A 144,179-nucleotide genomic window follows, 5' to 3' on the forward strand; every position below is an offset into this window, starting at 1 on the left:
TTTGGCTAAAAATAAACCTCAGTTTTGGACCCAGGTGGTAATGCGGGTCGCCCCAGACCATCAAGAAAATTGCAGGTTTTTGGTGTTACATAATCTGCATGATACTATTGTTCTGGGGTTTCCCTGGTTACAAATTCATAATCCAGTTTTGGATTGGAAATCTGTGTCTGTGGTGAGTTGGGTTTGTCGGTGTGCCTTTAGTGAGGCTCCGGTGTTTTCCACCTCTCCTCAGTCACATGATGTTCCTGATTATTTGGCGGACTTTTATGATGTATTTAGTGAGAATGAGTCTGCGTCTCTGCCTCCTCATAGGAGTTATGACTGTGCTATTGAACTGAGCCCGGGGTGTAAATTTCCCAAGGGTCGGCTCTTCAATTTATCTGTACCCGAGCACGAGGCTATGCGATCCTATATTAAGGAGGCGTTGAAGAAGGGTCATATTAGACCATCCTCGTCACCCTTAGGTGCCGGGTTTTTTTTTGTAGCCAAAAAGGATGGATCATTAAGACCTTGTATTGATTATCGTGCTCTCAACAAAATTACTGTTAAATATCAGTATCCATTACCCCTGATTTCTGATCTATTCTCCAGAGTTAAAGGTGCTTGCTGGTTTACCAAGCTTGACCTCAGGGGGGCGTATAATCTTATTCGCATTAAGCATGGGGATAAATGGAAGACGGCGTTTAATACTCCGGAGGGACATTTTGAGTACCTGGTGATGCCTTTTGTGCTCACTAATGCCCCTTCTGTCTTCCAGTGCTTCATGAACCATATTTTCCGAGATTTTGTCGATAAAGTTTTGATTATCTGTCTGGATGATATTTTGATCTTCTCCAAGGATTGGGATTCTCATGTGGAACATATTCGGACTGTGTTCCGGATCTTGAGGGAGAATTCCCTGTATGTCAAAGGATCTAAATGCCTTTTTGGAGTACAGAGGGTTTCTTTTTTGGGATTTATTTTGTCCCCGTCAACTATTGAAATGGACCCGGCCAAGGTACAGGCCATTTACGATTGGGTTCAGCCCACTTCTTTGATGGCCCTCCAGAAGTTTTTGGGTTTTGCTAATTTTTATCGGAAATTTATAGCAAAATTTTCTAGTATTGCCAAGCCATTGACTGATTTGACTAAGAAGGGTGCTGATGTGTTAAATTGGTCTCCGGAGGCTGTTTCTTCCTTTCAGGAGCTGAAGCGAAGATTCACCTCCGCCCCGGTTTTGCGGCAACCTGATGTCTCACTTCCGTTCCAGGTAGAGGTGGATGCTTCTGAGATTGGTGCAGGAGCTGTTTTGTCCCAAAAGGATCCTGTAACATCTAAGATGAATCCCTGTGCTTTCTTTTCCCGAAAGTTCTCTCCATCTGAACGTAACTATGATGTGGGGAATCGGGAACTGTTAGCCATGAAATGGGCATTTGAGGAGTGGAGACATTGGTTGGAGGGAGCTAAGCATCAAGTCGTGGTCCTCACTGACCACAAGAATTTGATTTACCTAGAGTCGGCTAAGCGCTTAAACCCTAGACAGGCTAGGTGGGCCTTGTTTTTTACACGTTTTGATTTTGTGGTTTCTTTTCTTCCTGGAACTAAGAATGTCAAGGCTGACGCCCTCTCTAGGAGCTTCTTTGCTGATTCTCCTGTGGTGACCAAGCCTGCTACCATCTTAGGCGAAGGGGTAGTTCTTTCTGCCATCTCGCCCGATTTGAGACGTGCTCTGGAAGAGTTCCAGGAGGACAAACCTGAGCGTTGTCCCAGTGGAAAGTTGTATGTTCCTGACCAGTGGAAGAAGAGAGTGATGTCTGAAGTTCATTGCTCTGCTTTGGCTGGTCATCCAGGTATTTATGGTACTAGAGATCTGGTGAGTTGGTCTTTTTGGTGGCCCTCCTTGTCTCGTGATGTCAGGAATTTTGTGCAGTCCTGTGGGACGTGCTCCCGGTCTAAATCGTGTTCTCGCTCTAGTGGGCTGTTGATGCCTTTGCCTGTCCCCAAGAGGCCATGGACCCATATTTCAATGGATTTCATCTCTGATATGCCTGTCTCTCAAAGGATGACTGTTATTTGGGTGATTTGTGATAGGTTCTCTAAGATGGTTCATCTTGTACCACTCCCTAAGTTGCTGTCTTCCTCTGAGTTGGTGCCCCTGTTTTTACAACAGGTGGTTCGCTTGCACGGGATTCCTGAGAACATTGTATCTGACAGAGGAGTCCAGTTTGTGTCTAGATTTTGGAGAACTTTCTGTTCCAAGCTGGGAATTCAGTTGTCCTTCTCCTCTGCTTTTCACCCTCAGACCAATGGGCAGACAGAGAGAACAAACCAGACCTTGGAGTCATATTTGAGATGTTTTATTTCTGCTGATCAGGATGATTGGGTTTCATTTTTGCCCTTGGCCGAATTTGCTTTAAATAATAGAGCTAGTTCTGCCACTTTGATGTCTCCTTTTTTTTGTAACTTTGGGTTTCATCCTCGATTTTCTTCAGGGCAGGTGGAGCCCTCCGCCTGCCCAGGGGTTGACACTGTGGTGGAGAGAATGCACCAGATCTGGGACCAAGTGGTGGATAAGTTATCTCTCTCCCAGGAAATGGCCCAGCGGTTTTCCAACCGACATAGGACCATTGGTCCCCAATTTAAGGTTGGTGATATGGTGTGTTTATCATCAAAAAATATTGCTATGAAGGTGGCTTCTCCTAAGTTTAAGCCTAGATTTATTGGACCTTACAAGATTTTGGAGATTATTAATCCGGTCTCTTTTTGTTTGGCTCTTCCTGTCACATTTAAAATCCATAATGTGTTCCATAAATCTTTGTTGAAGAGGTTTGTTGAACCTGTTGTTCCGGGGGTTGCACCTCCAGACCCTGTATTGGTTGAAGGTAACATGGAATATGAGGTAGAGAAAGTACTGGATTCCCGTCTGGCTAGACGGAGACTCCAGTATTTGGTTAAGTGGAAGGGTTATGGTCAGGAGGATAATTCCTGGGTCTCTGCCTCTGATATTCATGCCAAAAGATTGGTGCATGCCTTTCATCGGGCTCACCCTGATCACCCTGGTGGCGTGGTTGAGGGTTCGGTGACCCCTCCTCATGGGGGAGGTACTGTTGTGAGTTCATTTTCCCCTTCACTACTGAGGCCCGAGGAACTCCCTCTTCTGGTGAAGAAAGGTAGTGAGACTGATTGTCAAACACCTGGGGCTGATGATGATGACTGGCTGAGTGGAGTTAATGACTGGATATAAGGCTGCCGACGCCCTTCTGGCCTGCGGGTGATTTCTCTGTGGACTTCTAGGAAACCAGTCTGATTCCTGCTCATCTAAAGCTAAGATTTCTGCTTTGCCTTTTTAAATTAGTGTTTTGTTTTCCTTGCTTTTCTGGATTCTGCCATTCCCTGCTGGGGTGAGCTGAATCTCCTTTTGCCTGTTGCTCTGTCTTCAGAATATTCCTGAGTACTGACATAGCTTTTTTGAAGCCTAGCGTCTTCAGGGCCTTTTTTACTGTCAGTTTGTTGGCTCTTATTTTCATAGGGTTTTTCACGGATTGCAGACAGCAGCCTTCCTGTCCTGTCCTATCTAAGCTAGCGTGGGCCCCATCTTTGCTCAGTCTATCTTTCTGTCTGTGTTTTGTTCTTTCTTCTTGCTTCACCGTCATTATATGTGGGGGGCTGCCTTTTACTTTGGGGTCTGCTCTGGGGCAGTTTAGATTTCCCTTTCTGTCTTTAGGCTATGTAGTCCTCCGGCTGTGATCGAGGGGCCTAGGGCATCGTAGGAGCCCCCCACGGCTACTGCTAGTTGTGTTGATAGGTTCAGGGGTCTGCAATCCGATAGCTGCCAACTTCTCTGGTTTTCTGGACTTAGCTAGCATTTCTATTTTTGCCTCCTACGGTGACTCAATCATAACACACACCGCTCTCCTCTCCTCACGATCTCTCCTTCTACACTGCCCTGAGACTACAGCCCTGCCTGTGGAGGGCCACACCATCACTGCTTCACCACACCATCTGTCTCAGAGGATCTGTCTGCAGCGTTGGCTTAACATCTTCATTGCCGAACACCACGGGTGGCGTCACGAATCATTCACTCATAAACTTTAATCAGCATTCGCACAATCAACATTTCCCCCCTTTTCCAATGGACGCCCAGGGCCATGGACCAGGTCACAGCTACCGTGACAACTCCCATTGAAATCCGAGTACCCCGCTGACCTGGCGAGACCCTGGGGGCGGCCCACTCCCTTTCAGATTGTGTTTGCACTCCAACCCGGGATCCCTCTTCACATCTCTGGACCTTCAGGCATCCCTGCAGCTGATACCTTTACTGAGGAATTCTCAAAAGTGTGGAGCGACACCAAGGTCATTTTGGAGAAAGCCTCACAACATATGAAGAGGCATGCAGACAAAAGGCGCCTGGATGCTCCAATCTTTCGGCCCGGGGATAAGGCTTGGCTCTCCTCCAGGTACATCCATCTGAAGATGCCCTCCTACAAACTGGGTCCTCGCTTCATTGGTCCTTTTGAAGTCCTGAAACAAATCAACGCGGTCTCGTACAAATTGAAATTGCCTGCTTTTTTATGTGTGCCTAACTCTTTCCATGTTTCCCTCCTCAAGCCAGTAGTTTTGAGCCCCTTCTTTAAGGACCCGGGTACTACTCCTGATCCCATCAGTGAGGAGGATGTCTTTGAGGTAGAAAATATCTTGGCCACTAAGTAAGGGGTAAGACCTAATATTTGGTGGATTGGAGGGGCTTTTGTCCTGAGGAGAGGTCATGGGAGCCTAAAGAGAACATCCAGGCCCCTCTCCTACTGAAAAGATTCTACACAGGCTTGAAAAAGAGGAGGCGTAAAGAAGGGAATACTGTTACACCCGGTCCCGTACATCCGCGGGGTCCTCGTCGGGACTCCTACTCTGTGCCGGCCCCATGCCTTCCTGCTGCAGTCTCTGCTTCCTCACTTCCGCCTACTTCCTGGCGCGTGGCCAGCAGCTCCCGGGTAGAGTGCTTAGGTCACGCGCGTGCTACCGATCTCTTAAAGAGACAGCACGCATTTTTCAAAAATACTTCTGACCAATGGCGTGCTAGTAATTACTATTTCTAGCCCCTCCACCATAGGGAGGGTGCCAGAGAAACAAGTATCTTCTGTTGCTGGCTTCCAGTTCCGCTGCCTGTTGTACCGTCCAGGACGACGTCTGCACCGTCTACACCAGCTCCGACCTGCTCCACCATTCAGCCTTCCGAACCATTGGAGAACGCCTGTGCCAGCTGATACCAGTATACACGGAACCCGTCGGTCAACTCAACCATTTCTGTTAACCCTGTTTATCCATCTGTCCCGTTGGGGCAGCTGCCACGTGTCCGGGGTCTAACTGGAGGTAGCACCGGTGTGCTCCAGACATTCCATTCTGATACTGTTCGAGGGGATTTAGCACAGATGTCTGGGGCTCACTTAGTCACGCCCCCTTCGGAGCCCCCCGGACCGCGGTCCCGAGGTTCCACAAATATTGCAATAAACAACGAATGTGAGCTTCACCACCTGTGCCTCCGCTTCTATTTGTTACAACCAGAGACATCAGTATTCTTACTCTTTTCGACCCTCATATGTACATTGACGCTACTAGAATCCCAAGAGAAGTACCAGGCGAGTTCCAAGCCAGAGATCAAGTAGCAGCGGGATTAGAATCGCTATTCCCCATCGTTACAGTGAATAAAAATGTAGACTAGATAAATTATATCTACTATGACCAACTGTAGGATGCCAACTCAGACAAGCACATGAAAGTGGCATTCATATAGTTTCCTTGCTTGTTGTGGCTTGTGTGTGTGTGTGTCCATCCGATGGTGTGACAGGCAGGCCAATCCGGAGAAACCAGTGAAGCAGTGAAGGAAGAACGGCTTCTTCTATTAGGGGAGGAAAACATATTTGGGGGAGTCTGCAGATGGGCACTTCAGCTGGAACAGCCACCCACTGCCACAAGAGAAGGGAATTGTGAGAGCAGAAGCTATTTATCTATCCTGACTCTATTGTGGATATTCTGCATATATTCTTTCCTGCTTTCCAAGATGGAATTTGAGCCAGAATGTTTGTATGAGATAACAGAGGTCCCTCAAGAATATCTTTGTCTAACAGACTTAGAGAAAAGGAAATACACCTAACTTTCCAGTTGGGTGTAGACAGAATCACCTTTAGCCATTGAGATGTATGTATGCTAATGCCAGCACTTATTTAGAGATAAACTGAGCCAATTCTATTGTTACAATGCCTGAATACTAATAACCTATATAAGATGATGTTATGAGGTAATAAAGAGAGATCTGCTTTGATACTCAAGGAACGTCCCACATTATGTGGTGATGACAATGAGCGGTGGAATCATAACAAACATATATATCAGGATGGGCCAGATTGAGGAACATATATACCAGGCTGGGACACATATACCAGGATGGGGGACACATGAACTAGGAAGGGGCCCAAGATGGTGAACATTACTACATAATGAGGTGGTCGGGGAACACGTATGTCCTTATAGGATTTAAAATGCTACAAGGGCCCATACTTCTGACCAACATGCCATGAGTGAGGTCAGGTCCAAATTCTATGCTGGGTCCATCAGACTCTATTTACACCAGTGTCTGTAGCCATGGCGGTACATACATCTGCATATGAACTGAATACATTAAAAAAAAACAGAGAAATCTTGTCAATAAAGATTATTTGCAAAGATTATAAACTTTTTTTCAGTACATTGCCTAATAAGCAACACACAAATAGGGTGGTTTCACATTAGCATTTCAGGCCGCAACATCGGCCTGCGCACAGCCACCGCTAAGCCCTGCCCCCTGCCGCGCCTCCACCGCTGCATGCGTCCTGCGTCCCCTATCTTTAGCACTGGGGACGCAGGCCGTGCGTAGGTGCACCGAGGGCACCAAATTGCAACAGGTTGCGTTTGGCGCTGGTCGGCGCACCTGCGCACGGCCTGCGTCCCCAGTGCTAAAGATAGGGGACGCAGGACGAATGCAGCGTCATGCGCCCGTAGGTGGAGCTACCGGCGGAGGTGCGGCAGGGGGCGGGGCTTAGCGGTGGCCGTGCGCAGGCCGACGCTGCGGCCTGAAACGCTAATGTGAAACCACCCTTAAACATTGAATATGGAACAAACAAAGCTGAATACACTAAACACATGTAAAACGTGGACCGAAAATGTGGCATTGGTACTATTAGTGGTGCATACCCTGTTTACCAGTGGGTCAGCTCTAATAGACATTATTTGGTATTTTCTGGTGGGCAAACTATAAGTACACTTCAGGCCAGATTTGACCCACAGGTCTGCATTTGACATCTAAGCTCTATTTCCCCATCATTCCCATTGGAACCACCACTGTAGTTTCAGTGCTCCTGGTTGATCAAGCATAGTGCAGTATGTCAGTGGGCTTCCTGCCTGCATTCTGCTCTGCTCTGGTTTATATCTACAACAGAGCTGCTCCTGTGAAGGATGATGTCATGGGAAAGGATAAAGCCTCCTGTTTTACAAGACAGGAGTCTAATGCCAGGAAACAGAAGTGCAATATACTGTAGGGGGCTGAGATGAGTGATATACTTCAGCATGGGGATGTAGATAGAGGTCTGAGAGAAGTTGAGAAGTATTTGTTGCCTTCTGCTAAGAAATCAGTGATGTGAACTTTCAAATGCTGGTCTGTTGATCCATATGACTGAAGATAATCCTTTGCTATATGCATCAACAGAGCATCATTTGCTGTTTCACATCACTGATTTGTCAGCAGTAGGCATCAAACACAGCTCAGCTCTGCAATGTCCAGAATTACAAACTCTGTTGTGGAAGAGTGCAGGAGATTTAAGCTCTGAGAGAAACTAGCTGATAATGATGTAAAACCACACACTACATGCACTTATAAAAAAAAGGCCAGTCAGAGAGGGTACTCTACAGGGGCAGAGAGCAGACATAAGGTGAATTTCATGCTTGATGATAACTTGATGATAGGGAAGAGAGGTGTGCAGCACTGAGGAGAAGTAAGGTGCTGCTGAGAAATTTAGTTTTAGCAGTGTAAAAATAGGACCACCCATTCAGTTATGTGAAGCTTGATTCACAAAGATAAGGATGAAAAAAGGCAGATAGATACAAGAAACAAATGTTATGTTGGGTTTAGCCTGTATATCAACAATAAGTATGCATTTTATGTTCTTTGTGAAAAATAATGCGATTGTGGGAAAAATTATTTAAGGCAATTGTTATTACTATACTGTTTGTTATTATAGTTATTTGTGTGGTAGCAGTATTTTTAGTATTAAGTGCTGTGATGTCGATTTTGACTTTTGGTAGACATGTAGAGGTTTGTTCCAATAGGGTTTGTCAAAGCATTGAGCTACAAATATATTCTTGAACTGTGGATCCCCAGTGAATTGACTAGTGGCATTTGCCATGTGATGTCATGTTGCATCATATTGTGCTATACAGGTGCACAAATAAGTGTATTTATATGTTTACTACAAAATGTTGTACTGGCATTTTAAGAAATCAGAGGTCACATGTGCAAAGGCTAATCTGCACTGCACAGGCGATTTTCATGGTTAGGATAGAAATTGCGGAGGCAGCTTAAAGCACCTTGTGGTCAGACCATGAGATGACTAGACAGCAATACAGTAGTTAATGAATGTACATAGTGGACAGTCACACGCAGCAAAGGTGCATCTATTCTGAGTTAGAGAAGTGGATCAATATTTGAAGTTGGCCCTGTTAAGAAAGGTAGAAATCCCTGAGATCTGAAAGGGTGGTTATGAATTAGCACCTACTCATTAGAACTGCTCTTAACTGCATTATATTTGAGCTTGCTCAGTGCTCAGTGGGTAGACGTGGCCCCAGATGTTGAATGTGGTTATTTGTGTGGATTATATATTAAGGTATTCTGTGTACTACAACATGAATTGTGCTTCATGATGGTTCCTGTTATTCAAATGTACCCACAAACCTCTGCGTCTCAACATTGATGTATAGCTGTAAAGCTCTGTAACTATATACTATGATGTGTACCTAGCTGCCAAGCTGTGTGCCTCAACTTTGATGTGTAACTGCCAAGCTGTATGCCTCAACATTGATGTGTAACTGCCAAGCTGTGTGCCTCAACATTGATGTGTAACAGCCAAGCTTTGTGACTCAACTTTGATGTGTAAATGTTTTGTGTGCCTCAACTTTGATGTGTAACAGCCAAGCTTTGTGTCTCAACTTTGATGTGTAACAGCCAAGCTGTGTGCCTCAACTTTGATGTGTAACAGCCAAGCTTTGTGCCTCAACTTTGATGTGTAAGGTGGTGTGCACACGCTGCAGATTTGGCTGCTGCGGACCCGCAGCAGTTTCTGCTGCGGTGTACAGTACCATGATTCCCTATGGGAATCAAAAACCGCAGTGCAGACGGTGCAGAATTTTCCGTGCAGATTATCTGCAGTTTTCAATCCGCAGAAAGAATTGACATGTCAATTCTTTCTGCGGATTCTGCTGCGGTTTGCCATCTCCTCCATTGAGGAGATGAAAAATCGCAGAGCAATCCGCAGGTAAAACCGCAGGTCTTCTGACCTGCGGTTTCACCTGCAGATTTTACAAAATCCGCGCGGATGAATCCACACCCCAATCCGCAGCGTGTGCACACACCCTTAATGTTTTGTGTGCCTCAACTCTGATGTGTAACTGCCAAGCTCTGTGCCTAAATATACTGTTTAACCATCAAAGTTGAGCTCATTTTGAAAGACTATCAGATCGCAAATTACTTTACAGAATAAACGCTTGTTCCAGTTAAGACCTGATGTGTCTCTTTAAGTTACTGCACCATTCTTTAATGGGATACATAATAAAGGGTCCTGGGCTAATAACACTGACTTCATCTTCTTATAAGCCTGTGTAGATTGCTTCTCAGGGGTCTATTTTTTTCCTTCAGGTTTATCTATGGTGTGTTTACATTTCTATTACATTGTCTCCCATTTTGCTGCTACTTTACTTCCCTCCAACTTATTTTTTTTTTTTGCAAAAAGGTAGTTTTTTTCAGATACAAAATAAGTGGTTTAGTCTGGTCATTTATGTTTTAAGCAATAAGGCTATGTGCACACGTTGCAGATTCACCTGCGGGTTATTCTGCGCGGATCCGCAGGTAAAACTGCAGGTAAAGTGACCTGCGGTTTTCCAGCGGATTAGGCTAGTTTCACACTTGCTTTTTTTTGCAGCGCGTTTTTCCCGCAAAAAAACGCATTGAAAAAACGCATACATAAGCATACAACTGCTGCGTTTTTTTCAAGCATTTTTATGAGCATGCATGAAAAAAACGCAGCGTTTTTATGCGTTTGTATGCGTTTTTAGCGCGTTTTTACCGCGTTTGCGTTTTTTTCCAACATTTTTAGGTGGCCCCTCACACTACCCAAACCATGACTTTACTAACCCTAACCCTGACCCTAACCCTAACCCTAACCCTGACCCTAACCCTTAACCAAATCATACTTAACCCTAACCCAAACCCTAAACCCTAACTAACCCTAACCCTAACCCTAACCCTGACCCTAACCCTAACCCTAACCCTGACCCTAACCCTAACCCTAACCCTGACCCTAACCCTTAACAAAACCATACTTAACCCTAACCCTGACCCTAACCCTAACCCTAACCCTAACCCTGACCCTAACCCTAACCCTAACCCTGACCCTAACCCTTAACCAAATCATACTTAACCCTAACCCAAACCCTAAACCCTAACTAACCCTAACCCTAACCCTAACCCTGACCCTAACCCTAACCCTAACCCTAACCCTGACCCTAACCCTGACCCTAACCCTTAACAAAACCATACTTAACCCTAACCCTGACCCTAACCCTAACCCTAACCCTGACCCTGACCCTAACCCTTAACCAAACCATACTTAACCCTAATCCTGACCCTAACCCTGACCCTAACCCTAACCCTAACCCTGACCCTAACCCTTAACAAAACCATACTAACCCTAATCCTGACCCTAACCCTGACCCTAATCCTTAACAAAACCATACTTAACCCTAATCCTGACCCTAACCCTGACCCTAACCCTAACCCTAACCCTGACCCTAACCCTAACCCTAACCCTGACCCTAACCCTTAACAAAACCATACTTAACCCTAATCCTGACCCTAACCATGACCCTAATCCTTAACAAAACCATACTTAACCCTAATCCTGACCCTAACCCTGACCCTAACCCTAACCCTAACCCTAACCCTGACCCTAACCCTAACCCTAACCCTGACCCTAACCCTTAACAAAACCATACTTAACCCTAATCCTGACCCTAACCATGACCCTAATCCTTAACAAAACCATACTTAACCCTAACCCTGACCCAAACCCCAACCCTAACCCTGACCCTGACCATAACCCTAACCCTAAACCCCCTTAACTAACCCTAACTCTAACCCAAACCCCTAAATTCCATGGTTTAAAAAAAAAAACGCATATGCAAAAAAACGCATACATGAGCATGCCAGTGCGCACATATGCGCATCCATAGGCTATAATGGCCATTTTTAGCGCAAAACGTGCGCATATGTGCGCATGCGCTTTTTTGCAGGGCCAAAAAATGCAACATGCTGCGTCTGAAAAATCCCAACGCACACCCCAAAAAAACGCAGCGCATGAAAATCGCATACATGCGCTTACCAGCGCGCAGGTATGCGCACCCATGTTAAATATAGGGGAAAAAACGCATGCGTAGGTGTGCGTTTTTTTCCAGCGCTAAAAAACGCAAATGTGAAACCAGCCTTAGCCTGCGGTTTTGCCCTGCGGTTTCACACCTCTACTTTGATAAAGGTGTGAAACCGCTGCGGAAACCACCCAAACAATTGACATGCTGCGGTTTGTAAACCGCAGCAAAACCACACGGAAAAAACCGCAGCGTGAGCTCAGCGGTTTTGAAAAGCCATAGGGTTACATGGTACTGTACCATGTCAGCGGAACTGCTGTGTTTCCGCAGGGCCAAAACTGCTGCGGAAACGCAGCAGAATCCGCATCGTGTGCACACAGCCTAAAGAGCCCTTATTTTTTTTCAAGGATTCACTAGTTTATTTCCCCGCAGTTAATGCATATATCCAAGGACCTAGAAGGCATCAATACTTCCATCCCACTTGATTGTGCAGCTTTCACATTTCTATAGCCATCCTTACATCTGGAGATGTTTTCTACGTCTTTTATACTTGCCCTGCTCTTTGCCGGTCTGTAATGCATTCACTGACTGCAGGATCCTTTGTTGTTTAATCACTATATAGTTCTTTGTTTTCTCCAACAATGCAATGGTTGTCGCTCTTTCTGCTTGTCATAATAACCTTTGCTTTATTCAAATTATATGAAACCCAATCTTTTCATTGTGTTCTATAACTTTCTTTTCTATGGTGTCAAAGGGGTTTAGAAAGGACCTGTCAGCTCTTCTGACATGTCTATTTAGTGAATGCTCGATTTCTTTATGACAATTCCGCGACAAATCTAGAGCATCATTTCTTATAATTCTATCCTGTTATTCCTCCTAGAAATGTATAATAAATAAATTGACAACTGGGTGTTACCAGCTGGTGGTGAGTCCCTTCACAGTATGACACTGTCCAATCAGTGTATGATTTTTGGCCTGAAGAAAGAGTAGGTTACCTCGAAAGTCGTCAAAATTAAAAAAAAACACATACCCTTCTTGTGTGTACCTTCAAATGTCCCTCCTTTTACCAGCAGCACAGAATATCTACACATTATTTCTTCTTCACTGTCCAATCTGACCCTGTCAGACTCTTTCAGAACGCAAAATGGTAACACACATTTATTAATTTCCAGGAGGAATAATGGAGAAACAGGATAGGTCACGGTTGTAAGAATAGATGCTTCAGAGTTAACACTTCACGGGAACATGTCACGAAGGTGCCAAACTCTGCTGGGACCTGTTGTAGCAGAGCACATGTACTCTTTTTGAAGTCTACAGGGCCATTCATGAGTTAAACAGGTTTATGGTTTCTTGTGGTGTAGAAGGGGTTAAGAGTTCCTTTTAGCAACTGCTGAGTTTTTCTATTGGCTCTTGTGTCAGCTGCTCTGCTCCTTGTTTTCTCCCATGCCAGCTATAGAGTTTCTATCCTGCTCCTGACTACTCTGGAGAAGGTATTGGAGAAACTGTTGTGCTTCTTTGAAGCTTGTGGATTTCCATTTGTTTGTGTGTTTTCCCCTATCTGTCTCATTTACTGTGCTGTCTTTACAGTAGTAAAACTACTATCTTGCTGTCCTGCACACTAGCCAGGTCATGGTGCAGGGGCAGTCAGGGTTTAGGCACATGATGGCGCATAGGGAAAGGACCCATCTAGGGTGATAGGAAGCGCAGGTTTCATCATAAGGTGAGTTTTGAGGGGGTCACTATCTTCCCCCTCTCCCTATCGTCAGGGCCTTCCTCTCTATCCCCTTCCTTTGCGTCGCACACCTGGCATCTCCCTGCCCTGGCGTGACAGAACACAAGTATTTACTTAAACAGATATGTCTGGATTGGTGATAGGTCCACTTTAAGATGGTTTATAATTGTCTCAAACATGTTTTTACTGGGTCCCACCATGAACAGACAAATAAGTGTGGCTTTCAAGTGGTTGGATTTTAGGACAGGCAAAATGAGTGATTGTTTAGGGACCTCTATAACTTCGGTGCCCCCTTTTCAAACATTTCTATCAAGAAGAAATCTAACAGATATCACTGGAGTACATTGTGGAGTTCATTGTGGCTGCCCTGATAGATTGCTGTCAGATCCTGCTCATTTCAGCGCAATCATAAGTTTTCATCTATTATGTGACATGGATAATATGAAGGGCATCGCTTATCTAAATCCAGTCCTTAGTATGAATAAAGTGCTTCTAAAGACTGTTTAAATGGAACTTGTCATCAGATCCATGCTGCCTTCACTACAGGCAGCATGAATCAGAATATTTCAGACCAAAGATACCGTACTTAAAAGCTGGCCAGGGACTATGTGTCTTAGCTCACTAATCCTAGCTGGGTCCCTGGCAACTTTTCCCCATCCAACTCCAGTTGACTGACAGGTCTCTCCTTATATTTGTAAAAAAAAAAAAAAAAAAAAGAAGAGACCTGTCAGTCAAAGAAATCGAGGACTGGAGAGACTGGCTGGGGATGGCATCAAACTAGTCAGCCACATAGTCCTGAGTTGGCTTTTCAAATCATGTTAAAAAGCTTCAGCGTTTAAAGTAAACATGCTTGGCTGCAATTACAACCATGGTGCTAGCCACCAAGCATCCACAGAACCCCCAATCAGTACAAACCCTTCCTTTGCAAAGTACCTTCTGCCACAAAGGTTTCTCCTTATCTGCAAGGGACAATTAATTTCCAGATAAAAAAATTTTGCATTACATTTATGCACATCAGGTAAGTGTGCCGACTGGGGGGTGGTCCCTTTCGGCTGAGAGACAGACTGACGACAGACGCAGAAACACATTCAATCAGGTCCAACTTTATTGGGTGTCCTCTTGACATCCACAGCAAACATGACAGCTTCTGCACATTGGCCCGGGTACCTGTCACCTTCTCCAGCTCCTGTTGGTGATGACCCTACGGGTTCTTTCACCGTGCCGTTAGGCCCATGGCCACAGCGCTTCCCCCTGGCCGAGTCCACCCGCTGTGACACTTACCGCCCCTTCAGTGTCCAGCCATCCGGTACCCCAGGCGTCCTTTAGTCAGCAACTGTCCTGTCAGGGCCACCCCCCTCTCCAAGTATCCGTCTCTCTCCTCTGTCTTTCCTGAGCTCTTCCTCCCTCCATCTTTTCCTGAGCTCTTCTCTCTTCTGTCTCTCCCTGGGTGCCTGCCCTGTCCCTGGCTTTTCTTTTATCTCCTTACTCTGGAAATCCCCTTCCCAGTCCCGTAACTCCGCCCACCATGACTCTGTGGTTTCCTAGCATTAACAGCTGTTAAGCCCTTTTCTCACTACCCTATGTCTCCATCTAGTGGCCAAAAACCGTCTTTTACTAATTCTAGCTGTTTCCTTAGACATGTATGCGAATTCTTATAAAACAGTGTACACAACATATTTTACATTTTCCTTCTTCATCAGACAGGTCCACATGTCAGTCCACCCTCCTACACACAACCAGAAGCTTGACTGGATGCAACGCTTTGTCAAGAATTACTGGACATGTGCTTTAGATCTGGGATGTGTAGCCTGCAACCCGGGGTCCACACGGAATAGCATCACGAATGACCATCTCTAGCATCCCAATACCAGACTCCTCTTTGTTCAGTACTCTAGAGAGGAAAAGATGGTTGTGCATAAATGTAAATCTCTCCATCATAGTATATGAAGAATGTGAAATGTTTGGACATTTCGGTAACTCTCAATATAATATGTTGGTAACCTCCTTTATGCCTGGTCACCTCAACTTGACAGGCTCAGAGCAAACAGTTACAAGGGAGCGCTAAGGTTGCGGCCATGGGAACTGAATGCGGGGAGAGTCCACTGCAGCTCCAGCCGGGTGCCTCCAATGGAGGAAAAGATGCTGTAATATGTCAAACCATGGTCACAACAGAGACCACAGGACACAGATTAAAGGTGGTAAATTCAATCCAGGTTTATTTCTTGATCCACCGTGTTTCGACGGTAAAACACCGTCTTCATCAGGTGGCAGTGCTTAAGTTGTTCTTTAGGCTCTTGGGAGTAATATAATTTAACAATGTGGTCTTCCAAACAAAAAAAGATGCATTCTACTTTGGATAGTTCCTTTGTCACATCTTAACCAGAACCTGCTCCTGCGATGTCCACTTCTGTCACCAGGTGACACTGTATTCAATCTGTGGGTGGAGCGGGTGTTAGAAAAGACATCAGAAGCAAAAGTTCTGGACATCGCAGGCCCTGCCCAGCCATTTAGATTTGGGTGGCTGGGACCTGCACTTCTGTCTGACAGTATGGGTGTGTGTACTGTCCAGCTTCAGTTATCAGATCTCTGCTTCAGCAAACTGGTGAGCAACACACTCTACTTAAACTTCCAGCTTACTGCTGGAAGCTTGTGCTCCTCTGGTTTAGGCCCACGGTCACACTTTCAGTATTTGATCAGTATTCCATATCAGTATTTGGAAGGCAAAACCAGGAGTGGGTGAAAAATGCAGAAGTGGTGAAGTGTTTCTATAATACTTTTCCTCTGATTGTTTTTTTTCTTAAAAATACTGATGCAAAATACTGACTAAATACTGAACATGTGAACCATTGTTCCTTGTTTTGATCTCAGCTTGCATTTCTTACAATTCTTACGGATTCTGATTTTGTACTTTTCCTGCCCTCTTGGCTCTGATCTGACTACTTGACCACTTCTGCCACCCTACACCGCCAAACAGTTTATTCCGTGGCCCCAGCTCTGATGACCGTTTACGGCCAGATCCCCGTATAGGGGATAAAGGGTGAAGGCCAGGGCAACATCTGGGACCTGGTAAGCAGAGTAGCTGGCGCCAAGTATGTCAGTGGTAATCATTTTAGAGCGCACAGACAGCTACTAACAGAATGTCCCTACACCCTTATTTTAAGCCCCATGGCCAATTTGAAATCACTTTAGCAGGAGACTGAGGCAATGAAAACATCTCTTTATCAAGACTGACCAGTCTTGGTTTCTCAAAGAGGACCTATCACTTGCTTGCTATAAATATGTATTTTTTCCCTGTTGAGAAAGCTGCTATTCTCCTGAATTTTACTTTTGTTTGTCTTTTTTCTCTGCACCTCTCCATTCATGACATATGACATCCTCTATTCTGTATATAAATCAGTCTTTTTTATCGAAGTGGACATGGTCCACAACTCTTCCTTGTGGAAATCTTCTTGAGGACCATGCTCGGTTTGCTTAACCCCTTTACCCCCAAGGGTGGTTTGCACGCTAATGACCGGGCCAATTTTTACAATTCTGACCACTGTCCCTTTATGAGGTAATAACTCTGAAAGGCTTCCATGGATCCCGGTGATTCTGACACTGTTTTCTCATGACATATTGTACTTCATGTTAGTGGTAAAATTTCATTCAAATAACTTGCGTTTATTTGTGAAAAAAGCGGCAATTTGGCGAAAATTGTGAAAATTTTGCAATTTTCCAACTTTGAATTTTTATGCCCTTAAATCACAGAGATATGGCACACAAAAAACTTAATAATAATAATTAATAATAATTTTTATTTATATAGCGCCAACATATTCCGCAGCACTTTACAATTAAGCGGGGACATGTACAGACAATAAATTCAATACAAGTTAAGACAATTCAAACAATGACATTAGGAGTGAGGTCCCTGCTCGCAAGCTTACAATCTACAAGGAAATGGGGGGACACAGTAGGTGAGAAATGCTTGTTAATTCAGGTCTGGCAATTATAATAGGGATTTTCATATAAAGCTGCATGATCCGGTCATCAGCCCGTGTGTTTAAGCGCAATAGACAAGTATCAAGTGCAGTTATCATGTGCATGAAGGGTGTGGAGACAGATGAATAGTAGGGTGCAGATTCAGAATAATATTTGGAAGGAGGGAACAGGGCAAAGTTAGCTTGCTGAGTAGTTGATGTGATAGGCTTCTTTGAAGAGATGGGTTTTCAAAGCGCGCTTGAATAGGTCAGGGCTAGGTATCAGTCTGATCGTCTGGGGAAGTGCATTCCAGAGAGCTGGAGCAGCACGAGAGAAGTCTTGGAGACGGAGGTGCGAGGTTCGGATTACGGGGGATGTTAGTCTTAGGTCATTTGTAGAACGGAGGGCACGTGTAGGGCGATAGACAGAGATGAGAGAGGAGATATAAGGCGGTGCAGAACAGTGGAGAGCTTTGTGGGTGAGAGAGATGAGTTTATACTGGACCCTGTAGCGAATAGGTAGCCAGTGTAATGACTGGCACAAGATGGAGGCATCGGTGAAGCGGCTGGACAGAAATATGACCCTGGCTGCCGCATTCAAGATGGATTGGAGAGGAGAAAGTTTGGTAAGAGGGAGACCGATCAGAAGAGAGTTGCAGTAGTCCAGACGAGAATGAATAAGAGCGACAGTAAGAGTCTTAGCAGTTTCAAAGGTGAGAAAAGGTCGGATTCTGGAGATGTTTTTAAGATGCAGGTGACAAGAGCGACTGAGTGATCGGATGTACGGAGTAAAGGAAAGTTCAGTGTCGAATATGACCCCAAGACAGCGGGCATGCTGCTTGGGAGTTATGGTTGAACCCTCCAGGGTTATTTCGATGTTAGGTAGAGTGAGGTTAGTAGAGGGGAGAAACACAAGAAGTTCAGTTTTAGAGAGATTTAGTTTCAGATAGAGGGAGGACATGATGCTAGAGACAGCAGACAGACAATCCTTGGTATTTTGAATTAGGGTAGGGGTGATGTCAGGGGAAGAAGTGTATAATTGGGTGTCATCAGCATAGAGATGATACTGGAACCCAAATCTGCTGATTGTTTGTCCAATAGGGGCAGTGTATAAAGAGAAGAGGAGGGGGCCTAGGACTGAGCCCTGCGGGACCCCGATAGTAAGGGGACGAGAAGAGGAAGAGGAGCCGGAAAAAGATACAGTGAAGGAGCGGTCAGAGAGGTAGGAGGAGAACCAGGAGAGGGCTGTGTCCTTGAGGCCTATAGAGCGGAGCATAGTGAGGAGGAGCTGGTGATCCACAGTGTCAAATGCGGCAGAGAGATCCAGGAGAATCAGCAGGGAGCAATGACCTTTCGATTTAGCTGTTATTAAATCATTAGAGACTTTAGTGAGGGCAGTTTCAGTAGAGTGTAAAGAGCGGAAACCAGATTGTAAGGGGTCGAGAAGAGAGTTATCCGAGAGATAGCGGATTAGACGGGAGTGGACCAGGCGTTCCAGGAGTTTAGAGATGAAGGGAAGGTTAGAGACAGGTCTGTAGTTAGCAGTGCAGTTCTGGTCCAGGGATGGCTTTTTAAGTAAAGGGGTTATGATGGCATGTTTAAATGAGGAGGGAAATATACCTGAAGAAAGAGAGAGGTTAAATATTTTAGTCAGGTGAGTGGTGACCACTGGTGAGAGAGACTGCAGGAGCTGTGAAGGAATAGGGTCACTGTTGCAGGTTGTAGGCCGAGCAGAAGCGAGGAGCTTGGAAACTTCTTCTTCTGAAACAGGCTCAAAGATGTCTAGTGAGCTTGAGGTGCGGCAGGGAAGGGGATCCAGGCACTGAGGAGATAGGGCTGAGATATCCTGATGGATGTGGTTGATTTTTTCTAGGAAATAAGTGGCCAGATCCTCATAAGTAACATACTAATAAGTATAATAAGTAACATACTAATAAGTAACATTTCCCATATGTTTACTTTACATCAGCACAATTTTGGAACCAAAATTTTTTTTTTGTTAGGAAGTTATAAGGGTTAAAAGTTGACCAGCGATTTCTCATTTTTGCAACACCATTTTATTTTTACAGACCACATCACATTTGAAGTCACTTTGAGGGGTCTATATGATAGAAAATACCCAAAAGTGACACCATTCTAAAAACTGCACCCCTTAAGGTGCTCAAAACCATATTCAAAAAGTTTATTAACCTTTCAGGTGCGTCACAGGAGTTTTTTGAATGTTTAAAAAAAAAATTAATATTTAATTTTTTTTCACAAAAAAATTACTTCAGGTCCAATTTTTTTTATTTTACCAAGGGTAACAGGAGAAATTGGACTGCAAAAGTTATTGTGCAATTTGCCCTGAGTATGCTGATACCCGACATGTGGGGGGGAACCACTGTTTCGGCGCATAGCAGAGCTCAGAAGGGAAGGAGCACCGTTTGCCTTTTTCAATGCAAAATTGGCTGGAATTCAGATCGGACGCCATGTCACGTTTGGAGAGCCCCTGATGTACCTAAACAGTGAATACCCCCCACAAGTGACCCCATTTTGGAAACTAGACCCCCCCAAGGAACTTATCTAGATATGTGGTGAGAACTTTGAACCCACAAGAGCTTCACAGACGTTTATAACGTACAGCCGTACAATTAAAAAAATCATACTTTTTCCACAAAAATGATCTTTTCACCCCAATTCTTATTTTCCCAAGGGTAACAGGACCCTATAAGTTATTGTGCAATTAGTCCTGAGTACGCTGATACCCCATATGTGGGTGTAAACGACTATTTGGGCGCATGGCAGAGCTCGAAGGGAAGCAGCGCCATTTGACTTTTTTGGCTGGAATTAAGATCGGACACATGTCGCGTTTGGAAAGCCCCTGATGTGCCTAAACAGTGGAAACCCCCCACAAATGACACCATTTTGGAAACTAGACCCCCCAAGGAACTTATCTAGATGTGTGGTGAGAACTTTGAACCCCCAAGGGCTTCACAGAAGTTTATAACGTACAGTCGTAAAATTAAAAAAATCATATTTTTTCCACAAAAATGATCTTTTCACCCCCAATTTTTATTTTTCCAAGGGTAACAGGACACTAAAAGTTATTGTGCAATTTGTCCTAAGTATGCTGATACCCCAAATGTAGGGGTAAAACACTATTTGGGCGCATGGCAGAGCTCGGAAGGGAAGCAGCGCCATTTTACTTTTTTGGCTGGAATTGGGATTGGACGCCATGCCGCGTTTGGAAAGCCCCTTATGTGACTAAACAGTGGAAACCCCCCACAAATGACCCCATTTTGGAAACTAGACCAGTGACTAAACAGTGGAAACCCCCCACAAATGACCCCATTTTGGAAACTAGACCCCCTAAGGAACTTATCTAGATGTGTGGTGAGTACTTTGAACCCCCCAGTGCTTCACAGAAGTTTATAACGCCCGGGCGTGAAAATAAAAAAAATCATATTTTTTCCACAAACATGATCTTTTAGTCCCCAATTTTTTTTATTTTCCCAAAGGTAACAGGAGAAATTGGACCCCAAAAGTTGTTGTCCCATTTGTCCTGAGTACACTGATGCCCCATATGTGGAAGAAAACTACTGTATGGGCACACGTCGGGGCTCAGAAGGGAAGTAGTGACGTTTTGGAATGCAGACTTTGATGGAATGGTCTGCGGGTGTCATGTTGCCTTTGGAGAGTCCCAGATGTACCTAAACAGTGGAAACCCCCCACAGGTGACCCCATTTTGGAAACTAGACCCCCTAAGGAACTTATCTAGATGTGTGGTGAGCACTTTGAACCCCCCAGTGCTTCACAGAAGTTTATAACGCCCGAGCCTGAAAATAAAAAAATCATATTTTTTCCCACAAAAATGAACTTTTAGTCCCCAATTTTTTTATTTTCCTAAGGGTAACAGGAGAAATTGGACCCCAAAAGTTGTTGTCCAATTTGTCTTGAGTACGCTGATACCCCATATGTGGGGGTAAACCACTGTATGGAGACACGTCGGGGCTCGGAAGGGAAGTAGTGACATTTTAGAATGCAGACTTTGATGGAATGGTCTGCGGGTGTCATGTCGCGTTTGGAAAGCCTCTGATGTGCCTAAACTGTTGAAACTCCACACAAGTGGGCACATTTTGGAAACTAGACCCCCCACAGAAATTATCTAGATGCGTGGTGAGCACTTTGAATCCCCAAGTGCTTCACAGAAGTTTATTTCGCCCGGGCGTGAAAATGAAAAAATCATATTTTTTCCACAAACATGAGCTTTTTGCCCCCAATTTTTTATTTTCCCAAGGGTAACAGGAGAAATTGGACCCCAAAAGTTGTTGTCCCATTTGTCCTGAGTAGGCTGATACCCTATATGTGGGGGTAAAACACTGTTTGGGCGCATGGCAGAGCTTGGAAGGGAAGGAGCACCATTTGACTTTTTCAACGCAGAATTGGCTGGAATTGAGATCAGATGCCATGTTACGTTGGAGAGCCCCTGATGTGCCCAAACAGTGGAAACTCCCCAATTCTAACGCCAACCCTATCCCCAACACACCCCTAACCCTAATATCAGCCCTAACCCTAGCCCTAACCCTAACGTGAAAATGGAAATAAATACTTTTTTTAATTTTATTATTTTTCCCTAACTAAGGGGGTGATAAAGGGGGTTTAATTTACTATTTATGGCGGGTTTTTATGTTTGGCGGCTGTCATACGCTAAAATACTCTTTTTATTGTAAAAATAGTTTTTGCATCACCACATTTTGAGAGCTATAATTTTTCCGTATTTTGACCCACTGAGTCATGTGAGGTCTTATTTTTTGTGGGACGAGTTGACGTTTCTATTGGTACCATTTTCGGGCGCGTGACTTTTTTTGATCGCTTTTTATTTTGATTTTTGGGACGCAGAATGATCAAAAACCAGCGTTTCATGAATTTCTTTTGGGGGGATGCGTTTACACCGTTTCGCGTGCAGATAAATTGATAAGGTTGTTTAATTCTTCTGGTCAGTACAGTTACAGCGATAACTCATTTATGTAATTGTTTTATGTTTTGGCGATTTTATGCAATGAAAATAATTTTATATAAAAAATAATTATTTTTGCATCGCTTTATTCTGCGAGCTATAACTTTTTTATTTTTTCGCTGATGATGCTGTATGGCAGCTCGTTTTTTGCGGGACAAGATGACGTTTTCAGCGGTACCATGGATATTTATATACGTCTTTTTGATCGCGCATTATTGCACTTTTTGTTCGGCAGTATGATGATCAAGCATTGTTTTTTGCTTTGTTTTTTATTTTAATTTTTTAAGGGGTTTGCTAAATGGGTTAACTAATGGGACAGTTTTATAGGGCGGGTCGTTACTGACGCGGCGATACTAAATATGTGTACTTTTATTTTTTTTATATTTTCAAAAAATGAATTTGTTAGGTGATTTTTTTTTTAAATTTATTTAGCGATTTTTTTTAAAATTATTTTTACACTTTTTTTTTTACTTTATTATACTGTCCCAAGGGGGGACATAACTGTCATGTGACAGATCGCTGTGACAGACATTGAAGCAGACTTCCTCATGCCTGCGCTTTGCAGGCAGTGAGGAAGCCAGCTCCCTGCAGGCCCCCGAAGGTCCCCGTCGCCATATTGGATCCGGGGACATGCAGGGAAGATGCCCCCGCAGCAGCGCTGCACATCGCGCTGCTGTGGGGGTCGCAGGGAAGCACGGAGGGAGCCCCCTTCCTGACGATGCTTTCCTAAACCCCCGATACACTGAGATCGTGTTTGATCGCAGTGTGCCATGGGTTAACGTTCCGGGGGCGGTCCGTGACCACCCCTGACACATAGTGCCGGGTGTCAGCTGTGATAATCAGCTGACACCCGTGGCTCCTCTGACTGCTTAGACATACTATCCCATCCCCGGTCATAGGGGCCCGGGTACCATGGACGGGATAGTACGTCTAATGTCGGGAAGGGGTTAAAAGACCTTATGTCATGGGTTTACTGCAACAAAGAGGAGGCAGAAGACAGCAGCGTATGATTTCTCCTACTACTGCAATGATTAGAAGCACTTCACCTTCTTATTAAACGGTGTACATTTCTTTTTGTAAATGCAGGGGTGGTTAATCTACTCTATTGAGAGCTCCTGGAGAGTTTAGGCTCTCAGCTGTGCACTATTAGCCACTCCCATCTCTTATATAAAGTGGGACCAGGCTAGCACTCATTGTCAGAGTGCTAACTTATGCTCCATTATCCACTCCCTGCTGCATTTCCCTGGTACATTTGTGAGTATATATTTGTATGTCTGGTAATTTTCCTTTATCCCTGTTCACATTACCTTGTTAGTCTGGTTAGTATATTATGGTACACTAATACCTCCCTCTTCCCTAGGTGGGGGAAGGGTACAGGCTGAGGGCAGATTCAGGAGCTAAGGCAAGGAAGGTGGCCCCCAACGTCTTCACCATCAGAATTAATTGGGGGAGCAGAGTGAGCTAGGGCGCCCCTAGCATTAGGAACAAGGAAGGCGCCCCTGGCTCTGGGTCACCCGACATCAGAGCTGTGGCACTACTTTTATATGCAAGGAAGAGGAGAACATATCTCAGGAACTAAATGGCACAGCAACAAAAGAAAAACAATGCCAAATTCAGGAGAACACAGAGGCATTTACACCAGGGTAAAAAAAATGACATATTTAGTGACAGATTCTATTAGAACATTGCTAAAATGCATATTTCTAATTCAATGATCCAGAGCAGTTTATTACCCTATTTTATTTATCGCCTGTTGCGTCACGCACATTTCTTCCTGCCGTAATCTAATTTCCCTACACCTGACAATATCACACTGAGCCAATTAACCTATTGATATGTTCCCGATGTGTGGGACGAATTGTAGAACCCAGAGGAACAAATATCTACAGCAGGGATAACATACAGGACACTAGTGCTCTTCTGCATTTATCAGGGAGTATTCTAGGTTTATTTTAAATCTGATGTTCGCTTTAATTGCCATCCTTAATCTTTGCACCCGCTTCACGGTTCATACGATAGAGAGTCGGAGCTTTCAGATTTGACATCTATTATAAAGCATGAGTCAATCCTGGAAGCTCTTCTATTCCATCTTTCAATTTATTTCCTCCACACTGCGGGGTTGAAGCACTGGGATTTTACGCGGGTTCACTGATTACTAATAGGTCAGATTGTCATTCTCACAGTATTTTAGCGGGTGACATTCCTGCTGACATCTATATGAGGCAGCTTGTATGACTCAAGTCTACGTCTCCGAGCGCTCGTCTCCTCTCATTAGGTTTAACACCAGCACAACCATTGATTAAAAGTGGATCTAAAGCCTATTTCTGGCCTTCTGGTTTCCCGACATGGGCACCTTGGTCACCAATACCATGATAATTTTTTTTTTTTTTTGCTTTACTGATTGCTTGCCTATCTGCATAGCAGGATTACAATTAGCGAGGCCACACAGACGTCAATTCTCCATTAATCATTCTCCATTCATCCATGTATCCCATTCACTCTACCCTGCGCACTTTTTATTTATTGTGCTCTCTTATGGAAGCTGGCAGTGATCCCACTTAAAAAAAAAAAATGAAATGTGCCATTCACAATCTAATGTTCTCCAGATCTATCCATTTCACGGACTTAACTCTTACACGGGCTCTATTTGCAGCATGGGGGTAGAAGAATAAATTCAAAAAGCATTTTTGTAAAAAAAAATAATAGAAGAGTGCAACAAGAGAATAAATCTGCGCCGCATGAGAGAGATTTCTTGAGTGTTTTTTTTCCCCTTTACAATGACACCTTGAAATCTGAGATAATAATGAGGCAGGCAGAGATGGGATATTTAATAAAATGCTGCCCCCTAGTGAGGAAATTGAAAAATAGCACTCGATTTAGGCTCGGCTCCAAAACATAAGATTTCTCCGCATGCTTCATTTTTCTCTTCCCTTCGAGTGCAAGAAAATCAATACTACTATGCTTACAACAACTCGAATGTACGTGAGAAAGATTTATTTCAGATTAGGATTCAAGTAATAAATGATGCTTTGTTTTCTACATTTCATGGAGTCTGGAGTCTTAGCAAATAAAAAGTCCCTTTGGAAATAGCAAATCTACCACCGGTACACATTGCTCTTCTAGCTTGGAGGAAACATCTGACCATATTAGTAGGAGACTAAATTTCAGGCTCTTTGCATTGACCTTACAACGTTTTTACTGCAAAATTGCCCACTCGGGGTGTACGCCCGCGGATGGGAAATATTGTGGAGGTTTCTTATGGATTTTCGCATTGAAAATTTGCAGCAGATAACAGTGGGAGCCACACGGGTCAGATTTCTCCAAACCTCATCCATGTGTTGTGGGGATTTGTCCACGCAGAATATGAAATATATCAATTTCTTTTGCAGATTTTCAGAGTTTTAGAACAAATTATACAAAGAGACATTCTGGAAGCTGGGATACAGTGATACCCAAACACAGAGCGGCATATTATCCCCATCTTACAGAGTAACATATTTATTAAGGTTGAAGGGAGACTTTAAGTCCATCTAGTTCAACCCATATCGTGTCCTAACCTGCCCTAACATGTTGATCCAGAGGAAGGCAAAAAAAAACCCCATGTGGCAAACAGTAAGCTTCACATTGGGGAAAAAAATTCCTTCCCGACTCCACATACAGCAATCAGACTAGCTCCCTGGATCAACGCAATATTAAGGAAACTAGTGTATATACCCTGTAATATTATACTATTCAAGGAAGGCATCCAGTCCCTTCTTAAATTTTAGTAGGGAATCACTCATTACAACATCATATGGCAGAGAGTTCCATAGTCTCACTGCTCTTACAGTAAAGAATCCGCGTCTGTGAGTATGCTGAAACCTTCTTTCCTCCAGACGTAGAGGATGCCCCCTTGTCCCCGTCACAGGTCTAAGAGTAAAAAGATCATTAGAAAGGTCTTTGTACTGTCCCCGCATATATTTATACATTGTAATAAGATCACCCCTAGGCCTTCGATTCTCCAAACTAAATAACCCCAAATGTAATAACCTGTCTTGGTATTGCAGACCCCCAAGTTCCCTAATAACCTTGGTCGCTCTTCTCTGCACCCGCTCCAGTTCAGCTATGTCTTTCTTATACACCGGAGACCAGAACTGTACACAGTATTCTAAGTGTGGTCGCACTAGTGACTTATATAGAGGTAAAATTATGTTCTCCTCATGAGCATCTGTGCCTCTTTTAATGCATCCCATTATTTTATTTGCCGTTGGGTCGCCCTCCCAGGGCTGTGGGGTACTCGGTACCGAGCCGGTATCAGCTTTCTGAACGTCTCCTCTATAGCACCTTTAAATGTGAAGCACTCCTAGCACTGAGTTATACTGGAGTGCCTCCTGACAGATGTTCCCAAGAACTCTACTTGTACGGCAGACAGCTGTAGCCTGCTTCGGGGACTCTACTCCTGTGTCCCGGCTCATTATCCAAGTTACTGTTGTGCCCCCAAATCTTAGATGGGAGTAGTGCATTTAAAGCCCACTACTCCACCGGTGTCTGCTGCAGATCCAATAGTGTCCATACAACCTCGGGGACTGGGCCCCGGCCTTGCGCTTAGAACTTCTAGGCAGGGTTCTTCCTCTAACCCACGTCCTCTCTGTTCCCTTTTACTCCTTCGTTCCATTCTAATCTCTCTCTCTTATGGAAGATCAGGTTTCAGTTCAATGTCTTTCTCCTTCTTTCCTTTCCGTGCCAGCAGACCCAGGTCACTGAGATCTGCTGCAGCACCTCTTTCCTCCATCCCTCTTCCAGGGATCTTCTTTCCTCACTCCTCTCTGAGTGGCTTCCTCTCTCAGACTGACCTGTAATTCTAAACCTTCCCGCTCTTTTATGTATTCTAAACTCCACCCGCCTCCCAGCACGTTTCGTGTTCCAAGCAGGGAGCCACCAAAGGTGCTCTGCTACTCTCTAAGCAAGGAGCCGCAATGTGGCTTTGCTGAACTACCGTGTTGTGTGGGATGCAGGAGTTGGAGCGTGGTCAGTAACCTCCAACTCACCTGGATGGTGGGGCACCACACCACAGGAGGAGGTGCAGTACCTCTGTGGCGACTGAGTCTCAGGGGCGCCACACCTTTGCAGCAGCTGCCTGACACTGGCCACTAAATGTGAGTTTGTCGTCCACCCATACACCCAGGTCTTTTTCAATGACAGTTTTGCCAAATGTTTTACTATTAAGCACATAATTATACATCTTTTTTGCTCTACCCAATTGCATGACCTTACATTTATCCTCATTTGCCATTTATCAGCCCAAGCTTCTAGTTTACATAAATCCTCCTGTAATATAAAATTGTCCTCCTCTGTATTGATTACCCTGCAGAGTTTAGTGTCATCTGCAAATATTGAAATTCTGCTCTCTATGCCCCCTACAAGGTCATTAATAAATATGTTAAAAAGAAGCGGGCCCAAAACTGACTCCTGTGGTACCCAATACTGACGCCTATGGTACCCCACTGCTAACCATGACCCAGTCCGAGTGTGCTCCATTAATAACCACCCTTTGTTTCCTATCCCTGAGCCAGCTCTTAACCCACTAAAACATATTTCCCCTATCCCAATTTTTCTCATTTTATGAATCAACCTTTTGTGTGGCACCGTATCAAAAGCTTTTGAAAAGTCCATGTACACCACGTCCACTGCATTCCCTTGGTCCAGTCCTGAACTTACCTCTTCATAAAAGCTTATCAGGTTAGTCTGGCAGGAACGGTCCCTCATAAAGCCATGTTGATATTGGGTCATGAGGTTATTCTTCTTCAGATACCCCAGTATAGTATCTCTTAGAAAACCCTCCAGGATTTTACCCACAGTTGAGGTTAAACTTACTAGCCTATAATTTCCAAGTTCAGTTTTTGTTCCCTTTTTGAATATTGGCACCACATTTGCTATACGCCAGTCCTGTGGTACAGACCCAGTTATTATGGAATCTTTAAAGATTAAAAATAATGGCCTATCTATGACTGTACTTAATTCCTGCAGTACTCGGGGGTGTATCCCATCTGGGCCCAGGGATTTGTCAATTTTAGTGATTTCTAGACGCCGCCGTACTTCCTGCTGGGTTAAGCAGGTGACATTTAATGGAGAATTTTTAGCACTGATCATGTTATCCGTCATGGGATTTTCTTGTGTAAATACTGTTGAAAAAAAGTAATTTAGCATATTGGCTTTTTCCTCATCCACCATTTCACCCAAACTATTTTTAAAGGGGTCAACACTAGTGTTGAGCATTCCGATACCGCAAGTATCGGGTATCGGCCGATACTTGCTGTATCGGAATTCCGATACCGACTTCCGATATTTTTTCAATATCGGAATTCGGCATCGGAATCGGAAGTTCAGTTGATTGACGGCCTGACGTCATCATGATGCGCGGTGTGTGCGCATCATGATGCGCCGTCATTTCGGGCCTTCCGGGGGTCTCTGCCGGCCTGCCGGGGGGCTGTGCCGGCCTGCCGGGGGGCTGTGTGGACTGCCCGGGGTCTGTACCGGCCTGCCGGGGGGCTGTGCCGGCCTGCCGGTGGTCTGTGCACCCTGTGGGGGTCTGTACCGGCCTGCCGGGGGTCTGTACCGGCCTGCCGGGGGGCTGTGCCGGCCTGCCGGGGGGCTGTGCTGATGTCCGGGGGTCTGTGCAAGCATTGTCCGATGGGACTACAAGTCCCATCGGGCGATGCCTGCTACCATGACAGTGATTGACACATTAGCCAATGATGGGACAGTAGTAGTCCCATCATCCTGGCTAATGTGTTAAATGTTAAAAAAAAAAAAAAAAAAAAAAAAAAATACTACATACATACTACATGCATGCTACATACATACTACATGCTACATACATACTACATATATACTACATACATACTACATACATGCTACATACATACTACATGCATGCTACATACATACTACATGCTACATACATACTACATGCATGCTACATACATACTACATATATACTACATACATGCTACATACATACTGCATGCTACATACATACTACATACATACTACATGCATGCTACATACATACTACATATATACTACATGCATGCTACATACATACTACATGCTACATACATACTACATATATACTACATACATACTACATACATGCTACATACATACTGCATGTTACATACATACTACATACATACTACATACATACTACATGCATGCTACATACATACTACATGCATGCTACATACATGCTACATACATACTACATGCTACATACATACCACATACATACTACATACATACTACATACTACATATATACTACATGCATGCTACATACATACTACATGCTACATACATACCACATACATACTACATACATACTACATACATACTACATGCTACATACATACTACATATATACTACATGCATGCTACATACATACTACATGCTACATACATACCACATACATACTACATACATACTACATACATACTACATGCTACATACATACTACATATATACTACATACATGCTACATACATACTACATGCTACATACATACCACATACATACTACATACATGCTACATATATACTACATGCATGCTACATACATACTACATATATACTACATGCATGCTACATACATACTACATGCTACATGCATGCTACATACATACTACATACATACTACATGCTACATACATACCACATATATACTACATACATACAATACATTCATACAATACATACATAGACATACAGTACATATAACATAGAGTAACATACTTACCAATACTTGTCACATTGTTCCCCGAAGCCATTGTCTTTTCCGGAATAAATATTAACATAACAAACCACAAAAATACTCACCCACGATCCGAAGCAGTCCACGAGTGTGTCCCACGACGATCTTGGGTAGAGAACTGCAGCATCAGATGATGCTGCCGTTCTCTACGGGCTGCAGGAATCCAATGACGGAAGGTAGGTATCCTTCCGCACTGTATTCCTCCGCCACTTAAAAAAAAAAAAGTCCCTAGTCTCACTTTATGCCATTGCTGCGTGGGAATTTCCCACACAGCAATGGCATAAAGTGAGACTAGGGACTTTTTTTTTTTTTTAAGTGGCGGAGGAATACAGTGCGGAAGGATACCTACCTTCCGTCATTGGATTCCTGCAGCCCGTAGAGAACGGCAGCAACAGCTGATGCTGCAGTTCTCTACCCAAGATCGTCGTGGGACACACTCGTGGACTGCTTCGGATCGTGGGTGAGTATTTTTGTGGTTTGTTATGTTAATATTTATTCCGGAAAAGACAATGGCTTCGGGGAACAATGTGACAAGTATTGGTAAGTATGTTACTCTATGTTATATGTACTGTATGTCTATGTATGTATTGTATGAATGTATTGTATGTATGTAGTATATATGTGGTATGTATGTAGCATGTAGTATGTATGTAGTATGTATGTAGCATGCATGTAGCATGTAGTATGTATGTAGCATGCATGTAGTATATATGTAGTATGTATGTAGCATGCATGTAGTATATATGTAGCATGTATGTAGTATGTATGTGGTATGTATGTAGCATGTAGTATGTATGTAGCATGTATGTAGTATATATGTAGTATGTATGTAGCATGTAGTATGTATGTAGTATGTATGTAGTATGTATGTGGTATGTATGTAGCATGTAGTATGTATGTAGCATGTATGTAGTATATATTTAGTATGTATGTAGCATGTAGTATGTATGTAGTATGTATGTAGTATGTATGTGGTATGTATGTAGCATGTAGTATGTATGTAGCATGCATGTAGTGTATATGTAGCATGTAGTATGTATGTAGTATGTATGTGGTATGTATGTAGCATGTAGTATGTATGTAGCATGCATGTAGCATGCATGTAGTATGTATGTAGCATGCATGTAGTATGTATGTAGCATGCATGTAGTATGTATGTAGTATGTATGTAGTATGTATGTAGTATGTATGTAGCATGCAGTATGTATGTAGCATGTATGTAGTATGTATGTAGTATATATGTAGTATGTATGTAGCATGTAGTATGTATGTAGCATGCATGTAGTATATATGTAGTATGTATGTAGCATGCATGTAGTATGTATGTAGTATGTATGTAGTATGTATGTAGCATGCAGTATGTATGTAGCATGTATGTAGTATATATGTAGTATGTATGTAGCATGTAGTATGTATGTAGCATGCATGTAGTATGTATGTAGTATTTTTTTTTTTTTTTTTTTTTTAACATTTAACACATTAGCCGGATGATGGGACTACTACTGTCCCATCATTGGCTAATGTGTCAATCACTGTCATGGTAGCAGGCATCGCCCGATGGGACTTGTAGTCCCATCGGACGATGCCTGCACAGACCCCCGGAGCCTGCACAGCCCCCCGGCAGGCCGGCACAGCCCCCCGGCAGGCCGGCACAGCCCCCCGGAGCCTGCACAGCCCCCCGGCAGGCCGGCACAGCCCCCCGGAGCCTGCACAGACCACCGGCAGGCCGGCACAGACCACCGGAGCCTGCACAGACCCCCTGGCAGGCCGGCACAGCCCCCCGAAAGGCCCGTACAGACCCCAGAGAGGCTGTACAAGGGCAGGAAAGGGTTTTTCTTATTCCGATACCGGAAGTCCCATAGACTTGAATGGGACTTCCGGTATCGGAATCGGCGATACCGATACTTTTTTTAAAGATCGGCCGATACCATCCGATACGATACTTTGAAGTATCGGACGGTATCGCTCAACTCTAGTCAACACTATCATTTTTTAGTTTCTTACTATTTCTATATTTAAAGAATATTTTGGGATTTTTACTTTCTCTGGCAATGAGTCTCTCTGTCTCAGTCTTTGCTGTCTTGCACCCTGTTTCATTTAGGCTAGGGATACATCGAGACATTGGCCGCGACACTTGTTACACTAGGTGTTGCTGCCATGCCGCAACCCACATTGGTCACATTTGAACCTGGAGGGTTCTGTGAGTGCGAAACGCAAGTGAATTGAGTTGCGGAGGGGACTGCGAATTGCTTCTCGCATCACCATCTGGGTTACAACGGAACCCCATTCACATGTATTGCGCTGCGATGTAGAAGTGACACCTAGCGATCGTTGGCTACTTGACAGGTGTCGTGGCCAGAGTCACTGCATAGTCCCAACCTTAGTTGTGCCAAAGAGTTGTTGGCTGGTAACAACGCAATGAAATATGATGTTGTACCAATCACATTAGTAATAACGTGACTTAGGCTTTAGATCTACCATAGCCCTTTAGACTCATTTGAATATCAGTTCAAAGATTGATCTCTCAGTAACGGGGGAGCGGACTAGACATGTACAGGTATTGCCGGACTTGTCTTTGAAAGTGCCACATGCGCATATAAATAGTTTAAGGGAGGGGAAATCCTGCTGACAGATTCCCTAAAATATAAGGGTTGAAATTTTCAGCAAAATAGGTAACAAATATCCACGTTACCCTGCAGATTTGCAGTGAAAAAACCTCCCTTATTGTGCAGCGTATAACATTTGAGCATCACTTGGAGATGTGGAAGTGTTTGACACCTTATTTTTCAGAGTAGAAAACATCCTTATAGAAAGCAAACGCCTAGACATCATAGTTTTTGTAGGGAGCAAATTTCATAACAAATCTCTGCACAAATAATAATGGTGGCTCTAAGATCTATTCTCAGAATGGGCCTGTGTACTGAGCAGAACAGCAGCTATGCAAACGGTTACACCAACAGATCAAGCTCTTCATTTGGGTTGTTGACCGTTGTCTTGTGTGGTTTGTGCAGAATAAAGGCTCATTCACATGTCCAAATTTTCCATGTATGAATATGACAGATCATTATTCTGATCAGAGTGTGGGCTCAGGATCATCCTATTTCTTGTACGTGTAGAAATAATATAAAAAAAAACAACAAAACGTTTTTCCACCATCTCTATTCTGACAGTCCATGGTAATCGGACTGCACTTGGATGTCATCAGAGTGCGGTCTAATTGTTTCCTGCACCCTTAGACTTGCATTGCCGATTTTGATTAGACCCCCGGATCAAAGCCAGACATGTCTCTGATATTTTCCGCAAACCACTTGGGCCAAAGAAAAAAATCTGACATCTGCACGGCCTATAGAGTAATAATGGTCTGAGTGAAACTTGATGTTTTGTTGGAACGCACTTGTACTGAAAATATGGTCGTCTGCATGAGCCTAAGGCATGCTTACCAGCTTTATATGGATGTCAACTGGAGGATGCAGAGCCGAGTGATAAGAACATTGTAACACTGAAAATTTTTTAATGTAGCCACGCCAGTTTTCAAGATTGAGCCCCGGCACGCCCACTACCATCAAGCCCACTACCATCTTCCTCTTTGCCACTTCCACACCCTTTTTCTCGCCTTCCTCAAATGGCTGCATACAAAAAGACTTAGGGAACTGCTGCATTCTGGGGTGTTATGGAGGGACTTGAAAGATTTACCAACTTTGACGAGAGTACGGGAGGGTCTCCCCTTTTTCTGGGAGCCCCCAGATGCTCTGGTGGAGTTGACAAGTATGCTGTAAGATCAATTTCTTATGGACATGCTGTTTCACTAGCATTATGTCTTCAACTCAAATATCCGCAGTCCGAGTGGTCGTCAGTACCCGTCGACTGTGAATTTTAGGAATTTTACCGCTATTCACAGACAACGAACCAGGATTCGGGGAGCGATGGACTACAACGGAGCTGCGTGGAAACATTTTTGCTAATACAGGTGCCAGTAGGAGCAATCATTTTTCACAGTCTTTTTACTAGGCATTGCTCCTACCAGCCAGTTTCCTACTCCACACTGATGAGGGGCAATACCCCGAAACAGCTGTCTGTGGATGGATACCATGTTTTGGCATAGGTGGCTTCCTTCATTGGAGACTGCCCTTCCCGGGGAAAGACCTGGCTAGTCATTGCTTTGCGTTGAGAAACACGTGACGGTGTCACCGCGGCTTGTGTTTTGCATGTTTTTGCATTTCTACATAAACATTGCAATAAATACGTCCTATATTCCAGACAGCTCTTATCTGCCTAAAAACAGGTGTGAACACACGGTCGTGTTTCCACCATATTAAACAGAAATCAACTTGCACAAAATTCTTCATTAAACTGAAACATTTCAATATCAATTCATAAGCATAAAAAAGGAGCAATTTACAACAAAAAAACTTCAAAACGATTCTCTCCATCTGACTCATCGGTCTCAGGCCCTTAGCATTGCCAGGCTTAATGCCCTAGTGCTGGACTTTTTTTTTCCTTACATAAAGGTATGTATCGGGGGGATAAAAATCAATTTTTTGCTATAAGGTTTCACCAAAAAGTGCTTGCACCACTTTGCCATTACAGATTCTTTGCTTCTCTCCACTTTTAACTTCGATGTGGTCTCAAGTATAAGGCAGAAAAAGGTGTTACCATGATAGGGAGCTCACTGACTGAGCCTCGGTAAGCTCATTCTGCAGCCAGCAATAGACAGTGCAGCACAAAGGCTATAAAAGGCAAATGGTGCAAAATTTTTAACTAAACCCAATTGCAAATGTGATTTTTATCCCAAAACACATAAGATTAAAAGACAATGCAAGGACAGCATGTATCAGCCAGGTCTCACAGGCAGCACAGGTCACACTGGTGACAGGTTAGACAGAATCCAGTCCTCTACAACACAGCCCCGCCCACATCAGAGGCATGATCACATGGCCAATACGTCATCAAAGGTCCTTTACTCACCGTGTTGAAACCGGCTGACTCCTCCCTCACATGTGATCTATCACGTGCTCGTGACGTCACCGAAGGTCCTTAAACCTTTCTATTTGTTGCTATGGTAGCCGGAGCGTCTCTGGCAAAGATTAGAGCACCGGTTGCTGTGTGTGTACGGGACACGACCGGAACGCCTGGAAATACCGACGAGAGGCGGAGAGAGCGCAGGAAGCATGGTGAAGCTGGCAGCCAAGTGCATCGTAGCAGGTGAGTCCTGTCCGGCCCCCGTGCAGCCTGCGATCCCCCTGTGCAGGCGATAGTGTCCAGCGTCAGACATGGCCCGGTCATATACTGATGGTTAATCACCATGGGGGAGCCAGGAGGTAGCGACATGCGGTATTACTTCTACTAGAGCGTTTTTTGTGTGTGCGGATTGCAGTGCTTTACAGTAAAGCCGTGTTCACACGAGGCACCTATGGGTTGAAAACGCGCACTCCCCCCTAGATGAATTCCTTGAGGGTCTAGTTTCTCCAGCGCTGCTTTCACGCGTCAGGTGATCTTCAGATGCAGCGTTGCATTGGCAATCCCTCCTAGCCCTGCCAGGTGCCCAAGCAGAAGTTTTCGCCACATATTGGGTTCGGTCGCGTTCCAGATTAATTGCACAACAATGGTGCAGTCCGTTTTCTCCTATTTTCCATTGTGAAAAAAAAGTTAAAAAAATTGGAGCTAAAACATTTTCGTGAAAAAAAAAATGAAAATTTTCAATATGACGACCTAATGTTATCAAATTTTGTGTAGTACCTGTTGGTTCAAAATGTTCACTATACCCCTGAATAAATGAGGGGTGCAGTTCCTGAAATGGGGTCACTTCTGTGGGGGGCTCACTGTTTAGGCACATCAGGGGTTCTCCAAACGCTGTTAATAAACTTCTTGAATGTGATTTTGAGCACCTTGAGGGGTGCAGTTATTAGAATGGTGTCACTTTGGGGAATTTTCTGTAGGACCCTAAAAGTCACTTCAAATGTGATGTAGTCCCATAAAAAAAATATTTTAGTAAAAATTAGAAATTGCTGGTCAACGTTTAACCCTTGTAATTTCCTAACATAAAAAAAATTTAAAAAATGATATAAAGTAGACATGTGGGAAATGTTATTTATAAACTATTTAGATAAAATATTAGATAACTAATCTCTATATATAAAACTGAATGTGTGTGTATATATCACCAAACAATCACGAAGCATCTTTCATTTCACCAGAGCTGTTCAAAAGAAGCTGAGCTGTGATTGGTTGCTATGAGCAACATTTTTCCTTGCAACCAATCACTAAGCATCTCTCATTTCACCAGAGCTGGTTAAAAGAAGCTGAGCTGTGATTGGTTGCTATGAGCAAGTTTTCCCACTTGACAACACCTTAGCAGACACTGACATGGTGAGAGAAATGTAGCATCCCCAGGAGCATAAGCTCCCAGCCATTGTCTGCCCCCCAGAAAGGAGCAGAGAACACATGACAGAAACGAATCCCCCCTCCCGTGCCCATATCCCCATCACACATCCTCTATCCTATAGGCACATCTCTCTTAAAGGGATCATTGGTATAGAAGTCAGAGCAAATCCATCCAGCGCTTTGGTTTTGACCACAGGCCTCTCTTAAAGGGAATCTGTCACCTGAATTTGGCGGGCTATTTAAATGACTTCAGTTCGGTCTAATGGGCGGTGTTTCCTATCCATTCCTCCTCCCCATCCTTGGCCGCCGTCCACAATATTTTCTGGAATTGGAGTAGGTGTCCACCATAGTCAGCGCAATCTTGCCTCGCGCACGCACAGTATGCTTTGCCCATCTGCTGGCAAAGCCTAAAAGCATTACTGTGCATGCGCCAATTAACTATGTCCCAGAAGTATTTCGCTGTGTTTTGGGACATAGTTAACAGTTAGCAGTTGGGCAAAGCATACTGTGCATGCGCGAGGCAAGATTGCATTGCGCACGCGCGGACTATGGTGGACACCTACTTCAATTCCACAAAATATTGCGGACGGCGGCCAAGGATGGGGAAGAGAAATGGATAGGAAACACCGCCCATCGGACCGGACTGAAGTCATTTAAATAGCCTGCCAAATTCAGGTGACAAATTCCCTTTAAAGGGATCATCGGTATGGAAGTTAGGACAGTTACACTCAGCTCTGTGGTTCTGTCCCCAGGATCTCTTAAAGGGATCATTGGTATGGAAGTGAGGGCAAATCCACTCAGCGTTTTGGTACTGACCCCAGGCCTTTCTTAAAAGGATCTCCGGTATGGAAGTCAGGGCAAATCCATCCAGCGCTTTGGTTCTGATCCCAGGCCTCTCTTAAAGGGATCCCCGGTATGGAAGTCAGGGCAATTGCCTTCAAATGCTCTGATACTGACCCCAGGCTCTCTTAAAGGGATCTCCTGTATGGGAATTAGGGTAAATCCCTCAGCGCTCTGATTCTGACCCCAGGGTTCTGTTAAAGGGATCATTGGTATGCAAGTCAGGGCAAATCCACTCAGCGCTCTGGATCTGATCACAGGCTCTCTTAAAGGGATCTCCGGTATGGAAGTTAGGGCAAATCCACTCATCGCTCTGGTTCTGATCCCAGGCTCTCTTAAAGGGTTCCCGGTATGGAAGTGAGGGCAAATCCACTCTGCGCTTTGGTACTGACCACCAGGCCTCTCTTAAAGGGATCCCCGGTATGGAAGTTAGGGTAAATTCCTCAGCACTCTGATTCTCACCCCAGTCTTCTATTAAAAGGATCTTTGGTATGGAAGTCAGGGTAAATCCACTCAGCGCTCTGGTTCTGACGCCAGGCCTCTCTTAGGCCAGTTTCACACGTCCAGATAATATTAGAGGTATTAGTCTGGTGGCTCTGGCTGACGGGATGATGTGGGATATTAGGGGTAGTAGTCCAGCGGCTGTGACGGGATGATGTGGGATATTAGGGGTAGTTGTCCGGTGGCTGTGGCTGACCGGATGATGTGGGATATTATAGTGAATGGGGCTTTGCGGAGTGGGCAGGGCTATACACTCTGCTTTATATATATATATATATATATATAGATATAATCATTATAATTTGTTATAACTAACCGTAGTTAGTTGCTATGCCCGGACAGCGCCGGGGTCTTCAGCTAGTTAGATATAAATATGTGAGTGAGATACATAATCAGTGCTTTGTGTGTAGCTTACTGTACATGTATTTTATTACTAAATACCGTAAATTTCCGAAAAAATTGCGTGTGATCCCCCAAAATGTTATTAACCAGCAGAGGGAAAGCAGACAACTGGGGGGCTGATGTTTATAGCCAGGGAAGAGGGTAATACCCATGGAGTTTCCCAGGCTATTAATATCAGCTCACAGCTGTATACTTAATCTTTACTCATAGTAGTTTACTATGAGCGACACCCCCCCAAAAAAATGACGTATGGTCCCCTGTAATTAATAACCAGCAAAGGCTAGGCAGACAGCTGCAGGCTGATATTAATAGGCTAGGAAGGGGCCATGGCTATTGGCCACATCCCAGACTAAAAACATCAGCTCTCAGATGCCCCAGAAAAGGCTCATGCATAAAATATGCCAATTCTGGCACTTAGCTGTACTTTTCCCACTTGCCCTTGTGCGTTGGTAAGTGGGGTGATAGTTGGGGGGGATTGAGGTCTGCTTTGTTTTGGCAGTTGACATCAAGCCCAGGGGTTAGAGAGGTGTCTATAAGATGCTCCCATTACTAATCCCATAGTCAAATTGTGAAAAAAAAAAGTAACACCCAGAATAAAGTCCTTTATTTGAAATAATGGCACAGACTCCTTTATTGAATCTAAATTTACCAAAACACGTATACTCACGTCCAGATTTCAAGGACATGGGTGTGTTAAAATCGCAGGACAGTTGCATGGTCCGATTGCTGTGCAATTTTTTTTTTTGTCACACCCATTGACTTGCATTGGCGAGTCTCGTTTAAGATACAAGGACAATCGCAGCATGCTGCGATTTTCTTTTTTTTTTTTCAGCCCAATCTGAGCTGTGAAAAAATTCGCAGATGAGTAGGGACTCATAGATCAACATTGGTCAGAGTGCAACCCGATTTTTTTTTTTTTTTTTAATCGAATTGCATTTTTATCGCAGATGAGTATGAGCTCTTACAGTGGCCCTGACTGGTGTCACCGGTATTTCCCGCTAAGTCACAAGTCCTAGATATGTGAGTCACTTGGTACACTTGCCGTCTCCGTTCCCTGAAGCATGGCCCCAGATCACACACTGTACTGTGCATCTGCGCTGGAAATAACTGCCTGATTCACTCAGAAATTCTTTTAAGCACAACAGGCATTCCTCCTTATTCGAAGATCAGCATTTGGTCTTTGGTGCTTGTCCTGCGAAGTCAGCTCTTCGCTACTTGTCCTGCAAATTCGGCTGTTCCCTGCTTGTCCTGTGAATTCGGCTCTTTGCTACTTGACCTGCAACTCCTAGCCTGCTCCTGGATCAGGTCACTGTCAGGAAGTTCTGCTGCAGATGTCACCCAAGCTCCTTCTTTTGTCTTTCTTTCACATCTTGGCTCCAGCTGAACTCCGCTTCGCCATCCCGGCCTTTTAAATTAGCAACTGCGTCACAGGGGTCTCCTGACCCGGCATCCCCTTCAAATTCTTCCATTCAGAGAACACATTCTCCATCCTTCAGTTTCTGCCTATCCAGCCCCAATAGCAGATGGCAGCATTTACGTGCAGGTGCTGTGATTTGTTGACTGAATGCATCTTCTGTTCGCCCCCCCTTACACAACCCTATCTTAGATGATAAAATGGTCTGAATAAAACAATTGATTCAGTAATATCGGCACTGTTCTCCTGGTAGTCACTTGCTGTTCTTATTCTACGTGAGCGCTGCAGCTCAGAGGGGGGAAGTCTCGGTTTTTCTGCACCCGTGGCTAAAACTCAGTTTGGTACCTCCTCCTATACACGGCTTATGTGATTTGAGTAGCCGTCATGTGACTGCTTCTATATGATTTGCATAGTTAGTTGCTTGCCGATTCGCTATTCTTCCTAAATTTGTTTTAATCTTCAGTGAAAAATGATAGCCCCTGCTTAAGTATGTGACTATAAAGCCGGCGTCACACAAAACGTATAAAAATAAGGACCGTATGGAACGGCCGTAATACGCATAAATGGTCCCTAAATAGTTCTCCGTATGTCATCCGTTGTCAGGGTGTGGCCGCGTATCTTGCGCATGTAAGCATCCGTATGGCATCCGTATGCCGAGAATTTTTCGCAGGCTTTCAAAATGGACATATAATGGAGCCATATGACAGGTTTTCAAACACAATCGAAAGAATAGATATATACCCATAGAATGCATATATATACAGTGGGGCAAAAAAGTATTTAGTCAGTCAGCAATAGTGCAAGTTCCACCACTTAAAAAGATGAGAGGCGTCTGTAATTTACATCATAGGTAGACCTCAACTATGGGAGACAAACTGAGAAAAAAAAATCCAGAAAATCACATTGTCTGTTTTTTTTTCATTTTATTTGCATATTATGGTGGAAAATAAGTATTTGGTCAGAAACAAAATTTCATCTCAATACTTTGTGATATATCCTTTGTTGGCAATGACAGAGGTCAAACGTTTTCTGTAAGTCTTCACAAGGTTGCCACACACTGTTGTTGGTATGTTGGCCCATTCCTCCATGCAGATCTCCTCTAGAGCAGTGATGTTTTTGGCTTTTCGCTTGGCAACACGGACTTTCAACTCCCTCCAAAGGTTTTCTATAGGGTTGAGATATGGAGACTGGCTAGGCCACTCCAGGACCTTGAAATGCTTCTTACGAAGCCACTCCTTCGTTGCCCTGGCGGTGTGCTTTGGATCATTGTCATGTTGAAAGACCCAGCCACGTTTCATCTTCAATGCCCTTGCTGATGGAAGGAGGTTTGCACTCAAAATCTCACGATACATGGCCCCATTCATTCTTTCATGTACCCGGATCAGTCGTCCTGGCCCCTTTGCAGAGAAACAGCCCCAAAGCATGATGTTTCCACCACCATGCTTTATAGTAGGTATGGTGTTTGATGGATGCAGCTCAGTATTCTTTTTCCTCCAATCACGACAAGTTGTGTTTCTACTAAACAGTTCCAGTTTGGTTTCATCAGACCATAGGACATTCTCCCAAAACTCCTCTGGATCATCCAAATGCTCTCTAGCAAACTTCAGACGGGCCCGGACATGTACAGGCTTAAGCAGTGGGACACGTCTGGCACTGCAGGATCTGAGTCCATGGTGGCGTAGTGTGTTACTTATGGTAGGCCTTGTTACATTGGTCCCAGCTCTCTGCAGTTCATTCACTAGGTCCCCCCGCGTGGTTCTGGGATTTTTGCTCACCGTTCTTGTGATCATTCTGACCCCACGGGGTGGGATTTTGCGTGGAGCACCAGATCGAGGGAGATTATCAGTGGTCTTGTATGTCTTCCATTTTCTAATTATTGCTCCCACAGTTGATTTCTTCACTCCAAGCTGGTTGGCTATTGCAGATTCAGTCTTCCCAGCCTGGTGCAGGGCTACATTTTTGTTTCTGGTGTCCTTTGACAGCTCTTTGGTCTTCACCATGTGGAGTTTGGAGTCAGACTGTTTGAGGGTGTGCACAGGTGTCTTTTTATACTGATAACAAGTTTAAACAGGTGCCATTACTACAGGTAATGAGTGGAGGAAAGAGGAGACTCTTAAAGAAGAAGTTACAGGTCTGTGAGAGCCAGAAATCTTGATTGCTTGTTTCTGACCAAATACTTATTTTCCACCATAATATGCAAATAAAATGAAAAAAAAACAGACAATGTGATTTTCTGGATTTTTTTTTCTCAGTTTGTCTCCCATAGTTGAGGTCTACCTATGATGTAAATTACAGACGCCTCTCATCTTTTTAAGTGGTGGAACTTGCACTATTGCTGACTGACTAAATACTTTTTTGCCCCACTATATATATATATATATATATATATATATATATATACAGTGTGTATGTGTATTCTATATATCTATTCTTTCGTTTCTTTATTACACCTGTCAGTGTGATTTTACTGTATAGCGCACTGAATTGCCAGCTTTTCTTTAAGGACACCGGGTGCGTATTTGTTGCAAGTCACACATCTGGTCCGTGTGTAATGCGTTTTTTTTGCACACCCATAGACTTGCATTAAAAAAGAAAAAATGCCAGCTTACCCGGTTGGTTCAAAAGATAAGCTGCTATACTGTATAGGCTCTCAGCAACGGATAAATGACAGGAGCTCTTGCCAACAATAAATGCGAAAAGGAGATGAATCCAGCGAGCCAAGTTTGAAGTACATAAAAAATCTTTTTCTTTATTTCAAACGTAGATTAAAAATATTTATCCATAGCAGCATATTATAAATATAGGCAGAGATAGGAAAAATTACTGCTGTAAAGCGCACGGCAAGACGCGTTTCGGCTAAACCTTTATCATTGCCATAAATAGCTCGCTGGATTCATCTCCTTTTCGCATAAACTTGCATTGGCGTACTATGGTGACAATCGCAGCATGCTGAGATTGTCTCGGCCCGTAAAAGATACGCCAGAAATATACAGCTGATGGGAGCTGCCCCATAAAGAATCATTGGTCCGTGTGTAATGCGTGGTTTTTAACGCCTCTCACTCGTCCGTATTTCTCTCTAGTGTGACGCTGGCCTAAGTATGAAAATAGCATATAAATGGTCACATGATGACAGCTGGCATCGGCAAGTAGAGCTGAGTCCTGACAGTGGGTGTATTACATGCTGGCAGGATTTGACATGCTACAGTGTGGAATTTTATAATTCATTCTCCTAATATAAATACAGATGCAGTAACCATTAACTTATCATACAGCACAGTACTTTATTAACATAGTCATGCATCACTTTCTCTGACTAGTTTTGAACTGCTACAAGTGTACAGAATGAGAACCAATAACAGTACAGAAATACATCACCAGAACGAACAAAAGTACATAAATACATAACCAGAACCATGATCTGTATATGAATGCATCACCAGTACCACCATCAGTACATGAATACACACGTGGTCAAGATTGTTGGTACCTCCCGTTTAATGACAGAAAAACCCACAATGGTGACAGAAATAACTTGAATCTCACAAAAGTAATAATAAATAAAAAATATATGAAAAAGAACAAATGAAAGTCAGACATTGCTTTTCCACCATGCTTCCACAGAATTTAAAAAAAAAATAAAACTCATGAAATAGGCTGAACAGAAATGATGGTACCCCTGGAAATAATATGACAAAAGGGACATGTTAAATCAAGGTGTGTCCACTAACTAGCATCACAGGTGTCTACAATCTTGGAATCAGTGAGTGGGACTGTATAAAGGGCTACAGATACTCACTGTGCTGTTTGGCGACATGGTGTGTATCACACTCAACATGGACCAGAGGAAGCGAAGGAAAAAGTTGTCTCAGGAGATTAGAAAGAAAATTATAGACAAACATGTTAAAAAGTTATAAGACCATCTCCAAGCAGCTTGATGTTCCTGTGACTACAGTTGCACATATTATTCAGAAATTTAAGCTCCATGGGACTGTAGCCAACCTCCCTGGACGTGGCCGCAGGAGGAAAATTGATGACAAATCAAAGAGACAGGTAATATGAATGGTAACAAAAGAACCCAGAAAAACTTCTAAACAGATAAAAGTTGAACTTCAAGCTCAATGAACATCTGTGTCAGATCGCACCATCCGTCGTTGTATGGGCCAAAGTTGACTTCATGGGAGACGACAAAGGAGGACACCATTGTTGAAAAAAAATCATAAAGAAGCCAGACTGGAATTTGCCAAACTACATGTTGACAAGCCACAAAGCTTCTGGGAGAATGTCCTATGGATAGATAAGACAAAAATTGAACTTTTTGGCAAGATCCATCAGCTCTATGTTCGCAGATGGAAAAATGAAGCATATCAAGAAAAGAACACTGTCCCTACTGTGAAACATGGAGGAAGCTCTGTTATGTTCTGGGGCTGCGTTGCTGCATTTGGCACAGGGTGTCTAGAATCTGTGCAGGGTACAATGAAATCTCAAGACTATCAAGGGATTCTAGAGAGAAGTGTGCTGCCCAGTGTCAGAAAGCTTGGTCTCAGTCACAGGATAATGACCCAAAACACACAGCTAAAAACACCCAAGAATGGCTAAGAGGAAAACATTGGACTAGTCTGAAGTGGCCTTCTATGAGCCCTGACCCAAATCCTATTGAGCATATTTGGAAAGAGCTGAGACATGCCGCCTGGAAAAGGCAACCTTCAAACACGAGACAACTGAAGCAGTTTGCTCTTGAGGAGTGGGCCAAAATACCTGTCGAGAGGTGCAGAAGTCTCATTGACAGTTACAGGAATTGCTTGATTGCAGTGATTGCCTCAAAAGGTTGTGCAACAAAATATTAAGTTAAGGGTGCCATCATTTCTGTCCAGGCCTATTTCATGAGTTTTATTTTTTTTTAAATTCTGTGGAAGCATGGTTGAAAAGCAATGTCTGACTTTCATTTATTCATTTTCATAGATTTTTTATTTATTATTACTTTTTTCAGATTCAAGTTATTTCTGTGACCATTGTGGGTTTTTCTGTCATTAAGCGAGGGGTACCAACAATTTTGACCATGTGTGTACATAATCAGTACAGAGCTACATCATCAGAACTACCATCAGTACAAAAACACATCACCAGAACCATCATAACTATATGAATACATAAATAGAACCATTATTAGTATATCACAAGAACTATTATTAGCACATGAATACATCACTAGAACCTCCATCAATACTGGAATACATTACCAGAACCACCATCAGTACATGAATACATCACCAAGCTTATGTGAAAAAGGAACAATCAGCTCACCTGTCCAATTGCATGGCAAAATACTCCATTATTAGCAACAGTCCAAAAAATAGCACTCGCATATTCATAATAATTGCTTTATTGATCAAGTAGTATAAAAGGCACAAAAAATGGTTGAACACAACAGCAGAAAAATTAAAAAGGCAGAAAAAAATATCAGCTGCGCTCCCAGGCAACATGTTTCAGACCTGCATGGTCTTTTGTCAAGGCAGCCCCATATGTAATTGTATTGCATGAACTTACAGCTCCCAGTATGTCCTTAACAATGGTAAGAGGATATATACATCATCAGACTCACCAACATAACACAAATACATCACCAGGACCGCCATCAGTGTAGGCATAAAATAAATCAACTAAATCATTATCAGCATGTGAATATGGGTCGCCCTCCCAGGGCTGTGGGGTACTCGGTACTGGGCCGGTGTCAGGGGAATGTGTCACAGCAGCAGTGACCCGGTCCGTGGCCCTGGGCGCCCAAGTAATGGGGGTTGTAGTTAATGGAATGGAATAGTTCGTGACGCCACCTGTGGTGTTCGGCAAGGGAAATGTTAACCCGATGCTGCAGACAGCTCCGCTGGGACAGATGGTGTGGTGCAGCAGTGATGGTATAGCCCTCCACAGGCAGGGCTAATGTCCCAGGGCAGTGTAGCGGTGGTTGGCACGGTGATGTAGCCGTGCCGTAAGGGTAGGAAGCAGACAAGACACAGCGGGGTGCAATTTCTGTATCTTTACTTGATAACTGCAGTCCAGGGTCCTGATTACAGATGGTATTGGAGCAGGCTAGCCTGGAAGCAACTCAGGGATTCGAGCACAGACAGCTGTGCAGTCTCCTTCCTAGTGCTTGTGGTGTAAAGCACTCCAGTACTAAGTTACGCTGAAGTTCCTCCTGTCAGATGTTCCCAAGAACCGTACTTGCACGGCAGACAGCTGTAGCCTCTCTCGGGGACTCCTTTCTCTAGTCCTGGCTCTCTATCCAAGCTGCTGTTGTGCCTCAAGTCTTAGATGGGAGTAGGGCATTTACAGCCTCCTACTCCTCTGGTATCTGCTGTAGAACCTTTAGTATCCATACAGCCGTGGAGACCTGGCTCCAGTTCGTGCGCTCTCAAGCTGAGGGAGCTCTCCTTCCTAGCTCAACCTCCAGCTTCCTTCCACGCGTCTGCAACTTCACCCTCCGCAGACTAACTGACCACTCCTTCCTCTTGGCCCTCAGAGGGTACCCCTCCCCTTAATTCTGGTTCAGAGATCCCCCTGCTGGCCTGGAGTGGAACTGTGTTGCATGTATGGATTGACTGCGAGAGAGACCCATCATTGCCTCCAAGCCTGGCATTACCCTCCCCTGGAGGAAGGCAAAGCCACTGTGGCGACCATACTCCCTGGGGGCGCCACATTCCCCTCTAGTGCAAGTCAGCACTCCTGGGCTGAACAAAAGAAAACATGAATAACATATAAACAATTGAACAATTATAATTTGTACAAGATTTGAAAAAGGGAAAAATGTACAAAAACCAAGAGCTCAAAAATGGTCCTATGATGATAAGTCCAGCATCAATGTCCATGGTCCATTCCTGGGCAAATGGTGAAAGTTTTTGACCACACACAAGTCCTGCAGTTCAGTGTCCATAAAGAAAACAAGAAAACTCCAAGGGAACTCTTACAGGTTACCTGTAGGCACAAGACTTGAAAAAACAGTTACATATTTACACAATTTCAACATTTACATTACTTTATATACGGCAGGGGTCCCCAACCGCCGGTCCGCGGCCCAGCACCGGGCCGCTGCAGTGCCCTTGCCGGTCCGCGGACACAAGGGGAACCAGGGGCGGTCAGTGGCGTAGCGGGGGCTGGGGCGGCGCGCAGCAGTTCTTAGTGGCGGCCAGGGAGCGATCAAGCAGCTCCGCTGCCTGCAAGAGGGAATAGCAGGAGCGGAGCTGCAAGGACCCGTCCACTGCGTCCAGCTTCCTGCCCGCCGCCCGCGCTTCCTGTCTCTGACTGACACAGAGAGGAGCGCGGCCGCTGCTGTGTCAGAGCGAGGAAGTGCGGGCGGCGGGCAGGTGAGAGAAGAGAGGTGGTGTGTGTATGTATAATGTGTGTGTGTATGTATGTCTGTGTGTGTGTGTGTGTGTGTGTGTGTGTGTTGGTCTGTGTTTGTGTAGCCTGGCCCTGGAGGAGATAGGGACATGAGGAGAAGGCCATGAGGGGAGTGATGGAGAGACGGCAGTGATGGGGTGAAGGCAATGATGGGGAGAGGGGAGTGATGGGGTGAAGGCAATGATGGAGAGATGGCAGTGATGGGGTGAAGGCAATGATGGGGTGAAGGCAATGATGGGGAGAAGGGAGTGATGGGGTGAAGGCAATGATGGAGAGATGGCAGTGATGGGGTGAAGGCAATGATGGGGAGAAGGGAGTGATGGGGTGAAGGCAATGATGGAGAGATGGCAGTGATGGGGTGAAGGCAATGATGGGGAGAAGGGAGTGATGGGGTGAAGGCAATGATGGGGAGAGGGGAGTGATGGGGTGAAGGCAATGATGGAGAGATGGCAGTGATGGGGTGAAGGCAATGATGGGGTGAAGGCAATGATGGGGTGAAGGCAATGATGGGGAGAAGGGAGTGATGGGGTGAAGGCAATGATGGAGAGATGACAGTGATGGGGTGAAGGCAATGATGGGGAGAAGGGAGTGATGGGGTGAAGGCAATGATGGAGAGATGGCAGTGATGGGGTGAAGGCAATGATGGGGAGAAGGGAGTGATGGGGTGAAGGCAATGATGGGGAGAGGGGAGTGATGGGGTGAAGGCAATGATGGAGAGATGGCAGTGATGGGGTGAAGGCAATGATGGGGAGAAGGGAGTGATGGGTTGAAGGCAATGATGGAGAGATGGCAGTGATGGGGTGAAGGCAATGATGGAGAGATGGCAGTGATGGGGTGAAGGCAATGATGGAGAGATGGCAGTGATGGGGTGAAGGCAATGATGGAGAGATGGCAGTGATGGAGTGAAGGCAATGATGGGGAGAAGGGAGTGATGGGGTGAAGGCAATGATGGAGAGATGGCAGTGATGGGGTGAAGGCAATGATGGGGTGAAGGCAATGATGGAGAGATGGCAGTGATGGGGTGAAGGCAGTGATGGGGAGAAGGGAGTGATGGGGTGAAGGCAATGATGGGGAGAGGGGAGTGATGGGGTGAAGGCAATGATGGAGAGATGGCAGTGATGGGGTGAAGGCAATGATGGAGTGAAGGCAATGATGGGGAGAAGGGAGTGATGGGGTGAAGGCAATGATGGAGTGAAGGCAATGATGGGGAGATGGCAGTGATGGGGTGAAGGCAATGATGGGGAGAAGAGAGTGATGGGGTGAAGGCAATGATGGAGAGATGGCAGTGATGGGGTGAAGGCAATGATGGAGAGATGGCAGTGATGGGGTGAAGGCAATGATGGAGAGATGGCAGTGATGGGGTGAAGGCAATGATGGGGAGAAGGGAGTGATGGGGTGAAGGCAATGATGGGGAGAAGGGGGTGATGGAGCACTTATTCAAAACCTATGGTGAGTTGAGTCACATTATAAATGTTATTTAATTATAAGTATGCACTGCTACACTACAACCGTGTCCATAGCCCCGCCCCCTTATGACCAAACCCCGCCCCTGCCACACCTCCATCCCCGCCCTGCCGGGCCACGGAAGAATGGTCTTGCTTGAAACCGGTCCCTGGTGCAAAAAAGGTTGGGGACCACTGATATACGGTATCTAAGGGGTGGTATACCTTGTGTGGTGCGGGTAGACCTGCGTAACTCTAGTGTGGGCAAACTGGGTAGCATTCTCCTACCGACTCTTAGACTCACCAGGGGCATGGCATATTCACCACTGGCAGGGCGAGGGTTCTCTGGCTCCACTGCTGGTGTGGCATCTGCTACCTGATTTTCTTGAGTCACTTCTTCTTGTGCTACCACTTGGGGAAATATCAACACTGGCACCACTATAGCATTGTTCACTCTAGTCCAATTCGCAGGGAATTCCCCAAGCACTATGCTGACCTTCTCGTCTTCCACCATGGACTGGATGTTATCTGGTTCTTCTTTCCTTCTACTGATCAGGACACAACTTCAAATGATCTCTCGATACCGCTGCCGAGGTCTCTCCTCCATCTTTACTCACAAGGCATACCTTAGTATTATCAAAGTTCGAGGGCAGAATGGTATAAGGTTCAGCTTCCCACTGATCATCCAATTTGTGCAATCTTCTCTTTCTTTTCAAGACCTGTTCTCCAGGCAACAAAGGAGCGGCAGATGCATTTTGATTGTAAAACTTCTCCAGCTTCTGCCTTGCCTGGGCCAGACTCTTCTCCACACATTCTTGAACCCTTCTGTACTGTTGCTGCCTCACCGTGTCCCAGTCAGCATCTGGGGAAGCCACTTCTGGGGTCAGGACTCCCATGTCCAAGTCAATAGGCAGCTTACCTGGTCTTGCTCTCATTAAGTAGGCTGGGGTACAGTTGGTGGAGTTCACTGGAATATGGTTGTAAAGGTCTATCAGGTCGGGCAACTTCTCTGGCCACATATTCCTCTCCTCCAAGGGCAAAGTCTTCAGGAGGTCAATCACCACCTGGTTCATCTTCTCGCACATGCCATTGGTCTGTGGGTGATATGGTGTTGTCCGGATCTTCTTACAACCATACAGGTTACAGAATTCTTGGAACACTTCTGCCTCAAAAGCTGGACCTTGATCTGTGAGCACTCTTTCAGTATACCCATGTGGTCTACAGAAGTGCTGTTGGAATGCTCTGGCTGCTGTCCTGGCAGTTTGATCTTTGACAGGCACAACTACCAGGAATCTTGAGTAGTGGTCCACAATGGTAAGTGCATAGATGTAGCCTGACCAGCTTGGAACCAGCTTCACATGGTCCAGGGCTACCAGCTCAAGGGGCTGTTTGGTGATGATTGGCTGTAGGGGAGCTCTCTGGCTGTCTCCATCCTTTCTGCGCAGGTTACACTGTCTACACTCCCGGCACCACCTCTCAATGGCTTTCCTCATACCAGCCCAGTAGAACCTCTCTCGGAGCAATACTTCCAACTTCTTCCATCCAAAGTGTCCAGCTCCATTGTGGTATGCTTCCAGGACCATTGATGCCTCTCTCTTTGGGACTATCACCTGCCAGACCAGCTCATGAGTGCGGGCATTGATACTCCTCCGACACAGCTTCCCTTCATAAATGAACAGCCGGCCTCTCTCCTTCCACAACTGCTGAGTTTCTTCAGGAGCATCCGACTCTGGACGTGAGTCAGCTCGTGTCAGCAGCCGCTTCACCAGGCGGACTGCAGGGTCACCATCTTGCATTTCTTCCCAGTCATGATGGGGCAATGGATTCAGGGTGACCTCCTTCAAGCCAGACCGTCTGTTTCTCACTCCTTGAGCACGCTGGGCCGCAAGTGGCCGGTGGAAGGGAGGTAGCTCTATCTCTTCAAGAGCCTCAGGGTCTTCTCCAGCATCTGGTAGGTTAGGCATTCTGGACAGCGCATCAGCATTGGCATTCTTGTGCCCTGCCCGGTACTTGATAGTAAACTCATAGTTCGATAGCCGAGCCATCCATCGCTGTTCCAGTGCCCCTAGTTTTGCAGTGTCCAAATGCGTCAGCGGGTTGTTGTCCGTGAAGATAGTGAACTTGGCGGAGGCTAGGTAATGCTTGAACCTTTCGGTGACAGCCCAGACTATGGCAAGGAACTCCAGCTTGAAAGAACTGTAATTATCAGGGTTCCTTTCAGTGGAGCGCAGCTTCCTGCTGGCATAGGAGATCACTCTTTCTTTCCCATTCTGTACCTGCGACAGTACTGCTCCTAGTCCCACGTTGCTGGCATCTGTGTACAGCACAAAGGGTTTGTCATTATCTGGGTAGGCCAGAACTTCGTCTCCTGTGAGAGTCATCTTCAATCTGGTGAAGGACCTTTCCAACTCTTCAGTCCAGTCAAAGGTGGAATTTTTCTGTTTGGTCTTCTTGGACTGCCCCACCAGAAGGTTTTGCATAGGGGGGGCTATTTCAGTAAAGCCCTTGATGAATCTTCGGTATTAGCCTACCAGTCCAAGGAATTGGCGTACATCATGAAGGTTGCTGGGCTTCGGCCAGTCCCGGATGACTGTGACCTTATCAGGATCTGGTGACACACCTTCTGCACTGACCACGTGACCGAGGTACTGCACCTTGGGCTTCAGGAGGTGACACTTGGAGGGCTTCACCTTCAGGCCAAAATTGGACAAAGCTTCAAACACTTCAGCCAGGTGCTCCAGATGATCTTCATAGGTTTTGGAGAAAACAATGACATCATCCAGGTACGACAGGACCGTCTCAAAGTTCATGTGTCCCAGGCAGCACTCCATCAGCCGTTGAAATGTTCCTGGAGCAGTGCAGAGTCCAAATGGCATATAATTGAACTCACAGAGACTCATTGGAGTGGTAAATGCAGTTTTCTCCTTGTCTGCCTCTGCCACGGGAACCTGCCAATACCCACTAGTGAGATCCAAGGTGGAAAAGTAATTAGCAGTTTTAAGTGCAGCCAATGATTCCTCAATTCTAGGTAATCGGTAGGCATCTTTATGTGTAATGCTGTTACTTTTCATGTAATCAACACACATTCTCATGATACCATCCTTTTTCTTTACAAACACTATTGGAGCTGCCCAGGGGCTACAACTGTCTCTGATGACCCCAGCCTCCTTCATCTCTCTCAACATACTCTTAGCACACTGGTACTGTGTTGGGGGTATAGGTCTGTATCTCTCCTTTATGGGTGGATGGTCTCCCGTGGGGATATGATGTTGAACCCCCTTTGCCTGCCCAAAATCTAGTGGGTGTTTACTGAATACCCGCTCATACTCTTGTGTCACTCTGTAAACCCCATTTTTCTGGTATGAAGGTATAGAGTCAGTTCCCACCTGCAGTTGCTGACACCACTCATCTGGCTGCTTCACAGAGCCATTGTCCTCCACCTGATCAGATGAGACCAAGGGTTCTGCTGCCTGCAAAGAGTTGTTATTAACAGTGAGCAGCTTATCAACTGTGGCATACCGAGGTATTATGGCTTCCTCTTCCCCACAATTCAAAAGGCGTACTGGTACTCTCCCTTTCTTGACATCAACCACCCCTCTGGCTGTCAGGACAGTGGGCCTGCTGTCGGAGTATACTGGTTCTACCAATGCCTGGTAATCTCTCCCTCTAAGACCTATAGCTGCCCGACACCAAACCAACATTTCACACCTGGGGGGTATTACAATGGGGAAGGCGTCACTCACTCTGACGCTGCCAATGTCTCCGCCAGATAGTTCCACCTGTTGTCTTTGCATCAGGGCTCGGATCTCCTTCTGCAGGACTCGTTGTTCTCCGGAACCAGCAGTCTCAGCCACCTGTTGCAACAAGACAATAACCTCGGACAGACAGTTTTCAATTACATTTGTACCAAGAGTCATCATGGGATTACATTCACGTCGGTCAATATCAACAACTATTAACCCTTGAGACTTTAGCTCTACCCGCCCCACTTTGACAGTAATCTCTTTACATCCTATCTGCGGTAAAGACTGACCATTACTAGCAACTACTGTCAGTTCATCAGTTGGGCCACGTGTAAGCTCTGAATCAGCCCAATATCTCTTGTACAGAATGTACGGCATAGTGGTCACCTGGGAGCCAGTGTCCAGCAAAGCGTTCATGGGGATGCCGTCAATCACCACAGGAAGGATTGGTCTCCCTCCCACATACTTGGCTCTCCAGTTCCTTGGGCCTGGGGATCCTACTCCTGGGGGTTGGCCCTCTGCCCCAGGGGTTGCTCGTTTAAAGGACAATATCTTGCAAGGTGGCCTGCCTTGTGACAGCGACGACAGATGGAACGTCCGTCCTGGTCATAGTGATCGTTGTTCCTTCCTCGAAGTGGCGGGGTTCACCTCCTCTGGAGCCACGGGACATCCTCTGGACAGGAAGCAAGCTGGATCTTTTCTTTGGAGGACACTTGTAGGGACTGCACGGTTTTGGTAAGTGCAGCCATCCCTTTGGTCAGCTCCTGGACCTGAAGACGCAGCTCCTCAGTTGGATCTTTATCCAGAGTCTGTGCATCAGCCTCCACAGGGATGGAAGGGAAAGGTGGGGCTTCCTGATGGTAGGTGATCGCTAGGCGCCTATGGGGCGCTGGACGGCTGTCAGTGGACTCCTGCAGTACCCGAATAGCCCTGTCCTTAAATTCAGCAAAGTCCAGATCAGTGTTTTGCAAGGTTATGATACGCAACTGTCCTCTGTGGGTACTGAACAGGAGTCCTTCAATGAACTGCTCCTTTAACAGCTTATCTTCTTCCTTTACGCTGTCAGGATCCACTTGCTTAACTGCTCGCAGCGCCTCCTGCAGGTTGAGAGCATAATCCCGGATACTGTCCTGTGCCTTCTGTTTACAGCCAAAGAACCTCAGCTTGATTTCAGCTGCAGTCTGGGTGTCAAAGGTGCTCTTCAGTTTGACCAGGACCTTTGCAACAGTCTCTTTATCAGTGTCCTGCCAGGCTTTCACTTCCCTCAGCGCTGCACCCGTTAGCTGTCCAATCAGGATATTTACTTTCTGGCTTTCAGACAGAGGGTAGACTTTGAACAAACTGCACAGTCTCTCTTTAAATTCACCCAGGGTGTGTGACTCACCCTAGTACTGCGGTAGCCAGGCCGCTCCCGGGATGTAGGGCATGGATAGCGGCATTATGGGGACCGCTGGGTTGGCAACGACGCCTGCCGCTGCATCTCCGTTTGGCGCGGACATCTTCTCTCCCCCCTAGTTAACGTTAGCCAGGGCCAGGGGGTTGTGTGAGCTCACCGGCGGCCGCTTCACAGGCCCGACGCTCCGGGCTGTAGGCCTCAGCTCCTCCTTCTCTCGCGCGCTGTCCTCTCTTCCCGCGCGACACTTCACTTCTTCGCGCTCTGCGGCAGGCTACGCCCACGAAGGCCTGCCTCTTTCTTCCCGCGCGCGTCAAGCATCGCGGCAATGGCGGCAACTGGCGCCAATTTACACACAGTTCACAGTCTATGGCACACAGGACCCGGGGATACCGGGCTCCGTAATCCTGTTCGTGACGCCAAATTGGGTCGCTCTCCCAGGGCTGTGGGGTACTCGGTACCGGGCCGGTGTCAGGGGAATGTGTCACAGCAGCAGTGACCCGGTTCGTGGCCCTGGGTACCCAAGTAATGGGGGTTGTAGTTAATGGAATGGAATAGTTTGTGACGCCACCTGTGGTGTTCGGCAAGGGAGATGTTAAGCCGACGCTGCAGACAGCTCCGCTGGGACAGATGGTGTGGTGCAGCAGTGATGGTGTAGCCCTCCACAGGCAGGGCTAATGTCCCAGGGCAGTGTAGCGGTGGTTGGCACGGTGATGTAGCAGTGCCGTAAGGGTAGGAAGCAGACAAGACACAGCGGGGTGCAATTTCTGTATCTTTACTTGATAACTGCAGTCCAGGGTCCTGATTACAGATGGTATTGGAGCAGGCTAGCCTGGAAGCAACTCGGGGATTCTCTCTCACAGACGGGCTGTGCAGTCTCCTTCCTAGCGCTTGTGGTGTGAAGCAGTCCAGTACTAAGGTACACTGAAGTTCCTCCTGTCAGATGTTCCCAAGAACCGTACTTGCACGGCAGACAGCTGTAGCCTCTCTCGGGGACTCCTTTCTCTAGTCCTGGCTCTCTATCCAAGCTGCTGTTGTGCCTCAAGTCTTAGATGGGAGTAGGGCATTAACAGCCTCCTACTCCTCTGGTATCTGCTGTAGGACCTTTAGTATCCGTACAGCCGTGGAGACCAGGCTCCAGTTCATGCGCTCTCAAGCTGAGGGAGCTCTCCTTCCTAGCTCAACCTCCAGCTTCCTTCCACGCGTCTGCACACTTCACCCTCCGCAGACTAACTGACCACTCCTTCCTCTTGGCCCTCAGAGGGCACCTCTCCCCTTAATTCTGGTTCAGAGTTCCCCCTGCTGGCCTGGAGTGGAACTGTGTTGCATGTATGGATTGACTGCGAGAGAGACCCATCATTGCCTCCAAGCCTGGCATTACCCTCCCCTGGAGGAAGGCAAAGCCACTGTGGCGACCATACTCCTGGGGGCGTCACAAATACATTACCAGAACTCTGAGTAATCCTTGACTCTGCCCTGTCCTTCAAACCGCATATCTAAGCTCTCGCCACCTCCTGTCGCCTCCAGCTCAAAAATATTTCCAGAATACGTCCTTTCCTCAACCCTCACTCTACCAAAATGCTTGTGCATGCCCTCATCATCTCCCGCCTCGACTACTGCAACATCCTCTGTGGCCTCCCTGCTAACACTCTTGCACCCCCGCAGTCCGTTCTTAACTCTGCTGCCCGACTAATTATTTTCTCTCCTCGCTACACTCCTGGTTCAACCCTCTGCAAATCCATTCACTGGCTCCCAATTTCCCAGCGTATCCAGTTTAAACTACTAAAACTAACCTACAAAGCCATCCATAACCTTTCTCCTCAGTATATTTCCGAACTAATCTCCCAATATCTTCGCTCACATAATCTCCGGTCCTCCCAAGACCTCCTTCTCTCCTCCACGCTTATTCGCTCCTAACCCAGTCGCCTCCAAGATTTCTCCCGAATATCCCGCATCCTCTGGAATTATGTTCCTCAACACGTCCGATTATCCACGATATTTGGATCCTTCAGACGGAGCCTGAAAACCCATCTCTTCGAAAAAGCTTACAACCTGTAATGACCACGCAGACACCTCAACAGCATCAGAGCTACTGCAACCCCCAACCTACTGTCTCCTTTCCCACCATCCTGTAGAATGTAAGCCGGCAAAGGCAGGGACCGCTCCACGCTGTATCAGTCTGTTATTGTTAGTTTGTTTACTGTGAGTGATATATGTGTTTTGATGTAACCCCGTCTCATGTTCAGCATCATGGAATTAATGGTGCTATATAAATAAATAATAATAATAACTACCATGTGTTCACAAATACGTCACCTTCAGTACAGGAATACATTACCAGAACCACCATTTGTACAGGAATTCATCACCATACATATCGCATGAACCTACAACTCTGAGTAAGTTCTTATCAATGGTTGGAAGATACTGGGAGCTGTAGCCAGCCATCATTACACTGTGCACCATACAGGAGCCACAGTACTGATGAGATGAAGTGAGTATCACAAACATTTCACATCCTGGTATCTTATAGATGACATCTTCTCTGATTTGGAGACGTTCTCTTTCGTTTTTTCCCCATCTTGTCCAGACGCCATAATGACTTCCCTCTTCTCCGGTCTTTTGCAGCACATTCCGACATGGTGCCCTTAAAAATAATAATGTCATTATAATCTCCCCAAGTGAAATGATCTGCCCTGCCCTGTGCTCCTGAATAAATAAATGCTCCTCACTGTGCTCCCTGCACAAAATATGACCCGCACATTGTGGAGGCCATGTACCATATGAGAGACCATGTCCTCTTCTTTCCATACTGTCCCCCTCTTCACACTGTCACCCCTATACTGACCATTCTGTATACTGTGCTTCCGCATCACACTCCCCCCTCCTTGGTATTCTGTCCCTTCCATGCTGTCCCCCACACTGCCTCCTATCTAAACTACCCCCTCCCCATGATCTACCCAGTCTCTATACTGTGAGCCCCTCTCTTTCCAATCACTCGATCCCCCCCCTTCAGCCCTCCTCCACCCCCAATAACACTCTTGTTTTTTCATCTCCATTGAAGCATTTTCCATATCACTAAGCACCTCCGCAGGAGTGGGTGAGTGGTATGGTAATTGGGTCTGAAAAAAGTGAATGAATGTTCATATTAATGTGTATGGGAGAACGACTCATACGGGTTCATATGTTTAGGGTTTGGGGCATAAAAAGATGCAGTGTGAACATACCCTAAGGGAATCATAATGACACCTCTTACTCTGTGTTTCCTGTTGGAAGTAGAGTCTGTCGGTGCCAAATCGCCATCCTCACAATCCACGTCATTGCTTCTGAAAAAATTCGTTAAGAAACTTGATCTGGATGGTGAAACCACAAGATGTTGATGAACGCACTGAAGCACCATGGATGAAAAGCAGAAGTCATCACAAAACATGCTGCTGACATGGGACTGCAACTTATTGAATGCAGAATTAAAAAATCTTCCACAAAGCGAAATGTCCCTGATAACATACAGTGTGCGCCTTTTTTACATGCCTGGGTTACTCTTATTAATATCCGTACAATTTATGTATTTCATTGCTTCATGTAATGTTTTCTATAACTCCTCCAAGTGCTGCAAATAACTGCTCTCCAGAGCTCGTAAAATTGCTCAAAAATGTGTCCAGAAACGTATATTGCTTCCCATAAATGTCCCCTATATTTCACGCTGTAGATCATATTGCAATGTAGAACTTCTTCCTATATTCTATCCACATTAGATCTTTTCATATGTGTTATAGTGGATCTGCTACAGCCTAATATTGGAGCTGTCAAATTAAAGCTGCGCTCTGAAACGCTATAATATGTAGACAAGAATATATGACGTTTGAGCTGCATTAGTGCTGTAGAAAACATGTTAAAAATGAAGCTACTTAGCTCACAAATTGGAGAATTAGTGTGAGCCCAACAGCCAGCGACAAGGCGCACCCCTTTGTTGGGACTCTAAGGCTGTGTACACACACAGTTGTTTTTTTAGCGCTTTTTTAGCGGATTTGCCAATAAATCCGCTATAAAAACGCTAAAAATAAGCTTCCCATTCATTTCTATGCATTTTTCAATTTTTGTGCATATTGATGCGTTTTTACCGTGAAAAAAACGCTTTGCGGTAAAAACCGGAGCATGCTCATTAATTTCGCAGATTTTTCCGCATTTCTGGCTATTTCTATGGGTCTGGAATTGCGCGGAAAAAAAGCGTGTTTTTTGCGCAAAAAACGCACAGGAAACGCGCTGAAAATGCGCAGAAAAAAACGCGCGGTTTCTGGGAAGGGAGTCCGGTTTTTAAACAGAAATTTTCTGCTACGTGTGCACATAGCCTAAACCTAACATGATGCCTCTCCTAGGCTAAAACCCCCAAATTATATTGACAGGTAGGATTAAGCTCTATTTAACCCCTTTACAACCTGTGATGTATAGTTATGTCATAGGTCGCCTCTCCCTATTTGATGCAGGCTCCGGCACTGAGCCCGCATGTTTTTAGGCACATCTTGGCTGATCTGATCAGCTGTCATGTGTCCCCAACAGCCACAGGTAGAATCGTGATCCATCCGCCACTGTTAACATGTTAGATGCTGCTGTCAATCTCTGACAGCGGTAATATGCCTGCGAAGAAAGCATGTCACTAGCTGGATGTTCAGGTCTCGTGGGTTCGACTGAACAGTTAGAATAAAAAAAGTTCACTTGAACGGGGGACCCAAACATCCAGTGTTTTCACCGCTGTCATGTGCATCACAGCGCAGCAAACACTGCCTTTGATCGGCATTAAAATCATTACCGCTGGTCAGAGAGCTACAGTTCCCACTCTGCCAAATGACCATGTGAGCCCGCAGCTGTGATCCTAAGTAAAAAGCTAACCTACAGTCACTGGCATCAGCTGATGGGACTACTACTCCCATCAGCCTATGCCTGCTGCATCTAATTACAGGGAGAGCAGGCGGCAGCTGATGGAAGTATTCAGCAGCTGGCGCCTGCGCTCTAAATAAATAGTTTTAAATAAAACGGCTTGGGTTCCTCTGTATTTTTGATAACCAGCCAGGCAAAACTGACAACTGGGGGTTGCAACCCTCCGTTGTCAGCACTGGGTCCCCCCCATTTTGACAACCAACCAAACTAAAGCAGACAGCTGGGGGCTGGTAGTCTCAGGCTGGTAAGGGGCCATGGATTTTGACCCCCCCCAGCCTAAAAATAGCAGCCTGCGGACGCCCAGAAAAGGGGCATCTGATAGATGCAGCTCCAATTTCATATATTCAGTGTTTACATATTATAGCGTTTCAGAGTGCAGCTATAATTTGTTAGTGACATAGAGTGGCTCTCTTAGCTTACATCTGTTCACACTTGTCTTTTTCTGTTTGGAAGTGCCGGTCAGTTATTTTTATATTTACGTAATCTTGCAACTGTGTGAGGCTGAATTGTATTTTTTTTTTTATAAAGGTTTTTTTGGTCTGTAGTCGCTATGCCCACGCTTTCCCTGATGAAACAGTAGGCAACAGCGATACGCGTGGGGTGTTTGGGTGCATACTCCTGTGTGCATTGCCTACAGGCGGTACTACCACGATGCTGCGACGGGATTAGGGTTTCTATCATGCCATCTGCCTTACCCAATTGGCATTGGTTCATTTTCTATGGGCTATATAAGGCCTGATCACGTGACACTTTTTTTTACAACTTTTGTTCTAATTGACTTTGCATTGAGCGTGTCAGAGGACTGATAATATATATATATATATATATATATATATATATATACATACAGCTCCTGTGGGGGCAACTTAGTCTTTATGCATTATAGACATTGCCATGACCATTGGACTGACTATATACTTGCATTGTGGAGAGACGGCCGAAGCTTTGTAGTCGCCTTGTAGTCGTTTTTTCAATAAAAATGAATTTATAATACTCAGGTGTGCACAGCACTACAATGTATTTCTGTTTCGCTCAGAACTTCTATTCTTGATACGTTTTGGGGCACCCTATAGAAGGATAATGGCTGTGCATCCTCCTCTTTGCTTATAAGACTATGTGACTGCAGACTGCCAAATCATGACAGTGTGCACACACACACACAAAAAAAATCATGATGCAACTTTCTTATGGTTTTTGCACCAAATCGCAGTAAAACCTGATGGCTGCGTTATTTTTTTGTTGTTTTTTTTGCTGCATTTTTGCACTTAGCCACTGTTTCCTCTGGGTGACAAAACACTGAAAAGAAGCGACACGCTGCAGTTTTTGCAAATCAGTCAGGAAAATAAAACCAATGTGTGTGCACGAGACTTCTGACATCTCATAGACTTTGCTGGCACTGTAAAACGTAGCTGACAATTTGCATTAAAAAAGCAAAAACGCAAGGTGTGAACATAGCTAAGGGATTTCACAAACATTTTGGCAATAAATGCGCCATGCTAGAAAAAAAATCTTGAAAGTAGATGAGCGTTACAATATTAACTCTTTCATTAACTGTGAAACATGTCATGTCGCTTACTCTCTCGAGCGCATCATTTGTGAAGATAAATATAATATACAGGCTGTAAATTAAAATAAAAAAAAAAAAGAATTATGAGCATATTTAGAATCTGAACAACTCTAACATCACTTACTCAGGAGCTGTCAGACACTTCTTGGAGCGACATGAAGGTAAGTTAGACAGCTTTTTGTTTCTTTGGGTTGGAGAGAGTTAAAACTCCAGAGGGGGTAGGTAGCTGACAACCTAAGCTCTACATAAGGGGCACTTTCTGGATCCTTACACTTGACCCAAAAAAGCCTAAAGGAATGAATGATAAAACTTGACACTGTTTGTTAATTGAGATTTATTTTATATGGATATTATTCTTTACTTCTCTTTTTCCTTTGGTAATGTCTCTATTTCTTTCTTTTGTAGCATTTAATTCTAGATGTTCCTATGATTAGTTGCTGCATGGGCACATAGCCATATGGGCTATTAAAAAAACACTTTATTGAAAACCAACATGGTGTGCTGCTGCCTTCTTTTTGGATGGACTATAATTAGATCTAGATATTTATGTATATAGCTTTTATCATGTCATGTAATCTGTATCACTGAAAAATTGTTGCACATGTGATTATTTTTTTTGTTTTAAAAGCCTCATTTCTACCCATTGACAACCATACTCTATGACTAAGGGCACGGTAGACAACCGAAACGCGTCAGTGTTTCACCATCAGCATGTGAACAGTTTAACATTTTGTTAGTGAAATAAAGCTTGAAGATTTTATCTGGAGGTGCCTTTCCTGCTATATTTAGGTAGCAGAGGTTCTGGAAACCACAAGCAGGCTGTGGTTGCACCAATAAACTAAGAGACTTAGTACCCAGAGACGAGTGTATGTCATGGAAGGCCTTATATGGGCTGGTCTGATGCTGAGGATTCATCCTAAATCTGCCATACACATAAAATAAAAGTCAGCCAAAATGTCCCATTTCACCCATCGGCCGCATTGGGGTTTTGACTGAGGACAGACCATTGTGTTCTTGTTCAAAATACCGGTTGGGCATATTGAATTTTTATCAGCTGCTGATATGCAATGCACTGGCTGCACTCTCGACTGAAAAATTCCACTATTTGCAGATGCAGTCTGAGATGCATTTTGGCCTGTCGACAAATGATGGTTTATCATGCCATTTTCATCTCGTGTGGGGAGGGGTCTTACGGAAAAGATCATCAATATTATATGCCCAGGAAACCCCTTTAAAGGGAATCTGTTACTAGGTTTTTTTTACCCCATCTCAGAGCAGCATAATATAGAAGATGAAACCCTGATTCCAGCGATGTGTCTATTATTGGGCTACAGATCTAGCTGTTCTCTGACTGCTGAGCTGTGTATAACCCCGCCCACACCACTAATTGGCCACTTTCTTTGTATACTGTGCAAAGCTGCCAATCAGTGGTGGGGGTGTGTATATACAGAGTAGGAGGACTACATGGCATGAGACAACTAGTCCCTTAGTGATAATCTCCTGTTAAAAAAGGGATTTTTTTAACAAAAACTACAGCAAGCAGCCCAGTAAGTGACACGGCGCTAGAATCAGGGTGTCTGTCTTTACATCATGCTGCTCTCAGACTAGGTGGCAAGAACTTGGTGACAGATTCCCTTTAACTCTAGCATTACTTACCAGAATCATCTGATCGCACTATTTCCTATCACTACGTTGCTGGATGTAATAGTATAACGAGTCCTTGACCTATCGTGTGTTCATGCTCTGCCTCCATTTACTCCATAGCCTTGTTTCATATAATCTCTTGTAACCTGCATTACAATCACACAGTTAGCGCTGACACCTTGGATTTCTAGTACCTGCATGATGCCCGTACCCGGCGAGAATGCTGGAGCCGCGATACTCGGGGCATTCTGTTTATATGACACCAAATCACAACTCCTTATTGGTCTAAAGTGGCCGAGAAAGTGGCAGCGTTGGCGCAGCAGCTCTTTGATTATACACATTATCATATTGGATATACAGCGCACAATACCACGCCACAGGGTACGTGATTACACGGGTAAAGAAATTGCATGTCTTGAGAAATTGAGCTCTGAGTACCTTTTAAACAGACAAGAGAGCAGCAGAATTACTCTTCGTAATTACAGACCCCCGAAGAGTTTATAGCTCTCGTATTAAGGAAAGAGAGAGACCTTTATTGGGAAAGAAAGCGAGCCGAGCAGCCTACCTGAGATTTTCCAGTCCCTCTCCATGTCCTGCCGCTGGTAATGTTAGGCCTTACACTGCACGCTCAATGGCTACATTCAATGCCGAATAAACAGTCAATTTTTCCTGTTTTAAGAGAAATAAACCGTTTTTATTTAGTTGCAATTTTCTCTTAAATTACTGATAAATCACAGCTACAAGACTTATAAAAGAGCAGCTGGTATTGACCACCCATCTTATTTTGGGCATCTACACCGTGTGCAGAATTATTAGGCAAGTTGTATTTGAGAGGATTCTTTTTATTATTGAATAACAACTGTGTTCTCAATCAACCCAAAAGACTCATAGATATCAAAGCTTAATATTTTTGGAAGTTGGAGTGGGTTTTTTTTTTTTAGATTTGGCTATCTTAGGAGGATATCTGTTTTTTTCAGGTAACTATTACTGTGCAGATTTATTAGGCAACTTAATAAAAACCAAATATATACCCATCTCACTTGTTTATTTTCACCAGGTAAACCAATAGAACAACAAAAAATTTAGAAATAAACATTTCTGACATTCAAAAACCAAAAAAATAATCAGTGACCAATATAGCCACCTTTCTTTACGATGACACTCAAAAGCCTTCCATCCATAGATTCTGTCAGTTGCTTGATCTGTTTATGATCAACATTGCGTGCCGCAGCCACCACAGCCTCCCAGACAATGTTCCGAGAGGTGTACTGTTTTCCCTCCCTGTAGATCTCATATTTTATGAGGGACCACAGGTTCTCTATGGGGTTCAGATCAGGTGAACAAGGGGGCCATGTCATTATTTTTTCTTCTTTTAGAACTTTACTGGCCAGCCACGCTGTGGAGTATTTGGATGCATGTGATGGAGCATTGTCCTGCATGAAAACCATGTTTTTCTTGAACGATACCGACTTCTTCCTGTACCACTGCTTGAAGGTGGTGTCTTCCAGAAATTGGCACTAGGTCTGGGAGTTGAGCTTCACTCCATCCTCAACCCGAAAACGTCCCACAAGTTCATCTTTGATGATACGAGCCCATACCAGTACCCCACCTCCACCTTGCTGGCATCTGAGTCGGAGTGGAGCTCACTGCCCTTTACTGATCCAGCCTCGGGCCCATCCATCTGGCCATTCAAGAGTCACTCTCATTTCATCAGTCCATAAAACCTTAGAAAAATCAGTCTTAAGATATTTGTTGGCCCAGTCTTGACATTTTATCTTATGTTTCTTGTTGACAAATGGTCATTTTTCAGCCTTCATTACCTTGGTCATGTCCCTGAGTATGGCACACCTTGTGCTTTTTGATACTTCAGTAACGTTGCAGCTCTGAAATATGGCAAAAATATGGCAAAACTGGTGGCAAATGGCATCTTGGCAGCTTGACGCTTGATTTTCCTCAATTCATGGGCAGTTATTTTGATCCTTTTTTATCAACACGCTTCTTGCCACCCTGTTGGATATTTGCCATGAAACGCTTGATCGGTCAGTGATCATGCTTCAAAAGTTTGGCAATTTCAAGACTGCTGCATCCCTCTGCAAGACATCTCACAATTTTTGACTTTTCAGAGTTCGTCAAATCTTTCTTCGAACCCATTTTTCCAAAGGAAAGGAAGTTGCCTAATAATTAAGCACACCTTATATAGGGTGTTGATGTCATTAGACCACACCCCTCCTCATTACAGAGATGCAAATCACCTGATTTACATAATTGGCAGTTGGTTTTCAAGCCTATACAGCTTGAAGTAGGACAACATGTATAAAAAGGGTGATGTGATCAAAATACTCATTGACTAATAATTCAGCACCCAGTGTATCTTGGAGATATGCTTCCGGAGAATCTCTGACCTGTGCCTCCGTCAGAAGGCTGTGACGTATTCTTGTGTTCCTCTGTACAGTTTAGGCAAAGCATCCGACATATAGCTAGTATGTACAGAAAATCTAGGTGTGAACATAGCCTTAAAGGTGCAGTCAGACTGCCGTATAACATGGACTACGATCGCATCACAGTGCTCGGACCAGCCAGCGGTTCTCCTGACCCGAGCGTGATAGGTGCTTAGAAAAATACATGCAGTCACGCTCGGGTCAGCCAGTCCGAGCATTGTAATGCAATCATCAGAATGTGTCCTAATAGGTATGGAGATTCTTAGAACTGGAGATAAGTAAGATCAAGTGGTGAGCATCGGGGCCTCTTCTGTTATCCCATTGCATCTGATATGTCACAAGGCAGCTAATCAGAAATATTCATCTGCACTACCCTTTTGGCCTCATTCAGTTGTCCGATTTTTTTCATATACGAGAAAATTGGACCAATTATTCTCATCAGACTTTGATCAGAATTTGGCCCAAGTGCCATCTGATTTTCGTGGAGACATTTAAAAAGAAATTTCTCCATTCTGACAGTCCATGAAAATCTGATTACGCTCAAATGTCATTTGAATGTGGTCCAATTTTTTTTTTTTTTTTCTTTCACGGACCCATTGACTTGCATTGCTGATTTTGATCTGTACCTTGGATAAAAATCATACATTTCTCCGATATTTTCAGTCACCCTTCAGTACATAGTGGGCACTGGAAGTAACCATGCCCCAGCATTGACTGGTGGCCGGCTCAGCAGTGTATCTACCCAGCTGTTTTCAGTTAGGTCTATGACATCACATAATTAAAGTGAACATGTCACCTGTTTTGGCCGCTATAAGATGCGGCCACTGCCTTTCAGGGCTTATCTACAGTATTCTATAATGCTGTAGATAAGCTCCTGATCCGACCTGCAAGATAAGAAAAATAAGTTTTATTATACTAGCCCGGGGGGGCGGTCCGATCCGATGGGTATTGCAGGTCCAGGTCCAGCAACTCCCATCTTTTTGCGATTCCGCCCTCCTGCTTCTTCATCGCTCCCCGGCATCGCACTTCTGCGCAGGCGTACTTATCTGCCCTGTTGAGGGCAGAGCAAAGTACTGCAGTGCGCAGCTGCTGGGGCTCTCTGACCTCTCCCGGCGCCTGCGCACTGCAGTAATTTGCTCTGCCCTCAACAGGGCAGATAAGTACGCCTGCACAGGAGCGCCATGCCGGGAAGCCATGAAGAAGCAGGAGGGCGGCATCGCAAGAAGATGGGAGGCGCCGGACTCGCACCTGCGACACCCATCGGTCCGGACCGCCCCCTGGGTGAGTATAATAAAACTTATTTTTCTTATCTTGCAGGTCGGATCAGGGGCTTATCTACAGCATTATAGAAGCAATGTCAAGAGCAGGAGAAGATGGTTGCATTCACAATCCAACACAATGGGCAGCACTTTGAACACATTTTATAAGTGGTCATAAACTTGTAAATAACTCATGAAAGAATAAAGTTACGTTAAAACCAAGCACACCATTGTTTTGCTTGTGAAATTCTGAATAAGTTTGATGTGTCACATGACCCTCTTCCCATTGAAAAAAATAAAGTTGGATCCAAAATGGCCATACATTATATTCTATGGTGGAGGCTATGTTATATACTATGTGGCTGTGTTATATACTATATGGGGGGTACATTTTACATTATATTCTATGGGGGAGGCTGTGTTATACTATGGGGGGTACATTATACATTATATTCTATGGGGGAGGCTGTGTTCTATGGGGGTCTACATTATATTCTATGGGGGTCTACATTATATTGTATGGGGAGGTGGGCTGTATTATATTCTATGGGAGCTACATTTTATTCTATGGGGGGCTGTATTAGAATTTATGAGGGAGGATTGCATCATACTCTGATGGGGCTACATTATATTCTATGGGGAGGTGGGCTGTATTATATTCTATTCGGAGCTACATTATATTCTATGGGGGCTCTATTATATTATATTCTATGAGGGGTGATTGCATCATACTCTATGAGGGGGCTACATTGTATTCTATGGGGGCTGCATTATATTCTATGGGGGTTAGATTATATTGTATGGGGGCTTCATTATACTTTATTGATGATTCTGTCACACTAAGGTGCGACCCGTCTTAATTGTCTGTGGCCGAATTGTAGCTTTGGCACAAGGTATACGTATACTCGAGAAAAGAATACACAAGACAAGAGGGTATCGTGTCAGTATGATTCTTCTCTGTCTTTAATCAAACGTGTACAGCTTTTATAACAGAATTTGAGCTACATCATCAGTTACATCATGGACATATTTCCAGTTACTATTTGCTTTTCTCAGGTCGCTACACAATCATTATGTACACTTCTAGGCTACCGTTTACTGCTCCCACATTGCTGAACAATACTTATATACACAAGTATTGTCTTCTAGCTTGGCTCACCCTGGTCCACCCAGTTTATTCAATATTTGATGAAGCTTAGGTGAGTGATACCATACAGAAACAACTCTAAGAAAATATAAGAAAATATAAGAAAATCAGAAGTATCTTAAAGCAACATGATCCCAATACCCAGCAAAGCGTCCATATAGTGATACAGTTTTGATTCTTGTATATATTCATGTGCCATATATTCTTCCCTTAACAGTCCCTCCTTTGGAGATATGCAAAATCAAAATCCTAATCTCGTCGAACCTATCGATCTGTCCTCCCGGCCTACCTATCTCAACAATGCTGGAACCTAACTAACTAATCTTCACCGTATATACGAGACGACCCATCTCTAGTAGATGGACCCCCTCCTAACGGACTTTGCACAGGAGGAAGTCAGATCCTGGACTTTCCCTCGTTGGTTTGCTTCAAGCAGGCATATTCCGGAGGTGGTGCTTGCATGTTTTCATTAGGACATCTTTCATACAGGGGATCTTCAAAATCGGCATGCATGGTCATCACTGTGGTTTCCATAGTTTTCATCATCATTTTCTTAAGGCATGGCACTATGCAGCATAGAATTAAAGAAAATATGATCAAAGGACATAAAATAACTTTTGCAAACTTAATGGGTCAATAATTGCCTTTATGGCATCCCCAGTGTATTTTATAAACCGTTGTTGATTATTGTATAAATAGTTTATCCGCTTTGCATTCTTATTTGCGGGGATGGTGGGTTTAAACACAACTATTGTCTCGTTCTCGACTTTGAATTTGTCAGGTGCTCCCTGTGTGCCCCCACTGGTATCTTTGCTTCTTAGCCAAAATTTACCTTTTGTGTCACCATTTTCCCTCCCAAGTTTAGTACTTGAGCCTAGTACATATAACCCTTGCTCATTCTCTGAGGGGTTCTCAATGGTGAGGTACAGAACTATGCATCCCTCCTTGGGGCAGTGAGCGGTAGTGATGGGGAGTATTGCATCTGGAAGGCCACTCTGACCCTTAAAATGGGCTTTGGACAGGGTCATGCGACTTAATAGGCTTATTCCCCATTTGTCCCTTCGCTGTAGGGCCTGGGCTGGTTGATGTCTCTAGTCACTTTCACCAGTGTGCCACCCAACAAGAGACTAATCCTCCCAGTTTGAACCTTCCCCTATTTCAGCAGTAGTGACACAGATGAATTGTGTATTAAACCTGATATGAAACTGTGCCATGGGGCCTGGACATTCTTATTGTGAGACAGTAGTCAAATTGATATGTTACTCTTGGGGTGGAGACATTATACCAGAAAGTCAGTATGCCCTTCTCATGAGTGACTACCCCTTGGTGACTGACTACCCCTTGAGCTAGGAAAAAGGATAAGTGCCAGATGGATGAAGAGTGGCAGCCGCTACTGGACTCTGGATCCGGCATCTCCTTGCAGTGGGAAGCGAGGACCCATGGACTGCTGCGATAGTTGACAGGACTTGGAACAGGCTGTCATCTCTAGGTTCAAGGGTACGTCTGTTGAACCTCTTGGTGATGAGGACTCAGTCACCGGGCAGGATCTGGTGGGCTCCTATGTCCTCAAGTTCTGGGATGGATGAAAAGACTCGAAAATGCATTTTAGTCACATGTTTTTAAACTTAGTCTACATATAGGCAATTATACTTGTGCGTGTATGTGACCCAAGGGAAAGACTAAACTCTTATGCTATGACTTCCCTGTTTCCTGTATAGCATCAAATATGTAGAGTTTTGTTCGAGGCCTTAAATTTTCCTTGTTCATCCTTAGGCATATTTCATCCTGTATAACTTCATCTTAGGTCCATTTCTTCTTTTCTTCCTTGGATACTTGTTTCTGGAGTGTCAGAACATCTTTTTCCAGGGTTATTCCTTTTCCTCTGTTTCCGTGTCAACCGGTATTACTGCTGCTTCTTTTGCTGTTACTTCAGCTAGTCTGTTGCCCACTGCTTCCTTTGAAGTGTCTCCAGTGTGTGTGCTTTTACTTTTACCACCGCAACTCTTCCTGGCATCAACAAGGACTCCATTAATTCTTGTATGGCTTTGTGGTGTCAGACTGGCATTCCGTTAGCCGTGATGAAGCCTCTTTCCCTCCAGATTGATCTTGACAGCTTCATGTTGAGTGGACCTCTTGTATGCTTCTGTCAAGGCCCGCAGTCCTGCCTTTGGATGTAGGCAGTGGTTTTGCTGGCAGCAGGTTACTTCTGTGGCTACTGCTATACCAGTGTGCGAACGGCCTTCTTGGTCTGCATACCTTGGTCTATCCACAAAGAGCATCAGGTCAGGATCTTCCAGGTGTTCTCTTGCCTCATGACAGCAAGACAATCGCGTTCAGCCATTTCAGAGTCGACTACCTCTTCCACTAATGTGTCAGAGATGTGGTTTTCATCCTCCATCTTCCTCCCCCCTTTGGCAGAGGTAGAAGAGTAGCTGGATTATGGACAGCACATCTGGAGATGGTGACGTTGTCCGGGAGCAGAGTAGGGCATTGCAGACAGAAATATCAGAAGCTTTATCCAGCACAGGTGGGTTGCAAACACGGTTCTCATGCAGGTTTGGACTTCACGAGTCACTTGGTCAGGTTTTGGAGAGTAGAAGCCAGGAGGGCATTGTCTTCCTCCGTGAAGCTGTGTTAGGACTCCATTTACATGGTCAGGCTTCTTCATGACAAACAGACAAAACAGTTCAGTATAGCGTGGCAGTCCTAGAGCTGTGAAAATGTGATTGTAATTTAGCATATAAAACACACTGATACCTTCTTGGAAAGTCTTGAAATAATTATAAAAAGGTTGTATGTGTAGAAGAGCAGTATTGGTTTGGCTGTCTTCAGTCAGGGTCGGAGGTCATCCATATGTATTGTAAAAAAAAAAGTGGCTGTGGGATGTATCCTCTTCCAGGGCTCCAGGACCGTGGTCATGGCTCGGGTGAACATAGAGAGGCTATACTGTGCCCCTTGAGGCATCATAGTCCAAATATATTGCTGGCCCTCGTGTGAAAACAAACAGGTACTGGCTTGCAGCATGTAGAAATAAACTGAAGAAAGCATTGGCCAGGTCAATCACCGTGAACCATAGAAAAATAAATAGAATTGATAAAAACAAAACATAGTGTGGGTTTGGTACCATAGATGTGTTCAGTACTATAACTTCATTGACAGCACATAAGTCATGTATTATCCATAACTTCATAGAAATAATTGCAAATTATGAAATGGAGGGTAAATATTGCAATTTCCTTGGCAGCTGGGCTACTGGCTTCTGCCCCACCTTTACAAACTGGATTTTCAGCCTGCCAATATTGAATCTGGAATCAGTGCCATTAGTTCAACGCCCACATGATCTACAGATGTGTCCTGTAAAAAAAAAAAAAAAAGAAAAGACTACATACTTCTTCAGCAAGTAGATCAATGTCCCTGATCAATCTTCTGATTGCATCGGGACCCACCAGGAATTTGAGAGGAGTATCCTCAACCTCTGTCTGGGTGAGAGATGTTGTTTCTCCATTGTATTTTTGTGTGGGGGGGGGGGCGAGCTGTAAGAGAATACGTACTTTCATGGGTTGTGGACTCAGTATGCCATTACCCTATTAAAATCTGGAGCTCGATGTTGGTGGGTGTCAAGCTTCTTCCAACTGGGAACTAATTTGCATTTCAAATCTGAGATCCAGAAACTTTTTGTTACATCGGTGGAAGAAACTATCCACAGGTTCTCCTTTTCCCTGCATGACATCCTGGAGAATCGGGGGTCTGGCAAGCTGCTTACTAGGGTATCTGTCTCCTGGTATTTCCAGGAGTCCTTGTGTGGAGTAGATTGTGTACAAAAGAATGAGCTTTGAGGCTTAAAAGATGATGATGATGATGATGATAATTATGTCCCCTCACCATATAACGATAAATACTGTAGATTATCAGTCTGAGCTATTTATTTCCTGTCTCCTCCTGTTCTGTTTAATTATATACCTCCATGTCATATTCATCTTTTTCTTCATTATTCTTTTCATAAATTACATTAATTAATAAACCTATAATGGATGCTGGACAGGATGTAGCATAAGACGTGCCGTCTATATAAATAGTTGGAAAGAAGGTACGGCTCTTTGGGTTGGTCATCTGACAGTCAGAACAAGTCTCACGATGTTCTGCATTCTGCGTTTGACAGCTGGCACACGTCCAGTCATCGGGAATGTATATAAGAAGTATGAATGAATGTAATGCAGATATTGCAACTGACATCTTCCTGTGTAAATATTTGTTTTGCACAAAATTCAGCAATCTTGTTATATTCCTCTCCTCATGCCTTTTTTCCTAACTTCCTCTGCCATCTTATAAAATGCTTCAGGGTCCTGTAACACCTCATAATACCTGAGGCTGGGACGCTGCTCTCCACTCATTAACACATTCTTCTATCCCTTCTTATCTAATGCTCCTCCCCTCGTGATCGGAGGGTTTCTTAACGTACATTTTCTTTCTCACTCCACTATGGGTCATATCTGTCTTATAGATATTGACTGACTGCTCCCACCCATTCTATCATCTGAATTCTGAGTATATCTGAAAAACATTTGTATGTGTGCGTCTTAAAACAAATTCTCACGGGGTTATGAACAGTTGGATATGTGACTGTAAAAGCTGTATGTACTCCTTATGTCCGAGTAAAGGGGTCTTCAGTGAACATAGTGATGTCTAGCTATCTTGAACACAGTAATATAGGGAATTAACCAACAACTAACACCAGAGTATTTCACAAATCTTGTGTATCCAGAAACTGCGTAGTATAAAAATACCTTATAAATTGTTAAAATTTCTGTTTCCTCAAAACTTTCGCTCTAAAACCTTTCAAAGAAAACCATCTCATAGAGAAATGTAGTGACATTAGTAAAACAATAACTAAAAAGTAACAATAGACCTCGGATCTCACAGAGATATCTGTACAAATCAAGCAATTACCATTCAAGTAATTCTCTTTCTACCTGAACCAACTAACCTTATAATTATAGTATGCAGAACAAAACTAGTTTATCCAATTCTCTAATTTCACAACATATATATGTATACACACATAGAATGTATTCAAAAATTTTAACCACATGCTAGTACGCCTCCTGCAAATTATACACACTACAAAAGACAAAAGACAATGAATTTAAAACTGGTACTGACATCAAATACTGTGAATCCTTGACACCAAAACAATTCGCAATTTACCTATCCATATGCCAGCCTGATTTGTAGAGGTGAAAAATCTACACCTGGGCAAACCATACTTTTCAGGGAGAGAGCAATCACTCAGTCACATCAACACGGTAATTGAAATTACCCTTCCACCCATATAACTTATGAACCTATGCTGCAGCTAAAACACCATCATCTTAGCCAGATGATGTCCGGTGGGAAACCCGCAAGAAGTCACCAACCACTTAGAGGTTGGAAAATCACTGAGAGTAATCAAGCCCCTACTCCCACTTGCCCACTGGGAGAGACACAGTTCAGACTTCTGCGATCATCGGTCAAGCCGAGAGCAGGACCGGAACCAGAGTGACAGTGAATTTGCTCAGTACGTCTCCCTATCTATATTTTTTTTTTTTTTTCCTTTTCAGGCTGGCTGAGGTAACAATCACGTATGCAAACAACCAAAACAGCAAAGCAGAGAGGCAAAGCAGATAAGGCAGACAATTAAACTTTTAGATTACCGTAATTATAAATATGCTTGAAGGGTTACTGTGTGTATACTATAAAACAACTTATTACACTCTATATTTTATATCCTCCGGACTGAATACAGATAATGTAGCATGATTGTTAAACACTTTGCATTCAGGAAATGCAGCTGAAATAGCAGTCTAACCAGTATGGCAGTATATTCAATATGAGAGCTGCGGACAGGCGTGTCACAACAATGCATCAATACTTCAAACATAAAAAAAACTATTATGAATGTATTCCTTATCCCTTTCACTGTTCTTTTGTTACCAAGGCAACTAGGGCTGGGCTTTTTGTCACTTTAGGTATAGTAAATAGTGGTAATCACCTCTAGATAGGTGGTTGATATTTCAGCAGAGGGGGGAAAAATTAGTAATCACCTCTTTCCTTAAAAATATGTATATGCCGTGTCATTCACGTCACCGGGCCCAGTTTATACTGTGGGCGTATGGCCGGACGTGAGCACCTATACGTGTATATATATAATATATACATAACTTCTTCGACCGTCTAAGGTCGGAACCAGGGTGATAACCCAGTGGAAACATCCCCTTTGTACTCTGCTCTGTTTTGTTTCTAGTAGCCCTAGTGCAGTATGAAATAGTTTTTATCAGATACTAGATGGATTCTAGATACACCCTCCGAATTGGTTAGACCGGATAATACACACAGACAATTAAGGAATTATATGCCTGACCGGGTCCGTAGGCTCAGGACTTTCAAACGTGGTCAGTTTAAGGGTTCAGAGAAGACAGCCAACTATCTCCTCCCAGCCGGACGTGAATACAGAAGGTTAGGTAAGATGATATATTTTCTCACCAGGTCTCGAGCTGCAGTCTCGTCCCGCTGGAAAGACGTCCGTCCTGGGGGGAGATTTTGTTGCGGCTGTGATCATCTGGTATCGTCCTGAGCCCCACGTTGGGCGCCAACTGATGATTCTGTCACACTAAGGTGCGACCCGTCTTAATTGTCTGTGGCCGAATTGTAGCTTTGGCACAAGGTATACGTATACTCGAGAAAAGAATACACAAGACAAGAGGGTATCGTGTCAGTATGATTCTTCTCTGTCTTTAATCTGACGCCGCCATCAGTATTTGCTCCCCCTCCCCTGCCCTCCGCTTCCCCCTACCTACCGATGCCCCCCTCCTGGTACCACCTGAGTCCCAGTGCCCCTTCTTCTACCATGGGCACCGCCATCTTCCAAAATGGCATGCGCAGTGCGCCCGCCGAATCTGCCGGACGGCAGATTCATTCCAGGTACATTTTGATAACTGTGATAGACCCTATCACAGTGATCAAAATAAAAAAAATAGTAAATAACCCCCCCTTTTATCACCCCCATATATAGGTAAAAATAATGAAGTAAAGAAAATACATTTATTTTCATTTTTCAATTAGGGTTAGTGTTAGAATTAGGGTTGGAAAAATTTAATCTAATTTCTCCTGATATCCTTGGGAAAATAAAAAAATTGGGGGCTTAAAAATTATTTTTGTGGAAAAAAAATTATTTTTTATTTTCACTGCTCTGCGTTATAAACTTCTGTGAAGCACTTGGGGGTTGAAAGTGCTCACCACACATCTAGACAAGTTCCTTGTGGGTCTAGTTTCCAAAATGGAGTCACTTGTGGGGGTTTTCTACTGTTTAGGCACATAAGGGGCTCTGCAAACGTAACATAAGCTGCAGACCATTCCATCAAAGTCTGCATTTCAAAACGTCACTACTTCCCTTCCGAGCCCTGACATGTGCCCAAACAGTGATCAATTTGTGAAGCACCCGGGGGTTCAAAGTGCTCACTATGCATCTAGATAAGTTCCTTGGGGGGTCTAGTTTCCAAAATGGGGTCACTAGTGGGGGAGCCCCAAAGTTTAGGCACACAGAGGCTCTCCAAACGCAAAATGGTGTCCTCTAACGATTGGAGCTAATTTTCTATTCAAAAACTCAAATGGCGCTCCTTCCCTTCCGAGCCCTGCCGTGCGCCCAAACAGTGCCCCCCCCCACACACACACACACATGGGGTTTCAGCATACTCAGGTCAAATTGGACAACAACGTTTGGGGTCCACTTTCTCCTTTTACCCTTGGGAAAATGAAAAAATTGTTGCTAAAAGATAATTTTTGTGACTAAAAAGTTAAATGTTAATTTTTTCCTTCCATGCTACTATGAAACAGAAACACCTGAAGGGTTAATAATCTCCTAGAATGTAGTTTTGAGTAGCTTGAGGGGTGCAGTTTTTAGAATGGTGTCACGTTTGGGTATTTTCTGCCATATAGACCCCTCAGTGACTTCAAATGTGAGGTGGTCCCTAAAAAAATGGTTTTGTAAATTTTGTTGTAAAAATGAGAAATCGCTGGTCAACTTTTAACCCTTAACTTCCTAACAAAAAAATTTTGTTTCCAAAATTGTGCTGATGTAAAGTAGACATATGGGAAATGTTATTTAGTAACCACTTTGTGTCACATAACTCTCTGGTTTAACAGAATAAAAATTCAAAATTTGAAAATTGCGAAATTGTCAAAATTTTCGCCAAATTTCCGATTTTTTTTTTTTTTTCCACAAATAAACGCAAAAATTATTGACCTAAATTTACCACTAACATGAAGCCCAATATGTCCCGAAAAAACAATCTCAGAATCGCTAGGATCCGTTGAAGCGTTCCTGAGTTATTACCTCATAAAGGGATACTGGTCAGAAATGCAAAAAAAGGGCCTGGTCATTAAGGTCAAAATAGGCTTGGTCATGAAGGGGTTCATATATGGAGGACTATGAGGAGTGTATTATACTATTTGGAGGACTGAGTGTATTTTAATATATGGAGGGCTATGAGGACTGAGGAGTGTATTATACTAAAGGGAGGACTATGGGAAGTGTATAATACTATATGGAGGACTCGGGAGTGTATTTTAATATATGGAGGACTATGGGGCATATTATATGGAGGACTATGGGGTGTGCATTTTACAATATGGAGGACTGTGGTGCACATTAATGGGGTGTGCATTTTACAATATGGAGGACTGTGGTGCACATTATAATATATGGGGTGTATTATACTAAACAAGCAGAATGCTACATATTCATCGAGTGATTGGATTGTTTATGCCGGAGCAAAAATCATTGTTACTGCAGCACATCGCCAGTGTAAGCTGTAGATGTGCTGCTGAAAACATGATATTGTATGGGGATCTATTAGTGATCCATTAGTGATTGAGACAGAATGATGGGAGCAGAACAGACGGTGGAAAGAGGCCGGGAAACAAGTGTTGAACAATTTCAATATTGTCGATCACACTCATTTCGCATCCTGAACTCAGCGCATGTAACTACAACTGAAATGCTTCTGTGTGATGTGCAATATGTTAGCATTTGGGGCCCCATTTTATACGTTGCCTAGGGCCGCACTTTGCCTAATACCGACCCTGCACCCATGGTGTCAGTATGATCACTGCACCTCTAGATGAATTAATTGAGAGATGTAGTTTGTAAAATGGGGTCACTTATGGGCGGTTCTGCTGTTCTGGCACCTCATGGGCTTTACCAGTGGGTCATGGCACCTGCAAACCATAACATTAAAATCTGGCGTTCCTTGCCTTCTGAGTAGTGATGGGCGAGTAGCATCATTGCTCGGGTGATCTCCAAGTATTTTGGAGTGCCTGGAGATTAAGTTTTCGCCGTCTCAGCTGCATGATTAGCGACTTGTAGACAGGCTGAATACATGTGGGAATTCCCTAGCAAACAGGCATTCCACATATGTATTCAGGCTGTCTAGCAGTCGCAAATCATGCAGCTGAGGCGACGAAAACTAAATCTCCGAGCACGCCAAAATACCCGGAGGACACCCGAGGAACGAGTATACTCACTCATCACTACTTCTGAGCTTTGCACTGCGCCTGAAAAATATTTCCCGATTACATGTAGGGTATTGGCCCACTCAGGAAAAAATGGACCTCAGTTTGCTGTAAAAAAAAAAAAAAAAGTTTCCTATTTGCCCTTAGAAAAAATGAAAACTTGGGGCTAAAACAACATTTTAGTGGTAAAAATGTAATTTATTCTTTCTTCACCGCTCAGTAGTATAAAACTCTGTGAGGCACATGTGGGGTCAATATGATCACTGCCCCCCTAGATGAATTCATTGGGGAATGTAGTTTGCAAAATTAATTCACATATAGGGGTTTCTGTTGTTCTGGCACCTCAGGGGCTCTGCCAACAGGCCCGGATTGGTAATATGCCCAACTGGGTATTTTCCCGCTGGGCCGCTGTCATGTGGACTGCGGGTGGCACCGCCCGCTCATCTGGCCGCTTGCCAGCTGATGCGGCCACTCGCCTGGCTGTTGTTCCTGCCGCCGGCCCTCTGCGAGCACTGCAGGGAGATAAGCGGCCACGCACCCCATCGTCGCTTACCTGCTCTCTTCTCTGTACACAGGACCTGTGAGGTCACAGGAGGGGAGGAGTCAGGGGTCACATGATCAGGAGCCTTTGTCCAGATCCCTGATCATGTGACCCCTGACTCCGCCCCTCCTGTGACCTCATCACAGGTCCTGTGCGCACAACCCTGCCTCTTGGTGTCTGCCGGACTCTGCTGTGCTGGTTGTCATGGTGCTGGATGAGGTAAGTATGTGTGGGGTCAGGAGGGGTTTACAGGGTAGATGTAGCAGAGCTGTGTGTGTATGAGGTGTACGTAGCGGAGCCGCGTGTGTACGAGGTGTACGTAGCGGAGCCGCGTGTGTACGAGGTGTACGGAGCGGAGCCGCGTGTGTACGAGGTGTACGGAGCGGAGCCGCGTGTGTACGAGGTGTACGGAGCGGAGCCGCGTGTGTACGAGGTGTACGGAGCGGAGCCGCGTGTGTACGAGGTGTACGGAGCGGAGCCGTGTGTGTACGAGGTGTACGGAGCGGAGCCGTGTGTGTACGAGGTGTACGGAGCGGAGCCGTGTGTGTACGAGGTATACGGAATGGAGCCGCGTGTACGGAATGGAGCCACGTGTACGGAGCGGAGCCGCGTGTGTACGAGGTGTACGGAACGGAGCCGCGTGTGTACGAGGTGTACGGAGCGGAGCCGCGTGTGTACGAGGTGTACGGAGCGGAGCCGCGTGTGTACGAGGTGTACGGAGCGGAGCCGCGTGTGTACGAGGTGTACGGAGCGGAGCCGTGTGTGTACGAGGTGTACGGAGCGGAGCCGTGTGTGTACGAGGTGTACGGAATGGAGCCACGTGTACGAGGTGTACGGAGAGGAGCCGCGTGTGTACGAGGTGTACAGAACAGAGCCGCGTGTGTACGAGTTGTACGGAGAGGAGCCGCGTGTGTACGAGGTGTACGGAGAAGAGCCGTGTGTGTACGAGGTATACAGAACGGAGCCGCGTGTACGGACTGGAGCCGCGCGTGCGCGGGGTGTACGGACTGGAGCCGCGCGTGCGCGGGGTGTACGGACTGGAGCCGCGCGTGCGCGGGGTGTACGGACTGGAGCCGCGCGTGTACTTGGTGTACAGAGCTTAGCCGCGTGTGTATGGGGTATGCGGAGTGGAGCCATATGTGTACGGGATGTAAGAAGCGGAGCAAGTGTGTACGACGCATACAAAGCAGGCTTTTGCCACAGACACAGGAGTACACGGGGGAGCCCCAAGGAGCATTTTAAAACTCACACATGACGTTCCACCGGAAGTGATATGCTGGAAGCTGACCGGAAATGAGATCATTTCATGAGGAGATTGTGACGGAACTAGGAATGCTTCAGTTCCATCACCATATCTTCCTCCGACTGCGCAGACAGCAGGATCGCCTTGGAATCGGGAATGCCGGCCATGTGAGCGGATCATGATATGTCCTGCATCAGGAGGCTCAGGTGGGCACTACAATGGGAGCCGGGCTGCTATAGTATCTTTATAGAATCTTTCTTTATTTCTTTCTCGCTTTTTCTTTCTCTGTTCTTTCTTTCTCATTCTCTGTTCTGTCTTTCCCTCATTTTCTCTCTCTGTTCTTTCTTTCTCTCTCTAATCTTTCTTTTTTCTTTCTCTCTGTTCTTTCTTTCCCCTCTTTCTTTCTTTATCTTTCCCCTTTCTTTCTTTTTCTTTCCCCTCTTTCTTTCTCTCTGTTCTTTCTTTCTTTTCTTTACTTCTTTCTTTCTCTCTCTGTTTTCTCTCTTCCTTAGTGCCAGTCAGTGTGCCCATAATGCCAGCCACTGTGCCCTCAGTACCAGTCAGTGTGATCAGCAGTGCTGAATGGGTGCGGTTGGGCGTGGACATGGGTGTGACTAGTTGCGAAATGGATGTGGCCGGGGCGCGGCCTAAAATTTGCTGCGGCGCGCAGTGCGCGCCGCTGTCTTTCTCCCTCTTTCCCTTCTTCAAAAGTTGTGAGGTATTATAGGGGAGGCTGTGACCAGGGGGTCTGGTTGCCCAATGGATAGCAGTTCTGCCAGGAATTCTGTCACTGTGCGTACAAAAGGGGACAGAGCTTTGGGAGGAGTACTGTACCTAAAAGCAATAAATAGGACTGAGCTGAAATACTGGGCACAGCTCTGACTACATGTTATATAGTCGTGTTAATCTCCTCTCACTTCTTGTAACCTACAAAGATATTATATAGTCACCATGTGACTAGTGGGCCTGTGTAACTTCAAATGCCAGGGCTGAATTATAGTCCCAGTCCGGCCCTGTCTGCCAATGTGACATGGCACCCTCAAACCATTCCAGCAAAATCTGAATATGGTGCCTCTTTCCTTCTGAGCTTTGCACTGTGCCTCAAAAATAGTATTCCCCTACATATGGGGTATCGGCATACTCAGGAGATATTACACAACAAATTGTATGGTGCAATTTCTCCGGTTACCTTTACCGGGTGTTGATGCGAGAGACTCGTGCAAGTGTCTCACATCACACATGGTAGTGTGATCCCGGCCTCACAGTAATTTTGACCAGGGGTGCCCAAAGATTTATATGCCACTGTACGTCCAGGTATTTGGCTTTGACCAAACCTTATTGATATAGTCATGTGCTGATGACCTTTGTTTTTAGTGCATTTCTGCAGCGAAAATGCACTAAAAAAGCGTGTGAGTTTTATTCCTGCAAATTTTCCACATCTAGCACGATTTCATGGGAAAAATCCGCACATAAAACTCAGTGTACTTGCAAGAGAAATTGAAATGTTGCCGACTTGAAACACGCACCGCAGGTCAATTTAGGCTGATGTAAAATAAAGCACAGTGGGCATGACATTTCGATAAGTCACATCCATTTTGTAGGAAATTTAAGACTGCTTTTTTGCACAGAAAATATACGCAGCGTCAAAAATTCATCATGGGAGCGTAAAGGGGTTGTCCACATTTATCTAAATGACTGCAGACTTTTGAATCGACACATCACGTACAGCGCGACTGTATGTACAACATGATCCCTTTAAAGGGGATTTCCAAGCTCTAACCCATGCTTATTCTGGGCTCACAATGTGGGTGCCACAGACGACCATCGCATAGCATTGTAGTTCACAGACTGGCTGATGGCTCTCCTGACCCAAGCCTGATAGGTGCATACTAATACATGCTGTCAAGCTCAAGGTCACAAGAGCCGCTGGTCAGTCCGAGCATTGCAATGCAATCGTCATCCGTGTTGTATGGCTGTCTAACTGCGCCCCATCAGCAGTATTTAACTACATACCGAACCCAGGGGTATAATTATGTGGCAGACCCAATAACATGGACAAGAGGTTTGCTCTGTGTAACAACTAGAGATGGGCAGACCCCTGGATGTGCAGAGGCGAGTTCACCGCAGATCAAATTCACCTCAGTGAAATTCTCCCTGAGAACTCGCCTCTGCACCATGAGATTTTTTTTCCTCACTGTGCTAGCGTGCATCTCACCAATGGGAGGTCACCGCAGTTCATTGGCTCGGCTGGGAATACAGCCTCACTTACCGGCGGTAACCTCAATGACGTCTCCACTAGTTACTGACGCTACGCTCGCAGCAGCTCATTCACCAGTAATTCTCAGCCTGGACGGTTGCATCTTGCCACCATCCAGATTGAAAAGTATTTATCCCCAGACATGGATTACGCCATGGGACAGAATGACAGAGAGGTGAGGGATATTGTTGTTTTTTATTTTTGATTTATTACAGGAGACAAGGGATTCAATGGAATGGGCGTTAGGTGAGTATAACTGTGTTTTGTTATTTTTAAATAAAAAAGTAAAACTGTGTTTAGTCTTATTTCTAATAAAGGACTTTATTCTGGCTGTGTCTTTATTTACCATACCACTATAGGATTAGTAATGGATAGGTGTCTTATAGACGTCTCTCCATTACTAATCTGTGGACTTGATGTCACCAGAATATACAAAGGTGACATCAACCCCACAAATATTAACTCCGCTTGCCATCGCTACAGGGCAAGTGGGAAGAGCTGGGCAAAGCACCAGAATTGGCGCATTTAATAGATGTGCCTTTTCTGGGCAGCTGCAGGCTATTATTTTAGGCTGGGGGAGTGCAATCTCCATGGCCCCATACCAGCCTGAGAATATCAGCCCCCAGCTGTGAGCTTTAGCAAGGCTGGTTGTCAAAAATGGGGGGACCCTATGCCGTTTTTTTAAATTATTTGTTTAAATAATTAAAAAATATGGCTTGGGGAACCCACTATTCTTGATAACCAGCCTTGCTAATGCTGACAGCTGAGGGTTGCAGCCCACAGCTGTCAGTTTTGACTGGCTGGTTATTAAAAACACAGGGGAACCCACACTGTTTGTTTTTTTTTTAATTATTTAGAGCTCAGGCGCTGGCTGAAAAATAATCCCATCAGCCGCTGCCTGCTCTCTCTGTTATTAGTAGCAATAGGCGTTTGCTGATGGGAGCAATTGTCCAATCAGCCGACACCAGTGACTGGAGGTAAACTTTATACAGTGCCTTCCGAAAGTATTCGGCCCCCTGGAACTTTTCAACCTTTTCCCACTTATCCTGCTTCAAACATAAAGATACCAAATGTAAATTTTTAGTGAAGAATCAACAACAAGTGGAACACAATTGTGAAGTTGATCGAAATTTATTGGTTATTTTAAATTTTTGTGGAAAGTCAAAAACTTAAAAGTGGGGCGTGCAATATTATTCGGCCCCTTTACTTCCAGTGCAGCAAACTCACTCCAGAAGTTCATTGTGGATCTCTGAATGAACCAATGTTGTTCTAAATGACTAATGATGAAAAATATAATCCACATGTGTGTAATCAAGTCTCCGTATAAATGCACCTGCTCTGTGATAGTCTCAGGGTTCTGTTTGAAGCACAGAGAGCATCATGAAGACCAAGGAACACAACAGACAGGTCCGTGATACTGTTGTGGAGGAGTTTAAAGCTGGATTTGGATACAAAATGATTTCCAAAACTTTAAATATCCCAAGGAGCACTGTGCAAGCGATCATATTGAAATGGAAGGAGTATCATACCTCTGCAAATCTACTAAGACCCGGCCGTCCCTCTAAACTTTCATCTCAAACAAGGAGAATACTGATCAGAGATGCAGCCAAGAGGCCCATGATCACTCTGGATGAACTGCAGAGATGTACAGCTGAGGTGGGACAGTCTGTCCAGAGGACAACAATCAGTCGTACACTGCACAAATCTGGCCTTTATGGAAGAATGGCAAGAAGAAAGCCATTTCTGAAAGATATCCATAAAAAGTGTCACTTAAAGTTTGCAACAAGCCACCTGGGAGACACACCAGACATGTGGAAGAAGGTGCTCTGGTCAGACGAAACCAAAATCAAACTTTTTGGCAGCAATGCCAAACGATATGTTTGGTGTAAAGGCAACACAGCTCATCACCCTGAAAACACCATCCCCACTGTCAAACATGGTGGTGGTCAGGGCTGCCGCTAGGAATTTCAGGGCCCCATACTGGCAAAATTTTTGGGGCCCCCTTGAGACTCTGCCCAGGCTCCACCCCTCAAACTGTCTACAGTCCCACCGCTCTCTCTTGGAAAAACTCCACTTCTCACCAGTCACACATTAACAGTTCCCATCAACAGATCACACATATAGCTGGCAACAATGCCAAACGATATGTTTGGCGTAAAGGCAACACAGCTCATCACCCTGAACATACCATCCCCACTGTCCAACGTGGTTGTGGTGGCAGCATCACGGTTTGGGGCTGCTTTTCTTCAGCACGGACAGGGAAGATGGTTAAAATTGATGGGAAGATGGATGGAGCCAAATACAGGACCGTTCTTGAAGAAAACCTGATGGAGTCTGCAAAAGACCTGAGACTGGGATGGAGATTTGTCTTCCAACAAGACAATGATCCCAAACATAAAGCAAAATCTACAATGGAATGGTTCACAAATAACCGTAACCAGGTGTTAGAATGGTCAATTCAAAGTCCAGACCTGAATCCAATAGAGAATCTGTGGAAAGAGCTGAAAACTGCTGTTCACAAACGATCTCCATCAAACCTCACTGAGCTCGAGCTGTTTGCCAAGGAAGAATGGGCAAGAATTTAGTCTCTCAATGTACAAAACTGATAGAGACATACCCCAAGCAACTTACAGCTGTAATCACAGCAAAAGGTGGCGCAACAAAGTATTAAGTTACAGGGGCCAAATAATATTGCACGCCCCACTTTTCAGTTTTTGACTTTCCACAAAAATTTTAAGTAACCAATAAATTTTGTTCAACTTCACAATTGTGTCCCACTTGTTGTTGATTCTTCACCAAAAATTTACATTTGGTATCTTTATGTTTCAGTACAGACACGGAAGTTTACTGTTCAGGTTCAGCCATCTCTAGTAATAACATCTGTGGCACAAAGACTATCAGAAGACCTGTCTCAACTGTGTGGTTTCATTATCTGAGAGAGCAGCATATATAAAGCAGTCTGTTTGGGTATTTTGATCTGAGCACAGTCTGTGTTTCGTGGGTGTGTGACTTCAGCCTGAGGCATGTTTCACGTTTGCGTCTATGCGCGCAGCATTTCAACCGCATGCGTCATGCGTAGATATATTTAACATGGTGTACGCAGAGGCATGCGTCGTTTCGCGGTGTCCGGCAAGCGCAACATGTTGCATTTTTTGAGGCGTCAAAAATCCATCAAATATGCGCAGGCATGCACATGCGGATGAGTGCGTCAAAAAACGCATTACTGCCTATGGGAACGCATTTGTACGCAAGGACATGCGTACGCATGTGTTTGATACGCATGTACTCTTCAGAATGTAGATAGAAATCCCATGAGATACGCCCATTTTTGTCTGATGTCATATCGAATGCATTCGCATAAACAACACAAACGCATGCCCAATCATGCAGCATTTTTTTTCCCGTCATGCGTAAGATGATGTGCATAAAAAACGCTGCGTGTTTGCCTGCGTTTGCGGATGATACGCTGCGGATTCAATTGCTAATGTGAACCTAGCCTTACAGAGGAGATTTCAGAGGCTCCAGCCAGTGAAGAGGCAGAGTTTCTGTTCCTCGGTACGGTAGGCCAGAGCCCCTGCTACTGCAAACATTTACTGCTTACTTGCCCCTGGTCTTTAATGACTCCTCACTTATTGCTCGTGCTAATAAGCCCTGACCTCTGCACATTTCAGGCCTTTAGTCAGGCTGCTTGTGAGACTATTTCCCAAATGTGCTTTATAGATGTATTCCTAAAGCCTAATAAGTGCAGCATACTAAGCAGTGGGATTGGAAAATGACAACTTACTAGGCCGATTCCCACGCTCGGCTGTCTCTCACTCACTGTTCCCACGTAGCACCTCATCACTCCTAGGAATTAGTTTTCTATGTTAACTGTCTTCGCTCACTCTGAAGTACTTGTAGGCCTTATGAAGATTAGCATTTACATGAAGGTGGGTGTTCTCGCTGGAATACAAGAAGTGCTTTCAGTATAATGTGGGCACGGAGATCCTTCATCTCGGCTCCTGCTCCTTTCTGTCATGGCTTGGTCCCAGCGTTATGTGCCATGGTGGCCAGAGGAGCTGGTGTCCTAATAACTAATAGAGGCAAAGCTCTGATGTCAGACAAGTGGGCATCATTCGGCCTCTTCTGCTGTATAGCCCAGTAACATGTAGCAGTAGTCATTGCCTGTGGCGTTAACAGGGTTTCCTCAAGTTGTATCTTCAGGAGCGCGTCTGTCCCGGCTTCCTGCTTTGCCCAAGAGGTTGCACTCCTGTAAATTGACAGTCTGGACCAGCGGCAAGTTTGCGCCTCTAGTCAGAATTGTGCTTTCTTCCAGGCGAATCACTGCAAGATTATTCTGTATTGTGTCATCACTGAATCTATAGATTATTTTATCTTTTAATGCACCTGTGATAGCTGCTGATATGATGGTTTTCTGCTTTCTGCTCCGCAGGTGACTCCACTGTTGGGAAGAGCACTCTCATCCAGCTTTTCCGTAGTGACGGAAGCCATTTCCCAAAGAACTATAGTATGGTATGACAACGATACTTTAACAAGCCTATCGCATAGCAATTATCTGAAATTAGAAACAAATTGGTCAAAGGCGGCGATGCCGCAAAATAACAGAAGGAACATTACTCACCTGATAAATCCCCACCGCTCCAGCACATCTGAAGAACGGCTCTTTAACAGGTTTTTGTTTTTATTATTCCCCTTTAGACATTCTTTTTCTGCTCCCTTTAGGGTCCTGAGTGTAAATTTTGCTCAGTTACGGAGCATAAAAGGCATAACTAAACAGATTCCCTATCCAGACGTCAGGGAAGGCTACACGATGACCTTTCGTAAGCTGTAGTGCAGCCAGAACTGTTTGTCTCCCACTTTTTGTGGAAACGTACAATGGGTTAAAAGTTTTACTAATTTTACAAAAAGGAACAACTTTAAGAACCAAAATGTTACATACTTTTGTTACATTTATCATAAATATATATATATATTTATAATCTCTTTTCTTTGATTTTTTTTTTGTGTTCTTTTGCAACCGCAATTGGGAAATGCATAAAGGGTTATTGTCCTAGACGAGCCGGCATTTATCCTTCACTGCTGTGTCTGCGATTGGGACAAAGATAGGGTTTTCCAGGACTATGGTCGGGGTCTGACTTCCAACACCCACATTGATCAACTTATTGAAGGATTTGGGGGTCTCCACTTCGTTGTTCATCACCGATGGCTCCAAACATTTTGCAGTATCGGGCTCAGCCAGGTACCACAGCTCATTGCTGCTCATTATCATTAAAGTGAATGGGGCTGAGCTGCAATATCAGACACTTCTAGTACAAAATAAAGGTCCCTTTTAAAGGGGTTTTCTGCTTTTAGAAAACTCTTGTTCCCTGGCTTCAGTTTGTAAGAAAAAAAAAAAAAATAATTCTTTACTCGCCCTCCCCGGGTCCAGCACTGAGTCTCCATTGCTGCTCCTAGTGTCTGTTATTGTCTGCAGCACTGACATCGTGACGCTACCACTGCAGTCAGTGACTGAGCTGAACAGCTCATGTCATCAACTCGGGCAGGGCCGCTGATCTCAGTGATTGGCTGCAGTTCTATTGACTTGACATCAGACAATAACGGATAGCGGGAGCAGCGCCTGAGACTCAGCATTGGACCCAGGGAGAGTGAGTAAATAACAACTTGTTTGTTTTTATAAACAAACTGCAGCCGGGTAAGGCTATGTGCCACGTTGCAGATTCAGCTGCGGGTTTTTCCGCGCGGATCCGCAGGTAAAACCGCAGGTAAAGTGACCTGTGGTTTAGCCCTGCGGTTTCACACCTCTACTATGTTAAAGGTGTGAAATTGCTGCGGAAACCGCTCAAACAATTGACATGCTGCAGTTTGTAAACCGCAGCAAAACCGCGTAGAAAAAACCGCAGCGTGAGCACAGCGGTTTTGAAAAGCCATAGGGTTACATGGTAATGTACCATGTCAGCGGAACTGCTGCGTTTCCGCAGGGCCAAAACCGCAGCGGAACCGCAGCAGAATCCGCAACGTGTGCACACAGCCTAACAGAATTTTTTGTGTTTTTTTTTTTCCCGAAAACTGTAAAACTCTTTTAATCAGCTGATTATTTGGGGCAGGATTTGGACCCACACTGATTTGATGTTGATCACCTATCATAATGCCAGGCAATCAATATCTGAAGTCCCAGAAATCCTCTTTAAGTTTTGCTTCTTAAATAAGACTAGAAACATTTTTAACCCTGTGTTCTCAAACATTGCTCACAGAAATGTCCTGCACAGAAAGTGACCTTCTTGTTCAGGTCCTAAAATCTGTAGCCTGTCAATTTTTGTGTTCAACTACATTCCCATGATGAGTGGTGAGGTTTTTGACTTTACAGATTTTCTGCGTCCATTAAAGGGAATCTGTCACCCCTTTTTTCGAATATGAGCTGCCGGCACCAACATCTGGGGCTTATCTACAGTATTCTGTAATGCTTTAGATAAGCCCCCGATGTAACCTGAAAGATAAGAAAAAAGAGTTAGATTATACTCACGGGGGGGTGGTCCGGTCCGATGGGTGTCGCAGTCCGGCACCTCCCATCTTCTCGCGATGCCATCCTCTTCTTTCCTTCCTGTCGTGGCTCCTGCGCAGGCGCACTGCTCTGCCCTATTGAGGGCAGAGCAGACTACTGCAGTGCGCAGGTGCCGGACCTCTCCCAGCACCTGCGCACTGCAGAACTCTACTCTGCTCTCAACAGGGCAGAGCAGTGCGCCTGCGCAGGATCCACGACAGGAAGGGAAGAAGAGCACGGCATCATATGAGGATGGGAGGCGCCGGATCGGACCGTGACACCCATTGGACCGGACCCCCCCCCCCCATGAGTATAATATAACTCTTTTCTTATCTTTCAGGTTACATCGGGGGCTTTTCTACAGCATTATAGAATGCTGTAGATAAGCCCCAGATGTTGGTGCCGGCAGCTCAAAGTCAAAAAAAGGGTGACAGATTCCCTTTAAGTAAATTCATTTTTTTTTTCAAAAATAAGCAGCGTAAAAAAAAACAAGTCACCAAAACCTCATCATGGGAACGTAGCCTCGCTGATTTTTGGTGCAAATTTCGCCCCTCAAAGCTGTGTGCCCACAATGAGGCTTGGGTGGGTTTTTGATGTTGCAGGTTTTTGCACCTATTAAGTAAATTAGGTTACTTGTGTTTTTTATTGCGTTTTCTTACACAAGTTTTTATCACATTTTTGACCATGCATTTTATATTAAAAACGGAAAGGCTGTCTGCACACTGGGTTTTCCAAGGAGCTTTTGCAGAAGAAACTGAGCGGAAACTCAAGTTTTTGAGACGTTTTGAGATATGAAGAGTTTTCGTTCAGTTTCTGTTTAAAAAAAACTCCTCTGAAAACTCTGTGTGCAGTTAGCTAAACTTTGGTTTCCATTTTGCATCTGGTTGAGCTCTGGTTTTTGTTTTATTAATATGGATCCTTTAACATTCAGATGACAACTGCTCATGTGAACAGCGCCTTATGTCACTCAATCTTCAAGCCTCATGGAAAAGGGACTGGGTTCAGCAGAGCAAACAATGGGATTTTGCATTTCCAGATTATAATCTTAGCAAAAGAATCATTTCCGGACGACTCTGACTGATGGCTGTTTCTTTTCTCAACAGAGCACTGTCATGGATGTCATAACGAAAACCGTGCAAATTCCAGATACAGGCGATAGTGTGGTGAGCGCACTTATGGTTTCCTACTCCTGGGTTTATGTCTTATGTTTGTATTTCAGGAGCAAGGCGAGAGTAAGGCCCAGATCCAACACTTAATTTTTTTTTTAATTAATTTCCTTTTTTTGCTTAGTGGCATTCGTTTCTGTATTTTGTGCCAAATGGCGCACATGGGTTGGTTAATTTTGAGCAAACTCAAAGATGCTCTCTCTTTTTTTTTTTTTTTTTTAAACCTTTATTGCGCCTTTACAGCAAAAATGTTGCACAATCCTTTAAAACATTCTGCATTATTTCCTACTGCTAAGAATAAAATGACAGATTTTGGCCCTGGAGACTGGAGTACCATTGAATTGCATTTCAAAAAGAGCTTTCCAGCGCCGCTCCGGTCCACTTCTCACTCACGTGACTCCTATTCAGACACTACTGGACACATTGGGTTTGTGCGTGTGGCAAAAGTCTCTTTCGGGGCATGTGTAGACAATCGTATTTTCTCGAATGATGTAAATCACACTCTGATCATCCTCTCGAATGCGGAGAAGACAGAAAAAAATGTCTTCTTCTTCTCCATTCTGTGAGTCTGTGGAAATCAGACTGCACTTAGATGTCACCCGAGTGCAGTCCGATCTTTTCCACGGACTTGTTAACCTGCATGGCCGAATGCGCTCCGAATATCAGATCAAACTTAGGCATGTAGCGATTTTTCCTCTGACCAGCTATGTCCAATTAAAAAATCTGATCCGCATTTGAAGCCGTATCCGAAAATTATTGAGTAGTTGATGGTCTTTTGTCAAACTTCCTATGTCTACTTTTGCCACAATAATTTAGTATTTTCTTCTATTGCTGCTCAAATGAAATATAAAGGAACTTTGGAAATCGTATTGATTAAAAATATCCTCCAACTTTGTGTTCACAGCCCCAGTGCAGGCCAATGTGTCCCCATGGGAACAGACTACAAACCCTGTGTAGTCTATTTCTTCAGTCTTCTTCTCCTTCTTTCAGATAACTCTTCCCTCTATTTTTCTTTTAATTATGTTTCATAAATTAGAAGATGGGGACAGATGGAAAAGAGTCACCATAAAATATGGCTGTGAGGATGTAACAGATAATGTCAGAATATGCTATTGTGGAAAGCAAAAAATATCACAACTCTGTGCTAAGTAGAAAAACACAGGGACAAACCAACATGGAAAAGGATTTCTGTTGTTGGCACCAACACGTCACGTATGCAGAAAAAGTGTGATTTTTCAAAGCTTTTTACCACCAGAAGTCTGGCGATAAAGCTTTGATGAATCAGCCCAAAGCCTCTCTAGCGTCATCTAGTGTCGGTAGCTACCATCTGAGTGTTTCTATTGGGCCATGATCACACATGTGAGGAACTTGGTCGAGTCTCGCATGTTAATATCCGGCACTGCCGTCGGCACTCGGATCGGAGCGTTCACCGGAATGTATTGCTATGTGGCCGCACGCTCCGCTCCCGAGTGCCGGTGGCAGTGCCAGGTATTAACATGCGAGACTCAGCCCAGTTTCTCGCATGGGTGATCCCGGCTTTACACTTCTCCTCGGATTGTCCCACTCCTGATTTTTTTCTTCCAAATACTGATGCAAATACTGACCAAATACTGAGAGTGTGAATGTGGCCTTAGTGTTATTATCTTACTGATGGAAACATTTAGAAGGGGTTGTCTGAGTTGTCTTTAAGTTTCCTCCAGAGGAAATGAAACTCTCTTTAGTGCCGCTTCTTGGAGTTTCTACAGTGGAGACCGAGGTCATGGAGCCAGTCAGTACCCTGTGATGTTCTGGCAAGTGGTAAACTGCTGTGCATCAATGGGTGTCTCTTCTTTTTGGAGGAAACTCAAGCATGTTAATGGGTCAAATGCTGGTGGAACGAGACTCCCTATACCGGCTGGCGGTACCCTGGAGAGTAGCGTGCTGTGGCATGACAACTGAGCTATTTCTTTATTAATCGTATATTAGGCCGTTTCTGTCATTCCCTAATCCATTCTTCGCAGTGACTGTAATGTGTGGCTTTCCGTGAATCAGTCTGATCCATTATGTCTCCATTTTATACAGATAGTAGCAATAAGCATAGCAACATCAACAGGGATGATGTACAGAGCGACAATTGCAGAAAAGAGTAAATGGTGCAGGGTCTCAAAGCAGAGTTACACTTGCTTACATCTACATAAATCATAGGCATATGAAAACCGAGCTTTCTTACAGGAGCGTAAGATAAATCATTCCTAAATGTGGTGAGTGCTCAGTTCTTGTGCAGGACAGCTAATCCTTAACACTCGGGAAACAAGTCAATTAATCAGGGGATCTGAGACAAGTTCAATTCATCAGCACAATCGGGACCCAGGCAGATCCCACTAACCAGGACTTCCAGACAAATATGCAAGTGCGCTCTATCAAATCAATACCGGAACAAGATTCTGTTCACACGCGGCTTCCCGGCGGTTTAGCCACTGCCGTATCCTACTCCTTTAAGACATATTTAAATCACGATGATCACTTTTGCAGGTTTTTTTTATCAAAAGTAGGAGGCGTCTTCCTCAGAAAAATTTGAGTTAGATCAAAGCTTGATCCGAGCTAGATCCGATGAGGAGAAGATGGGAAAAAGAATTCTCCATGCTCTCCGTTCTGTCAGTCCTTGTGTGACATTGGAGTGGGGTCCAATTTTCAAGTGTGGTCTAAATTTTGTCTACGCACTCATTGATTGATTTGAATATCGGGTGCAAATTGTGCATTCTGCAACTTTTTATTTATTTATTAATTTATTATTTTTTTGTCAGACATACAGTGTCCGAGGAAAATATTAGACATGGCCTCATAGAATAACATTGGTCCGAGTGCAGTCTAATGTTTTGTCGGATTGCACTCCGACCGAAAATGCAGTCTTCTGCACGAGCCCTTACACTTATGTATCATACTTAAAGGAGGGCAGCTAATAATTTCATTTAATATCTAGTCCCTTCTTTATATGCATCAGCTTGATTGCTGTTGAGGTCCCAAAACTCCCATCAATCACTCAAAAAACACTTTGCGGCAGGCTGCAGCGCTGAGTGGTCTATGGACTCCAGAGAAAGTCTCTGAACCTGTGCACATAGCTGGGTACAGGCTCTTGCAGGAGTTGGCGCTGATCGGCAGAGCAGTGTTTTGAAGGACCAGTTGTAGTCTCAGGACCTGGACCCCACAGGATTACACACATTACACCCACATGCATTGATTGACAGCTTCTCTACGTGTAAGTAAACGCAAAAATCCACAGTGACTATTACTCCCGTTCTGTGTGCAAGTAGAATAGATTACCCTCCAGACTTACCGGTCCAGGAGCCTAGACTCAAAAGGAATCCATCTCCAGATATCCCAATACAAACTGCATACATATTAATCTATATTCAATGAGGCTGGTGAACATATTTTGAAAATAAATGCCAAAATGGCTGTATAATCCTTTATTGGCTTTTTCTGCTATATACTACAATCTAGAGCTGAACTCCTAAAATACTTGTTTTGATGTCAAAAGGATTATACAGCCATTCCAAGAAAAAATAAATCCAACTGAGTACAACAGCCCCATCAGGTCCAAGATCTGTTTAATAATCTTTCTAGTTGGTATTGTGAAATCTGGTGACAGATCGGCATTAAACAGGTGATTAAACGCTTTCATACTTTTTGTAGTAGCAATTTTCTCGGCGGCTCCTCAGCCATCACATGCCGCTCTCATGTCTGATAAGTAGATCTTAATTACAAGAGAGCTTTAAAAAAAAAAAAAAAAAAGAAAAGAAACAACATATTTTAATTCACCCAGGTATACTACGCTTTACTTTGATTTTTTTTTTTTCTTGCAGGAGCTTTTCCTGTGCGACTCTCCTGGGAAGGCGATGTTTTACGAGATGACAGAGGCATTGGTGAGTCTTTTTTTCACTTTAATTTCAATACATATTTGCAGACTTTGAGAGCGACTTAAAAGAAAACCAGTTTAAAAACCATAAATGTCAAGAATTTGCTAATGTTGGATCACTATTGGGAATTGTAATATTAAATATTAACAAGCACACACAACAGGCAGTCTTCCCAACACCTGCATCCAACATCTATGTTCCCCTTATTAAGGCATTAGACAAATATTGTCCGAAGTCGCCGACCAGCTACGGGGGGCCTCTCGACTCTTCCCAGACAAGTGATGGGGAGAACAAGGATCTGGAAGGTTGAATTGCAACATTTATTTCTTTTATTCCCAGGGGAGAATAAGCCGCTGTCAGGGGTGTCTGGCAGCAGCTTACTTTTCCCTCCCCATTGAGAACACATGCGCACCCAGTTAAACAGAGCATGCAAGTGCATGGCAGAGTCCCGGATAGATTGCTGTAGGTGAATAAGTATTCGACTGACAGCGGTCTGATGACCAGCATAAGGCTCATTCACATGTCGGTTTCTAAGTGTCGTATCAAAATCGGCAATGTAAGCCTATGGGTCAGTGAAAAAAATCGGACACCACTAGGATGCCATCCATGAGCAGTCTGCTAGATAGGAGAAGGTGGAGAAACTTTATTTTTGTTCTCATCAGCTGAAAAAAGTCATGAAACTCAGATGAAAATCGCTGATGAAATTTAGTCCGTTTTTCTTGTACGTCAAAAAAACTGACGTCTGAATGAGGTCTAAGGCTCATTTGCCGTAATATAAGAAAGGCAATTAATCTGATAATCATTTTTTACTCACCAATGATCTGTACCACTCTGTTCCTGCTGTGGTAGAAATCTATTCTTCATGCACTGACTTCCTGGTGAGCTTGTGATAAACTTGTATTACATACATCAACCAATGAAGGAAGTGGGAGGAGTATCCTGAACCAATGGTGAGACAGGAGGTGTGTCTCAGACTACCACAGACTTCCATAGGCACTGTCGCTAAGCTCGTGTCACAGATCATAATTCTATCCTAATGGAAATGAGCTAAAAAGCAGCCAGGGATCAAGGTTTAAAGAAAACAAAAAGCCAATAATTATCCCGTATATGTAACGCATATCATTTTTAAGCTCAGAAGAAGTAACCAAAGACAACACAGAAGAATCATTCCTAATAGCCCCTAAATAGAGTTTACAAGGTTAAAAAAGGAGGCCTCATGATTACACTTTTGAAAAATATTTTTAAATTAAAAAAAGGCTGGTCCTCAATCAGCTACTGTCGCCTCCACCCTTTAGCAATCACAAGGGAAAGCTGCGGCCGGCCACACAGGGAAAATGTAGCATTACTTGCCATCAATGTAATAAATAGGCGAGCTGCAGTGTCTCTCCTCATAAAGCATGACCTACTGCACATAGAGGGTATCTTGCCATCCCACCATGATGACAATATGCCCTGATGGGACATATGGCCAGGAAGTGTTCTGATAGAACCACCCAATAAGAATACCGTAAGGTGCCCTCTTGGATCTAATAAAGACTAGCTTTATCCTATCTGTCAATCAGCTCATTTTAGCTATAGCAATACGTTAATCTGCCCCCCCATTTTGCTTCTATTGATTAAGAAAGGATTAATATCTGTCTCTTAGCCATCATCCATGACTTAACAGTTTATGTTAAACAGCAGAACTAATGCTAATCAGCAAAGTGGGACCTATTGGATAGATGTGAGTTATCGCAAATATGACATATGCTTTAAATGGAACCTCTCAACAAAATAAAGAACAGATTTTACCTGCAGCCATAGTGATAATTTGTAGGTAAATTCTGTTTTACACATATGTGGCCGTCTAATTGGAAGTGCGGCTGCAGGGAGAAAATGAAGTTATATTTTCCCTGCAGCCACTCATTCCAAGTCATTGGTTCGGTGCTGGGGGCCGCGAACAGTCAGCACTCACTACATTGTGAGTGCACTCTAATCATTCCCCTGCTCCTTCACTGACTGCCTGCTCTGTACACATGCGCGCGCGCGCGCACACACACTCACACACACACACACACACACACACTGCAGAGCAGGCAATCCGTGAATTAATTACAGCGCACTCCCAATGTAGTGAGCTCTGACACTTAACTGCCCCCAGCACCGCCCCGATGAATGGGAGTAAGTGACTGCAGGGAAAATATAACTTCATTTTCTCCCTGCAGCCACAATAATAATTAGAAAACAATGTATGTTTAAAATGGCATTCATCTGCAGATTTTTACTGTGGGCCTGATTCAATATTTGCAATTTCTTAAAGTCACTTTTCTGTTTTTGTCTTGTATTCGCTGACGTTTTTGTGCCAAAATCTTCACAATGGCACACACGGATAATTTCTGTGACTTTTCAACACCTTTTTTCTGACTGTTTCGGACAATTTTTGTGACTTTTTTGGACAGTTTTGTGACTTTTCAAGACCAAAAGTCGCAAATCCCTTTTAAAAAGTCACAAAAAATGCACCAACGTGAAAACGCCTCTAGAAACCTTACTATAGGAGGGATAATGGAGTGGGAAGCGCCAAAAAATGTGACATTTTGTTAATGTTGCATTTAATGAATCTGTCCAAATTATCTGGTTAAGCAAAATTGTCTAGAAAAAAGTAAAAAAAAAAAAAAGACTTAGATTTGAAAGACAACTTAAAAAGGGGCACAATACCCATAGAAAAAAAGGCGCAAATACAAAAGCCACTAAAAAAGGAGGAAATAATCCTAAAAAACTGGAGAAACAGAAGTGGTGATTTGGGGCCAATATCTGCAGGTAAATATTGTTTTTTGTTTTTTTTTGTTTGTTTTTTTTTCTGTTATGTTCCATTTAAAAATGAGGAAGATGGAATTGCTCCAGATTTTCAACTAGCCTTTTCTTCACTTTTTGCCTACATTTTCTTTAGTGGACAAGAAGAGTAGGCTCTAGTCTGCATGAGATGGTGAGAGCTTCCTCAGTGATGATTATTACTCTTCTCTTCTCAGTGGGATCAGCCTGGTGCCTTGTGCTTGGTATTCGATGTCACAAGCGAGTCTTCGTTTAGCAACTGTGCAAGGTGGTTACAACGAGTAAAATCCAAAACCTCAAGCCCTCACTTACCCGGTAGGTAAAGCTCATGCTCTGGGGGTCATTTGTAAGATATGTTCTTGTAAAATTTTGGAACAATAAAGACAAAAAGGAAAATTGGGAGGTAGTGGGTGATGGTTATGAAACTAGTGCAAGAGAAAACACCATCTTCAATCTAGATGTAGCTTTTCCAAAAGACCCCCTAAAAATGGATGTTCTCAGCCTCTCCCCGAATCTTCTCACTTCTCTAATCTGTCTGTCATCATCCTCTTTCATTATTTCTTGTCCTTTCAGGAGTTCTGGTGGGAAATAAGACAGACCTAACCGGCCGTAGAGTAGTGGAGAGGATCCAGGCTGAAGAGTGGGCAGTGAGCCACGGGCTGGAGTATTTTGAGACATCAGCGGTAATTACATCCTGCGTATAAAGCAGATAACTTAACAGAAATACAAATTATTTTTGGCTGTGTGTGGTACAAGGCATCTGTCTCTCTCCAGCACCGTTCTGCAATGGCTCGTTTTAGTACAAGGAGGCTTTGTTAATCTTCTGTTCCCTGTCAGTAACTCTTCTGCTTAGTATATTTGATTTTTGGAATAATAATTAAGTTTTTTTTTCCCCAAAATATTTAAGTTATCCCATACCCTCCGTGATCCCAAAATTGGGGATCTGGAACCCGAATCTGGGTTTTGCTGAGTCCCATCTTGAATATAACAGAAGTGCGTATACTCAATCTTGGCTGTTTCAAGCAGTTCCATAGGCCATGAAAGGAGACAAGCGCTTCGCAAGGTTTTCTTTGGTAGTACCTTAGGCAGTGGACGGAGAAGAGGCTAAGCATACGTACCTCTGCTCCATTCAAGACAGGGCTCTGGTTTCCAAGATCTATGGCCCCGATCTCTCTAATGCAAGGGTCTCAGCAGTTAGATTATACCCCAGTAATCAGGACAGATGATAACTTTATATTTTGGTGAATAATCCTTTAACTTTTTCTTTTTTTAATCGGGTGATATCGTAGCTATAGTTACAATTATGTGCCATGCCTGCAGCCAATCATTACCCTCAGTAATGGAGGGAAGAAGCTTAGTGAAATGATGCCTCTTACCATGACTGATATCTAGAGATTCATTGTTCCTAACACTTGTGGGTACAGAGACTAAAAATGAATGAGGTTGCATTATTAGAGACAACCGATTTTATAATGTATTCGATAGAACAATTTGCTGGTTTCGCTGGCTAAAGCCAAGATCAGCAAGGCATTTTTTCCTAAAGAGTCACTGCAAATGTAATTTTACATGCTGGCTATATAGATCAATGGCTGTCCATGTAATGGAAGAACAGTTTCAAGGGGTAGGTATTCTCAAGTTAATAAATTGTTTCAGATAGTTAGACAGCCTGAAAATAACCAACTTTGGAGGAAAATGAGAGCAGAAAGAAAAAGCAAGTCAATTGCAATGGGAGCTTTTATCTTTCATATTGTACAGTTGGTTTCCATGGAGCTCAGCCACCTGTGCCTGCCCAGACTCTGGCTGAGAGTGTGCAGTAGTTGCATTCCAGGAGAGGAGTTGCCTCCTAACATTCCAGCCAGCGCTCTCCAGCCCGTTGTGTTCTATTCAGCAGTTATTTGCTCACCTCCCTTCCCCTCCCTCTCTTCTACTGACAAGCTGTTGTTCTAAATCTTGTTAAATCACCAGCCCTTCAGCTTTCAGAGCAGTTTTCAGTATTACGGATCCCACTTTCCTAAGCTGAGTGCTTGTTCAAATGCTCTGTTATCGCTAGTGATAGCAATATACAATCAGAACAAACCGCTGATATCTGAATGTGTTACAGCAGATCCTGTGCTGAGCTTTATAGACCTACTAATACTACAGCTCTGCTACTCACCAGAACTGTCACTCAATGAGAAGAGCCCGCCCTGCAAGAAACCAGGAAGTGAGAAGACCACATAGCTCTGAACTGCTCAAGAGACATCTTGAGAATAAGCCTCCAAGTCCACCAGAACCACTGCTCAAAAATGCTCTCTGGTTTGGTTTATTGAGGGCATCCCTGAGCAAAATACTCATCTTCTACTTATAGCCATGAGCTGTAACAGGATATATGGTCAGGAGTTCTTCTTGGGGACAACTTCTCTTAGTGGCCCCAGGGTGGCAATTATGAGTCACTGGCTGTATCTTATGGAGGTTCTTTGTCTGGCAAATATTCTAGGTTAATCACTTATGGGGGACTGTAGGGGCACCATAAGAAAACGCCAAACAATTTGACATAAATACATGAATGTCATATGTGGGCAGGTTATTGCACTTTTTAGTTCAGAGTGTTGGGTATGTGTATACTATACTGTTTTAATCTGACAACCAAATCATTCTTAAAGAAATTCTACTGAAACAAGTTTTTGGAATAGACTGTCTTACACTATGCTACACTTTCGGAGCTCAATGGGGTAAAAGCTGAGCCTGGCGATATATTCTTTTAGATTTTATTCAATCTTTTTGTGTAAAAAGCTGTATTTCTGCCAGGACTCCTAAAGTCAGCCTGGGAGTCCGGCATCTCTCACCCACAGATTTAGTGATTGACAGCTTTCCCTGTCTACTGTGCAGTGTAGAGCCATTAGATTCACACTCTAGAAATATAGTAGATATCTGTACAATGCCATCGCAACTTCACGTGATTTTGAAATTGATGTCTGTACTAGATCTTCTCTCCCGGTAGACGCTGTGCTAACTTCTTACATCACACAATATATTTATTGCAGAAGGAGTTGGAGAACTTTGATCAACCATTTCGAGCCTTGGCCAAGTCATTCCATCATCTCTACCAAGAAAGAGTAGAAACCTTCAGAAGTCTTCTTTAGCATCCTTGATGGCAAAGTTACTGATAGCAGGAAATGTTGGCTATGGAGAAAATTATTCAAAGTCAATGGGGCTAATTTATGAACGTTTTCTAACTTTGGCATCATGCAAATGTAAACTAGACACAGGATCGCAATTTAGTCCACAAACCTACTCATTGATTTTCTGATAGGCTCCATGCCTAATGTGGCAAAAAAAATTTCAAATACATAATAAATGTGCTGAAAGACATTGAAGATATTTTTAGGTCCAAATTAAAGGGGTTAAAACAAAGTGGTAGGTAACAACTTGCTGATTGGTGGGTGTCCTGCCACTTGGACTTCCACTGATCGGCAGATCTGGAAACTTTTTTCCCAGTTAGAACAGAACAGCAGAGCTCATTTTACCGCCGCTCCATTTATTCCCTATGAGGCCGCCATGCAGTATTTACGACAGTCCCATGGAGAAAATAATGGTGTGGCGATCTAGCGTCCAACTTGCCACGCCATCTTGTAATGGGAAAAAAAATTCCCCATTCTGCTGATCTGAGTGTATCCAAGCAGTAGGACACCTACTGATCAGCAAGTTATCACTTCTCGACTTGTTTTAACTGGACAACCCCTTATAAAGGGAATATGTCAGTAGCATCAACCCTCCTAAGCCGTCTATATGGGCATGTAGGTCATATAGATCATAACAACTAATTTACATAGTAAGAAAATTGTGAATTACTTTGGAATAAGACATTGGATCGCAGATACCAAGGTATCCTTTATTCAGCTTCCTATGACCCACATGCCCATATAGATGAGATGATCCTACTGACAGATTTCTGTGCATGTAGCTTAGTAAATCGGCCCCAATGTATAGATGACATACTGTATGTAGGACTTTTGCCTTATTGTGATGTTTAAGTTGATTATTTCTTGCATTTATTTTTATGTGTTTACCTCTCTACATATATCTGTTTATACAAAAGTAAAGATTTATGCAAGGTTTTCCTTATACTGAGAGGTTTATGTATGGATATGTGACAGTAGCAAGAGTTACATAAGTGAAATGTGTGTCAGTAATTGATTTAGAGAACATTACATTGTGACCTCAGCCTGATATGGTACGGAATAATTTTGGTGTTTTTATTACATTGGCATTGGTGCCCCAGTCTCCGGAACAAGGCAATCTGCACTAGATTCATAAACTGGGCTCGTACTATGTGGATAAAGCCATTGTGTAGAGGAGCAATACCATGTTGGAACAAGGTTTGCATTCAGATATTCTTTTTAGTTAGTAAATTATAAACTTGTAAAGAAACAAATGATGCCAGCTATCCACAGTAGAGGTGATTAATGTCTGAATGCTGGGGGTCCCACAGCTGGTACCGCCACGATCACTATAGTGGGGATCGCGACATCCCGTTCTACCAAGCTATGGTCACAAATGAAAGGCGCAACATGGTTGCACATGTGCTATACCATTCCATTCATTGTCTATGAAACTGATGGGAAAAGCCAAGTTGTGTATTTGACTATCATTCTCAGTCTAATAAGCAATGAATGGAGTAGACGTGCGTATGTGTAACCATGTTTCTCCATTCAATAGCCACTGCAATTAGTAGGGGCTCAGTGGTGAGAAATAAACTTTAAAGCCCCCTTCACATGCCTGATGATTCCGGTAATGGAAAAATATACTGGAACCGAATGCAGAAGAGAAATTGCAGATGTTTAGGTGTTAGATGTGCAAAGAGATAGATGTCCGTGAGATATATAATCAGTGCTTTGCATGTGTAGTTTACTGTACTTGTATTTATCTAATAAACAAATGAAAAAATTATGTGGTATCTCCTTCATTTTTGGTAACCCGCCAAGGTAAAGCAGACAGCTGAGGGCTAATATAATCAGGATGGGAAGGTCCCTGGTTATTGGGCTCTTCCTAACCTAAAAATACCAGCCCGCAGCTGCCATAGAAGTGGCGCATCACATTAGATGCTCCAATTTTGAAGCTTTGCCCGGCTCTTCCCGTTTGCCCTGGTTCGGTGGCAATCAGGGTAATAGTAGTTGGGGTTGATGACAGCTGTGATTTTTTTCTCTGTCTGGTTTTTATTTTTGATTACTGGGTTAGTAATGGGGGTGTCATTACACCTCTCCATTACTAACCACAGGGCTTGATGCCAGATGTGATTTTTGTCAAATCACAACTGTCATCAATCCCAACTACTATTACCCTGATTGCCACCGAACCAGGGCAATCGGGAAGAGCCAGTCAAAGCACCAATACAAGTACAGTAAGCTACACTGATTATATATCTCACTGATTTCTGTCTGTCTCTATCTTTACACATATAACACCTAAACATTTGTCTCAGTACACTCCAATTTGCTCTGATAACTAGTCGGAGACCAGTTCCCTGTGGCTTCTCCTTGCACCGCTACCCTAGAATAACAGATCTTCCCCTATGTGAGTCTATAGGGAGAAGCCTGTCACTCACAGATGAGTTTGGCAGACAAAAAGGATCCGTCTCGGACTAGTCATCCAAGATACATAGTCATCTGCCAGCTTGTCAAAGTAAGTGATCCAAGACGCATAGTGATTTGTGCTGCCCGTGGTCAGGGACATATTAATCTGTGGACAGGTTAACTTTAAATGTCTTTTGGTTCATTTTAATACCGACTCACACAAACCTTTCTAATCTCTTTTCCTAAATCTTTAAAAGTACAGAAATGTTCTTTAAATGCACACAAATGGTGCTTTTGTGACCAGGGCAGTGATGTTCTAAACTGTCCCTATTTTTATGAGAAAATGGGTACATTTTCACTTTTTTATTTGCATAATATCAGGAAAGAAACTTGAAGAAAAATTACTAATCAGAGTTTATTGGAGACCTCAAAATGTTCTCGTTAGTGATGGCACTCCAAGGCGGTGTCACCAAGCTTCCCGGCTATGTTTGCCGTTGGAATAGCAGAGACAACCACTTACTAGCCAGGAAAAAAACAGCAATGTTACAAAGTGTTATCAGACTTGGCCATTTTTCTACTTTTTTCTCGTTGATGGAGTAGTGTATGATATTTTACATCTCGGTACAGAGAATGCACTTGCTGCAGCTCCTATCCACACTGGGGCTCACAATCTAATTATCTGATCTCAAGTACACACACTCTCAGGTCAATTGCAGAGGAAGCCACTTAACATGTATATATGCCTTTGGTGTGCTGGAAGAATCTGAAAGCAAAATAGCTGCATTGGTCTGAAAGCTGCAGATATAATTGCTAGCCACCATGTCACCCAGACACATCTCGATGCAAAGAGCATTGACCTGGTTACATTTTTCCTTCAAAGGATTGACAAATTAAAGCCATTGTCGCCATCTATGATAAGTGGGTTTACCAAGGTAGCAAAGCTTGGCTTTTTCAAGAAGTCATTTGGTCACAATTTTTTTTTTTTTCATACATGACCGTACCATAGATGACTGTGTTTTATGATGTTTTACGTGTTGCACATGTTGACGCAAGGTGCCGTTCCATGGTTGCAGTAAGACCACCCCATCTCTCTCCAGCATCATGCTATGCCCCTAATACAGTCACTGTGACATACATTAATTAGGATGCATACCGGGTTCCCGATATTAGGTTGCGGCTTTCTCAGCCAGAACCTCCTGGAATTGTTTCCTGACAAGTCCCATTCATCCTGGGGAGAAGAGAGTAAGGGTCTTCTGGGGGAGGGGACGGAAGAAAATGGTTGAGAGAATAGAATATAGCAAAAAAAAAAAAGATAGCGACACTTAGAAGACCTATAATCTTCAAAAAGCCTATATATATATACACCAACACAATAAATGCTATGTGTATATATGCGGCTGGCTTTATAAGATGGAAAAGATCAAAAATTTACATGTAAGCCAGTACAAATAGTTTCTTCACATTCAAGGGATATATATATATATATATATATATATATATATATATATATATATATATGTGTGTCCTGTATATAGTATATTTACACATTTTGTACATTCTACTTGGGCAGCCATAAAACACTATCATAATCTGGTATAGGACATTTGGTTATTTTTATGCAATTTTTTGCTCTCGTAAATGTCATTGTTACCATTACTGTGCCGAAAAAGTTTATTATTCACCTTGTTGTTGTTGAAGGATGCGGTCTCATCACAAAACAACCCCTCTCTTATAAGAGCTGTCTATCTGTGTCTTGAGAGGACGCAACCCAGACATATATCTCTCCTGCCTCATCGACAAATGGATGGTAGACCATGAAATGAATGGATAGGCCGAGGTCCACCCAAGCTATTACAGATGGTCACTCTGATCCATAAAGGGGGCCTCAATGTGGTAATTTTCTATAATGTTTTTATGTCCTACTATGGCATATGAAAACAGAGATGTCAAGAAGAGACGATCCCTAAAACCAGCCCCGTAAGCAGTAGACCTCACATGGTCAGATCTCTGCCAGGTGGTGAGAAATAATCATTCTGTAATAATGGAAGTGAAAGTTTACTGGCAAGTCTGAAACATCAAATAAATATTCTTCAGGAATAATCATCTTATTTCTTATCAAGACCCATACTAATCATGGCCTAAATGTCTATTCCCAAAAATAGGCCATCCAACCATTTATAGTCAAGATTGACTCCGAAGTCTATTCCAAGACCATCAACCAGCTGTTATGCTGAAGCATCTTGTGCACCGAGATAGAATCATAGCTGAACATGTCTGATCCTACCTGATAGGCTGTAGTAGGGAAGAGTAGGATGAAACATGGACACCCTATGGATTATACAAGCTTGGACAAGTGACAAATAAAATTAGATTTTGCAAGGCTAAAGTATGAAGGTGGAGTATTGAAAAGTTGTGCGAATGCTCATTTTTTATGTGTATGTGCCAGAGCATTTAGTAGATTTCAGTGCAGAAAATGTATTTTTCTGTTTGGTATCAACAATTCCTAAATGTCCTGGCACCAGATCTAAAGAACCTAATTTTTCAACCTGGAATCAGTTTTCCTACAACACTTGTATGACATACCTCCTGTGATAATAAATCCTGTTCATCCTTTGACTCTTTCTTTCAGTCTCAGCCAATACATGGCTGAGTGATCTTTTCCAATATATTGAGAGGGACCAGCAAGAACAGTGGGAGAGTGGGGAGGTTAGTATTATATCTTTAATATTATATCTTAATCTAATGCTAAGTACAAATTGGACTGTGTCTCTAGATCTCTGTGCCTGTGCAAGATGTAGGTACAGATAGCACTGTGTTTCTAGATCTCATGTGCATGTTATAAATACAAAAAACGTAGGACTGTTTCTTTTCATATCTGTGTCTGTACGTGATGTAGGCCTAGATAGTGCTGTGTCTCTAGATCTCTGGGCCTGTGCTCAATGTATGTACACATAGTACTGTGTCTCTATATCTCTGTGACTGTGCATAATGTAGGTTCACATAGTACTGTGCCTCTAAATTTATGTGACTATGCATGATGTTGGTACAGATCATACTGTGTCTCTATATCTCTGTGCCTTTGCTTGATGTTGGAATAGATAGTGCTGTGTCTCTACATCTCTGTGCCAGTGCATGATGTTGGAATAGATAGTGCTGTGTCTCTAAATTTCTGTGCCTGTGCATGATATTGATATAGATAGTACTGTGTCTCTACATCTCTGTGCCTGTGCACGATGTTGGTTCACATAGTACTGTGCCTCTCGATCTCTGTGCTTATGCATGATGTTGGTACAGGTCGTACTGTGTCTTTATATCTCTGTGCCTGTGCATGATGTTGGTATAGATAGTGCTATGACTAGATCTATGTGCCTGTTCATGATGTACACACTAATAGCAATGCCCTTTGTCTCTAACTGTATAGTGGGTCCTTCAACAACTTTGATTTATCCACATAGCGCAAAGCAATCAATATGGGACATCTCCACATGGTCAAGGGTGGGATTAAAAAAGAATGAAAAATGCAACCAAATCATAGATTGTTGGTCGAGTCTCGCTTTATACTGCGCCCTGTTTTCACCTTAGATCTCCATGGGTCCCCTGTTCTTGTCTCTTCTCCTGTCCTGTCGCTCTCCACTCTCTATCAGTTTCAGTGGAGGCAGGAGAAGGACTTTGTAAAACTCAAGAATGAGTCTGTTGTTGGATTCCGGAAGTTGGACTCTTGACCTCACAACCATCAGTTACTGATTTGTCATGTATGAAAAATACATGTAATATATTTATTTTACATGGAAATAAATATTTGTTGGATAATTGAATCAAGGTGGTTCAGCAGCAGGACACCCTACAACTTGTTGGGATCCAGTGATATTGTCATGGGGTTACCGCAACAGTTTGGAGCCAGAAGACCACAGCGTCTGATTGCTCCTACTCCGTTGCTTTACCTTCATTTTAAATGTGTTTATGAGCATATGATCAGGGGTTAATCGGCCACATTGGAAATCCCTGTGCTCACAGCTGTGCTCAGATAGCCACTCCTTTTCCCTTTATAATCTGGGATCTGTTAATAATAATCCTCGTCAGAGCTAGCTTTTGCTGCATGGCTAACTGAGGGAGATGAGCACATATGAGGAGAGTTGGAGGAGTTATTTGTGACTGTTGCTTGGTTTGTTTGTGTGGTTATTTCCTTATCCTTCTCTATTTTGGTTTATTCTCCTACCTTCACATTCCGATGCATTTATCTATTACATGTGAGTAAATATTTTTATGCCTGGAGTTTATAATATAATAATAATCTTTATTTTTATATAGCGCTAACATATTCCGCAGCGCTTTACACACATTTTCATCACTGTCCCCGATGGGGCTCACAATCTAAATTACCTATCAGTATGTCTTTGGAATGTGGGAGGAAACCGGAGTACCCGGAGGAAACCCACGCAAACACGGGGAGAACATACAAACTCCTTGCAGATGTTGTCCTTGGTGGGATTCGAACCCAGGACCCCAGTGCTGCAAGGCTGCAGTGCTAACCACTGAGCCACCGTGCTGCCCGCTGTTAACCCTTGTCTGTGTTGCCTTGTTCGTCAGGTTGGTGTATTACTACGGTGCACAGTAGCGCCCCCTCTTCCCTGGGTGGAGGAGGTGAACAGACGGAGGGCTAACTCAGGAGATAAGGCAGGGGTGGAGACCCCAGCATCTTCACCTTCAGAAGTATCCCGGGGAGTAGGGCAAGTTAAGGTGCCCCCTAGTGTGAGGGATAGGGAAGGAGCCCCTGGTCCCGGGTCACCCGACAGCTGTGTCATGACAGATATATAGAGAGGTTTCAAATACCCCATTAATTCTATTTGGCCTTTTAAAATATGAACATGGCATGGAGGGAACAAAGCGGTCATTTGTTTGATTCATTTTTATACTTTTTTGATGTGTGATTCAACAGGTTCCCTACTTAATAGGGAATGACAGAAGTGTGATTCCTCAAACTGCCCCTTTACTCACCCAAGCTTTATTACATCCATTCATTCTAAAAAGGTATACGAAAAGGCATTGACGCCAACACAAGTGAGCTCCTAGTGCTTAAAATTGTTTAGTCAGTGGCTCCATTAAGTAAACATTTTTATATTTTGCTTTTAGCTTGAAAGAAAACATGAAAAATCTCAGTTTAACTGAAATCTAGATTTCAGGAAATCTATCCATGACCCCCCTCCAGCATCCAAACGTGATGTCGGCTACAGAAAAATAAATCTCACTACACCCCCACACCGTGGTCACCCTTACTTCTTTGTCTAGAATGTTTATGAAGATCCTTTCGTTCCCACAAGGTTTCGTTGACAAGTTACAAGCCGCCTCAAAATTCTGATCTTTCTGTTAATCCCACACAGATCATGTAACATCATTTCAAATGTTAGCAAATGTGCTCAGTGAAACCTTGAATCATTTTCCTTAGCAACCCCCATGATTCTCCTCCATATTCACAAACCTCAACATCGTTATTATGACTGCCTCTGACTTGGAAATTTCTCCACCTGCCGGCATTAAATTGTTTTTCTACAGTGGGATTCCTTTGTTGCGTTCTGTCTAATTAATGGCAACAACGTTACATTAGCGCGGGATAAAAGAGAAAATATGTTAAACGCCGAGTGTATAGCAGGGTGAGCGGTACTGCAAAAATGATCCACCTGATTAGTGGGGTTTTTTTGCACTGCACAATGGTAAAAGCTGTGAAACTCGAAATCCACAATGTTTGAGTAAAACGGCACATAATATTTATAATACATGGAGATCCTGGATTTATTTCCTTTTGCTTTTTTGGTTCGAATTCAAGAGGAATTACAATAGTTAGCATGGCAAGAAATCTTTATATTCAGACGCCCGGTATTCACCTACGTGTTTTTATCCTGATTTTTCGTGTGCTAGTTATAGTCTATGGAGCTGCTCCCACTTCCGTGTTTTTTTGTGGGCCGCATATTCGCAAACAAAAATCACGGCGACCTGTGTGTTTTTAATCAGAATTGCAGATCAGAATCACCTATACAAGAGTAAATCACCCATCCAAGAGAAAGGTTTGTGAAAATCACAGAGAGCACGCGGACGCCACCCATGTGTAATCCTTGTGATGTCCGTTTTTAACAATAGGGAGAAGTGTTGGATTTTTTCATTATTTTTTTTTTTTTTTGCATATAAGGAAATCACTGATGTAAAACTGATCCACTCAGATATATTAATCTGATTTTGTTTTTTCACCAGTAAAATGAGGCTACATTCGCACGTCGGTTTCCTTTTTTACATCTGTGAAAAAGAGACTGTTTTTCTCCCATGTTTCTCATCCTTTTTTTGTTTGTTTTTTTTTAACTGCAGCAGGTAGAGTACACTCTCTGCACCTTTGCTTTATGTGTTAAAAAGAACCTGTCACGGGAAAAAAAAAAACGCTATTTCCATGTAGATGTGGGGTTTAGCTGCAGGTTAATAGCGTTCTGAACCTGCCCGGTGCCGACACTGAGAGCCTCATTGGCGGGAGAAAATTAACTTTGTTTCTCTCGGCAGCGTTTGGGTTTCAGGAATTGGGGTGGTTCAGTCACCGCTCTGTGTATAGAGAGTGGTGGCTGTAACCACTCCCCCGATACTGACTGAGAGCCAGCCGTAATTCCGAGCCGCTATCAGTCAGTGCGGGGGACACTGTTACAGCCGCTGCTCTATAAATACAGAGTGGTGTCTGAAGCCATTCCAGTGCCGATCCTATGATTGGAAGCTGAACGCTGCCAGGAGAAATAAAGATCATTTCCTCCCAGCAGCAGGGCTATCCGTGCAGGTGCCAGGCAGATTCAGAACGCTATTAATCTGCAGATTAACCCTAACTTTTTTTTTTCATGTGACAGGTTCCCTTTAAGGACCAAGAGTATACAGTTCAACTGTGGAGTGAAAGAATGAAAGGACTTGAAAGGACTTGGCAGATAACATGACAAAAGTGGGTTATTTTACCTGACATTCTGAGTATGTGTTGGGTGCACATGTACACACACGCCGCGAGACATGCAGGCGCGGGGCCTCGAACATATTATTCAATCTCACTGAAGACACTCTATTAGCAGCCGAGCATGCTCACATTACACCTTATCCGTTCGCTCATCACTACTTGGTACCCCAACTGATAAGCTTTTCCCAGGGCATTTTCAAAACAATTAGGGGTTCATGTGTTGTACCCAATCGCAACCACTATACTGTTGATGGAGCTGTGCAGTTCCCTAACTAAGCACTTCCAGTTGCCGCAGGTACTGAGACCGTCTCATCAGCAAGTGTGCCAGGTGTTGCATCTCCACCGATCAGACCTTTCCTAAGTAAAGCCATTAATGTAAAAAATCACATACAACTACTATACTACAAAGCTGAATTCAAGCATAAATAAGTTGTGGATGCTATAAGTGTTGTATCTATCAGTGATTTTCTGCCATCCAAATTTATAATTATTGTGAGTCTCCCACTTCATAAACCAATAAGTCTCAGAAACGTGTCTTTAGGGACCACATTACGACCAGTGAGGAAATGGTATTTATTAAATTATATTCTAGCAGTAATACCCATATCACTACTGCTCTGATTGCCCCAGGCACAGTCAATGACTGTGTCCCAAGTCTTATTAGAGCCTCCAGGGCTCCAGACACTTTCTTGCCTTGAGGATCATTTGAATCTGGAACCTTTTTACTATAATTGTGCTATTTATCTTCTCGGTTCAGAATATTTGTGTTTTCTATAACTGGTCAATCTGGTCCTTCCCAATATATGTAGAATTTATATGAAAAAGCCCAATTTCTCTAAGATCTCCTAAAAAGAGGACCTTTTGCTTTGTTTTCTTTGATTTATACAGAGTGCCTCCTCCAACTGATCATGGAACAATTTTTCTTTTTCTTCTGTGTCCCTCAGTTCTAAAGTTATGCCTATTATGCCCAATGGCTGGGCCGGGCAGACTGTTATGCCCAGTTGGGTCGCCCTCCCAGGGCCGTGGGGTACTCGGTACCGGGCCGGCGTCGGTGGGATGTGTCACAGCAGCGGTGACCCGGTCCGTGGCCCTGGGCGCCCAATGTAAACAGGGGAGATTGGAAATGATGGAATGTAAATGAATAGTTCGTGACGCCACCTGTGGTGTTCGGCAAGTGAGATGTTGAGCCGACGCTGCATGCAGATCCTCTGGGGCTGGTGGTGTGTTGCAGCCATGATGGTGAAGCTCCCCACAGGTGGAGCTGTAGCCCCAGGGCAGTGTAGATGTAGGGGGAGATGATAGGCACAAGTGGTGTAGATGCTGGTACCCAGATGTAGCGGTGCTGGGTACGTTGGCGCAAGAATGAATGGAGGACACCAGGGCTTGTAGTTCCAAAGCTTTACTCACAGTCTGTAGTACACACAGGTGCCTGCCTCCGTGCCGTGTCCTCCGGGTCAGGGACTCAATCAACCTCCAGGTCAGATGGAATGCTCCCTTCCTCAACATGTGCCTTTCTGAACGTCTCCTATAATAGCGCCTTTAAGTGTGAAGCACTCCTAGTACTGAGTTACACTGGAGTGCCTCCTGACAAATGTTCCTAAGAACTCTACTTGTACGGCAGACAGCTGTAGCCTGCTTCGGGGACTCCTTACTCCTGAGTCCCGGCTCACTATCAAGGTTGCTGTTGTGCCCCCAAGTCTTAAATGGGAGTAGTGCATTTACAGCCTACTTCTCCACCGGTGTCTGCTGTAGAACCATTAGTGTCCATACAACCTCGGGGACCGGGCCCCGGCCTTGCGCTTAGAACTTCTAGGCAGGGTTCTTCCTCTAACCCACGTCCTCTGTTCCCTTTAACTCCTACGTTCCGTACTAGTCTTTCCTTCTTATGGAAGATCAGGTTTCGGTTCAATGTCTTTCTCCTTTCCTTTCCCGTGCCAGCAGACCCAGGTCACAGATCTGCTGCAGCACCTCCTTCCTCCATCCCTCTCTCAGGGATCTCCTTTCCTCACTCCTCTCTGAGTGACTCTCTGACTGACTGACCTCTAATCCTAAACCTTCCCGCTCTTTTATGTATTCTAACTCCACCCGCCTCCCAGCACGTTTTGTGTTCCAAGCAGGGAGCCACCAAAGGTGCTCTGCTACACTCCAAGCAGGGAGCCGCAATGTGGCTTTGCTGAACTACCGTGTTGTGTGGGATGCAGGTGTTGGAGCGTGGTCAGGAGCCTCCAACTTTCCTGGATGGTGGGGCAGCACACCTCAGGAGGAGGTGCAGTACCTCTGTGGCGACTGAGCCTCAGGGGCGCCACACAGCCATGGTGCACGTGGATTTGTGGACTCACTGTGCCACAGGGCCGAGCCTACCCAGGAAGGGGTGTAGCTAAGCGGCTACCTTGGTGTTCACAGGAGCTTCTAGCGGTGAGATCAGATTTTCGTAGCAGGTAGCCACCAGGTACCCCTCATGGGCAAAACACGGTACTGCAGCTGCTGACCCCAGGGTCGAGGTATGCTAACACTGATTTAGGGATTAGTTCAGACACACCCATCTAGGATTCAGGGTTTAGCCACTCATGGACCGGAGAATAGTGTTTGGAACAGAGTGTTCATTCACTAGTCACACTGGGACATCGGGAATAGGTCTGACAGCTCCATGACCATTGGACAGGGTTCAGGCACTGGCTGCTCTGCGACCAGGGAATGAGGTTAAGGTACTGGCCACTCTGGGACTAAGGGAAAAAGGTTCAGGCACTTGCCGCTCCAGGACCAGGGGACAAGGTTCAGGCACTTGCCTCTCCAGGATCAGGGGACAAGGTTCAGGCACTTGCCTCTCTGGGACCAGGGGACAAGGTTCAGACTCTTGCCTCTCTGGGACCAGGGAACAAGGTTCAGGCACTTGCCTCTCCGGGACCAGGGGACAAGGTTCAGGAACTTGCCTCTCCGGGACCAGGGGACAAGGTTCAGGCACTTGCCTCTCTGGGACCTGGGGACAAGGTTCAGGCACTTGCCTCTCCGGGACCAGAGATCGAGATACAGGCACTGGCTGCTCCGGGACCAGAGGACGAGGTTCAGGCATTGGCCGATCTGGGAGCAGGGAACGATATTTAGGCTTTGGCTGCTCCAGGACCAGGAAACAAGGTTCAGGCATTGGCCGCTCTGGGACCAGGGGGGGAGGTGTAGTCTCTGGCTGCTCCGGGACTAGGAGACGAGGTTCAGGCACTGGCTGCTTCGGAACCAGGGGACTAGGTTCAGGCAATGGCTGCTTTGGGACCAGCGGACTAGGTTCCAGAACTGGCTGCTTCTGGACTAGGTTCAGGCTCTGGTCGCTTTAGGACCAGGAGACGAGATTCAGGCTCTGGCATCTCTGGGACCAGGAAATGAAGTTCAGACACTAGCAACTGTTGAGACCAGGGGATGAGGTTCTGGGACTAGGGAATGAGGTTCAGGCACTGACCATTCTGGGACCAGGGAAGGAGGTTCAGGCACTGGCTGCTCCCGGACCGATGGACAGGGTTCAGGCACTGGCCACTCCTGGACCAGGGGACGAGGTTTAGCCACAGGCAACTCTGGGAGCAGGAGGCGAGGTTCAGGCACTGGCTGCTTCGGGACCAGGGGACGAGGATACAGGACTGGCTAACCCGAGATCAGGGGACTATGGACGCAAGACTGGCCACATCGGAACCAGGGAACTATGAACACAGGACTGGCAACACCAGCACTAGGGGATAACGTTCAGGCTTTGGCTACATGATTCACTACGTTGTTTGGCGACTCCCTAGGGATGAGGGAGTCTTTTATACAAGATGCCTCTCAGTCATTCAATTGGCTGGGAGCCATCTTGCAGGTGTACTACTTATGCTAAATGCCTCTCACCAACAGGCTGAGAGCATTTAGTATATTACACGCGCTGACCCTTTAAGGATGGCAAGCGCACTCACGCGTGTACTAGACGTATCGCCGGACTGCAGCATGCACACACACAGACCAGGAAGTGGCAGGGAAGCAGGAGAACACTGGGGGCCACACCGAGTGGCTGGGGCAGTGAGTAAGCAGGCATCCCTGCATGGAGTGGGCCACCATGCAGGGGTGCCGACAACAGCATTACAATGCTCCCTGGAAATCAAGTGGAAAATTTTCCTTTCAACCAATTGCACATATGCAAACAGAAATTCATTTCTTCATTTATGATGCTGACCAATCAAAACACGACCACACCCACAGACATTGTGTGGCTTATGCCCTATTGGTTGGAAGGAAAATTTGCACCTTTATTACCGAGGACCATAACTTTGGAACAGAGGGGTGTAGAAAAAAAAGAAAAATGATTCCAGAATCAGTTGGGCCGCAACATTTGGAGGAGGTACTCACTTTAGATTAGAAAAACCCAGTGAAAGATCCCCTTTAATGCCATAGACAGCATCGGAGCCTGGTTCTTGTACAGAAATTGCAAGCAGCATTACACAGGTACAGATTTTCATACAAAAACAATTCTTCCGGTGTTGGTTGCTATAACATAATTTTTATCTTGCTTTCTATTTTATTGTTAGGGTCTATTCTTGTTTTTTGGTTTCTGTGTTCTGATAATAAGAGGTAAAGTCTTTGAAGGGGCACGGGCAAAGCTAGAACATTCCTGTAGAATATGGCAGACTCATAAATGTGTTCAGTTCACAAAGATTAAAATTCTTCACGGCAGAATTCTCACCTACTATTAGTGTGAAAATGAATAATGAAATTTAGTCTCGGAATTAACACTATAGTCTTTTTTGTATAAAAAAGACTTAGTGTATATTATATGATGCAGTACCAGGTAATGGTAAAGTGAAGCTTTTGTGTATTAAAGCATCTATTGTGCATGTGCAAAGGTCATTGTGAAACTGTAATATCACCTGTTGTGACTGGTAAAACTGTTACCAGCTGTGTAGAGAAGTACTACCTGTCAATATTATCCTGCTAGTGACAATATTGAGATGTCTGAAAACCATAGGTGAAACGATCATGGTCATAGAGGGTGTGACCACGACCGGGCCCACACATGATGAGGTCCTGCCGACGCTGGCACCCAAAAAATACGCCAAAGACCCCCGGACTGTTGGGCAGCAACAATCCTACAACAGACAAGAATAGGACAAGTCTTCTCCCAAAAGATCCAGCGATTGTCTCCTCACTTCCCAGATGTTCCCAGAAGAGGAAATCATACACTACGGTAGACACGGCAATGTCCTAACTTTTTGGAGATTTGTTGCTGACGTCAATTTCTAAATGAGCTACTTTTTTCAAATGAAATTAAAAAATGTCCAGTGTTCACCTGTTTTGTGATCAATGTTCCGTTGTGAATAAAGTGTGTCCATAAGAGATTTCCAAATCATTGCATTCTATTTTTTTTTTTTTTAATATTTTTCACAGCATATCAACTTTTTAGAAATCGAGGTTGTACATGGACTCAAAACTTAAAAGGAACCAATCAACAAGTTTTTACATATGGATGTAGTAGTGGTATGGCTGTACGATACCTTTCTTGTAGAGATCCGATGTCCCATTGATCAGAAAACTAGTATTGAAGCCATGTGCAAATCAGACTGGACGTGCACTGGGGGAGTGTAAGTGCGCTAAGACTGTACTGACGCCTCCAGTGCAATTCCAGCCTGATTTGAATATGATTTCTACATTAGATTTCTCATGACTTGCACATCCGATCTCTATAAAACAGGGTTCATCTTTGGGGTATGTTCACATGTGCAAGGTTTGCATTGTGAAAGCCCTGTCCTCAAGTTTTATTTTGGTCATATTGTGGTTATACGTGCCAAATTGGGTTGCATTTTTATGCATATTGAGAGGAAAATTTTAATTTATTTGTAACACTTTTGTGGTGTAAAAACGTTGCAAATTATGCCGTATTTGTGCAATAATTGAGACATTTTGTGAGTGTTGAGAAAGGCGAGCACTAATAACTGGGGGGTGGTCGGAGCCACAGTAGATCGCCATAATAGGTATAGCTGACATTTTCTATCTTCCCGACAGTCCAAGATGCACGTGTATGTGCCTCCTAATGAATTTAGAATATTTCTTCTGTTTAAGACAATCGCATGAATGTCTCTTTTTTATGCCTTAGCATACAAATTGCTTTTCACAGAAGCCATCCAGATATAGCTCCAGGACATCAGTATTTAAAATAGTATTCCCATCTCAGTGATTTCTAGCATGTCCTGTGGATATGGCGTAAATGTGTGACAGGCTGGTCGCACCTCTGACCTGTGTTCCATCTAACCAGGTGGCTACTGGCCATATGGGGGCAAGGAGCTACCTGTCCAAGGATCTCAACACATATTGGTGGGGTTAAATGGCCAATAAGGCAGTTAACAGGGTTGTTCACCTTTAACATCTTTTTTTTTCTTAATTGCATTCATTTGTGTCTAAAAATCATTATGACAATTAGGTGTGTTAAAAAAAATTTGTGCCATTTGCCTTCTGGGAATCCATCAGTGAGCTCATTCCATTGGGAAAGTTTCTAACTCTTTTATTTGTCTTTTTTAGCACTTCTCAAGCTGATTTATAACAGACCACATCAAAGTTAAATATGTAGATAAAGAAAGAGCCTGAAAAAGCAAAACTGTGCCAATTGTTTAGAGAAACCAAAATACAATAATTATTTTTTAGCTCAAAATACATATATTTATGAAAAATAAAATGTCCCCAGAGTTGGGTAATCCCTTTACTGGTGTTATCAACATCCCAAATCCATGATCTCTATGCAGCCCTCAAAGATCTCATAAAGTTCATCTGGGTGAAGACACATGGTGCTCTCATAATTTACTGCATTTGTCTCTTCTGACAACTTACCTACATTAAATGTCTAAATAACGTTTTTGTGTGTGAAAATCATTACATTGCTACCACATTGCTCAATATCTGTCTCTACATATTAGCAGCACTAGATTTACCACTTTCTTAATCCATCTTTTTGACCTAAGGACTTGGCCAATCTGATGCTGACTGCTCGGTAACTTCTAACAGCGGGTGAAATAAGTTTTGAATATGCCACCAATTTTCAAATTAAATATATTTCTAAAAGTGCTTTTGACATGAAGGGCATATCTAAAGAAGAGTACAATGCTGTTTGCAGGGAATGCAGGACAAGCATTAGAAGAGCTAAAGCCAGTAATGAAGTAAGGCTTGCAAGGGAGACCAAAAGCAGTAATAAAGGATTTTGGGGGTATGTCAAAAGCAAAAGGAAAGTCCAAGATGCTATAGTATTTTTACAGGATAAAAAGGGTGAAGTGATCAAAAATGATGTTGAGTAGGCCGAACTTTTATATTCCTATTTTGCATCTGTGTTCTCTACTAAAGCAATTGTAACATCAACTGATCTTCACCGCGCTATCGAAGGAATAAAAGAATCCACACTATTGTCATGGTTAGAACATGGTTAATGTCCTGTTCTCACAGGGTTAACTTTTGCCGACCTCTCTTTGGATCTGGGAGGGTTATTTATACTCACTCCAGACTAGGATTCCCTGTCAGCTATACTGTTATTCTGGCTGTGTGTCTGACCCCCTGGTGTGCGTGTATACTGCATTGCTTGTTTGATTCCCGTGTATGACCCGGTCTGTCCCCTCATGCTGTTCTCTGTTTCACATTTTGGTATTATTGTCTTCTCCGGTTCTGACCTCCTTGCTTGTCTATTGTTACTCCGTTACAGTTTGTCCCTATTGTACCATCCATTGCCCGTTCTGGTTTTCTGATCTATTGCTACGTCCTTACTTTTCGCACTGTCTAACCCTTTGGTACTGTCCTGCTATCTAGTGCTTTGACCCGGCTTGATCTGGTTTACGTCCCTGTCTATGCCCCTTGGTAACTTGTCCCGTAGTTACCTTTCTAGGAGTTTCCCTGCAGCTCCTAGCTCTGTGGAGCTTAGGTCATGCCCCCAGCAGTCACATGCTTCAGGTCCTGATAGTCTGAAGCACGCATCGTCACCGCTGCTGCCCTGCTCCACAGGTATCTTTGAGCACTGTTTTTGTACTCAGGACACGCGCACTGGCTCAGTGAGCAAGTGCATTGCGGTGTTCCTGACAACTATCTATAAACAGAGAGATGGTGATGTAACACTAAGCTAATTTAAATTAATTTACAGTGGGTGCGGAAAGTATTCGGACGCCTTTAAATTTTTCTCTCTTTGTTTCATTGCAGCCATTTGGTAAATTCAAAAAGGTTCATTTTTTTCTCATTAATGTACACTCTGCACCACATCTTGACTGAAAAAAAAACAAAAATGTAGAAATTTTGCAAATGAATTAAAAAAGAAAAACTGAAATCGCACATGGTCATAAGTATTCAGACCCTTTGCCCAGTATTGAGTAGAAGTACCCTTTTGAGCTAGTACAGCCATGAGTCTTCTTGGGAATGATGCAACAAGTGTTTCACACCTGGATTTGGGGATCCTCTGCCATTCTTCCTTGCAGATCCTCTCCAGTTCCATCAGGTTGGATGGTGAATGTTGGTGGACAGCCATTTTCAGGTCTCTCCAGAGATGCTTAATTAAGTTTAGGTCAAGGCTCTGGCTGGGCCAGTCAAGAATGGTCACAGAGTTGTTCTGAAGTCTCTCCTTTGTTATTTTAGCTGTGTGCTTAGGGTGATTGTCTTGTTGGAAGGTGAACCTTCGGCCAAGTCTGAGGTCCAGAGCACTCTGGAAGAGGTTTTCATCCAGGAGATCTCTGTACTTGGCCACATTCATGTTTCCTTCAATTGCAACCAGTCGCCCTGTCCCTGAAGCTGAAAAACACCCCATAGCATGATGCTGCCTCCACCATGTTTCACTGTTGGTATTGTATTGGGCAGGTGATGAGCAGTGCCTGGTTTTCTCCACACATACTGCTTAGAATTATCACCAAAAAGTTCCATCTTTACCTCATCAGACCAGAGAATCTTATTTCTCATAGTCTGGGAGTCCTTCATGTGTTTTTTATCAAACTCTATGCAGGCTTTCATATGTCTTGCACTGAGGAGAGGCCTCCGTTGGGCCACTCTGCATAAAGGCCCGACTGGTGGAGGGCTGCAGTGATAGCTGACTTTGTGGAACTTTCTCCCATCTCCCTACTGCATCTGTGGAGCTCCGCCATAGTGATCTTGGGGTTCTTCTTTACCTCTCTTACCAAAGCTGTTCTCCCACGATTGCTCAGTGTGGCTGGATGGCCAGGTCTAGGAAGACTTCTGGTGGTCTCAAACTTCTTCCATTTAAGGATTATGGAGGCCACTGTGCTCTTAGGAACCTTGAGTACTATAGAAATTCTTTTGTAACCTTGGCCAGATCTGTGTATTGCCACAGTTCTGTCTCTGGGCCCCTTGGCCAGTTCTTTTGACCTCATGATTCTCATTTGGTCTGACATGCACTGTAAGCTGTGAGGTCTTATATAGACAGGTGTGGGCCTTTACAAATCAAGTCCTATTAGTTTAATTAAACACAGCTGGACTCCAATGAAGGAGTAGAACCATCTCAAGGAGGATCACAAGCATTTAAATGGACAGCATGTGACTTAAATATGAATGTCTGAGCAAAGGGTCTGAATACTTATGACAATGTGATATTTCAGTTTTTCTTTTTTAATAAATTTGCAAAACTTTATACATTTCTTGTTTTTTTCAGTCAATATGGGATGCAGTGTGTATATTAATGAAAAAAATGAACTTTTTTTTAAAATGTAACAAATGGCTGCAATGAAGCAAAGACTGAAAAATTTAAAGGGGTCTGAAAACTTTCTGTACCCCACTGTAAATCTCCTCGTCCTGTTGAATTACATCCTAGTGTACTGAAAAGGTTAGCAGAGGAAATTGCAGAACCGCTAGCCAGAATCTTTGAAAAATCCTGGAGAACAGGAGAAGTCCCAGAAGGGTGGAGAAGGGCAAATGTCCCTATCTTCAAAAAAGGAAGGAAGATGGAGCCAGGAAATTGCAAGTTGTGAGCCTTACTTCTGTATCAGGAAAGAGCTTTGATTCGAACAAATTATTAAACCGCATGTGTGTAATACGTACTTGAATAAGAATACAGTAATTAACCAGGGCCAGTATGGGTTAGTAGCAAACAAGTCATGCCAGACTAATCTAATTTCCTTCTATGACTGAATCACTGACTGGGTGGGTCAGTGCAATGCAGTAGGTATAGTATATCTCGACTTCAGCAAAGCATTTGATAAAGCATCTCAAGTTATCCTTATAGAAAAAATGACCAAGTATGGGATTGACCAGGCTATAGTTAGGTGGATTCATAATTGGCTCAGTGATCGTACTCAAAGAGTGGTAATAAATGGTTGCACATACAATTGGAAGAGTGTTTCAAGTGGAGAACCACAAGCTTCTGTCCTGGCACAAGCTTGTTCAATAATTTTATAAATGCTCTAGATAAGGGAACTGAAAGTAAACTAATCAAATTTACAGACAATGAAAAACTAGGAGGGATGGCTAACACTAGAGAAGACAGAGAAAGGATTCAGAAGGATCTAGTTATGCTTTAACAATGGGCAACGACTAATAGAATGGTATTTAACAGAGAGAAATGAAAGATTCTACATCTGGGCAAGAAAAAATAAAATTACATCTACAGATGGGAGGAATAGAACTAAGCAACAGCATGTGTGAAAAAGACTTGGGTATACTAATAGATCACAGACTGCACATTAATGAACAGTGTGATGCAACAGCAAAAATGGCAAACACGGTTCTAGGATGTATTAAGAGAAGCATACAGTCTAGATCACATGAAGTAATTATTCACCTCTACTCCTCCTTGGTCAGGCCTCATTTGGAATATTGTGTCCAGTTCTGGGCACCTCATTTTAAAAAGGGCATTGAAAAACTGGAGCAAGTTCAGAGAACTGCTACAAGGATAGTGAGCGGACCGCAAAGGATTTCATATGAGGAACTGTTAAAGGATCTGTGAATATTTAGCTTGCAAAAATGAAGGCTAAAAAGAGACTTAATAGCGGTCTACAAATATCTGATCGGATCTCACAATCTAGAGGGATCATCCTCATTCTCATTTGCACATGGAATCACAAGAAGCAATGGAATGAAACTGAAAGGTAGAAGATACAGGTTAGATACGAGAAAAAAACTTATTGACAGTGTGTGATCAATGAGTGGAGCAGGCTGCCATGAGAAGTGGTGAGTTCTCCTTTAATGGAAGTCTTCAAACAGAGGCTGGACAGTCATCTACCAGAGATGGTTTAGTGAATCCTGCATTGTATTGATCATGGATTTGGACACAATGACCCTTGAAGACCCTTCCAGCTCTAACATTCTATGAATTTCTTACTATATGTCGGTAACAACCCATCCAATTCACACAGGCAAAGAAATCAAACCATAGATGTCCATAAATTAAGTTATGTGTAATAATGAGAAATGACAGGGAAAAAGTATTTCAGACAAAAGAGAGAAAAGAATTATTAGAAGAGTTGTCAAGGAGCCAATGACCACCTGTGGAGAGCTAGAGAAAGACCTGGAATCAGCAGGTACAATTGTTTCAAAGAAAATTATAAGTAATGCACTCAACCTCCATGACCTGCACGCTCACCACAAAAGAATCCATTGTTGAACAAAAAGCATTATCAAGCGCATTTAAAGTTTGCTCAACAACATTTAGACAAACCTGTGAAATACTGGTCAGATGAGAACAATATTGAACTTTTTGGGTGCCATAATACACACCATGTTTGGTAGCCAAAAGGTACTGCATATCTCTCCAAAAACATCATACCAACAGTGAAGTCTAAAGGTGGGAACATCATGGTGTGGGGCTGTTTTTCAGCATAAGGTAGGGAAGGACATACCATTGGTGCAACCCTGGTTCCAAGAGGTAAGGGGGCCACTTCCAGCTCCATAGCAGGACAAAAAGAAGTGTATCAAGATGGTCTATTAGACTAAAAAGTGTCCACTTGCTGTTCTAGCACGGGTCCTCTTCTGTCTATGTCCACCCTTGGCACCATGCCATCTGTAGTGCCTCTTTTGGCAGGAGATCACATAGATCGCACACCCCTAAAGTCGGCCTTTATTTCTCCCATTGCAGAAACCCCATTCAGCTCCTCCAAAATCAGGAGGCTACAAAAGTGCCCACCAACCCGATAACATAAAAGGACCATTCTCCAGAGCATAGATTATATTTTACTGATCCAATATGTTAAGTTATTAAAAATGTCTATCCGAAAATGTCGCATTTCTCCACGAAAAATCACAAGGAGGTGTAAAATATGGATTTCTGTAAACATAAGAATAGATATTAGTTCACCATATTATTAAGAATATGTAATATTAAATGTCGTAAATGTTTAATATTCTTCAATAGGCCCACTAATAACAGGTTCTGAAATTTACAAGGTGTATTGTAGCAAATAATGCGCTAATAATGAAGCTTGTTATATTCATTCAAGTGAACATAAATACACAGTATCTGCACAGTTATACTGTATATGGCTAATTATCTTTAATAGCGTTCCTATTGATTCTTCACTGCAATGCTTGCAATAAGAGGAATGAACTTGCTGTGCAACAAAGGGTTAACGTCAGTTCAAATTGCTCCGGTATTATAATGAATTGACACATGTATGTCATTGGACACAACGACATGGGATCATATTATAAGAATTATTGGCAATTTTTTAAGCAAAAATGTAAAAATAATATGTTAATATAGGTTGTTTATCTGGAAGTGAAAGCTTTCATTTTCCCAGCAACTGATCACCATGTAGTAGGGAAATATCTTACACAAATAAATATCTTACACAATTTCTTACACAATTTACATTTCTAAAAAATGGTAAGCGGAGAAAAAAAGAGAACGACCATTCTTCTGGCATTTTCCACTATACAATACAAGTCAATGGGAAAGGTCAAAGGACGCCCGGAAAATGAACGTTTTACCATCTCTTGTAACTCTAGAGTAAAAGACATGGAGCGCAAAAATTACACATTGACTATTGCAGGTAAGCAAAACTGTACAAAACTTACCATGAGGTCCTAAATTTAACATTCTGATCAAACTGTATGAAGTCCACTGTGAATCAGTGGTGCAAGACAAAGCACCTATGACTCCAGGCCATAGTACCCCACAGACACAGCATCACTGCAGTAATGGCTGAGTTTTGCAATTGTTTTGGCTTAAAAAAAAACGCTAGTGGTTCCTTCATTGTTCAAAAGAGTGTAAAGAAGATATTAAAAATCCCACGGGAAAACCTCTCAAAAACAAATGCCCCAACTGTCAAAAAACGCTAAGGAAATTACCGAAAAAGCACCAAAAAAAAAACACTTCAGGAAAAACTTAGCCAACTGTACAGTAATTATCACTTTTTTCACGTGACCTCCTGATTAGTCCTGTTTCACACTTCAGTTTTTTGACGTCAGTCAAAATCCACCAATTTTTGAAAATGGCGGATCCGCTATTTTTTTGGCGGAGCCGCCGGTTTTTCCCATTGAATTACATTAGTGGCGGATTTTGGCGGATGGTAGTCCGTTACGTCCGTCTGAGGTGGACGGACTCTGTAACGTTTTTTGTCTGCGTCAAAATGGCAGGTCACAGCGGATCCGCCATCGTCCGCCATTTGATAGAATGGCCGTCTATGGGCGGCGGATCCGCCGGGATCCGCCATTTAGCAGAATCCGCTTTTTCACACTGAGCATGCTCAGAAAAAAAGATACTTTTCCAGACAGTCCAAAAACTATATAAGGTGGGCTAATTGGGCCCAGACATGCAGTACCTGCACCAAGACAGAAGAGAACAGACCAGACACAGCCTGCAAGCCAGCATCTGCCAGCATCAAGAGGCCTGCCACCAGAAGCCTGCACCTGCCAACAGCAAGTCAGGACTAAGAGGCCTGCCACCACTGAGCCAGGACCGAGAGGCCTGCCAGTGCCAGCACCAACAGCCTGCCAGCAAAGGCGCCTGCAAGTGTGAGTATAACCTATTTGTGTGTGACATTTCTGTGTGTGTCTGTGGCTTGCCTGTGTGTGTGTACTACCTGTGTGCGTGTGTGTGTGTATGGCCTGCTTGTGTGTAGCCTGCCTCTGTGTGTGTGGCCTCCCAGTGTTGCATGTCTGTGTGTGTGTATTTTTTTATGCATTTTTTTCATACTTTACTTGTTTTTCTGTTGTTGCATGTGTACTGCATTTTATTTTCATACTACTGTAATTTTATTTGAATATTTCCAAGTGTGCTGTGATTGTGTGTTATGTGTGTATTGTATGTGGTGTGACTGGTATTGTATGTGATGTCACTGTAGCATGTGTTCAGCAATTTTTTTTTCATGTACTGTGGTATTTAAAATAAAGAGCATAGTAGCTCCTACTTGTAAAAAAAAAATATAATAAATAAAAACTGTCTCCAAAAACTGTCCGTAGTATCATTGTAAAACCAGGTCACATTAAGTGTGGGAATAGTGCATTACCTAAACAAGGTCACGTTAAGTGTGGGTATACGTGCAATACCTAAACAAGGTCACGTTAATTGTGGGTATACGTGCAATACCTAAACAAGGTCACGTTAATTGTGGGTATACTTGCAATACCTAAACAATGTCACGTTAAGTGTGGAATATGCTCACTGATAGATTCTCAGTTAACTCTGCAGCAGGGAATTACACACATGCAAGCCAAAACCAGATCAGTTTGAAAGTGTGGGTATACATACAATACCAAGGGGTTTTTTTTAGTTTTTTTTTAAAGGGGAACACGAGGTGTATGTTTGGGAAGGTTGCGCATTGCGCATATCAACATTCAATTTTTTGGGGTGGTTTTTCAATCAAAATATATCTGATCATACATTCATTTTTTTTTTAATCTTTTGTATAGTAGCATTACATGTGTGTTTATACTTGCAGATCCGTTCAGGAAGGACCCACAAGCCAGGCCGCAGCAGACCCGCCAGCCAGGCCGCAGCAGAGAGAGAAAACACTTCAATTTTGCCAGTAAGTATGCAGGCCTAAAAGCTTTCTTTATCCTTTGTATAGTAGCTTTACAAGTGTCTTTTTATACTTGCAGATTCGTTCAGGAAGGACCCGCCAGCCAGGCCGCAGCAGACCCGCAAACCAGGCCGCAGCAGACCCGCAAGCCAGGCCGCAGCAGACCCGCAAGCCAGGCCGCAGCATCTTTATCAATGATTTAGATGAAGGAATTGAGGGTAAACTGATTAAATTTGCTGATGACACAAAGCTAGGAGGGATAGCTAATACTAGAGAAGAGAGAGAGAGGATTCAAAAAGATATAAATAAACTGGAGAAGTGGGCAGCAACTAACAGAATGGTTTTTAATGGAAAAATGCAAAGTACTACATCTGGCAATAAAAATGAAAAAAGCATATACAGAATGTGAGGAATAGGGCTAAGCAACAGCACATGTGAAAAAGACTTGGGTATACTAATAGATCACAGACTGAATATGAGTCAACAGTGTGATGCAGCAGCAAAAAAGGCAAATGCAATTCTAAGATGTATTAACAGAAGCATACAGTCTAGATCACGTGAAGTCATTATTTCCCTCTACTTCTCTTTGGTCAGACCTCACCTGGAATATTGTGTCCAGTTTTGGGCACCACATTTTAAAAAAGACATCAACAAACTGGAGCAAGTTCAGAAAAGAGCGACCAGAATGGTGACCGGTCTGCAAACCCTGTCTTATGAGGAAAGGTTGCAGGATTTGGGAATGTTTAGTTTGCAAAAGAGAAGACTGAGAGGAGACTTAATAGCTGTGTACAAATATCTAAAGGGCTGTCACATTGTAGAAGGATCAACTTTATTCTCATTTGCACAAGGAAAGACTAGAAGCAATGGGATGAAACTATATGGGAGGAGACACAGATTAGATATTAGAAAAAACTTTTTGACAGAGTGATCAATGAGTGGAACAAGCTGCCACGAGAAGTGGTGAGTTCTCCTTCAATGGAAGCCTCAAACAAAGGCTGGACAGATATCTGACTGGGATGATTTAGCGAATCCTGCTTTGAGCAGGGGGTTGGACCAGATGGTCCAGGAGGTCCCTTCCAACTCTACGATTCTATGAGAAAACACTTCAATTTTCCCAGTAAGTATAAAGGCCTGAAAGCTTTTTTTTATCCTTTGTATAGTAGCTTTACAAGTGTCTTTTTATACTTGCAGATCCGTTCAGGAAGGACCCGCCAGCCAGGCCGCAGCAGACCTGCCAGCCAGGCCGCAGCAGACCCGCAAACCAGGCCGCAGCAATAATGTCTTCTGGGAGCCCTCCCTCACAGCATCATCGAACTGAGGTAATATAAATATTGTTTATTTTTTACTCTTATTTTACACCTTTTTTTTTTAAACCCTATATGCATGTATTATGTTTTCACAGGAAGCTCAATCTGAGGAGCTTCCAGGAGACATGCAGGGTGGAGAAATGCAACGAGGGGTCGCACAGAGTGTAAGTTTAGCAGATACAAACACTGACATACATAATGCTACACCCAACACAAACATTCATCACAGCACACACAATAACTATGCATCCACCCAAGCACATAACTTTTTTTTTTTTATAGTCTTCACAATCCGGTGCCCGCACTAGAGCGGCTCCCAGGACATCCCAGCGTCGTCGAGGTGATGCTTCCGGCGGTCGGCGAACAGTAAGTAACACTTTATTTGGGTGATTGATTAATTGATTGATTTTCTTTTTCTCCACAGGTTTCACAGCGTGCTCCTGACATACCATTTGAAGAGGGGATGATAATAGATGTGGATGCCCTCATCGAGGCAGTGCAACCGCGGGAGCTGCTGTGGAACATGGCGAACCAATACCATGCCGACCAACCAACCACCCGACGGCTTTGGGATGAAGTGTGCTTGGAGATTATAGAGAACTGGGAGGAGCTTGATGCAAGGGACAAGGATTTAGTGCGTAAGTATTCCAATTTCAGTAACATATTACAGCATGTGAAGTGTTGAATACTAACCACTTTGGTTTTTTTTTGCTTCACAGGTGACAGGGTTATCATACGGTGGCGGTCACTCAGGGATCACTTCAAGAGGGTCTTCAACAAGGAGATGCAGGCCCCGAGTGGATCGAGAGGACGCAGGAGCAGCCGGTATAAATACTACAGAGCCCTGTCGTTCCTCCGGTCGACGATGGTGAGCAGAAGGTAAATATTCCACACACCATTTCTGTAGTACAAATGTTTACATGTTTAACCTAATTTTTTTTCAGCAATGCCAAATGAAATCTAATATATAAAGCTCAAAGTGTGTATGTATGTGTGTATGTATGTATGTATGTATGTATGTGTGTGTGTGTATGTGTATGTGTGTATGTCCGGGATAGGCATCCGCACCGTCGCAGCTACAGCCACAAAATTTGGCACAGTCGCATGTCTGGACCCCGAGAGCGTCCTAAGCTATGTTGTGAGGCGAAATTTCAACCCTGCGCGTTCCAATTCACCAAACAATTTTGCCCCTGTCTACATACTGGGGAAAAAGTGTGTGCACGTCAAGCCCCGCCCCTCATTATGATGTCATAATGCCCATATTTGCATACTGGGGAAGCAGTGTGTGCGTATCAAGCCCCGCCCCTCATTATGATGTCACAATGGTTGCCATGGCGACGCTGATGTCATCATAGGTTGCAAGCCCTGCCGCCGCTCATTATGATGTCATAATGGTTGACTATGGGATGGAGGATATGTATGACGGGTATATGGGCATTGGACTATGGGATGGAGGATGTGTGATGGGTATATGGGCACGGGACTATGAGATGGCGGATATATATGATGGGTATATGGGCATGGGACTATGGGATGGTGGATATGTATGATGGGGTATGTGGGCACGGGACTATGGGATGGAGGATATGTATGATGGGTATATGGGCACGGGACTATGGGATGAAGGATGTGTGATGGGTATATGGGCACTCGACTATGGGATGGCGAATATGTATGATGGGTATATGGGCATGGGACTATGGGATGGTGAATATGTATGATGGGTATATGGGCATGGGACTATGGGATGGAGGATATGTATGATGGGTATATGGGCATGGGACTATGGGATGGAGGATATGTATGATGGGTATATGGGCACGGGACTATGGGATGGAGGATATGTATGATGGGTATATGGGCATGGGACTATGAGATGGAGGATATGTATGATGGGTATATGAGCATGGGACTATGAGATGAAGGATGTGTGAGGGGTATATGGGCACTCGACTATGGGATGGCGAATATGTATGATGAGTATATATACTATGGGATGGAGGATATGTATGATGGGTATATGGGAACGGGACTATGGGATGGAGGATGTGTGATGGGTATATGGGCATGGGACTATGGGATGGAGGATATGTATGATGAGTATATATACTATGGGATGGAGGATATGTATGATGGGTATATGGGAACGGGACTATGGGATGGAGGATGTGTGATGGGTATATGGGCACTGGACTATGGGATGGAGGATATGTATGACGGGTATATGGGCACGGGACTATGGGATGGTGGATATGTATATGGGCACGGGACTATGGGATGGAGGATGTGTGATGGGTATATGGGCACTGGACTATGGGATGGAGGATATGTATGATGGGTATATGGGTACAGGACTATGAGATGGCGGATATGTATGATGGGTATATGGGCACGGGACTATGGGATGGAGGATATGTATGATGGGTATATGGGCACGGGACTATGGGATGGAGGATATGTATGATGGGTATATGGGCATGGGACTATGAGATGAAGGATGTGTGATGGGTATTCGACTATAATGTGTTAAAAATTGTCAAAAAAATAAATTCTTTTTTGGTTCAAAACAATTTTATTGTGTCGGTTAATTTTTTTCTTTAGTGTTAAGTAAAAAAAAAAAAAACACCAGTGGTGTTTAGGTTAATTACACAACACTTTGGTAAAGGTACAAAAAAGTTAAAGGTCCACCGGTGGTATACAGGTATATACACAACACTTTGGTAAAGGTACAAAAAGGTTAAAGTTACACCGGTGGTGTACATGGAAAAAACACCACACTTTTATTAAACAAAATTGGTGTAAAGGTACCATAACTAACAAAAAAGGAAAGATTACAAAAGTTTTTCTTATACAAAAAAGGAACCTTGGTATAAAAAAAAAAAAAAAAAAATTATACCTTGTCATCTTGCCAGTCAACTCTTCCTACCGGTGACACAAAATAATCAGCAAATGTGTCCCTCATTCTTGTCACTGACACAGTACTCCGAACACTTGTCTGGTGATACTCGCACAAGGTGGTTTTACAAACATTTTCTTCCATGGAAACGGGTTCATTTGAAATTACAAAATTGTGCAGGATCACACATGCCTTCACCACCTCATCCACAGTCTCAGTTTTCATTTTTATGGCCGTTAAGAGCACTCTCCATTTTGATGTTAAAATCCCAAAAGCGCTCTCCACCACTCTTCGCGCTCTTGTCAATCGATAGTTAAAGATTTTTTTTGTGTGTCAATCCATGACTTCCATATGGCTTCAGAAGATGTTTAGACAGTTGAAATGCATCGTCTCCAACACACAAATGGCAATTTTGGGCCTGTTGTTCCAGGGAGTGGTCTTGGAGGTGGGGGAATTAAAAATTGTCTCCATACAAACGACGACCCATTGCAGACATCTTGAATACCTGAGAATCATTGGATCGACCATATGCACCAATGTCGACCCCAATAAATTTTCATTTTGAGTCTGCAATGGCCATCAGTACAATTGAGAAGAATTTCTTATAGTTGAAATATTCAGATCCGGATCTAGTGGGTTTCACAATCCTTATGTGCTTCCCATCCACTGCACCAATACAATTAGGAAACTGACATATTTCTTGAAAGTTGTCAGCAATCTCAAGCCACCTTTCCTGTGTTGGCTGTGGGATGTACTCCTCCTTTAGACAATCCCACAATGCCTGGCAGGTCTGTGGGACTATTCCAGAGATTGTAGAAATCCCAAGCCGGAACTGGTAATGGAGGGAGGTGAAGGCTTCTCCAGTTGCCAGGAATCTGTTAAAAAAGGGGAAAAAATAAATTTAATACAAACTACAAGCAAGAACATGACAATAAAAGTCTGCAGAATCAGAAAACTTAAAAAAAAAAAGATAACTTACCGAAGGGTCACCATCAAACGCTCCGCCGGTGATATAGAAAAGCGCAAGTAGGTGTCCCTTCTCTGGATTTGCGTTCCGACACGCTCCACCAAAATCTCAAACAGGTCCTGTCTCATCCACACATAAATGAAGAACTTGTCCGGGTTATCCCTCAATTCCAGATAAAGTGTCAAAAAAACTCCAAGGATCAATCTCTGCATTTATAGGATGAATCCACTGCCGTCTCTTCTTTCGCCGACGCAGGATTCGCAGTCTTGTTTCCTCCGTCTGCTGAACAAGAATTGCCAAACGATTGCACTCAAAATCCACACAGATGCTATTAATCACTATTACTCCTTCCATCTCTGCCACTAGCTCTACAACCTTTCAAAGATATTGTGTTAAAACACCCTAGATATAGTTTTCCCCTAGTTTCCAGGATCCAATCACGTTTGGGAGCAGTTTCCAAGAGCAAATCATATTTGGGAGCATCCAATTTTGGAGGTGTGGAAAAACGGATCCGTCAAAAAACGGATCCAATGGATGCAAGCGGATGATATGGATCCGTTTTTTGACAGATCCGTATAAAAATCTGGACAGCGGATCCGTCAAAAACCGGATCCGTATCATCCGCTTGCATCCGTTTTGCCACATTTATAGCGGATCCGTCAATCCGCCAAGATGTCGGATCTTGACTAACGTCGAAAAACTGAAGTGTGAAACAGGCCTTAGTGATGAATGAACATACTCGGATAACGTCTTATACTAGCATGCTCGGGTGTTACTCGAGCATCTCGGCATGCTCGTTTATTATATTCGAGTCCCTGCCGCTGCATGGTTTGCGGCTGTTAGATAACCTCAACACATGCCTGTTTGTTAAAGAATCCCCACATGTGTTCAGGCTGTCTAACAGCCGCAAATCATGCAGCCGAGGAGAATATAATATACAAGCAAGCCCGGATGGTCGGATAACACCCGAGCGTGCTCAGATAAGACATTCGCTCATTACTAGTCCTGATCTTAGCGCCAATCACTTATGATGAGATTTGTTCTAATCACCCTTGATGCTTTGCACCAGCTCGACAGTCACCAATAATGCCACGCTCATGAGCTGAAGTTACAGTCTAGACTGAGCATGTATTGACGACGCAAGGCATCATGGGTGGTTCAAACTGAACTTAATGGAAAGTGGATTGCATCTGTGAACAGTGTTTACGAGATCAGGAGGCAAACGTACAGTGACACAATATTTAAATCAGGATTTTTAAGGAAAAATATTTTTGGAGGAATACTTTTATGCAATTATCCATATATTTATTTAATGTGTACAAGGGCCTTAAAGGGGTTGTTCAGGCTTGGGGCGCAAGTCTGCAGTCACTCAATGTCACTGTAAACTTGTGAATCCTGCCAGTGTGCAGTGCTCGCACTGTCAGAATTATCCCGAACCTGCACCAGGAGCGGTTGGGCAAATGACCACAAGCATGTTAGTTGCATATATGCAGTCGTGTGCTAATTAGACACGCGTGGCCTTGCTTAATGCAAGTGAATTAAGTGAGGCTGGACACGTCTAGTCGGACTGTGTCCAGAAGTATACAAATCGCATACCTGTGGTTAGAGATGAGCGAACCTGAACTGAAAAGTTTTTGGTCTGTACTGGACACTTAGTGTCCATGTCATGACTTTATTGTAGGGTATCTCGGGCCAGAGGCTTATTACCTGTCCCTAATGCTAGGAGCGCCCTAGCTATCCCTGTTGCCTGGATTATTTCTAATGGTGAAGATGCCGGGGTCATGTACCTTGCTGAGAAAGACTAACAAGGTAACACAAACAGGGATAAAGAAAAATATCAATCATACAAAAAAATGCGCACACCAACAGCAAAGCAGAGCACATGGGAAAACCAAAGCAGGAGATGGAAAGGATTTGCACACAACCAGAACCTAGCAACAGTCTTAGATAAATCTACCAAATGACTTCTCAAGCAACACACCACCAACTCCTGAACCATGCAGCATGAAACTATGGCAATGCTTAGTTGCCAGAGTCCAGTTTATATAGGAGAGGGGAGTGGCAAACAGTGAACAGCTGAGAACTTTAAGGCAGGTAAATTTCCAGGAAATCTCAATGGAGTAGATTAACTCCACGGCTAGAAGAAACCTGCACTGTTTAATATGAAAGTTAAGTGATTCTAGTCAGTGCAGGAGTAAGAGTAATTAGACGGCGTGGTTTTCTGGCTACTCTCTGGTATCGTTTTCCGTGACAGTCCAGTGCTCAACTCCATGAAATGAGAACAAAGACAAGGAGCGCAAATTGTGTGAAACCTGATGATTTAGTGGATTATCAAACGGGCCAAGTGGCCACTCACCTAATGGGGTTGTGCACCCCTGCACAACCCCATTTTGCGCTTGAAGGGATGATCCCTGAGGACCGTTGGAGACTGCTGTGCACTGCCGCTACTGGTCAGCACATCCGGGTTCTGGTCATGTGATCTGAGAACAGGATACGCGTCACCACAGGTCCTTAGGCTGGGAAGTGCGGATCCAGCGTCGCCCGGACACCACAGGTCCTTAAACTTCACAATGAAATTAACTATGCTCGTAGCTGCTCCTGCCGCAAACCCTCAGAAGGAGGGATATGGAATTATAAAGGAAATACGTGTAGTTGTAGCAGTACCACCTGATGAAGATAGTGTCATGCTACCAAAACGCGTTGTGGAGATCGAAGGGTTAATAAAGGGTTGTTAACCAGATCACTGTCCTGACATTTATCTCTCATCTCAGCGCTCCATAGACCGCTACAACTTATTCCTTTATCAGTGCTCAACTCCGAACACAGACCTCCCAGAAGTCCAATTTAGTATTCAGCATTCCAGGAGAACAGAGATAGATGAACGTCCATGGGTTCGCTCATCCTTACTTGTGGTCACAGCAATTTGGGTTCAGTACACTGGCTGCACCAGGACCAGGGGTTCGGGTTCAGAACGCTGGCAACACCAGGACCAGGGGATTTTACAACTGCACTAGTAAAATACCAACTACCTAATGGTGCAACATCGTTGCTTGGTGACTCCCTAAGGGAGAGGGAGTCTGTTATGTGTTACAAAACCACTCAGCACCCAGAATATGTTGTGCAGTTATATGTATGTATAATAATGTATAATAGGTTCTATGTGAGATGCATGTCCCTAATGCATCAGCCCACAGGCTGCGCCCCTGGGCAGAGGGGACACAATATTCTCCTTTTGTCCGCCCTCCCCTCACCTTTGTAATTCCCACAGTAAACATCGGCAGGCTCTGGCCACCTGCGGCTTTTGTAATGCATGTCTGGCCTGCCACTTTTCTATTGGCCTGCCCTCTGTATCTGTGTGATATATTCTGTGTCCTGTGAGTAAAGTGTTGTCAGACTGGAAATACGTGGAGAAGCAGTGATCTTTTATATGCGCCCATGTAACCAAGGAATTCCAGCCAGCGACATTCATTCAGACTCCAGCCAACGCAGAGCGGACCTCCGAAAACACGGGGTGGTACTGAAAGAGGTACCCCAGCTTGGGTAGACCCCGTTACACTGGTGGCAGCAGTGGGATTTGATACCCCTTCTACAGGAGGAAAGGAATGAATGGAAAATAACTACCAGAAGTTAAAGAGGACTACATTAAAAGATCTGGTGGAAGCCCGAGGGTTGATCGCCAGCAACAAAACAAAAGCGGATTTGACAGCAGCCATCATGGAAAACGACAGTGCAGCGCCCCCCAATGTGAATGTGGAGGAGACCGAATTCCAGAGGGAGGTAAAGAACAGACTGGCGTTCTATGGCCTAAACCCTGCAGTAGAGATCATACGAGCTGTGATGGCTGATGTGCGTACTGATCTGAAGGAAAAGATGGCCGAGCAGACCAGGATAGAGCTAGCCAAGATGGAGATGGCAGAGCGGACCAAAGTGGAGCTGGCCAAAATGGAGATGGCAGAGCGGAGAGAGAAGAGTCAGCGAGCAGGGGGAGCTCTGGCCTTCAACCAGGTACCTTCAACAGTAAGCCACAAAAGATCCAGTATAATGCCTTCCGACAGTTGGGGGAAGCAGAGGAAGACATTGATGGCTTTCTGCAGGACTTTGAGCGGCAGTGTGCCCTTCATCAAGTGAAGCCGGAGGAATGAGTTCAGATTCTGGCCAGCAAGCTGACAGGCCGGGCAGCGGACGCCTATCGCACGGTACCTGATGAGGACTGTATGGACTATGAGCGGTTCAAAGAAGTGATCTTGGCCCGGTATGTGCTGACACCAGAGGCCTACCGCCAAAAGTTCCACGGACTTATAAAACACGTAACATCGGGAGGTGCCCCAAGAATCCACGGGGTTCTCCCCGTTCGAGCTAGTATACGGGAGACGGGTAAGGGGACCCCTAGACTTAGTGCTGGAACACTGGGAAGGGGAGGGCCTCATAGAAGGGGTACCTATTGTACCCTATGTGCTGGAATCCCGGGACCGCCTACAGGAGCTGACCCAGGTTGTACGTGAGAACCTGCAGGTGACAGTGGCGCCAGCATGTATGGTACGATCGGAGGGCCAGAGAGCGCACTTTGGAAATAGGACAGAAGGTCCTGGTGTTAGAGCCCACTAAGCAGAATAAGTTTCAAGCTGCATGGCAGGGGCCCTACCAGGTAGTGGGGAAAATAGCCGACACAACCTATAATCTCGCCGATTGTGACGACCCCAGGATTATCCACATGTTCCACGTGAATATGCTGAAGCCCTACCGGGAGCGCCCTGAAGAGGTAGTGGCCATCTGTGCACCTGAAGCAGAGGATTTAGCCGGACTTCCCTTGCCGGATGTCTTAAGGGAAAGGACTCAGTCTAAAACATGGGACCAGGTACACTTGGGTGAAGACCTAGGCCCCTGGGAGAGACAGCAGGAGGAGGCGTTGTTGAGGCTGCGACAGAGGATGTTTTCAGAGAGACCGGGGTACACTCGCCTGGCACAACATAAGGTTGAGACCCAGGATCAGACCCCCCTGCGACAAAACCCCTTCCGCGTCCCTGAGTCTGTACGAGAGGGGATGCGACAAGAGATACAAGAGATGTTGCGTTTAGGGGTCATTGAAGAGTCAGATAGTCCCTGGGCATCCCCCGTAATGTTAGTGCCCAAGAAGGATGGGACTACACGGTTTTGTGTAGACTATCGTAAGCTCAATGAGAAAACAGTGACGGATGCATACCCCATGCCGCGTGTGGATGAGTTGTTAGACCGGCTGGCGGGGGCAAAGTATTTGACCACCATCGATCTATGCAAAGGCTACTGGCAGATTCCCCTTAGTCCTGACGCTATTCCCAAGTCGGCATTTGTCACCCCGTTCGGCTTATTCCAGTTTCGAGTTATGCCATTTGGGATGAAAAATGCCCCGGCGACCTTCCAAAGGCTGGCTGACCGGCTTCTGGATGGTCTCCAGGACTATGCTTGTGCCTACCTGGACGACATCGCCATCTACAGTGCGACATGGGAAGAGCATCTAAATCACCTAGAGACAGTATTGGACAGGATCCACCAGGCCGGAATCACCCTGAACCCAAACAAGTGTCACGTGGGAAAGCAGAGGTTCAGTATTTAGGGCATTGGGTGGGAAGTGGGAAACAGCGACCAGAACCAGCCAAGATTGAGGCCATAGCCAAATGGCCCATCCCACGCACTAAAACCCAGGTCATGGCGTTTCTAGGGACAGCGGGGTATTACAGGAAATTCGTTCCCAATTACAGCAGCGTAGCCAAGCCCCTCACTGATTTGACTCGTAAGAACAAACCCCGCCAGGTAACCTGGACCTCAGAGTGTGAGGAAGCCTTCCGCCAACTAAAGGACGCCCTCACCAATACCCCTGTATTGGCTGCACCCGATCCAACTAAACGTTTCCTTGTTCACACAGACGCTTCTATGTTTGGATTGGGGCAGTACTGAGCCAAGTCGGGCCGGACGGCCAAGAACACCCGGTAGCTTACCTGAGTCGGAAACTACTGCCCCGTGAAGTAAGCTATGCGGCCATTGAGAAGGACTGCCTGGCAGTAGTACGGGCACTCAAGAAGTTGCAACCATATTTGTATGGACGACAGTTTTCCCTCCTAACGGACCATAATCCCCTAGTCTGGCTTAATCGAGTCTCCGGAGAAAACGCCAGATTGCTGCGGTGGAGTTTAGCCCTACAACCTCTGGACTTCACCATCCACCACAGATCCGGCAAACAAAATGGTAACGCCGATGGACTAAGTCGACAAACGGAACTTGTACCAACCCCATAAACTTCGATCATCCCCAAACCAATCCGTTGAGGATCAGACTGTGTATGCCGATCGCGTCGCTGAAAAGGGGAGCCATGTTACAGAACCACTCAGCACCCAGAACACGTTGTGCAGTTATATGTATGTATAATAGGTTCTATGTGAGATGCATGTCCCTAATGCATCAGCCCACAGGCTGCGCCCCTGGGTAGAGGGGACACGATATTCTCCTTTTGTCCGCCCTCCCCCCACCTTTGTAATTCCCACAGTAAACACGGCAGGCTCCGGCCACCTGCGGCTTTTGTAATGCATGTCTGGCCTGCCGCTTTTCTATTGGCCTGCCCTCTGTATCTGTGTGATATATTCTGTGTCCTGTGAGTAAAGTGTTGTCAGACTGGAAATACGTGGAGAAGCAGTGATCTTTTATATGCACCCATATAACCAAGGAATTCCAGCCAGCGTCATTCATTCAGACTCCAGCCAACGCAGAGCGGACCTCCGAAAACACGGGGTGGTACTGAAAGAGGTACCCCAGCTTGGGTAGACCCCGTTACAGAGTCTTTTATGTAAGATGCTTCCCAGCTATTGGTAGATGTACTAATTATGCTGAATGGCTCTCACCAACAGACTGTGGGCATTTAGCAATATGTGTGTGCTGCCCCTTTAAGAGAAGGGGGAGATCGATCGTGTGAGCACTAGAAGCGCCACCGGGAGCTGCAAGGAGCACACCGGGGGCCACGTTGAGGGCCGTGGCGGCAAGTAAGCCGGCATCCCTGCATGGAGGGAGAAGGTGACACCATGCAGGGGTGCCGGCCATTGCACTACAGTTTCTTCACTCAGAGGTCTGAGGAGATTACAACAAGGAGGTGGGGGCAAGGTGGTTTAGGAGAAACCAGAGAAAAGGCAGGCTGGCAAATGTAGTTTCAGCTGAAAGCTACAATTTCTGACACAATCAGTAAACAAAGTGCGTTTGGTGAGAAAGCGAAGAGATACATAAATGATTTTATTTGCAGGTAAATTTGTAATTGGGCATCCAGAGAGCCCCATTAAAATCAATTCATTACAGTTGTCATAAACTAAACACAGACGTCTGCACTAGCTATCAACACAATGCTGGGAAAATGTGGAAACTTTAAAACAATAGCTACATAACAAAGCACTAAATACACATTTAATTCTACACAGTGAAATGTAATTAATGTAACTTTCTTCTTCTAGTGGAGATGTCACTAGTTTAGTACACTCTCCAAGAAATAACAATTCTGAAAAATCTCTTTTTTAGGTACAGTTGAAACTAGAAGCTTCCATACACTATATAAAAAGACATTGTCACGTCGGCGGCGGTGGTCGCCGCCGTCCCAGCAACGGCGGGGCCCGCCGCCGCCTTTACTTACCTGCGCTCGCCGCGCCGCTCTGGGCCCGCCCCCTCCTCCTTCTCCTCCGTCCAGCTTGTGCCGGCTTCCTGCGGGCACCTTAGGCCGCGGGCGCGCGCTCTGCAGATCCTTTAACCCTGCAGCGCCGCCCAGCGGTCTGAGCGACCAATCAGCCGTCTCCTGCAGGGTATATCAGGCGTCTCCAACATGGTGGAGACGCCTGATTATCGTGTGGACTTCCGTACGGTATCCTGGCCTGGGTGTTTAGGGGTTTCTCCCCTCCTCACTCCTTACACTCCTCTGCCCAGTCTACACTCCGCTGCCCAGTCCCATACTCCGTGTCCCCCCTCCTGTACTCCGTGCCTCCGTCCTGTGTCCCAGTGCTCCGTCCTGTACTCCGTGCCTCCGTCCTGTACTCTGTGCCTCCGTCCTGTGTCCCAGTGCTCCGTCCTGTACTCCGTGCCTCCGGCCTGTACTCCGTGCCTCCGTCCTGTGTCCCAGTGCCCAGTCCTGTACTCCGTGTCTCCCTCCTGTACTCCGTGCCTCCGTCCTATACTCTGTGTCTCCATCCTGTACTCCAGTGCCCAGTCCCATACTCCAGTTCTCAGTCCGGCACCCTCCACTCAGTCCTTCGAGCCGCCCCTCTTGGTTCTAGCAGTCGCGGTATCTGTCTTCTGAGGGTCTGCTCCTAACGGCCCCTGTATAGGGGTCGGCACCACCTGGCGCGCTCACCCCTGGGAGCTCCAGTGCCGCGATCCAGAGGGTCCACTCTCGGACGTAACCTATTTTGTTATCACAGCATACGTCACAGCATAATCAGGCCATGGACCCTGCTAGCGCCTCAGCGGCCACCCAAAAAGAATTGCTCTTTTTACGTGAAAATCAGACTAGAATAATGTCTTTTATGAAGTCCATGGACACCCGCCTTTCCGCCTTACAAACCACCGACCCGGGGAACGCCCCGTTGCTAGCGGGACTCCAGCAGGAGCTCGCGCAGCAGCGTGACGCTCAATCCCATATTCTTAGCTACATGGCGTCCGTGGACGACCGACTTCAATCGCTACAGTCCTCTGCTGCCGCTTCTGCCCTACCTCGGGATCCCCTACCCCATCCTCCACCACGTTTGGGAAAACCTCCCAGGTTTAGCGGTGACCCCAAGTTGTGGCGGGGGTTTTTGAACCAGTGCCGTTTGCACTTCGAGCTCCTGCCCCAGTAATACCCCTTGGATCGGGCCAAGGTAGCTTTCATTGTGTCCCATTTAGAGGGAGAGGCCTTAGCCTCGGTAAACCCCCTCTGGGAGAGAGATGACCCGGTGGTATCTAGCATCCATAACTTCCTGGATACTTTCCGCAGGGTATTTGATGAGCCTGGCCATGTGGCCTCCACCACGGAGGCTCTTTTTAATCTTCGCCAAGGCTCCCTCACCGTCGGTCAATATGCTATCCGCTTCCGGACCCTGGCCTCTGAACTGGGGTGGACTAACGAGGCTTTGGTTGGGGCCTTTTGGAGGGGACTCTCGGGTAAAATAAAGCATGAGCTGGCTGGCCGGGACACCCCTACCACTCTGGAGGATCTCATATCCCTAGCCACCCGCATTGATTTACGGTTCCAGGAACACTCCCGGGAGTCAGTTAGGGAGAAGAGATCTTTTCGGTTATACCAGGCGCCCATTCCCCGCCCCCCAGCGTCTTCCAGTAATTCCACTCCTGAGCCCATGCAAGTAGACCGTGTGAGGTTGTCAGAGCAGGAACGCAGGGAAAGAAGGACACAGGGCCTTTGCCTTTATTGTGGCGGGGCTAACCATTTTGTGCGCACGTGCCCAGTGCGGCCAGGAAACGCCTCCGCCTAGGCCAGGTAAGAGAGGCCTCCCTAGGTGACACCGATTCCTCTCTACCCCTTACTATTTCAGCTTTAATTGTTTCAGGTCAGGAGCGCAGATCTGTGGAGGCGTATGTGGACTCGGGTGCGGCTGGTAACTTCATCCGGCTCAAGGAAGTGGACCAGCTGCGAATTCCGGTTGAGATGTTAGAGAGTCCGTGCTCCATCGCTTCTGTGGATGGCACCCCGCTACCTGAACCTATCACCATGGTCACTCTTGAGGTGGAGATACAAGTTGGAGCTCTTCACCGAGAAAAGATCGCCTTTTATGTTTGCCCAGTTTGTCTCATGCCGTGCTCCTCGGCTTACCCTGGCTTCGTCTACACGAGCCCGTCCTAGACTGGCATTCCGGGGAGATCCTCCGTTGGGGACACTTCTGCCATAAACGCTGTCTGTTGCCGGTATCTCGCCCCAGTCCGCAGCAAGCTCCTATCGATCTTCCTGGGCTTCCTACGGCTTACCACTCGTTTGCCGACGTCTTCAGTAAGAAGGAGGCTGAGATTCTACCGCCACATCGTGCCTATGACTGCCCTATTGAGCTGTTGCCAGGAGCAATTCCCCCCAGGGGAAGAATTTATCCCCTGTCGCCGGCAGAAACCGCGGCCATGTCTGAATATGTCCAGGAGAACTTGGCTCGGGGTTTTATTCGGAAGTCATCTTCTCCCGCTGGAGCAGGATTCTTTTTCGTCCGGAAGAAAGACGGATCCCTTCGGCCATGTATTGACTACCGGGGCCTGAACAGTATCACGGTCAAGAATAGGTATCCCCTGCCACTGATCCCAGAACTCTTTGACCGCTTGAGAGGGGCCCGGATCTTCACCAAATTGGATCTGCGGGGAGCCTATAACTTGATCCGAATCTGCTCCAGGGATGAATGGAAGACGGCCTTCAATACTCGGGACGGCCATTACGAGTATTTGGTTATGCCCTTTGGTCTCTGCAATGCCCCGGCGGTTTTTCAGGAGTTTGTTAATGAGATCTTCAGAGACCAACTCTACTCTTCTGTCGTGGTATACTTAGATGACATACTCATCTTTTCCCCCGACTTATCCACTCACAGAAAAAGTGTTCGGCTGGTTCTGCAACGTCTACGGGAGAACAGACTCTACGCCAAACTAGAATAGTGTCTGTTCGAGCAGTCCTCGTTGCCTTTCCTAGGGTATATCATCACGGACTCTGGAATAATGATGGATCCCGAGAAATTGGCTGCCATGCTCAAGTGGCCATGTCCGGTTGGAGTAAAAGCGATCCAGCGGTTCCTGGGTTTTGCGAACTATTACAGACAGTTCGTTCCCTTCTTCTCCTCGGTAACCAAGCCCATCTCCGCTCTGACCAGGAAGGGGACCAAACCAAATGCCTGGACTCCAGAGGCTGAAGAGGCCTTTCTTGCTTTGAAGCAGTCCTTTGCTACCGCCCCGATTCTACATCGACCGTTGGCCAATAGGCCCTTCATCTTAGAAGTGGATGCCTCTTCTACTGGTGCGGGAGCGGTGCTTTCTCAGCGGACGACTTCTGGTCAAGTGGTACCGTGTGGATTCTTCTCTAGGTCGTTCTCTTCCGCAGAATGCAATTATGCCATTGGGGACCTGGAATTACTGGCCATTAAGATGGCCCTGGAGGAGTGGCGGTATCTTTTGGAAGGGGCAGTTCATCCATTCATAATCTTCACGGATCACAAGAATTTGGCATATCTTCAGTCCGCGCAAAGGCTCAACTCCAGGCAAGCCAGGTGGTCGCTATATTTCTCCCGGTTTGACTTCAAACTCCATTTTCGACAGGGGGACAGAAACATCAAGGCAGATGCTCTGTCCAGGTCCCTACAATCACCTGAGGTTGAGGAAGGTTCTTCTCACATCATTGAGCCTACCAAAATTGTCACTGTGGCGCCCGTGACGCTTTCTCCCATTCCGTCAGGCAAGACCTTCGTTCCACAGAATAAGAGGTCTGAGGTCCTGGATTGGGGGCATTCTTCCAAGGTTGCGGGTCACGTCGGGGTCAAGAAAACCCTCAGCCTTCTTTCACGCTACTACTGGTGGCCATCCCTTCGCCAAGATGTGACTGATTTTATAGCCTCCTGTACGGCTTGTGCTCTGAACAAGGTACCTAGAAGTCTGCCGTCCGGCCTGCTCCATCCTTTGCCTCCTCCTGAAGCCCCTTGGCGACAAATTGGTATGGATTTCATCACCGATCTTCCACGTTCTTCCGGATGTACTACCATCTTAGTAGTGGTCGATCGGTTCTCCAAAATGGCCCATTTCATCCCTCTGCCCGGATTACCCATAGCATCTGAGTTGGCCAAGGTCTTCATACACCAGATCTTTAGGCTTCACGGACTCCCTCAACGAATTGTCTCCGATCGCGGAGTCCAATTTACCTCCCGTTTCTGGAGGGCACTCAGCAAGCTTATGGGTATATCTCTGGACTTCTCCTCTGCTTATCACCCTCAGTCCAATGGGCAAGTTGAGCGAATCAATCAGGTATTAACAGCCTACCTGCGTCACTTCTCGAACGCCCATCAAGACAACTGGGTGTCTCTTCTGCCGTGGGCAGAGTTTGCCCACAACAACCACCCCAGTGAGTCCACCACCAAGACGCCGTTCTTCGTGGTTTCCGGCCAGAACCCTGGTGTTCCACTACCTCTCCCTACGCCGTATGGTGTTCCTGCAGCAGATGCCCTCGCCACCGAATTTTCTCAAGTCTGGAAGGAGACCAGAGAAGCTCTTGAAAGATCCAGTATCCGGATTAAAAGACATGCAGACAAGAGGCGCCGGGACCTTCCACCTTACCAACCTGGCGACAAAGTTTGGCTGTCAACTAAGTATATCCGTTTGAAGTTGCCTTCTTACAAACTGGGTCCTCGGTACATCGGCCCGTTCCAGGTCTTGGGGCGCATTAATAACGTGGCTTATAAATTGAAGTTGCCGGCTTCGCTTCGGGTCCCTAACGCCTTCCATGTCTCGCTCCTTAAACCTGTTGTGCTGAATCGGTACTGCTCAGTTCCCCCTTCTTCTCCTCAGCCAGTAGGGGTTGATGATGTCTTTGAGGTAAAAGAGATTCTTGCCGTAAAAAAAGTTTGGGGGCGTACCCTCTACCTCGTTGATTGGAAGGGTTTTGGTCCCGAGGAGAGGTCCTGGGAGCCAAAAGAGAATATTAATGCTCCTCGTCTTTTAAAGAAGTTTTTGTCTAACCTCAAGAAGGGGAGACGTAAAGGGGGGGTACTGTCACGTCGGCTGCGGTGGCCGCTGCCGTCCCAGCAACGGCGGGGCCCGCCGCCGCCTTTACTTACCTGCGCTCGCCGCGCCGCTCTGGGCCCGCCTCCTCCTCCTCCTCCGTCCAGCATGTGCCGGCTTCCTGTGGGCGCCTTAGGCCGCGGGCGCGCGCTCTGCAGATCCTTTAACCCTGCAGCGCCGCCCAGCGGTCTGAGCGACCAATCAGCCGTCTCCTGCAGGGTATATCAGGCGTCTCCAACATGGTGGAGACGCCTGATTATCATGTGGACTTCCGTACGGTATCCTGGCCTGGGTGTTTAGGGGTTTCTCCCCTCCTCACTCCTTACACTCCTCTGCCCAGTCTACACTCCGCTGCCCAGTCCCGTACTCCGTGTCCCCCCTCCTGTACTCCGTGCCTCCATCCTGTGTCCCAGTACTCCGTCCTGTACTCCGTGCCTCCGTCCTGTGTCCCAGTGCTCCGTCCTGTACTCCGTGCCTCCGGCCTGTACTCCGTGCCTCCGTCCTGTGTCCCAGTGCCCAGTCCTGTACTCCGTGTCTCCCTCCTGTACGCCGTGCCTCCGTCCTATACTCTGTGTCTCCATCCTGTACTCCAGTGCCCAGTCTCATACTCCAGTTCTCAGTCCGGCACCCTCCACTCAGTCCTTCGAGCCGCCCCTCTTGGTTCTAGCAGTCGCGGTATCTGTCTTCTGAGGGTCTGCCCCTAACGGCCCCTGTATAGGGGTCGGCACCACCTGGCGCGCTCACCCCTGGGAGCTCCAGTGCCGCGATCCAGAGGGTCCACTCTCGGACGTAACCTATTTTGTTATCACAGCATACGTCACAGACACATCTGCATGTTTATCTCAATATCTGACATGAAATCAGAATAAGCCTTTCCCTTTAGATCAATTAGGATTACCATAATTATTAATAATTGCCAAATGCCAGAATAATGAGAGAGCGATAATTTTTAAGCCATTATTATTACTTACTGCAAAGTCAAAAGTTTACATACGTTCCATTAGTATTTGGTACCATTGCCTTTAAACTGATTGACTTGGGTCACACATTTGGGATATCCTTCCACAAGCTTCTCAAAATAGTTGGTCGGAATTTGGGTCCATTCCTCCTGAAACGTCTAGGAGAAAACACCATGTGCACGACTGTGGTGGTGCCAAGGTAGGTTCCCAAACCGTATATAGTAAAATGAAAACCTGGCACTCAACTTAATGCTTAGTGGAACAGTTTATTGTAATGTAGTGTATTAGTGTAGTATTAATGGAGGGCGCTTTATAAATGTCCCTGTAAAGCCATTAATCAGTGTGCTGCTGAAACGCAGATAAATCTTAATCTATGGCAGAGAGAGTGCGAGCCTGGTCCTCCTTGACACGGATTTCCACAGTTTGTCCAAACAAACGGTGGAAATCCGTGTCCAGGAGGACCAGGCTCGCTCAATGCTGACTTTTATTCCCCATTGACTTGCATTGGGGTCGGGTTTCGGACGAAATTCCGACTTTTTTTTTCCCTAGTCGGACCAGTTTCATCTGAAACAAATTTTGTTTCATGAAACCCGCTCCGACCAAAGTCGCTCAACTCTACTCCTGACACAACTGATGTAATTGATCCAGGTTGCCTTGCTCGCACCGGCCTTTCCAGCTTTGCCCATAAATTTTCAATAGGATTGAGATCAGGGCTTTGTGATGGCCACTCCAAAGTAAAACATTGATTTTGTTATACTTAAGCCACTTTGTTACCATTTCAGTATTGCCACGTAATCTTCATTTCTCATGATGCAATCTATTTTGTGAAGTGCACCAGTCCATCTTGCAGCAAAACAACCCCACAACATGATGCAGCCACCCCCGTGTTTCACAGTTGGGATGGTGTTCTTAGGCTTCCAAGCTTCTCCCTTTTTCCTCCGAACGTAACGATGGTCATTATGCCTAAAAATTTCAATTTTATTTTCATCAGACCACAGGACATGTCTCCTAAAATTAAGGTCTTTATTCCTGTGTGCATTTGCAAACATTAATCTGCCTTTTTCATGTTTCTTTTGGAGTAATGGCTTCTTTCGGGCAGAGTGGCCTTTCCACCTATGTAGATGCAGTACTCATTTCACTCTGGATATTGACACAATCTTACCAGCTTCCGCCATCATCTTTACAAGGTCTTGTGCTTTTGTCCTTGGGTTGATATGCACATATCAGACCAAAATATGTTCATCACTGAGACACAGAACCCGTCTCTTTCCTGAGCGGTATGACGGCTGGACTTTCCCATCTTGTTTGTACTTGCGTATAATTGCTTGTACAGATGAACAAGGCACCTTCAGGTATCTTGAAATTGTACACAAGGATAAGCCAGACTTGTGCAAGTCCATAATTCTCTTCCTAATAACTTGGGTGATTGTTTAAAGTCCCCGTCACACACAGCGATCTCGCTAGCGAGATCGCTGCTGAGTCACAAGTTTTGTGATGCAACAGCGATCTCACCAGCGAGATCGCTGTGTGTGACACCAGCGGCCGGCCCCTCTGCCGGGTATCGCTGATCATCCTGGAATGGCCAGGACATTTTCTTGATCGCTGGTCTCCCGCTGGCCAGCATGCATCGAGCTGGAGCTGGTAACCAAGAGAATCATCAGGTTTCTAAGCGCCGCTTAGAAACCCGATGTGTACCTTGGTTACCAGCTTCCTGCACCAGCGCGCTGGTATCTAAGGTACACAGTGGGTAACTAAGCGACGTGCATCGCTTGTTACCCGCGTGTCGCTGTCCTGATCGCTAGTGAAGCTGCCTGTTTGACAGCTCACCAGCGATCATGTAGCGACACACCAGCGATCCTGATAAGGTCATATCGTTGTCAGGATCGCTGGTGAGTCACTATGTGTGACGGGGCCCTAAGACTTTCCCATGATGCTACACAAAGAAGCAGTGTGTTTCAGGTGTGCATTAAAATATATCCACAGGTGTGTCTCTAATTAACTCAGATGTTGTCAAAAACCATGAAAAGCTTCCAAACAAATGATCATATGGTCAGTCCAGAATTGTTTTAAGGCATAGTAATCTTAGTGTATGTAAACTTTTGACTTTGCAGTAAGTAATAAAAATGCCTTCAAACATATTCTCTCTCTCTCTCTCTCTCTCTCTCTCTCTCTCTCATTATTCTGGCATTTGACAAATAATAATTATGGAAATCCTAATTGACCTAAAACGGGCAAGGTTTATTTTGATTTCTTGTCAGATATTGAGAAAAACATGCAGATGTGACTTTTTATATAGTGTATGTAAACTTCTGGTTTCAACTGTATTTGTGTGGTGCTTACTGTTCCTTTGTTACTCTGCTTGGGTGATACAATTTCCTATTGTAAAAAGGGCCATAGTTTCTACATAGTCTGACACTGTCACCATTGATTGGATAGTACAAGAATGTGAATAGGCCAGACCTCCAACTGGTAACGCCAAGGTGTCAATTTATTCTTGGAAAAATAGCAAAGAAAGCGCTTTAGTGTATTTGTCCTATTTTTGTGCCTTTGTGTTTTACCTTTTACACCCTTCTTTTTTCTTTGTTTAAACTTAATTAACATATACCATTTTCCAGATAACACAACAGATGCAAGTAAGGCCAATGAGAGTCACGAAAAGGAAATCTGTCAGCTGCATGATGTAGGGACAAAGACCCTGTTTCCAGCATTGTGTCACTTACTTTTCTGGGTTGTGATAGAATCATCGTTTTCTTTGCTGCTGATCTAGAATGGGTAAATATGAAGAGCAGGTGGTCTCCTGTGGATGTTAAAATCACAATGGCATCTGCACAATATGGAGTAAAAAAAGAAACTACTCAGAGATGTAAATGTTTACTGGTTGATTCTAACTGTGTCTCATTAGTACTGTGGTTTCTGCATGGTCCACCATCTATTAATGACTGATAACATCTACCAGCATCTCCTTACTATTGTTAAGGACATACTGGAAGTTGTAGGTTCATGAGATACAAATGCATATGGGCCTAACTTGACATTACAATTGATTGCTGTACTAAGCTTGGTGATGTATTCATATACTGATGGTGATTATGGTGATGTATTCATGAACTGATGATGGTTCTAGAGATGTATTCATGTACTGATTTTGGTACTGGTGTTGTTTTTATTTACTGACAGTGGTTTTTGTGATGTATTCATTTACTAATAGAGGTTCTGGTATGTATTAATGTATTGACCTTTTAATTTACTGTTGATGGT

The 144,179-nt window shown here is 44.5% G+C and overlaps 1 protein-coding gene across 4 annotated transcripts; it reads left to right on the plus strand.

Moving 5' to 3' along the window:
* Positions 1-35,113: 35,113 nt before the first annotated feature.
* Positions 35,114-98,712, plus strand: IFT27 (intraflagellar transport 27). Of its 4 annotated transcripts, none has more exons than XM_073574363.1 (7): positions 35,114-35,317; positions 84,633-84,712; positions 87,842-87,901; positions 91,747-91,806; positions 94,806-94,923; positions 95,182-95,291; positions 97,632-98,712. In XM_073574363.1, the coding sequence occupies exons 1-7, from the start codon at positions 35,284-35,286 to the stop codon at positions 97,728-97,730; spliced, it is 561 nt and encodes a 186-aa protein (XP_073430464.1). In that variant the 5' UTR covers positions 35,114-35,283; the 3' UTR covers positions 97,731-98,712. The 4 variants fall into 4 exon arrangements, with proteins under 4 accessions (XP_073430464.1, XP_073430465.1, XP_073430466.1 ...); XM_073574364.1 differs by lacking the exon at positions 35,114-35,317 and adding an exon at positions 69,766-70,096; XM_073574365.1 differs by lacking the exon at positions 35,114-35,317 and adding an exon at positions 76,870-76,919.
* Positions 98,713-144,179: the final 45,467 nt, after the last annotated feature.

This window comes from Dendrobates tinctorius, unplaced genomic scaffold (genome assembly GCF_039654945.1).
Source record: "Dendrobates tinctorius isolate UK_male_01 unplaced genomic scaffold, ASM3965494v1 ptg000038l, whole genome shotgun sequence".
NCBI classification, from domain to species: domain Eukaryota; kingdom Metazoa; phylum Chordata; class Amphibia; order Anura; family Dendrobatidae; genus Dendrobates; species Dendrobates tinctorius.

Coding starts and splice junctions, on each gene's coding strand:
- IFT27 (XM_073574363.1), top strand. CDS start 35,284: ATGGTGAAGCTGGCAGCCAAGTGCATCGTAGCAG. Junction 35,318..84,632: donor AGCCAAGTGCATCGTAGCAG/GTGAGTCCTGTC, acceptor TCTGCTCCGCAG/GTGACTCCACTGTTGGGAAG. Junction 84,713..87,841: donor TCCCAAAGAACTATAGTATG/GTATGACAACGA, acceptor TTTTCTCAACAG/AGCACTGTCATGGATGTCAT.